Source organism: Melampsora larici-populina (assembly GCF_000204055.1).
Source record: "Melampsora larici-populina 98AG31 unplaced genomic scaffold MELLAscaffold_37, whole genome shotgun sequence".
Classification (NCBI taxonomy): domain Eukaryota; kingdom Fungi; phylum Basidiomycota; class Pucciniomycetes; order Pucciniales; family Melampsoraceae; genus Melampsora; species Melampsora laricis-populina.
Genome location: NW_006768801.1, coordinates 374,726 through 502,140, shown reverse-complemented (window position 1 = coordinate 502,140; position 127,415 = coordinate 374,726). Strand labels below are relative to the sequence as shown.

The 127,415-nt window shown below is 42.0% G+C and overlaps 21 protein-coding genes across 21 annotated transcripts in view; 14 read left to right on the top strand and 7 right to left on the bottom strand.

Moving 5' to 3' along the window:
• Positions 1–10,392: 10,392 nt before the first annotated feature.
• Positions 10,393–11,492, bottom strand: MELLADRAFT_90411 (uncharacterized protein; the record flags this gene model as incomplete). The annotated part of the gene is made up of 6 exons (XM_007413481.1): positions 10,393–10,437; positions 10,487–10,507; positions 10,579–10,637; positions 10,695–10,821; positions 10,886–11,314; positions 11,388–11,492. 6 exons carry the CDS (start codon positions 11,490–11,492, stop codon positions 10,393–10,395), a joined length of 786 nt encoding a protein of 261 aa, XP_007413543.1.
• Positions 11,493–13,289: 1,797 nt separating this feature from the next.
• Positions 13,290–17,248, top strand: MELLADRAFT_44668 (uncharacterized protein; the record flags this gene model as incomplete). Its single annotated transcript, XM_007413565.1, has 11 exons — positions 13,290–13,442; positions 13,521–13,617; positions 13,702–13,829; positions 13,913–14,091; positions 14,178–14,469; positions 14,541–14,821; positions 14,885–15,071; positions 15,157–15,720; positions 15,781–16,473; positions 16,549–16,801; positions 16,916–17,248. 11 exons carry the CDS (start codon positions 13,362–13,364, stop codon positions 16,942–16,944), a joined length of 2,784 nt encoding a protein of 927 aa, XP_007413627.1.
• A 6,870-nt stretch (positions 17,249–24,118) lies between these two features.
• MELLADRAFT_117411 (uncharacterized protein) lies at positions 24,119–25,606 on the top strand (the record flags this gene model as incomplete). The annotated part of the gene is made up of 2 exons (XM_007413566.1): positions 24,119–25,359; positions 25,475–25,606. One exon carries the CDS (start codon positions 24,119–24,121, stop codon positions 25,316–25,318), a length of 1,200 nt encoding a protein of 399 aa, XP_007413628.1.
• Positions 25,607–26,187: 581 nt separating this feature from the next.
• Positions 26,188–27,894, top strand: MELLADRAFT_109542 (uncharacterized protein; the record flags this gene model as incomplete). Its single annotated transcript, XM_007413567.1, has 3 exons — positions 26,188–26,451; positions 26,769–26,880; positions 27,107–27,894. The coding sequence occupies 3 exons, from the start codon at positions 26,188–26,190 to the stop codon at positions 27,892–27,894; spliced, it is 1,164 nt and encodes a 387-aa protein (XP_007413629.1).
• Positions 27,895–35,596: 7,702 nt separating this feature from the next.
• MELLADRAFT_78647 (uncharacterized protein) lies at positions 35,597–41,850 on the bottom strand (the record flags this gene model as incomplete). The annotated part of the gene is made up of 7 exons (XM_007413480.1): positions 35,597–36,450; positions 36,528–36,819; positions 36,940–39,603; positions 39,671–40,020; positions 40,594–41,241; positions 41,275–41,334; positions 41,415–41,850. 7 exons carry the CDS (start codon positions 41,848–41,850, stop codon positions 36,128–36,130), a joined length of 4,773 nt encoding a protein of 1,590 aa, XP_007413542.1.
• A 4,144-nt stretch (positions 41,851–45,994) lies between these two features.
• On the top strand, positions 45,995–47,158 carry MELLADRAFT_65815 (uncharacterized protein; the record flags this gene model as incomplete). The annotated part of the gene is made up of 1 exon (XM_007413568.1): positions 45,995–47,158. One exon carries the CDS (start codon positions 45,995–45,997, stop codon positions 47,156–47,158), a length of 1,164 nt encoding a protein of 387 aa, XP_007413630.1.
• Positions 47,159–48,164: 1,006 nt separating this feature from the next.
• On the top strand, positions 48,165–49,635 carry MELLADRAFT_109539 (uncharacterized protein; the record flags this gene model as incomplete). The annotated part of the gene is made up of 3 exons (XM_007413569.1): positions 48,165–48,653; positions 49,056–49,180; positions 49,374–49,635. 3 exons carry the CDS (start codon positions 48,165–48,167, stop codon positions 49,633–49,635), a joined length of 876 nt encoding a protein of 291 aa, XP_007413631.1.
• Positions 49,636–55,968: 6,333 nt separating this feature from the next.
• On the bottom strand, positions 55,969–58,953 carry MELLADRAFT_75364 (uncharacterized protein; the record flags this gene model as incomplete). Its single annotated transcript, XM_007413479.1, has 3 exons — positions 55,969–56,893; positions 56,962–57,460; positions 57,966–58,953. The coding sequence occupies 3 exons, from the start codon at positions 58,606–58,608 to the stop codon at positions 56,257–56,259; spliced, it is 1,779 nt and encodes a 592-aa protein (XP_007413541.1).
• Positions 58,954–61,152: 2,199 nt separating this feature from the next.
• On the top strand, positions 61,153–63,287 carry MELLADRAFT_78645 (uncharacterized protein; the record flags this gene model as incomplete). The annotated part of the gene is made up of 5 exons (XM_007413570.1): positions 61,153–61,544; positions 61,614–61,641; positions 61,720–61,879; positions 61,955–62,313; positions 62,391–63,287. 5 exons carry the CDS (start codon positions 61,465–61,467, stop codon positions 62,436–62,438), a joined length of 675 nt encoding a protein of 224 aa, XP_007413632.1.
• A 16,066-nt stretch (positions 63,288–79,353) lies between these two features.
• On the bottom strand, positions 79,354–79,977 carry MELLADRAFT_65812 (uncharacterized protein; the record flags this gene model as incomplete). The annotated part of the gene is made up of 1 exon (XM_007413478.1): positions 79,354–79,977. One exon carries the CDS (start codon positions 79,975–79,977, stop codon positions 79,354–79,356), a length of 624 nt encoding a protein of 207 aa, XP_007413540.1.
• Positions 79,978–90,033: 10,056 nt separating this feature from the next.
• On the bottom strand, positions 90,034–91,187 carry MELLADRAFT_65811 (uncharacterized protein; the record flags this gene model as incomplete). Its single annotated transcript, XM_007413477.1, has 3 exons — positions 90,034–90,617; positions 90,691–90,891; positions 91,022–91,187. 3 exons carry the CDS (start codon positions 91,185–91,187, stop codon positions 90,034–90,036), a joined length of 951 nt encoding a protein of 316 aa, XP_007413539.1.
• A 2,104-nt stretch (positions 91,188–93,291) lies between these two features.
• Positions 93,292–95,205, top strand: MELLADRAFT_117407 (uncharacterized protein; the record flags this gene model as incomplete). The annotated part of the gene is made up of 5 exons (XM_007413571.1): positions 93,292–94,183; positions 94,256–94,433; positions 94,506–94,643; positions 94,708–95,145; positions 95,166–95,205. The coding sequence occupies 4 exons, from the start codon at positions 93,359–93,361 to the stop codon at positions 95,097–95,099; spliced, it is 1,533 nt and encodes a 510-aa protein (XP_007413633.1).
• Positions 95,206–95,448: 243 nt separating this feature from the next.
• Positions 95,449–97,963, top strand: MELLADRAFT_90402 (uncharacterized protein; the record flags this gene model as incomplete). Its single annotated transcript, XM_007413572.1, has 8 exons — positions 95,449–95,660; positions 95,737–95,839; positions 95,925–96,013; positions 96,079–96,347; positions 96,479–96,514; positions 96,584–96,685; positions 96,758–97,446; positions 97,532–97,963. 8 exons carry the CDS (start codon positions 95,449–95,451, stop codon positions 97,961–97,963), a joined length of 1,932 nt encoding a protein of 643 aa, XP_007413634.1.
• A 526-nt stretch (positions 97,964–98,489) lies between these two features.
• On the top strand, positions 98,490–100,085 carry MELLADRAFT_90401 (uncharacterized protein; the record flags this gene model as incomplete). Its single annotated transcript, XM_007413573.1, has 3 exons — positions 98,490–99,323; positions 99,409–99,669; positions 99,744–100,085. The coding sequence occupies 3 exons, from the start codon at positions 98,490–98,492 to the stop codon at positions 100,083–100,085; spliced, it is 1,437 nt and encodes a 478-aa protein (XP_007413635.1).
• Positions 100,086–101,021: 936 nt separating this feature from the next.
• MELLADRAFT_117405 (uncharacterized protein) lies at positions 101,022–103,850 on the top strand (the record flags this gene model as incomplete). The annotated part of the gene is made up of 12 exons (XM_007413574.1): positions 101,022–101,069; positions 101,141–101,269; positions 101,346–101,450; positions 101,522–101,674; positions 101,745–102,013; positions 102,080–102,549; positions 102,624–102,942; positions 102,993–103,110; positions 103,181–103,227; positions 103,297–103,338; positions 103,430–103,596; positions 103,690–103,850. 12 exons carry the CDS (start codon positions 101,022–101,024, stop codon positions 103,848–103,850), a joined length of 2,028 nt encoding a protein of 675 aa, XP_007413636.1.
• Positions 103,851–105,285: 1,435 nt separating this feature from the next.
• On the bottom strand, positions 105,286–106,226 carry MELLADRAFT_75362 (uncharacterized protein; the record flags this gene model as incomplete). Its single annotated transcript, XM_007413476.1, has 5 exons — positions 105,286–105,564; positions 105,657–105,686; positions 105,716–105,861; positions 105,941–106,025; positions 106,140–106,226. The coding sequence occupies 5 exons, from the start codon at positions 106,146–106,148 to the stop codon at positions 105,286–105,288; spliced, it is 549 nt and encodes a 182-aa protein (XP_007413538.1).
• A 364-nt stretch (positions 106,227–106,590) lies between these two features.
• On the top strand, positions 106,591–107,306 carry MELLADRAFT_72625 (uncharacterized protein; the record flags this gene model as incomplete). The annotated part of the gene is made up of 3 exons (XM_007413575.1): positions 106,591–106,787; positions 106,857–107,050; positions 107,131–107,306. The coding sequence occupies 3 exons, from the start codon at positions 106,612–106,614 to the stop codon at positions 107,241–107,243; spliced, it is 483 nt and encodes a 160-aa protein (XP_007413637.1).
• Positions 107,307–107,466: 160 nt separating this feature from the next.
• MELLADRAFT_90397 (cytochrome P450 monooxygenase) lies at positions 107,467–110,240 on the bottom strand (the record flags this gene model as incomplete). The annotated part of the gene is made up of 16 exons (XM_007413475.1): positions 107,467–107,647; positions 107,721–107,824; positions 107,914–108,043; positions 108,117–108,193; positions 108,308–108,506; positions 108,601–108,715; positions 108,814–108,923; positions 109,023–109,159; positions 109,239–109,361; positions 109,451–109,473; positions 109,544–109,610; positions 109,674–109,754; positions 109,854–109,863; positions 109,940–110,018; positions 110,067–110,077; positions 110,161–110,240. 16 exons carry the CDS (start codon positions 110,238–110,240, stop codon positions 107,467–107,469), a joined length of 1,527 nt encoding a protein of 508 aa, XP_007413537.1.
• Positions 110,241–111,763: 1,523 nt separating this feature from the next.
• MELLADRAFT_49610 (uncharacterized protein) lies at positions 111,764–113,914 on the top strand (the record flags this gene model as incomplete). The annotated part of the gene is made up of 5 exons (XM_007413576.1): positions 111,764–112,112; positions 112,182–112,358; positions 112,445–112,857; positions 112,909–113,009; positions 113,089–113,914. The coding sequence occupies 5 exons, from the start codon at positions 111,854–111,856 to the stop codon at positions 113,570–113,572; spliced, it is 1,434 nt and encodes a 477-aa protein (XP_007413638.1).
• Positions 113,915–121,300: 7,386 nt separating this feature from the next.
• On the top strand, positions 121,301–124,173 carry MELLADRAFT_49607 (uncharacterized protein; the record flags this gene model as incomplete). The annotated part of the gene is made up of 11 exons (XM_007413577.1): positions 121,301–121,359; positions 121,427–121,485; positions 121,620–121,803; positions 121,880–121,946; positions 122,016–122,185; positions 122,296–122,471; positions 122,566–122,767; positions 122,836–123,088; positions 123,152–123,273; positions 123,340–123,403; positions 123,486–124,173. The coding sequence occupies 9 exons, from the start codon at positions 121,711–121,713 to the stop codon at positions 123,821–123,823; spliced, it is 1,485 nt and encodes a 494-aa protein (XP_007413639.1).
• Positions 124,174–125,297: 1,124 nt separating this feature from the next.
• The window catches only part of MELLADRAFT_117400 (uncharacterized protein), a gene marked incomplete at both ends in the record, with an annotated part of 7,360 nt that continues 5,242 nt past the window's right edge, over positions 125,298–127,415 (top strand). The window contains 5 exons of the mRNA XM_007413578.1: positions 125,298–125,367; positions 125,661–125,717; positions 126,160–126,196; positions 126,396–126,886; positions 127,040–127,415. The exon at positions 127,040–127,415 is cut by the window's right edge and continues 448 nt beyond it. Coding sequence (XP_007413640.1) covers positions 125,298–125,367; positions 125,661–125,717; positions 126,160–126,196; positions 126,396–126,886; positions 127,040–127,415 — 1,031 coding nt within the window. The remainder of the gene's footprint in view (positions 125,368–125,660; positions 125,718–126,159; positions 126,197–126,395; positions 126,887–127,039) is intronic.

The following is a 127,415-nucleotide window of genomic DNA, read 5'->3' as shown; positions in this document are numbered from 1 at the left end:
CAGTGGAATATAAAATTTAGTTTATATGTAAATTGATAAAGATTTAAGATATCCAAGATCCCAGTCTTATGTATAGTACAAAAATAGTATTTTTGATGCATGATTTTTTTTCAAACGCTAAATAACTCAGTCAATTTACATGATAAAGTTTAATAGACTGGATATTCTTGATCTGTGAATACAGGAGCAGATGTGTACAGATTTATGACATCATATGATGACATCAAAATTTTGGTGGTCAGACAGGCAAATGGCCCCATATGATATTATGTTGAAGTCATTTTGAAATCTTTCTGAATCGTTCATGAATCTTTCATGGAGTCAGTGGTAGGCTCTGGCCTGCCCAAGCCTAGTAAATGGGGACTGTGAATGTCAGCCCGAGCCCCGATCGCTACCCGTCGAGTAGTGGCTCGCCCGGCCCCCGAACCGACGGGTAGAGAGACCTCCCAAGCCCGTTCGGGGGTCCCCGAACGAGTTTTTTTTGAAAAATTGTCTGCCCGAACCCCGACCGGGTTCCCCGCCGGGGACTCGCTGGCTGGACCAAAAAGGGTCCCTCACCCAGGTTTGAACACCGGACCGGGTCATTTATCGATATTGATGCCAAATACATTGAAAAAAAGTGTCCACTTGATGTTTAAATTGCACTCAGGGCCTCACATCACAGCCATGGCAGTGCTGGCAAGGTTCCCATGTGCTTGGTAGGGCCTCCCCTGACAATGGACTAGGTAGTTTTTACCTGTGATGGAGTGTTTTAAATACATTTTTTACTCGTCGGGTACCCGGCGGATAGTATTTTTTTCGATTTCTACGCCCGACACCCGACTCGCGGGGATCCCCGATCATCGGGGGTTGTAGAGCCTCCGCCCGAATCCCGGACCTATCGGGGACCCCGTCGGGTCCCCGATCGGGGGGCTGGTCCGGGGCTCAGGCTGATGTGAATGTAATCACATATCAGAATGGTATTACAGACAGTTTGAGGCATTGCCTTGTTAGGACTTGGAGACAAAGGAATATGAGATTGAGTGTTAGGCATCATTAAATTAACTGATTATCGAGTCACATGCGACTTGGAGACAAAGGAATATGAGATTGAGTGTTAGGTATCATCAAATTAACTGATTATCGAGTCACATGCAATGAATAGAGAGAAGAATAAACAGATCATTGGGCACAGGGACCAATGTTTTTTGCGGGAGGTACACCCCCGTGTTGCCGCGTGCTTGCTTGATTGGCACCCCATCTGTTTTTGCTGTTGTACACCTCATGAAATGTGTTGAACCGACCCCACCCAGAGGTTGGGGTGATGCCATTCCACATCCATCACCTTGGTTTAAAACCAATAGTGTGGTGTGACCAGAGACTCAGTTTGAGATGCCCAATCAGTGTAGAACTTATAACCCAACAAGGGTTATACAGAGCTGGAGGAGGATAATCTACTAATAAAAATGACTAGTAGAAGTTGTCTAAGGACTGCTCTTCTAAAACAACACAATCAGGAAAAGGCGCTGTTGTATTGAGTACAGGTAAGGCACCAGAGAAATATAACTTTCACACATATTTTAACTTCAAAAGCACAATTTTTATTACTATCAACACTGCTATAGTGTTATTCCCAAATGCTAACTGAAGAAAAATAAGCAATATCTTTGTGATATTATTCCCAATAAGTCTTTTTGACTATAAAACTAAAGTAAATTTCTCTTTATAGCTATAATAAAGGGTGTATTTAAGTGACCAGGTACTATTAAAATAAGTATGATGATAAACAAAATAATAACTGTGTAAATGATAAAGAAAGAAGGGGAACAACAGTCCCAAAATCATCTCAAAGTATATATAACAATGTACTCCAACTTTTACAATGGTCAACAACCTCAAAACCGATCAAAACCGCCCAAAAATCCCTAAAACCCTATGATGACGCCATGTAATGATTTTGTTACTAATAAATGATGCAATTTTCACAGCTAAAAGTGATCAATGACACAATAATATGATGTACAGCACTTCTTATGATGAATACAGGTGATTCTTGCAAACTAGCTGAAAACCAAATTTTGAGATTACAAATTTTTTCAGATGAGGTCCAATTTTTGATTACTAAAGTGCATCTTGTAGCCCTCGTGTTACTGATCATTTATGACACCCATATGACCTATTTCTGATCAGTGATGAGTAAGATATTGAGTTGTGAAGTTAAGGTTTTTAGTGTTACATGTTGACTTGTGACTGTAAATTCGAGATTCACACCAATTTCTTATTTGCCTTATAACCTTTTACATACACCTCCACAAATATTGATTTAAAGTTTGTACATTATGTAATCCACTCTTCTGTGTTGAATGAGCTATCTACCAACCTAATCTGATGTCATTTGACATATGTAATAAGCTGAAAACCTTCATTTTTGACAAAATTCACCCATTTTCTTCACTTTTCACAGCTGCTACTCTCTTTTTCTTGCTCATGTAATATGACATAATCCTCTATAACCTTAAAAATCCCGGAAAATCCTCTTGGCAACTTTAGATTTCACTATTACCACTATTACATATGCAAACTACATGTATACCTCTTGCTTACCAACTTTGAAAAAGTACCTTTTCTTTAATAACTCTTAGTTCTTCTTATCAACTTTCAAGATTAAAATTGTTATAGTATAATATATTTTTTTCTTTCATGTTATAACCTCATAATACCCATAACTTTATTATTACTACCCTAAAAACCATTTTCCAACCTGTATACATATATTTTTGAGTTTTTCTTATGTTTTTCTTTCTTTCTTTTTGTAATAACTTTGTAAATGAACTCTAATGATCTTAATACGTAATGTGAAATAAAATGATGTAATGTTAATCCAATGACCAATACATTAGCCTATAAGAGCTTCAATTGATCCAAAAACCTCCATTTCGAATTTTCTGTCCTGCTAAACTTTTCTAATAAACTGGTAAACTACTAAATATGAATTTTTTAATTGATGCCTTAAATTGATCACCACACCGGGTGTTTGGGAAAAAGGGGAATGTACCCATGTCTAAAACCGTTGGTAGATGATTAGTAAACATCATGCAGAGCTCGTGGAAAACCATTTGACTGACAGCAGGTCTACACCTAGTGCCACATGCAAGCATACGGGGGTGATGGCCAGTGCGTCCATGCGGTCATTGTCCGTCATTGAGGTCGGTGTGACAAAGTCTGCAATCGAGTTCTTGCCATTTGTTTGTGTAGTTTCAACAAGTAGTAATCCCAGACCGCGACGACCGTTGTGGCCACATCGGCCACTCATTTGAATGAAGTTGCAGGGGTCTTGCCGACCCACCACAATCACACTTCTAACTCTATGCCAATTTTGGCCCAATCCCAGTGCAAGGGTACAGCACAAAACGGCCAGATCCCCGGATACATACAAAGCGACCGCATCGAGCTTGGACTCAGGTCCAGTGTTGGTGTGGTATCTTTGAGCAAAAGATGAATGCCCATTGGCAGCTTCAGAGGGATGTCCTTGTGAGTTGTTGATTAAGACCAAGTATTCCAATGATGTGTTATGAGTACCTGAGTACAGAAGTGTAGGCGGAATGCAGTTTGTCGAGATGATTGAATGATGATCAAATAGACCCCGGAGTGAGGCCTTCAGTTGACGTTTGAAGGACCTTTGGATAAGTCAAAGTTCCGGCCGGGTTAGCTCGGCTCGCGGGAAACATACATTGCGACTGGATAGCTTGAGATTTGCCAGAATAGCGTGGATCGCCTGTGGTGTGCAGGTTGCCGTCATTAAAAGGAGTGGGACACAGCTCGAAGACAGGAAGCGTCGGGCCAGTTTGCCATAAGATGGTCAAAACACGCCGCTGTCCTGAATGCGGACATGACTCGCCAACCGTTTGGCCTCTCCGCTTTCCACCAGGCCCCATTCATACCATATGTGCTTTGTCTACCACATTCAGGATCAAACAATCCTGAAATTGTCGGTCACGCCACATTTTATCAAAGACATTGCTTGTCAACGCGATTTCGGGGCTCTGTCATTACAGAACATAGTGGCAATTAGTTTGGTACAGTCAACTCCAAACGCCCCCAGAGAAAAACGTACGACATATATAAATTGGTATTTCCCTTGCAGGATTTCATCACACGTGCTTTGCACACAGTTCTCTGTGGTCAAATTAACGGCGCCTAGGCCAACTTTGGCCTTTTCTCCAACCTTTGGGGACCATAGGAATTGACGTCAGTTGGTGCTATTTCCAAGGCCTTGGGCTCATGATCCTACCTGATTGTGTCCAAGAGTGTCCAAAGGATTGATGCATAGGACTATGGGTGCGAAATTGGTGTGGTCGTGTGCGTGTAGGAAGGCTTTGGGCACTCGTCTTTTGCCAAACCCGGTGCCTGCCAGTAAAAATACCGTCCGATCATTAAGGAGGTGCACAACCGATTTGATCTGCTGGGGTTTGCCAGGATAACTGTAGTAGGTCTCAAAGATGTTGTTAACTGCGTCTTTTTGCATGTCTTCGGTCGTGTTGAAAAAGGGTGTTTGACGAGGTGGTCGCTGGGTGGTAGATCTTGTTGGGGGGGAGGGCTTTTGTGGAGAGAGTAGATTGGCATCGGTGGCCGATTTGCTTTGAAGTAACATATTGCGTGAAACACAGGTGGTGCAGTGAGGTAGGTGGTGCAATGTGATACGAGATGACTGTGACTTGTCCAAATTAGTGTGGAGTGATGAAACAGCAGTTTGACCACTTGGTTATTTCAGTTTTGTCACAATATTTGAAGTTTAATTCCAAATATTGTGAGTTTGAGACCCGCAGTCATCTCTGAAGTTGTACGGCCCCAAAGTTGGCCCCAAATCCTTTTTTCATGTTATTTCCGAGTTGAGATGAGGTGTGATCTGGCCAAGAGCGGCAAATTAATTTTGGAGGCCATGCACAACTTTTTCATAATGCCTCCAGAGTGTCTTGATTGAAGAGATTGGGCATGAGTGAGGATGAGAGGTCTGGAGGAAATGCCCTGTCTGATCTCACGCAAAGAAATCCTCATTACGAGTAAGTCCCTCCCGGGAGCTAGTGGTTAGAGCATCCACAACGGTCCACCTACAGTCGTTTTAAAATCGCTTGTCAAATTTTGATTTTTGAGCTCGAGGATCAGCCACAGCGGTTGGCCAAATCGAGCGGTTGATTTTTTTTTTAAGCTTTTCATTATGGAGAACCAAGAGAGGTCGAGACTCGTACCCCGAGTTATATCTGTGGACAAGTCACACGGGGTTCAGGGTACGAGTCTTTGGGGCTGCTGAGCTGCCTCACCAATCAGAATCCTCATCTCAGCTCCGATCTCACCACCAATACTCACCACCGATTACATCTAACAGCGCTCCAATCTCACCACCACATCGATCTCAGCTCCGATCTCACCACCAATACTCGACACTCTGCAAGCCAAGGGTTAGGCGCTTGACTGGTGCAAGCACGATCCCTCGGTGACCCTTTGATTTGCCAAACTGGTGTTGGAAATCATCTGGTTGGCTCTCAGCTCCGATCCCACCACCACCACATCGATCTCATCACCGATACTCACTACCACATCCAATCTCACCACCGATCAATGCCTTTTGTAAAATACTCCCCCTCACTCAAAATCATTGCTGTTTGACTTCTCCTTCAAGGCAAAACCGAAGACAAAGTTCGTGATACTGTCGATCAAAACATTCATCACCGCAGTTTCAACCGATGGATGGATCTTTATGAGAACACCAGGCAAGTCATCCGCAACCCCGACGAGTATGAGAAATGTGGGCGCCCAACAGTGCTTTCGGACGAGGATCGGGAGTTCATTCAGGGGTTGGTTGCCAATGAACCTCAGCTATTTCTGGATGAGATCCGTGTACAGATCTTCAATGCCCAAGGTGTCCTTCCATGTCTTGAAACTGTTCACAATGAGCTCAACCGCCGCCTCAAAATCACCCTCAAGAAAGCTCACACCTCTCATATTCGCAAGGATTTTTATAAAAGAGCCTGCTGGATTTCCGACATGGATTTTGTGCCTGCTGAATATCTTGTCTTCACTGGTATGCAGTATTCCTATTTTTTCCCTTTATGCTTTTCAGCTCTATCACATGACTGAACTTTCTTTTGCTTTGTTTATTTTCTCTCCTCCTCTTTTGATAACCTGTGACTTCAGATGAGAGTGCCATATGTGAACGGGATCTAATGCGGGTTTTTGGAAGATCTGAAAAAGGCAAAAAAGTGACCCGCTGGATCAAGCGTAGCAATCCAAAGCGTTACTCTCTTCTCCCTGCAATTGGCTTAAATGGGATTCTAGCCATGACTGTTCGTGATGGTACCATGGATCGACATCGATTTGAACAATTTTTGGAGTTCATGCTGGTGATTTCTTTCTAAAGTTTCATTCATTCTCAGAATATTGTACTGATATCTTGTGTAATTATTGTAGCTTCCTCAAATGAATGCTTATCCTGGCATCAACAGTATCCTGGTGATGGATAATGCCCCAATTCATCGTGGTGGTCGAGTTGCGGCGCTTTGTGCAGATCGAGGTTAGTGTTTGGTCCAATCTTTGACTATAACAATGTACTGACATTGTTACAAATGTCTTAAACTTAATGTGATGGGTCTAGGTGTTAGGTTAATGTATTTACCACCGTACTGTCCTGAACTGAACCCTATCGAGCCGTGCTTTTATATCATTAAGTCTGCCTTCAGAAGAAACATGATTCTGGAAGAATCGAATGAGGATCCTATTTGGCTCATACGTGACCAGGCTTTTAATAGCCTGACTCCTTCATTGTTGGCAAAACTCTATCATGGTTGTGGCTATGATTTACCCCGGGTGTTTTATCATTATTATAATCGGTGATTTTAAGTGTGATAGGTTACAAAAAGTCCTTACCCTTTTTTATTTTTTGTCTTTTTTTATATTCTTAAAAGTGTTGGTTACTCTTTTTTTCTATTTGAAAACTAGAAAGAAAAAAACAGAATAGAAGCTTTATTTCCTTCCTTGTTTATAATAAAATTGTTGGAGAATTTCATTCTTGGGTATAGTGTCAAAACCATCAAGGTAGAAATCAATTCAAACTAAAGAAGAAGGCGTGATGGAGAAGGTAACAAGGATGGAGTCAGAAGGAGATGACCGGATTGGGATTGAATCAATTAGGTGTTAAACGAGAACATTAGAAGACTGACCGCATTGGGATTGTTTGTTTAGTTGGTTATGTTTCATATCATGTTTGCGAAAATTTGTTCATGTGTTATTTTTCCTTATTAACCCTCCACTGTGTCCTTTCGAATCTTTTTCCCCATCGAGGAAATTGATTTGAAAGGTAAGCTCAGAAAATCAACAACTTTTTGCTTACTTTCTTTATACGTTGATAATGCTGAAGTGTCTATTGTTTCGCACATTACTTGATTCTACATTTTCTTCTCTTTAGTCTTTTATTACTTCTATCATCCTCGTTCCCTCTTCAGGTTCGTCTCATCTCGAGTTTAGTACTCGTTATCTTAGTTGTCAGCCGTGCCTCGTCAGCATAAGGCTGAGAGTTGTTTTCACCTTTATAAAGGTTAGTATTGTCTTTGTGGTTGTGTACATGTTTACCATTGAGGAAATTGATTTGAAAGTCTTCTATTACTTCTATCATCCTCGTTCCCTCTTCAGGTTCGTCTCATCTCGAGTTTAGTACTCGTTATCTTAGTTGTCAGCCGTGCCTCGTCAGCATAAGGCTGAGAGTTGTTTTCACCTTTATAAAGGTTCATCGTAGATTCACAGCGTCGAGCGTGTAATCCTCATTTTCTTACATGGTAGCGAGAGGTTTGAACTTCACCTCAGTTTTATCCACATCTGTTCATGTCAACACCATCAAGTACTTGCTCTGAAGAACCTGATCTGTCCGATTCCGAATCAAACGCTTCTGGAACTACTACCCGTCAGCCACCTAGTCAAGAGAATATCTCAAATCAAACCATTACCGAAAAGTCCTCGAACATGACATCTGAAGAACCAGTTTCTGTGTTCGGAAATGCTCTTCAAAGATACGGTCAACAGTTAACTAATGCTTTGAGCAAGTTCAAAGTAACTGATGACTTAGAGGATGGGAACTACGCGACGTGGTACAGATCGATCTTTGATAATCTCAAGACTCTAGAGCTTCACCACTATATTGTAAACGAAAAATTCGTTGATACCGAGCTGTCTGCTGATAAGGTAGTCAAAACCAAGAAAGTTATAGTTAGCTATATACTGAATCGCTTAGACAAGGCAAATCACTGCCAAGCTATCAATCACCTTACGGATCCAGATGATCCCAACTCCATTGTTCACAATCCGTTTTCTCTGTGGTTGTTCGTGAAAGAGCGACATTATCTCATAAATGCGCAACGTCTTGCTTCCATCTCTAAAGCTCTCAGTAATATCACCATATCCAAAGGTGATACTCTTTCTGGATACCTCGATAAATTCGAAAACCTTTTTATTGAATTTATTCGTTATGGCGGCAAGATGGACGATGGCCAATCAGCTTTACGTCTCATTGACTCTATAGATCGTCTACCTGAAGCTACAGTAGAATTCATCCATTCTACAGTAAATCCTTTAACTCGACGTGATGTTATGAAGTATCTTTGCGATTACGACACTCGCCACAATTTTTCTACTCTCTCGGCAGAAGTCCATCTCGAAGCCAGATCTGCCGATAACTTCGCGTGTGCCACATCAAAGGGACGAAGATTCGAGTGCACCAAGACCGTGTGTAAAGGCCCTCATTCAGCGGATAAGTGTTGGTCTAAACCGCAAAACTTCAAGGAACGTGACGACTTCTTAGCTCGACGACGTGCTGGCAGAACTAGTGGATATCAAAAGCCTCACTTCAATCCAAATTCTCGTCTTAGCAATTCACAAGTTCGAGGAATGAAGAGAGTTACTCCCTCAGCCAACATGATTACTGATAATTTTGAACGAATGTCACTTCACACAAGTTTCGAAGTTATATCTCTTGATAACCCTCCTGCTGCTAATCTCTCAACCACTGACTCTTCCAACACCTTGTGGGCCCTTCACGATACGGGTGCAACCAATCACATGTTCAACTCACGTGCTCTGTTCGAACCTGACTCGTTGAAACCTGTTGAAGATCCTAATCGAAGAGTAAAGTTGGCTGGTGGAGATGCTACATTAGCGGTAGAAGCAGTTGGGAAAGTTCTTCTGAAAGCCGGTGACGGATCGATTTTTGAACTCACTGACTGTTTACTTGTCCCCGAACTCAGCAAGAACTTAATCGCTGGAGGAATCCTAAAGAAGAAAGGAGTTCGTGAAACTTATGACACCACTGATCCTAGATGTTTTGCTCTTGTCAAGAATGGACTTGCCTTGTTCAATGGAATAATCTTGGAGAACGGGCTTATGAATGTGGTCATCGAATCAGTAAGCCTTCCGGCTGTCAATGTAACCTCGTCTTCCGATTCGTCATCTCATTTATGCTCTTCAATTCTTCATCGTCGTCTATGCCATATAAGCAAGCATTATCTTGAGAAAATGATCAAACATGGAAGTCTGGATGGAGTTGTTACCAAGGAGGAGGATACAGTAGATTGTGATATTTGTCCCCTGTCTAAAAATACCAAACTTCCCTTTAATCACTCTCGTCCTCGTGCTTTAAAATTCCTTGAAAATGTACATGTTGATATTAGTGGTATCAATTGAGTGAAAGGCCTGGCAAATGAATCATATTACATTTTATTCAATTCACGCTAAAAGTGTGTTGTGTCTCTTCTTTTACAACTTGTTTGAACTAAAGATAAAGGCAGGAAGAGCAATCTAACAAGGTCAAAGCACACAAAGATCAAACATGATTGGATTAGCTTGAAATGATTCACATCATTCTTTACATGAAAAGAATCAAGAGAAACATACCAGTCATTCACTCCTTGAGACGAAGGAACTCATCAAAACATGTAACATTATCCATAAGCTTGCTAATGATACCAACATTAAACAAAGCATCCAAACGTTCAAGGTGTTCAAACTTGATTGTTCCTGAACTGAATTGATGATAATCGGTGATGTCACAGTTAGTGAGAAATAAGAGGATAACACTGCAAATATAATGTGTTTCTCTAAGGTGAAAAATGATTGAACTTAATGCACAAAATGATTAATAATGCAGATTTAATGCAGAAAAATGTAGATTTAATGTAGATTTAATGCACTTTTAATCATTTTTTGAATTAAATGTAATCATTTTTCAACACAGAGAAACACATTATATTTGCAGTGTAACAGGGTTGGTGATCTTCACAAAATCGAGATATTTGGACATCTCAGCCGAAGGACGATCCAAAGCTGATTCATTTGAGCCGCGTATATTTCCATAATCATAGTCTTCTGGAGGTTCTACAAAGCCATAGCGTTGTCTAGGAGGAGCTCTAGAAAGTGCTGCTGGCTTGACAGTCATCAATAAATCGCTTGGGGGGCTGGTAAGACTGACCCCATGGATTGCTGGATCATGCTGTAGAAAGAAACAACATTCAGTGTTGTACTAATCAATGATGGATGAAGTAAATATTCTTTTGCACTTACAATAGCTCTTGCCCATCTGTTTACACGGTCCGGAGTAAGCAAGACATAACGAGTCTTGTCTGTAGGAAAGATCCATACAGGAATCAAGCGGTCGATTCTAGATCAGTCAGGTTTACCCATCGATGTAATCTTCGCAATGGTGATGTCTTCTTCACCTGCGTCGTCGTCATCGCCAAGTTGCCTGTCTAGAAGTTGACCATCTGCACCTGGTATCCCTCGGACTGCTTGGTCTAGCATATTATCCTTGAATTGAGAATGAATGTCAGTCAAAAAATGTTTGAGAAAAAAAAAGAAAAACTAAACTCACTTCTTGGGCGCGTTCAGCCTCACTTATTGGTTTCTCCATCTTCATACATACACCAGCTTTTTTACCAGGGAAATCGCAAACCTTCTTGACCCATGTATCAAAATCAGCTTGATCGTTGAGAGGATGAAACTTATTCTTGAGATAGGTAGGCACTGTTGCAATCCAGCATGTCCACTTGATTCCAAGAGGATGGGTCGGAGCAAGACTGTCAGCCAAGATCATTGCACCTATGCCTGCCCGTTCTTGATCGCAAGCTTTGATTATATTGGTTTTGAATACTTCATATGTCGTTACAGTTGGGATCACTTCGACCAGGATGGGATGTTTGTTTGAAAACCCTTTCCAGGTGAACTTTGCGGTGGTTCCTTTCTTACAGAAGACCTGGAACTCAGCATTACATTCAAAAAGCACAACCTCGTCGTTGTCGTTCTAAAGCGTCAAAGCGTATGTATGATCAGTCCAAATCACATGTAGAATATGTTGATGGTACACAATGACTTACGATACCATCCATCTCGTCCATCTGAGCTGTCAGATGTAATCGGTGGTGAGTATTGGTGGTGAGATCGGAGCTGAGATGAGGATTCTGATCGGTGAGGCAGCTCATCAGCCCCAAAGACTCGTACCCTGAACCCCGTGTGACTTGTCCACAGATATAACTCGGGGTATGAGTCTCGACCTCTCTTGGTTCTCCATAATGAAAAGCTTTAAAAAAAAAAAATCAACCACTTGATTTGGCCAACCGCTGTGGCTGATCCTCGAGCTCACGGGAGATAGTGGTTAGAGCATCCACAACGGTCCACCTACTTTGCGGGCCCCCAGCAATGTAGGGGGTCAAAACGCAAAAAAACGCTCCAACGGAGCTCGCACAATCAGGGGTGAGACGTCGGGGGCCTCCAGATTTCCATCCGGACCCCCCACATCTGCGAGGTCTATAGGGGCTCCCAATATCACGTGCCACTGCTTCCACGTCACCGATATAGTCACATCACAAACCGCACTCGAAACAAGATGATATGGTACAAGCATACCATATCACTCAATCGAGTTCTGGCCCCTGACTTCAAGTGCACCGCTGTGGACACCTGTTTTGTTGACCCCCTACATCCACAAAATCAGGATTGGGGGTCTGTTCCAGGGCTCGCAAAGTAGGTGGACTGTTGTGGATGCTCTTAGGTCTGGGTGGGACTTAGTTAAGTTTGGGTCGTGTACAGACATCGAGTGTACAGCGCCGTAAGAAGCCCAATCCGTGTACATGCGGTACAGAAGTCACGTGATTTTCTGTTCACGCGGAATCAGAAATCCCCGGGGAAAACCAGATTTTTTCTGTAGTGTCAAGGGGATGAAATAGGACCCTGGAGAGCCCCAATATACCCTACTGACAAAAAACCCAGAATTTTGCTCTCCTACCTACACGATTTTCGCCGGTTTTCAAAAAAAAAAAATTGGATTCCTACCTGCGGAAAAAGGACCATTTTTTTTTGATAAAAAAAATCCTAAAATTCCTTCCATTTGAATAAGGAACCTCAAAATTGTGTTTTTGGGTGTTTCAGCACAATTCAACATCTCAATTGTTTTTGAAAAACTTGGATTTTTTTCTGGAATTTGGTTAGACAAAAATGAAACAGCCAAAGTAGAAGCATCAAATCAAACCTCTACACATGGTGGATATTGGAGAATTTGATCACAAGTAGGAAAAAATGTTTTTTTTTGAATTTGGTAGAGATGAAGATGAAAAAGTTGAAGCAAGACCATCTGATTGAATCTCTAGACAAGACGGAGAGGATTTGATCACAAACAGCAAGAAAAATTTAGAGAATAAAATTGGAGAGTAGCTTATTGTTTTTGAGCTTGAGCGTGTTCAACAGCAACTTGATCAAGACCTGCCTGAATGTACTGTTTCTGGCTCGTAGCTTTTGGATACTCATGGTGATTATGGCCCGTAGAGGCTGAATTCCTACCTCAGGTGTAAGCAACATAATTTTTTTGCCCCCACTTTTTGACATATTCCTACCTCTTAGATAAGGCACATTTACTGGATTTTTTTGAAATTTTGTCAAATTCCTACCCAGAAGATTAGGACCCTTTTTGCCAAAAAAGGCCAACTCCTACATACCCAATAAGCCGGGTATATAGGGGCTCTTCAGGGTCCTGATGAAATTGATTACGCTTTTTCACCTGGTACAGGCTATGATTTCGAGGTTGAGGCGGACAACGCAGGCAAACGACTGCCGGACAAGCTGACCCGTGGTGTAGCAAGATCTTAAACGGGGCGCTTAACTCGAGCATCGGATGTCGGACGATCCGGGCGCCCTGATGTCACAACTCACGAGATTGGATGATGTATTCAACAGATTAATCATTCACTTCTATCCTACCTTCGATCACCATCCTTCAATCAGATCAACTTTGCTCAACGCCCATCTTGACATCTCCTCCCGCCTCGAAAAATCATCGGATTCGGAATTTGGAAACGATGGAAGTGATTGATGGTAAGATGCTCTCTGAGGCACTGGCCACTGTAAAGATTCAATTAGTTCAAATGAAACGATCGCTCGTGAGTATCGGTCCGTTTGCGTTTTCTGCAAGTCAGCTGCATGGAGGTCTCATTAGAAAGGTGCTTCTCGATTTATAGGATGCCGATCAGTTGATGGATGCCTTGAAGAGCGCGAGCACCATGTTGGCTGAGCTAAGGACGAGTAGCTTGAGTCCCAAACAATACTACGAACTTTGTAAACAACCATCATTCTTATTCACCAACGGCTTCTGAATTCATTTCACCACTAATGTCGGGTGTGGGGTCCTCCATGATATAGATATGGCTGTATTTGACGCTTTGCGTCACCTTTCGGCCTATCTGTACGAAGCGCACGTCTCAGGTAAACATCATCTAGCTGATCTATACGAGCTTGTACAGTATGCCGGGAATATCGTGCCACGATTGGTGTGTTCTTTTATCTGAATCAACGGCGCATTGAAATTCGGTGACAATCTGCATGTAAAATTAATGCTGCTTGTTCTTATCAGTATCTCATGATCACCGTTGGTACTGTGTATATGTCTATTCCCGATGCGCCTGTCAAGGAAATCATGAAAGACATGATGGAAATGACCCGTGGAGTTCAGCATCCTACTCGTGGACTGTTTTTGCGACACTATCTAAGTGGAATGACTAGAGACCATCTTCCTGTGGGCTCGGATCCAGGGTACGTTCGTCTCCGTCTATCCACGCTGCCTGCGTTGCACGTTTGGATCCCTGAGGCATGAGCTGATATGATCCTTGACCTGTTAGGCCTTCAGGAAATTTGCACGATTCACTCGGGTTTGTCTTGACAAATTTCATCGAGATGAATAAGCTGTGGGTTCGATTACAACATCAGGGACTTAGTCGGGATCGCGAGAAGCGAGAAATGGAACGCAAAGAACTCAGGATCTTGGTTGGGACCAATCTTGTACGGTTGAGTCAGCTAGAGGGGGTGGATCTTGAGATGTATCAGCGAATGATATTACCAGCTGTCTTGGAGCAAGTTGTGAATTGCAAAGACACGATTGCCCAAGAGTACTTGATGGAAGTTGTGATCCAGGTGGGTGAAACCAACGTTCATCAGTCTGACCACTGGGTGATAGATACGGCCTTGACACCTGTTCGAATTAGGTATTTACAGACGACTTTCATCTGCGCACTCTCGGCCCCTTTCTCTCTGCTACCGCACAACTACATCCGAAGGTCAACATCAAGCAGATCGTGACGGCTTTGATCGATCGCCTCGCGGCCTACGCAGCTCGGGAGGCGGAAAATGAGTCACCTGACGAGACAAGGCGTCAAGAGGAAGAAGCTGCACGTCGTTTGGCAGCCAAAATCAAAACCCAAAAAGAGAAGCGATGGCAGACGATGCAGCAAGAGGAAGCAAGGGCCAAAGCTCAAACGGCAATGAAGTATTCCAACATCGAATGGGGAGTAGCTGAGGAACAGGTTGCATTCAAACAGGTTGAAGGCAGCTCATCACCTTCTGGAACGGAGGCTGTGAGCACCTCTGAAACAAACGGTACCTCTCAGCCTGCTCCTCAGATTGCTCCGGAGGCAGGCCCTAGTACGCCTCAAAAGCCTGTACGAAAATTTCGCGGGATTCCTGAAAACGTTCCCCTTTTCGAAGTCTTCTGGCATCAGGTGGTGGAGTTGATCCGAGTCCGTAGAAGAATTATTTTGATTATCATCTCGAACTCATCGTCACTGCCGTATTCTACTGATACAATCTGCGTATACTTCACAGGCGCGTCCTGACTTATCCATTCAGGATGTCACCGCCTTACTAGTGTCGCTTACCAATCTTGCTCTCAGTTGTTATCCTGATCGACTTGAGTATGTGGATCAAGTGCTCGGATTTGCGAAAGCGAAGGTTCAAGAGCACGCCGACAGTCCTGACCTACACCATCCTGCTTCTATCCAAAACCTACTAGCTCTGCTTCTCGCACCCATCAATTCTTACCTCACTGTACTTACGCTGCTGGCGCTTCCCAACTTTCAAGAGTTATTACTTGTACAACCCTTTTTATCACGTCGAGCAATCGGCCATTCGGTGGTAGCTTCTATCCTGAAGAATGAGACATGTATCGCCGATCCGGTAGACTGCAAAGGAGTTCTTGATATGTGCCATGTTCTGGTACGCGACCAGCGTGATGCAGGTATTGGAATGCCTACTCAAATTGGACAGCGACAGATCATGGGCCATCGAGGACATCAAGCCTATGATCCTGAAGAGATGGCTGAAGAACAAGGGTGGTTAGCGCGGATAGTCCATCTTTTGAGAAACAATGATTTGGACCTGCAAACCAAAGTAAGTGTCCGTTATTTCGAGACCCTCAAGGATGTCGCTAACTGTTAATGAGTTCTTCAGCTTCTCCAAGAAGCCCGAAAAGCGTTCAGCGAAGGTGGCGATCGGATCCGATGGACTTATCCTCCGCTCGTGATATGTGCGCTCAAATTAGCTCATCGGTATACCTTTCGCCAGCATTTTATCCCCGATTGGGAGGCCAAGATCTCGGCACTATTCAAGTGGATCCATCAAGTTCTGTCTATTCTATACAACAAGGTTGAATCATCCGAAATTTGCCTTCGGCTATATCTACAGGCGTTACTATCGGCCGATATGGCAGGCCTTGAAGAATTGGCGTATGAGTTTGCGGTGCAAGCATTCACAATCTACGAGGAATCGATTTCTGAAAGCCGAGCCCAGCTTCAAGCCATCGTCCTAATAATTGGCGCATTGCAAACATCTAGAGTCTTTGGAGTTGACAACTACGACACCCTGATCACCAAAGCAGCGTTACACGGCGCCAAACTTTTGAAAAAGAGTCACCAAGCGACTGCTGTGGCATTAGCCAGTCATTTGTGGTGGCAGACAGAGAAGATAGCCACCGAGCTGGACGATCCTTCAAAGGACTTGCTCAGGGATGGTAAACGGGTGTTAGAGTGTCTACAGAAATCCCTGAGGATTGCCACTAGTAGCATCGACGAGCTAACAAGCGTTCAACTTTACTGCGATGCGTTAGATCAGTACATCTATTACTTTGAGCGCCAGAATGAAGCGGTGAGCCAAACAACTTGGCAAGTTTCTGCATTTGACTTTTTGGTCTGGTTGTGCTGATGCCTCTATGTGAAGTAGGTTTCGACAAAACACCTGAACTCCTTGGTCGAATTGATCACGTCTAACTTGGACTCAGTTCAGGGTGCAGATGGAGTCCTGGTGTTGAATCCGTCCGCAACAAATTCGGGCTTGTTTGAGGGGGTTCACACACCTGATGCCGTCTTGAACCACTTCCGGAATCAGCTCAAGTATATACAAGCTCGAAAGGAGATCATCCTCAATGGCGAAGGCGCAGGTTTAGCCAAGTTTGAGGAAATTGATATCTCCGGAGGTTCGCAATTTCGGTAGTAGTATCATCATGTCCCCTGAAAAGTTGCTGATAAGCTATTCTCTCTATGGTTGTTAATCACCATCTTCTCTTCACTGTGAACCTCGCGCGATGTAGCCATGTTGAAAGTTGGGTTGCAGCTTTGACATGTGATGGTTCGTTGTTTTTGAAGAGTCCGGTTTCGAAACTCGCCCTTTAGCATCTATCAATCATCTTGCCTCTGAATACGAAGGCAGTCGTGGTCACCGTCCTGCTGGCTGTACCATGAAGGCTGGCTTCCTGATCAAATACCACTGTTGTAACCAGTCTCCTACAGACTGAACTAGAGACATGCCAGAATTTGGCCGGTAATTGGATTTAAATTATTATTTCTGCTCTCTTCATCTTTGATGATTCCTTCATGTATAAAATTGTGACCAATCTGGCATCATTTTACAGCCTAGACACAATCATGTTTGGCTGATGAATCCCAAAGCCTTCCGATAGTGTCTAAATACAGTCCTGATGTGTTCCAGGATTTTGAGACCTTGTTTTTTCTGGTGACTTATGCCTACATCAGTTGTGTACGGACATTTTGCCACTGAGATCATACCAAGTATCTTGCCATAAGTCTCACCGGAGCATAGGCACGAGCCAAATGTCAACAGGGCTGAGAGTCATTACTGGAAGGAAAGAGGAAAAGCGGAGCAGCCTGTCAAGCCAGGCTGCTTGAAAGTCTCTTGATCAAGAGTAAGAGTCGAAAAACCCGGACATGAATCCAATATCAAACACAATGTAATGACAGTCAGCGGGAAGCATTCTATCAACCGATGACAAGCGAAGAGATCCTGAAAGATCAAGTTTCGAGTTGTGAAGGGGCCTTCAGTTTGGTACGAGACTCTTTCATGAATAGATTTCAATGTGATTATTTCGGTATGTTTTGTTGTTGCTTGACCTTTTTGTAGAAGTATTAGTCTTGGAAGACATCAAGGGTTCAGTGTATTACAACGGATGTGTGATGAAGGAAAGATTTTATGTTTTCATTCATCACAAGCTTCCTGGGCTCCTGATCACGAAATTCATCCCGGACACCTAATAGTAACACCGGTGCCTAAGGCCCTGTTTGGCATGGCTTATAGATTTTATAAATGCATTATCAATTAATAGATTATGCAATTGTAAAACGTATTATTTTTGGAATTCACATTTCAACATTTGTAACCCGCGAGAAGCGGCTTTTCAAAGTCAAAATTGAAAGATGGTGTTTGGTACGTACCATTCGCCATCTTTCAAAACTCAAAAGACATCATAATGTTCGATCCGTCCGATTTCAACGACTCGCGATCAATCGACTCGTCAATCGAGTACTCGTCGTCAATCGAAGACTTGGTTGACGACCCTCAAGTTCAAAAATCAAGATCCCAGAATACAAAGCTTGATCTCTTTGATCGAACTTCTTAACCACAACAATCAAATTTGATCTCATAGGATCGTAAAATTCAATTGAACTTCTTTTGTGAAGTGACTGATTCTTTCATCAACCTGATTGATAATCCAGAATCGGATTTGTTGAACAAAAAGAGCTCTTGACAATGATATCTGAAAGATAAACCAGCTATATGCGTTGATTCAAGAGTCTCGATCACGCTTTATGATCAACACCCGACGTCAGCGCAGTACAGCGCAGAATGCGCGAAACTGCGCTGCGCCAAAAAAATCGAAAATTCCAAAACCCACTGCGCTGCGCTAGGGCGCAGTGACCCAAAATCTTTGAGGCCCCTGCGGTGCGCTCCAGCGCAGGTAAGTCCAGCGCAGCGCAGTGGGCAAAAAAATTGTTTTTCTGGCGGATGGAAAGCCCATTTTTTCAATTTTCCATTGGAGAAGTGACACATCCACTGCGCTGCAAAAAGGCGCAGTGGCGAAAAGTCGAAAAGCCCCTGCGCTGTGAAAAGGCGCAGTCGCCATATTTTCAAAAACCCCAGCGCTGTGCCACAGCGCAGGCGCAGGCTGTGCCTCGCAGTCTGCGCTGCGAGTCGGGTGTTGTTATGATGATGATGATGGTTATAATGATAAATATTTAATTTGAAAACAAGAATGAAATCAAAAATGAAGGTTAAACAAAGAGTCAAGTATAATGTGACTCAAAATTAATATAACGGTACTCAAAGTAACTAGGTGAAATCTACCTAGTTAGACCTAGTTGAGAAACCTAACTTCAAAAAGTAGGCACCAACCAGAAAAAGTAGGCGAGCACTCTTGTACTGCCGTGCCGGGTGCCCACTTTCAATTTTCTCAGTCATTGAGCCCCATCTGTCACCACACACACCATCTCACGCTCAGCATGTCAGATCAATTGCCACCATCTATTCCGGAAACCCTGTCTCCCGCTTCACCCACAACTGCTTTCCATAACTAAAGCTGGTGTTCCTCATGCCCAGGCTAGAAAGATGGCCAAAGCTTTTACTGACGGTTTGTAGTGAACCCTTCAACTCCTTACCTCATGAATACACGAGATTACACAGGTTATTTTTTATCTCAGTACAAACAATTGAAACCACAAAAATTACTCTTTTACCTCATTCACAACAAATAAAAACCAATAAAAAACAATTTTTCACTCTTAATTCTCTCGATTTTGATACCAAAGACACAAAAGACTCTTATAGTCATGTTTTTTATTTTCCTTTTACTCTGAAATGAAAACTATGATGCTTATATGTGGAAAATTTATCTATTTGAGAGTGATTAGTGTGAGTAGGTGTGAGTTATGATCTGAACCGGTGAGAAGTGTGACAATTGGTTGTTTTTTAAATCGATCGATCGTTCAAAATTTGTTATTGTTTTCGTGTATTTCTTGGTATATTTTTGTGAATCTCTGAAATGAAGACTTGAATAAAATTGAATAGAAGCCTGAGGGGAGAGGGATTGAGTCAACTCCCTCTTAAGACAGAGTTGAATCGATCAATCGTTTTGAAAATGATTGATATCTGAGCACGTGTTTCAAGTTGAATTTGATCAGTTGCATTCCAACTATCAGCGAGGGCTTGGGGAATAGAGTGAATGACTTACGATTGGTAAAAACATTTCAGGATTGATCAGGCCCATAAATGTAGAGATGACTGTTTGTGCGGACGAAAGGGCGAGTTCATTCACCTTCACCAAACTTTCATTCCAATGACCTAACAAAACTCAAAAAGAAACATGTTTAACAATAAGGAAGTTGTTCAAAGCCCAAACAAGGGAGTCGATGGAGACCAGTAGGGCTTTGTCGGAGTTATTGATTAAGATTTCCGATGCTGTTTTCATGATGTTGAGGTGGAGGTAGGCATATAAGCCAATGTAAGACGGAGGTTGTGAGGTGGAATAAATGGTAGATAAGACCTTTCCGGAGGCTTGGACTAGATCTACGGCCAGACCTTGCCGGAGGCCAATGCAAGGCATTATGTGACAGAGGCTAAAGATATGGTAAAAGCAGGCACGGGGTCCTCAAAGCTGCCCAGTTGGCAAAAACATACTTTAAAAAAAAATCCCCGCCAAAAGAAAAAAGTAGGTTCTAGGTTTCAAAGTAGTCAGAAACCACCTAGTTACTTTGAGTACCGTTTATGTATATAGATTTGAGAAGACGTTTATAAACAAGATGATGATAAATGCTTTAGTGATGTGCGAGTCAATATGATAGGTGAATAGATTCCAGGAGATTCCTTGTTTAAGTTCTTCATGTTGATGATGTAAGAGAGAAAGTCTCAAGAATGATAAATGAAAGTCGAGTCAAAAATAAACCAAAAAACTTTGTACTTGTCTAAATTTCAGGAGAAAAGTTGCCTTGGGTTGCCTTGATCCTGCCGAGGGTCGAGTTCGAAGGCTTGTCCGGGTTTTGATAATGGATTATTGGATTTTGAAAGCTGCTCAAGGAAATGTCATATTTTTGATCAAAATAATGGATTATTGTCGGTGTAATTCATTTTTAAAAAGGCAATTGATAAACCACGCCAACATGAAAACTGGTTTGACGCCGGTTTTTACTAGCTGGGATTAATCAAGAAGTTATAAAGCTCGACAAAACCTGAGAAACCTGTAAAGTGCTCGAAAGGCTTCAGAAACATTCTGAAGCCGGTTTTTGGGTGTGTACAAGTTGGTGTCATCAGGTGTCATCCCTTGTGGATCTTAAAGCTTGACACCGACTTCCCATGTGAGACGCCGACTTCAAGTATTGCGGCAATACCCTTGTAGATTTTTTGGCTTGTTTGCATGCAACAAGAGCCCACCAATGGTTGCTTTCCTTGCATATGTTCACGCACAGTGTCATTGAGAGTATGACACTTTTGCGCGAGAATCGATCATCCAAAAGTTCAAGCTCACCCGCAAAGCAAAAAAAAGCAGCAGAAAGGGCAAGTAGAAAGGGCAAGTAGAAAAGAAAAGTAGAGACTGCTTAAATTTGGATTCATTATTAGTGTTCATGATCATTTTGCATTTCACCTATATACATCGTATCAGCCTCGGTAAGTGCTTTCAGCGGAAGACCTTCAATAAGGACACTCATGATTTCATATCGAACCGTTCAATATGGTGCAATCTCAAAAGTTGTCCTCGTCAGCTGGGAACATACATAGCCATCCCATATGCTCGAGATCTCTCGAGCGTATCTTTAACTTGAGGATCCAAAGTGAATACCTTGAGATTGTTCGTGATCATCCGTAAAGACACCTCGGGAATCAAAACTGTACGGACCCAGCTTTCAGGACTGAGAGTCAGGTGTTTAAGTTGGTTTAGAGCTTGTGGGTGCAAGAAATGTGAATGAAGCGTTTGATAGATGGTCTCTAAGCCTTGTCCTCCGTAAATGCGGTTCAAAATCAGCGACAAGAATCAGATTGAGGAGTGATACATATACTTGCTGTCCTGGCTGTTTGGTAATCAGAGGCCACTGTGCCATTGGCGTGAACAAAAGCCAACAAAAGCAGTAACCTTGCAATCTTTTCTTTACGGTGTCAAATTTCCAAGAGGCCGGCGTCAGAGCTTCAAAATAATCCAAAAGGGATGACACCGACTATCCCCAAAACCGGCTTCAGAATGTTTCTGAAGCCTTTGGAGCACCTTACAGGTCCTCAAGGCTCCTCAGGTTTTTCCGAACTGTATAGCTTCCTGATTAATCCAAGCTAACAAAAACCGGCGTAACTTCTCTTTTCAAGTCGGCGTCCTTTATCAATTGCCTTTAAAAAAGGGGCAAAAGTGGTAACAAACACGATTTTTTGAAAATGTGAAAAATAGATTATTTTCAAAAAATAATGCATTTTGTACGGAAGCCGTGACGTGAAGTGACCGCCACCGTTTTTTCAAAACTTCGGTTTTTGGTTTTTGGTTTTTGGTTTTTGGAATTTGGGCATGTCCTTCAATTTTTGATACACACCACGGGCTACCATCACCGAGAACACCAACTGACACCATCACCACCACCAAGGGTTTATTCCACACTCGTATTTTCACTCAGCACCCACCACCGAGCATTTTTTCCACATCTGTCTTTTCACCATCAGCTAGCTATGTACAAACATCACCACCCACCACCGAGCTATCTTTTCACACTTGTCTTTTCACCAATCTAGCTATCACCACCACCACCCAGCTTGAGTATCTTTTATCAAAGTCCAGACTTGTTTCAATTATCACTCACTCAATCAACTTGGTATCATTTACAGTCAATAAACTTGTAATCAACTTGGTATCATTCACAGTCAATAAACTTGTAATCAACTTGGTATCATTTACAGTCACAAATCACCTTACCCCTCAATCAATCAACAACCTTTCTGATCAAAGAAACTGTTGGTTTTCCAAATAGGTTGAATTTTGAGGAGGTGATTGTCAAGATCAACCTCAATTGTTTGAGAACTCAGAATAATCAAAAATACTTGGCATACATTTTTTAAAACAGCCTCATGATTGAAATGTCGTAAGTTGTGTAAAACATACATCAGGTCAAGCCCTTCAATCAAGACAACTGTCAGCCCTGATACATACACAGTACCCAAAAATACCTTGTAATATAGAATTATCATATAGAAAACCTAATTACACGTACATAAATCTTAGACAGCCAATTCAGCATTTTGATGTGTAGTTAGTGTAAGAATTAATGGATCGATAAGAAGTTAAAGAAGAAACTTCAAAGGTGAACACAATGAGTGTTGAGATAAGAGCTTTCAGAGTTAGTTGTGATGTGTAGTAGGATCGAGTGGATCAATTTTTTGTTGAGATAAGAGCAAGCCGATGGAGCTTTTTGATGCAATGGGTAGTTTAAACATTAGTGGTTCGATATGAAGTTGACGAAGAAATTTAAAAGGTTAACACAACAGGTGTTGAGATAAGAGCTCGCCAATTCGACTGTGATGTGTAGTAGGATCTATTAGTTTAATTTGAACTACAATACTTTGGTATTGATTGATACGATTGAAGTTGATAAGATTTGAGATGTGGTTTGATTGAGTCAAAGTCTGGATATTTGAAGGCACAAGAGTTGAATCGGTCGAGCAGTTTGACCGACTCACTGTAAATTGAGAGGGAGGCATGGTTGCTTTTCAAAAAAATTGAAGGAAATGCCCAAATTCCAAAAACCGAAAACCGAAAACCGAAGTTTTGAAAAAACGGTGGCGGTCACTTCACGTCACGGCTTCCGTAATTTTGCCCCGCTTTTGTAAGCCATACCAAACGGGGCCTAAACCATAACAAAATATGTTTTTGCCTCAGCAAACGGGACGTACTCCGAGCTGGATTTGTACAACCCCAAATATCGTTCCACATCGCGGTGCTCGGCTGGGGATTTTTCTTGTCCTCATCTAGAGTTTGAATAGCGTGGTTGAGTTACAAGAATTCGTGGACATCATGAGTGGCGCATTTGGTCGAGAAGGGTTCATCGCGTTGCATCTGTGTCTCGTAGTCCTCGCTACCATCCAGGAGAGCTCATCACACCACAACTTGTTCTGATCAGGGTTGACCGTCGCCTTTCTCGCCTGCTCGTTATCTACATGTTTTTTCTTTTTCTGCTCTCAGCCCAAGAAGGCCAACACACAACCTGCATCTGATCAACATCAACTGTCCATATCTTACCAAGAAAATTCCGTATTTTATACATCTCGTTCTTTCCTGCTTCTCTTCTGCTCAGACCCTCGTGAAAATCTGTTTCAATTGGTAAGGACTTTTGCCACCCTAACCGATCGCCCATCTTCATCCCTTTCTGGCTAACGAGTCTGACCTGTATCTGCTCCACTACGCGTAGTCTTTGCCGGACCGATAATCAAAAACGCATCGCAATCATCCCACCTCAAGATCACATCACTTGGCCGCTTCATGACACTCTCAAGGCCTCAACGGCTGGTCACACTTATACTAAGTGCTGTCTCGGCCTCCATTATATTTCAATCGGCATACACTGCCCCTAACATCGTCACTGGAGTAGAAGGCATCAGAGACGGAGCCGCCATATTAGGTAAGGGGGTGGAGGAAATAGCAAACGGAGGTCGGGATGCAAAAGCTCTAGGTTCTACACATGGTTTGGGTGGGATCAACGATGCAGCACATCTTGGTGGCGGCGGTAAGGACGCCCCTGCCAACCTTAAGAACGGTTTATTTGGTGACCGAAACGCTGGGGGCGCTGGGAACGCAGTCCATTCTAGCGAAATCACTGAAGTCGGTCACGAAGGCACATCGGTAGGCTCTGAACTCTCTGGAGCCTCGCATTCCGATCACAGTCCGTCTTCAGTTCCGTCGGACAAAGAACCACCAACAGCGGCAGTCGACTCGTCGAAGGATAATGTAGTAGCACAAGACATGGCTCGGCTTAGCGGATTGACTGGTCAGAACATCAAGTTGGTCAGCTGGGAAGGAAATCTATACCGTGCCTTCAAGGCGCCGTTTTCATGGATGCTCAAGGCTTATCGGGGCCGGAAAACCGCGAAATACATGCTTTGGCTTGCGGATACCGAAACAGAACTCCCCCAGCTTCGCGCAATTGTGGCAGCCGATGACTTTACTATCGCAGCCGGAGTAGAGAAACGCACATGGCTAGGTCATATTCTCTTCGAAAGACTCGGAATGGTGGACAGGACCAGAGAAGCTCTTACAGTAGACAAAGTCGCACCTGGCGTCCGTCTCACCAACGCTATCGGGCGCGGGATAAAGAGCTTGGTTGGAGGCTCAAAGGCGCACACAGCTGAGTTTGGAGCCGTCCCCAAGGCATGGAAGACCTTTACTACTCCGTATCGATGGCTCACCGACACAGTTCATAAGTGGCAAGTGAGCAGGAACACCAGATTTGCCGGAGAGCGTACCGCTTGGCTTGCCCGATTTGGGACTGATGGGGTTGCAGACCGGTTTCAAAACAATGCAGATATAGCACAAATTGTAGCTGAGTATAACAAACAAGTATCCGTCAAGGAACTTTTCAAGAAAGGTGCTGCTCTCATTTCAAAACCAAAGACTGGAACGAACAATGCGGTAGATGGCGTTCACGGTGCTGAAACTACTGCAAACGGGGTTAAGCAGACATGAACGAGACAGTAACCCATTCGGAGCTTAATGTTTTTCTGAATGTAAGCTGCCCTTCCTTTTCCTCGGAGCTCCTGTACAACAATGAGAGGCTGGTTTCAGACCACATCATAGTGACTAACGACTCTTGTTACGGCCTTCGGCTTGATTCCATCCCAGGTTCTACATATCGCGACCGTGGCATCAATAATGTACTCTCTGTGGCTTTTCTGTTGTGTATCCGGATTGTTTTTGCACTTTTGCTTTCATTCCTTTTCACAAATGTATTTTGAAAAGAACATTCTCAAGAATAAAAATCAGACGTGTAAATGTTTTTCCATCTTATCAAAAGGCCAGTCATCTGTATACCTGAGTCACGCCAGAAAGAGGAGCAAAACATGAGCAAGGCAGCAGAACATTTTTAATATATAGCAAGCGTTACCTGGTAATGATGAACTGATAAGATCAAGAACACTCAACCCCAGACTGCGTCGACTGTCGTCGAATTGATTGTGGAAAAGTGAGAAATGTTGTGATCGAGTTGCATAAGCTTGTACAAGGTTCATCAGGTTCTAGCGTGAAGGCTGTGTTTCAAGTTTAATGAGCCCAACCGCTCCTAGGTTTCTTTCCACAGCATCTACACCTGCTGGCTTGACCTATGTACACCTAACCGGGGTTTACCTCATGATTAGGTCCTAGAAACGTTTTCCGCCCTGTATGTATGGCAGGTGCACCTGTCCTAGCTTGTCATTGGAGGAATCCGCAACCTGTGTGCTTCTCGTGAGGCTGGGCTCGAGTTTCCCGGCGTGACTGGTGGCATAGAGTTTGTCTTACCCCTCAACGCTGATGCAATGGATTGCCGCCCGTTTTCTGGTGTACGAAATATATGCCTGATGATCAGAAGGACAGACGTGTCGGGCTTCGATTCTGCGCCTTCAAGTTCTTATTTGACACATCTCTTGGCTTGTATGGGCTTCATCAGCATACATTGCTGTGAATATGTACAAAACTTGCGGGCATTCTTCCGATTATCAGCTGCTACTCTCAGGGACCGGAATGGGCTGCGAAAGACTGTTCAACATGATATTATTCCTACAGATGCGGTTGCAGATGCTGATGGGCCAAGACATAATGATCTCATAGATCACAATACCCCAGTATGCCAAAGAAGCCACTCTTGATGTGACACCAGTCCAACTTATGCCGAGGAGATGTCCGGGTGCGCAGGCCTGACACGATCAGCCTTGGATGATCTACACGTTCGATCAAGTTTGGTCATTTACCTGCGTGAACATTGGTATCATGTTCTGTTCGACAAGGGACAGGTCGGTTCAGAGGTATAATAATTCGGCGCACATTGCTCACGTTTGATCTCATAGTGCTCTCAGGCGCTCTCGCCGTGAACCGATAAGATAACCTAAGATACAATCTGGATATCTGTCTCTGTCTCAATCCTTCTATTTAAAGTCTTAAGCCACCTATTCCACCCGTGTCAAACACACTTCCTTTGCACGTCCTTACGCTTTGTCAAGCGTATCTAGTATCCGGGCCGCCTAGATATCATCCACCTGCTGTCTTAAACCCAGGTAAGTTTTCAACACAAGCCGGACGCATGGAGACTCGTATTACCTGTCAACCCTTTGTCATTCAATATTCTGACATGTTACCCATCTTGGTCGTCTTCAACAGAGCAGCTTATAATGAAGCGTTTTGATCTCATCACAGCGCTGTTCCTGGTCTATTGTTTGTTTGGGTGTGGGATTTCGCGCCCAAACTTCAAGCGATCGCTCCCCGTGTTCGGAGTTGTCGCAGATGGGCGAGACGTTTTGGTCGGCGAAGCCTCGAGTTCTGAAAAACTGGCGGACGGAATCGCCGAACCCAATTGTGTTGAAGTCCGCAAGGTAGATGGAAGCCACGAGTCAGACGGTATCGCTGCTCCAGAAACTGGCAAAAAAAGCTCGCTACCTGCTTCCCAGGCACCTTTGTCAGTAGAGAGAAACGCCGAAAAGGATACTATTCCAGAAGGAAAAGGCTCCAGAGTCAAAGCGGTCCAAGACTACATGTCAAAGGTCTGGAAATCATTCAAAAAGCGTATCCTACAAGCGTGGAGATATCTGTCTGCCAGGGTTCGGAGTTTGAAGCTTCGCAAAAACAAAGTTGGCGACACCAAAAAGGCCGAAGCTTCATCAAAGAATAAAGTTGATGAACCCGCAAAAACGGAAATTGTCAAAGATCAGTTTACCCCCTCAACATCGGAAAATATTGAGCATGTGAATCTTGCACAAGGGACGACCAAAGAACCATTGACCACACCATCCCTTGGAGGACATCACGTAGAAGTTGAAGTCAATAATGGGGAAGGAAGTGCAGGTCTCTCAGCTGACTCTCAAACAAACGAGGTTCGTCAAGGCTCTAAAAAGGAGACCAATTCACCCAGCCCAAACGCAGCACCATTCAGCGGTCACAAGGGGGATGTCACACCACTCGAGAAAGGTGAAAGAGGAGTCACAGAGGACGCAGCCCACTCCAATGCACCAGGTGCCGAGTTTAAAATGGAACCAGAATTCACTGTGGGCCCTCAATTTCCCCACAGCCATTAAATAGTGCTCCCCTCCTTTCATAATTGAGTCTAAAGTTTTCAACTCCTTCAGTTTTGCGTCTGAATTGTCTTTTAAATCTATCCAGAAGCTTTTACCTTTCTTGTTTGCTATGCATACACCAGTGCTATTCCGTGATATCAAGGAGTACTCATGTTCCAGGCCAATATCACACAGCTACCACATCAAAGCCTTGTAAGCAACCATTGTTGTCGTCTATTTGTTCATGCCAGGTCAATTCTGCATGGATGCACATTCTTTTTCTCTTTAACATCTTCTTGTGTGTTCATACAAATTCATTCATTACTCATGCGTTGTCACATGAAAAATACTATGTAGAGCGTGTAAATAAACAAAGAAGCTATGTTTGTTCAACTAGTTCGCTTTGTAAAGAAGCTAACGCACTGATCAAAAGAGTTGGACACTCTGAGAAAAAGGAAGATTGTTGAAAAAACTGTTTATAAGTTTAATTACTTTTTGACTAACTAACCAACTAAAAAATTTAAAACCTACACCTATGGTTGTTCAACTAGTTTGATTTGTAAAGAAGCTAACACACTGATTGAAATTTGAACAACCTGAGAAAAAGGAAGATTGTTGACAAAACAGTTTATGAGTTTGATTAAGAAAAAGGGAACAAGTATGAACCTATTAAGAAGACTCTAAAACGTAACTTCATAACAATCTAAGATGGATGAAGTGGTGTAAGCAAAAAAAGCAGAAGTGCACATGATACTAATAGAAGAGCATACTTTTCACATGCTCTCAATCCCCCCATATTTGCAACATCACACAATCCCATTGAAGAACAGAATTGCCTATGCTTGATTGGTGGAAATATTCGAGTAAAAATGTCTACAATCATATCATCAGTAAGAACATAAGATAGTTCTAACTTAACCCAAGTCCAATCGTGCAAAAGCTCACGGTAACCCGAAGCCAAGGCACGAGGGACTTGCACATTAAACGACATCTCTGGCGTGACCAATAGCCCCCAAAAGTGAAATTTGGGTCACTTTTGGATGCAACCCATCCTATCTCATTCAACATTACTTTGATGTTGTTTCTGAAACTGGCTGGTATGAGTTCAGCATCTTGTACATAACTTCTATTAGAAAAAAAAGAGAATCAAAAGTGCCAGCTCACAAGAATTGAGCTGGAAAACGAGTAATAAGTTTGTTTAAGGGAGTCAATTGACCATCTCTCGAGCCTTTTTAAGGGTACACATAACAATCTTAGCGGTTGAAATTTCAAATCTCAAAATAAGCAGCCTCAATGAATCAACACGATCATGAGATCTGTCGAGATTCTGAAGAGGCCATTTCCTTCATAACTCGACAGAGCTCATCTGACTGTTTTTTTGAAGAAAATGCATTTGTGGGTCGTGGTGTAAAAGCGAAGTGAAAAAACACCCACCAAAAGGTGGCTATTAGTCACGCAACGATTGTCGTTTAATGTGCAAGCCCCCTGTGCCAGGGGCGGACGAGTCCGAGAAAAATCACCTGGCACAGTGGGCTTGTTGTTAAGCTAGAAGATAGTTTGAGTTGTTTGTTTGCCACAAATTCTCTTAGCCAGTCATACTTAACAGCACCATGCTTTGTCCTTGATTTGAACTTTCCATTCTTTGATAAATTTATTGTGTCTTGATTGTCTAAATTTAATATAGGCACATTCTCCTGATTAATTTCCATAACAAATGGCCAAACTAAACCAAACCTTGGCCCCCTTCATATGCTGATCTATATTCCGCTGCTGTTGTTGAAGTAGCCACATTCTCCTCTTCTTACTCTACAATTATTTGAATGTACCATTACCTCACATTGTAACATATTCACCTTTTGATCTGCTTGTGTATGGACAAGATGCAACGTTGGCATTTGCATAGACCTTCAATTCTAAACATACCAACCTAAACCTATCCATGATTGATGGTACCCAAAAGCACAACAATTCTGTCTTTTCCCACAATATGGGTACTGGTGTCAGAAAATGGGTAGAACAGGAAATATCCCTATACTGAGGGATAAGACTTCCTAAATTTGATGCAGATCTAGAGGTATTCAAGGTTGAATAAAAAAAACCTCCTTCTCAGAATATTTTTCTCCACACGTCAAACTCCCCATTTCCTCTATCTCATGCCTGCCTCTGGTCAAATCATACTATCAAACCTTTTGTATCTCACAATACAAGCTCTCAAACTTTTGTTCTACTTTCAGGCCCACCCACCACCCAGGAGAAGTATTTGATAAAAGTTAGATATGCTGCCCTGATAATGACTGATTGAACATGAATGTGTAGGGGAAATGTTGTACAGAAGTTGTAGAGGGAGTGCCGAGCCCACCATTCATTGCTGAAAATGTCCGACTATCTTGAAACACCCTATAACAGATAAGACTGATAATATGTGCTCTGTTAGATAAAGGTAAACAGTTATACAACATGAACTCTATTCATCTCCATGTGAGCTCTATCCTTCTTGAACTCAACAAGACTACCTTAGTCAAACTTTGCATTATTCCGTGTGTGTGAGTTGACGTTGAATAGTCATTTCATAATTTAACTAAATGCTTTGAGTCAATTGAGCAACAACAAGCCGCCTCCCCTCTACTGTCACCAGCTGTCTTATCTCCTCTGGCCCTTATCAGCCCCCCCAATAAGCCTAGAGTATTTCATCACAAATATTTTAGGTTCATAGGACAAACCAGAGACAAAAAAACTTATTACATTAAGAATTACAACTTAAGATAAGAAAAGGAATAATAACAAACCCACCTAGACATGTCAAGAAAAGAGTGGACACATACTTGTGCCAATCAAATATTTCAAAGCTCTCTTGAACACTTGCAAATGAAGAATCAACATATTATCAAGATGTTGTGATAGTTGAACAACTGCAAATGATAAATCTGGTGTTGTGGTGTTATTCAAATACATCAACATACCTACTGCATGTCTATAATTTTCACATAGATCATTGCATTCATTGACTTCATCTTCCAAACCTGGTACTAGACAAGAGCATCCCCAACACACTGTAGAACTTATAACCCAACAAGCACCACCAACAAATTTAGCTTGGAATGAAACCCCAAGGTATCCTCAGATGCCAAACCTTGGACAGAAGCTTCCCGAGGTTTTGATCCAAGGTAATCTTCAGCACAAGACAATACCTCCAATAGAAACCTTGGACAAGGTCTGTCTGAGGATTTGCCTCCAATGATGCCTTGGATTTCTCAACCCAAGGTGTCTATGTTGGCAGTGTTGAGTTGTGATGTTTGCAGAAACAGTCCAAACATCTGGGCAAAACCAACACCACAGCATTGCAGAAGGCCCGGTTGCAGTTAGTGGGTGGGCCTGCCTATTCTCTAGTACTATATAACACCTACTACAATGGTCAACAGCCTCAAAAACCAACAAAAACCAACAAAAACCAACAAAAACCAACAAAAATACCTCTGAAATACCTCTGATGTAATCCTATGATGTGATTATTACTGATGTATTACATGATTTAAGCTTTGAAATTGATCAATTGATGTTTATCAATGATGGAAAGATCTTCTTCACTCATAGGTGAAAACCAATTTCAAATTCCGACTTTTTTGTAAAGTGCTCCAACTTTTGATTACTAAAGCTCATCTTGTAGATCTCATAATGCTGATCATTAATTGGCCTAATATGACCCCAAACCTGATGTGTGATGAATATGTTATTGAGCTGTAAAGATTGATAAATCAAGCTTTTTGTCATGTAAATGTTGCTACATGTGTGTATGTAAGCACAAAATTCAAAATTCATATCATTTTCTTCAATTCCTTATAACTTTTCCACAGAACCTCTGTGACTATTGTTTCAAAGGTCTTACATTATGAAATGGAACATCCTGTGCTAATTGAGCTATCACCCATCCTGATCTGACAAGTTTTGGCATATGTAATTGGCTGAAAACTTTCCTTTTGACAATTTTCAAACCTTCTCACCTTGTTTCACATCTAACATTGATTTCTTCCACATCATAAGATCACTGTGAATCATTCCATTCATAAAAATCACTTAAAAATCACTCTAGTAACTCATGGCACCATTAAATTCATTCCTCAATGACATCATTACATATGAATAAATCCTGTAGTATCCTTGTTTACCATCCTTGAATTTCCCTCTTTCTCGAATAACTTCACTCCTCTGAAGATTTGCTTTCCACAATGTATCTAGTAATATTATTATATTTGACAATCCCCATACAATACTGATAAAGTATTGTGTATATTAGCCAATACTGGGAAAGTATTGATTATCTTTGGACAATACTGGAAAAGTATTGCATATCATAGTCAAACTCAAACCCTTGCAAACCAATTGCAACATCCAATGTTGGCCTTTGTACTAAATGGGATACTGAAAATATACTGAAAATTATTGGATACTACCGGTAGCCTAGCCAGTTCAGAGCATCTCCTATTGTTTGAGTAAATTTTCTGTAAATTTTCTGTACGTACTCACTTGGTGCAGTATCATTAGATACAGAACAGTGGATTTCCACTATCGTTGCTTTATCTCAAACAAAGTACAGTGCATACAGTACAGAAACACCTCATTCCCACTATTGTGCATTTGGTAAAAAAACTGCAAATCTGACACTTGGGATTTCAAAATTATCAGGCAAACATCCACTCAAAAGGAATCAGTTTGCAAAGAACACAACTGATCTGATAGTAACTAAGTTGAAAACAATCACTTTCAAAACAAGATGATTGGTTTGAGAATTATTGATTTGAGAAGGATTGATTTGAAAACAATCAGTTCAAAAACAATCAATCTGAAAACAATCAATCTGAAAATGATAATTTGAGAACAATTGATTTGAAGATGATAAATTTGAAGACAATTGAATAAGAAAACAAATGTTTTGTGAAAAAATGACCTTTTGAAGACACTTGATCTGAAAAATGAAGAATTTACAAGATCAAAGAGGTGCCAACACCTCAAAAATGGTGTTTGATGGTGATGTACATACCGGTGTAGTGCAAAGTGGGAGTTGGGACTGTGATTTTGAGGATGAGTTGTATGATCTGCTTGATAGAAGTGAAGAAGATCTGCAGATGCCAAACTCTGCAGAATCGGTAGAGGTCCAGTACATTTACTGGACCTTGACAGAATTTCTGCTGATTCTGTGGATACCAATGCGTGTTTTTGACACAATTGGGGATTTTGACCCTCAGTACGGTAAAATTTACCGTACCAAAGCTGTTTACCAAGACAATAGGAGATACTCTCAGTATAGCTCAAGTGGATACAGTACCCAATACGGTATTGAAATCCAAAATACTGTGTGATGGACCAGAGCTTAAAGTACCTCCAATACCAATACCAAGTATTTCCCACATGCTACCATGAAAAAGATACAACACCAATACTTTACACCAAATAGTAAAGTAAAGGTGGCAGTGTTTCACCAGTGATCCATTTTTATAACAATCTCAGCATTTTAAATGTATAAGAACACCCAACAGAGCTGAAAAAATAGTGCTGCCTATGAGCACTCTTCTCAAAATTCAATAAGCTACACAAAACTTGAGCTAACCTAAGTTAAGCAGAGGAAAAGTTTTAAAGATGAGACACAAGTTATGAGCTTATAGAGCTCAGAGTAGATGATCTAAAGTGATTGTCTCTGTCCAAAAGATAGACAGTATCAATTTATACTAACCTGATAAAACAGTGCTGCTTATGAGCACTCTTCTCCAAACTCAATAAGGTACACAAACCTTGAGCTGACCTGAACACAGCAACAAAAGATGAAATGAAATGAAATCAGGATCATAAAGAAACAAACTGATGTAGGCAGACATTAAAAGTATCTATGTTAAGCAGAGGGAAAGTTTTAAAGATGAGACACAAGTTATGAGCTTCTAGAGCTCAGATTAGATGACCTAAAGGAATTGCTAACAGTCAAGGGATATTAGTAAAGCAGTTTTGTAGTGATTTTAAAAGAAACACTTACTACCTTTCCAAAAGATAAGGAAAGAGAGCACAAAGAAAAGACATCAAGTATATATCAAACAGTAAAACAAAACCAATAACACATTAGGGAAGATTTGCAACAAGATTGTTGGGATTGATGTGCAACATACTTTTCACCCTTTTCTAACAAATGAAAACATAACATAAACAAAAAACACAATACCCAACACTTCACTGAATCTTCATCAACAACCATGACCATGAATCTTTTTCTTGAAAACCCAATTTTTTCCTATAGCTTTCCTTAACTTAAATTTACCAAATCCCATACTCTCCTACAATTCAAATTTGTCAATTTTACATCTATCACATTTCTCCAGTCAGATTTGTTGTCTGATTTCAATGCTTGAAAAATAAGTCTACAGATCCATATCCACTTTTGCCACTTGTGCTTCCATGCAAATGCTCCAAAGTCGGTTTCCAGAATAAAAGGGGTAATTATGATGTTATCAATCTATGATTTCACATCTTCTGGATTGACTGATACATGTTGTGTTAATTGAACATGTTATCTTTGAATGTTACAAGTGATAAATTGTTGAGCAGGTTTGGCACAGTGACATTCAGGACCTGGTGGTAATTTTTTTTTGACACATTAACAATGCTTGAATTATCATTGGGAGCTGGTACATATGTTATTTAATTGCCAGTCCCAAGAATTTTTCAAAGGAATCAAAGGTAGCACAGGCAATGGATGTATCAAATCGTTCTCTGATCTTGGTGGTGGTAAGTGTAACCAGTCTTTGTATAGGAAAATACCTCTTTATTTCCTATGCCAGACAAACACAATACTTCCTGATTCCTAATTGATAACTCAGAACCAAAACTTTCCAGAAAGTATTGTCAAACCTTTTACAAAACTGCTATGGAATCAGCATGCAAACTTGACACCTGATATGATCTAGATGGGCTTTAGGTACAGAGACTAGCTGTAAGCGGTCTATAGGAAATGGGGTTAAATTGTGGAAGGTTGTATCTGATGATGATGTCTTATGATTAGATTGTACCATGAACAATGATGGTGACATATGTATTGAGACCAATGTATATAAGAACAGTGTCTACATGTATAAGCATAGGTATATTCACTTGCAATCTTTTCTCTTGAAACACTCACTGCAGTTTATGTTTTATGTTCGTATGTTCAACTTCTCTTCGTGTCTAAACAAACCTCAATCTTCTAGCTAGAAGTCAAAATACAGCTACTAAACATATAAAAGGCATAAAAATACAAATTTGTGTCGCACCGAGATTTAATACAAAAGTATAAAACCTGTTAAATCCGATCGAAAGTGACAGGTCTCCCGCAAGACATTGTTGAATTGTGTCCAAAACCAGGTTTAATCTAGTTTTGGGCTCTTAGATTTTACTTCGGGTGCATCACACAGACAAGGAATTCTGCCGTTTAATTCTTTAACGGCTGTAATCATTCACCTTGAATCTCAACACGTAACAAATTAAATTTTTTCCCAGATCACAATCAAAATTCCACAAAGATGTACTTGTAAAGACAAATATTTTTTTTGTCTTTCCATTGTTTTGAACACAGTTGACGGCTTCTCAACAACCCAGATCCTTCTACATTCACATATGCATTGATGGTCAATTTGTCTTGAAACATTCATGCACGGTTTTCTTTTGATTAATCCTCGGACAATCGTACCCAACACACTCGATGTGTTTTAAGAAAGAGTGTGCATTACGTTTTCGAGAACCGTTCGAGTTCAATTGTATGAAACTTTAAGTATACGAAGTACAATCTGAATAAAAATAAATGGAAAGAAATCAAATATAATAATCAATGATTATATATCTATCAAATAAAAATAAACAATCAAGATGTTTTTCAAAATGAATGAATTGAAAATTATCTATCTATTGATATTCACACATCTTTCATCATCAATTGATACTAATCACAAGAAAACAAAACTCACCAAAGTAAAAAAAAGATGAAAGATCAAAATCAAAAGAGTGAAACCAATAAAATAATCAACTCATTATATATAAAGACCTAAACAATACAAAGCTACAATCAAAAGCCCCAAAAAAAAAGCATTTTTCACATGCCAATAAATCTCACTCAATCACTCATTAAGATCATCTTCAACAAAGAAACAAAGAAAAAAAAATCAAACTTATACTATGCAAACTAACCCAAAAGAAATGCTAAAAGAAGTCAAAAAATCATACTCGAGGTAATTCATTCATTCATTCATTCCTTTTGACCTTCACAAACATCTGATAACCATCTTAATCTAGATGAATCAAGTGATTTGAGTCTCAAACAATTCAAAAATAAACTTTGATCTCCTTGTGCTTCGAATGGATAACTTAAACTTAATTCTTGAAATCCTATAATCTTATTCACCACTTTTGAATAAATTCGAAATTTATGTATATTCACTAATGGATATAAATTAGTTCCTTCTACAAATCCACTTTCTCGATCGATGATCGGTACTCCGATCGATGGTTCGTTTGGATTTAAATAAGTCGGTAATTCATCATTGATCGTCAAGTCTCGCAAATAAAGACCTGTTTGATGTAACCCCTCATCATCAGCGATCAGTTTGTTATGATTCAGTGAAACAAAAATTATAATGAAGACTAACCCAAGAATGGAATACAACCGACAACTCTGACTCGTTCATCATGACCACCAGGCGTCGTCGTTATACCCGTCGGTCCACCAACAGATTCGATGCCTTCAACTAATTGGTCTTGAACAAGTCTTAAACTTTTGAAATTGGCTCCATGTGATGTAAACTCTTTCAGATCTCTAAACATACGACTTTCCCAAATTCCCAACTTAGCCCAAGTTCGTTTTAATCTAGTGATATAAGGTGTTTGTAAACCATGAATGATTTGTGTCAAGGTTTGAAAATTGTTTTGTCGATAACATTTCTATAAGATTCCAAAAAAAAAAAAGTTTTATCAATCAGTTTCATGGCTTATCTTTTTCATCTCAAAAATCAATTCAAAACTCACAAAGGCCAATCTAATCAATTTTCCCAACAATCTTACCCTTTCTTCCAATCCGACTGTCATAACAAGTTCAGATGCAACCCAATTACAAGTCAAATTGAATCTAACAATCAATCCTCTCACATTATCACTCTTACTCTTGCCTTCAATCACTCTCTGTTTCATATAACTTGTCCAACAATTCGTATCATTTGAAGATCCATTTCGACCATTCTCTTGCCACCTACTCATCAAAAGCTCTTGCCAAGTGATCTTCCTTAACAAATCACGTTCAATCAATGCAAATTGTTGTGCCAAGATCTCTGTTCGGAAATCCAGTAAGAAAGATCGATGGATAGGTGGTTGAGCTCCGCCTACTCCTCCGAACAAAGAGATCGGTCGACTCAAAGCACCACCGCCTACAAACCGTTTGTGAAGTGCAACTTTTCGATCCATGGCTTGTTGATTACTGTTCAACTCACTCGCTGTTGGTGTCTTATGCTTTCGTTTCCATAATTCATTCCCTCCCCCTACATTGCTATTCACACTTTCCTTTGATGAATTCATAAACTTGGGTCTACTGCTTTGCTCCTCTGATGAACGATGTCCCTCTTGGCCCCCTGAGTCTCGTTCGGCCACATGATCAAACGTGATCTCAGGCACTGTGGATGTAGAAGTCTTGTCTACGCTCAGGTCATGTTCTCCGTCGATCATTTCCATTTCACCTTCCTCTTCCTGACCTTCCTCTTCCTCTTCGCCTTGTTCTTCTTCTTCATCAGTCACTACTGCCAAGGAAGATGCAGAGGAAGAGAAAGTGCGATGACTATCAATAGTAGAACTTCTACTCCTATTGCCGGTCCTGCTAGCTTCTAATGATTTCATCATTTGTCTTTCCACCTTTCTCGCTTTTTCCCTTTCTCGATCAGCATCAATGACACCTTCTAATCTTCTCAATGCAGCTTCTACATCCCCAGGTTCGTCCTCATCACTATCTAATCCTTCAGCAACAAAATTCGCCACCACACCCATACCCCCTGCTTCATCTTCATCTTCATCTTCCCCTCTAGCCTCTGTTCCATCCTGAAGCGAATTTAATGTATCGGGTAAGGAAGTCACAGAATCGCCTAATTTAGATTTTCTAAATATTGAACCCGCAATGGAAGGAACTCTCCTGGTTCCAATCGATGAACTAGTCTCAGTAGACAAACGAACACCACTATTGACCCTCAGTCGTAAGGAAGGCTTCAATTGCGCAAAGAAAGATCGACGGGTCGAATTGATGGCTTCTTTGAGATCTCCCGCAGCCCTCAATCGTCTCAGAGGTCGATGATTTTCATTATGTTGGTCTGAATCACTACCATCTTCATCTGAAAGGTCAAGATCGTCGAGCTGGACGCTGATGTCTTGTGGAGTTGTTCCTGATCGACCTGACCGAAGGGAAAGATTGTCTCTAGATGAGCTACTCTCACGACCTCCATCCACACTCAGCGATGGTCGATCAAGACTCATAGAATTGCGGCCCATACTCATAGAGTTTCGATCCAAGCTCAAGGATTGCCTAGACTCGAAACCAAGTATTCGCATTGAACCTAGATTTTGATTGGCAAATCGTTTCTTGATTTGTTTCTTGAACAATCCAGTCCCCACACCTTTAGAAGTCCGATTGGATTCTGATTTGATAGTTTCAGTGCTAAGAGATTCATGTAATGATTGAGGTCTAGATCCAAACCTTCTAGCATCAATCTCGTCTTTCTCATCTTGTACCATTCCAAATGAAAGTGCTAATGAGGCTGGGTTACCATCCAAATATTCGATGGCTTCTGAACCGACTAGTGCCACTAGACCTTCAGTTCCCTTTTCATCACTCGAACCAGGTTGTGATGAAGTGGTATAGGATGTGTTCGAAGTCGAGGATGAGAGTGAGAGTTGGGATTCGAAACCATCTTCATCGTCTTGAATCAAAGGTGAACTCAAATGACCGCGATCTATTTCCGAGCTTGTCTTCTCGATCTCAATGCTATACTTTCCCGTATCTTCCATGCTCAGCCTTTCATATTCTAAGTTGGTCTTTTCAAAGCTAGGGGGACATTCTTCAGTCTCGAATCTTCTTGAATATCTTAACTCTTTATCTTCAGCAATCTCTTCCAACCTTTCGGGTCCGTTTTGCTCTAATCGATGGTCACCCTCAAAGAAACTCATAAAACGTTCTAATCCACCTTTTGCGCAGAGCAGGTCACAGACCTCTCCATTCGATTCCATGTGATCATTGAAACGACTTGAATCCGTCATGGAGGAGTAAGGCCCAGTGGCAGTGACTGTACCTGATCGATTGTTGATCATCCGCTTGAACCGGCCAAAGGTTCCCATGGTTGACGTAAAATAACGTTGAAGAGGGTTGTGCTGTTGGGTGAAGCCAAGAGGATCGATAGGTCTAACATGACTGATTCGGTGATCCAGAGTATCGCTAGAGTGGGTCATTGAATGAGTGGGGACCTGAACTAATGTAGCGTTGATGGTTGTCGATTTGCGTGAAATGAAAAGAGGAGCTCGGTCGAACTTGACATTGATTTCATCTATTGCATTCGATTCAGGTTCTGAGATTTCATGCGTGTCTTGTGCAAAAGATTCCTTGAGTTTTTCATATCGAGCTCGGATGGAATTTGGATCTGGAAGCTCATTGACCTCTGGTTTGACGTCCACCTCAACATCTTCGTCATCGGTAGCCTGGAAAGAAAGGTGGTCAGAGAGGCCTTCAATACTAGAATGAACATGCTATACGATGGTGACTCACCTGATCCTCCGAAGCATCTCCATCGTTCAACTTTAAGTCACTTTTAGCCAGATTGCTATCCCGAGCCTGCGTTTCAGATTCTCCTTGTCCAAACACATCTCTCACATCCTTATGCCTGGTCTTACTTTTGTCATTGTTATCTGAGACTAGATTGTACGCTAGATAAACATCTTTACGTTGTTTCACAACCTTTTTCAAACTTTTCAAAATCTTGAGGTCTTCATCCCCTTTGCCGTTGGGCTTAGGATCGATTTCTAATAAACATTGTCTGATCGACTTGATCTTTTGAATCAGATTTTTTAACCAACTGGTCAAGCTAAACCTCAAGACCCTATCTTGCAAAAAATCGTCTTCGAAATGATTCAATAACCATTGCCTAATCATCACAAACGTCCGCACTTTCACAATCCTCCTACCCGCTTCTTCTTGTGCATCAATTGAAATCTTCCGACCCCAGATATCTAAGCAATCGTCTTTATCGTCTTCCGAACTTGTACTGATCTGTTTACATTTAAAGAGAATAGTCCATTCAAATCGAGAAGTGAGTAACATGCACAAGTCAATCGGCTTCATCACATTGCGATAAGTGAAAAAGAAATCCCCCAGTGCTCTGGGATCAATGCGAGTAGTCAGTTCAGCAACCCATCGTTCAATCGTGGCTGCCATCAAGATGCGTTGAAGTGTTGGAGTCGGGATAGCCCGAGAGCCGAGACTAGACCGTTTAGTGAGGTTTTGGTTTCCTTCCTCGGTGAGGGTTGAGTTGGATGACGCCCGATGAGGCGATTGAGATCCTTCATTGAGAATACTGGTGGAAGAGTTCCCAAAAGAATTGGGAGCGGAACCCATTGGGACTGAGGTAGCTGGTGATTGATGACGAGCAGATCGACTCCATCTTCTAACGTTGTAAACTGAGCTACTAGCACCTCCAACATCACTACTTTTACTTGAATTACTATTACCGATATGAGCCAGATTGGAAGTTGAAGATGTTGAAGACTGATGTGTTTGTTGTCGTTCAACAATTGAAGAGGACCTTTTCGTCGTGACAGAAACAGATGATTTGGATGAATGTTGTTGTTCCCCCCAAATCACAAAACGTGGGTCATCGCCAGGTTGAGCAATCACAGTGATCTGATGAGCTGCGGCATTAACTCTACCAATCTGATCTCTCCCAGCATTGAGGCTGTTGGCTGACGGGCTATTTGGTCCAACGGGTGAGGGGAGGTTCGAGTAGGATGGAATAGCAGATTGATTAAAGGTATCAAATATTGAGATATCTTGAAACCTAGGTTTTCGAGATGCTGGAAATGGATAACTTGGTTCGTGAGTTTTTTGTTGAGGACTCGGTCTCGCCGTGCGGATAGATTCGTTAGAAGCAGCACCGTGCATCGTCCGTCGGCGTTTGGTAGCAGAGAGAGTACCTCGGGTAGCTGTATCTAAGTCAAAGCTGGTTTGAAATTGGACAGGAAGGGATGCACGATGAAAACCTGAAGTGGGAGTGGTATCATCTGGGCTGCGCAAAAGAGATGTTGGATTGGGTGCTGAGGAAGCAAGAGGATAAAAGTCAATAACTTGTGGTGTGTTTGAGATCAATCAAAACTCACGAGGAGTAGTGTGAGGAGCATAAGAAAGTGGTGAACGATCAGTAGATTGCCGAGCAGGATCTGTAAAGAATTTGTCCAGACAGGAAATTTAAGTCAGATTGAAGCATGGTCCGATGAAGCGGAACAAAAAATGAACAAACTCCAGGAGGCTGTAATGTAATCTTGACGCAATCGATAGATATCATCCGAGCTAAGACTTTTCTTAATGCTTCTTGTAACACTAGGCTTTGGATTAGTGGTATGATTACGGTAAAGTTTGACACCATTTCCAAAAGGCACAATCGGTTTAAGACTTGGTTTAGGTACTCTTTTCTGAGTGTGCGATCTGATCAATGTATTTGGTGGGGATTTGGGTGTAAATTGATTATCACCCAAGGAGTTTTCGTTGATCGTCTTCACGTCTTGGTTTTCCCGTTTAGAATGATGAGATTGAGAGGGAGAAGCGAGCAAAGTGGTAGGTAGAGGTTCAGTGCGAGGCGATGGTGCATTTGGACGGAAAGAACCAAAGTCAGAAGTGGTGTTGGTGTAATTGATGTTAGCAGTAGTATTACTTCGAGCCTTTGTAGTGGTCTTCATGGTGGCAGGCAGGTTGGATGATGAGGAAAAATTCGATTTCATTGGCAAAGTGGCGTTCGGGCGAGCGTGGTTGTTCCGAATCGCAGTTGAGGTACGCCAACCCAAGATCTTTCCAAGTACATCAGCATCTCTGAGTGATTCTTGGCTAAAGTTATGTGTGGCTGAGTGAAAGGCCTGATTGTGTTTGCCACTGTAGGTTTGTTTTGAAAGAGATTGCTTCTGTTGCTGATCAAGTTTATTTCTCAATTTCATATCGGAAACCGAACCACGTAAAGATCGATCTGGAATGAAGAGAGCAGATTGATTCTGATTCGATTGAGATTGAGAGTCGTTATTAGGAGATGAATAGAACCCCATCTGATCAGGTGAGATGGTGACTGGGGTGAATGCTATGGTGAAGTGGAGGTTGAGATCTGGATCAGTTTTAAAAACAGGAGAAAGTTGAGATTTGAAAGAAAGAGAGACTAAACTTGGATGATTGGTTGTAGTGGATTCGAGTAAAGCAGGAGTCGATTGAGAAGAAGAAAGTGAGAAATTTAACAATTGAGGAGTACTCTTGTAAGATCGAATGCCTTTAGGAGTCGGACTAGAATAAGGAGAATCGATAGTTGACTGAGTAGTAGTAGTAGCAGTAGTAGGTGTTCGTTCAGCTTCAGGAGATGCTAATGAGATGATGTTTACATTATAATCATTACTATCGATGAAAGTTAAAGTGGGTGAAGTGATGGAACTAGGAAGAGAAGTAGTAGTAGTAGTAGTAGTACTGTGATGGTTGATTGATGGTAAGTTTGGTAAATCGGTTGGATTCGGTCTGTAAATCAAAAATCAATCAAAAGATAGATTCATGGTTTCAGTATTGGATCATTCGATTTGTACACCTTCACTATCATCTGGATTCCTATGGTGATCTTGATTAATCAATGACTTGAGTACCAGTTCATGTACATACTGCTTGTTGATCCTTCGTTTGTCAAGTTGTCAAGATGAAGAAATCCAAAATCAAGTTCACTCACCTCACTTGATAAACTGGTTTCCCATTCCAATCTCTTTCACTCGATTGTACAATCAATTCTGATTCTAAAAGCGCTTGATGATCTATCAAGTCAATTTGTGATTGGTTGATTTCAGGAAATGCATCTTTAAGTTGTTGGATAGCTAATGCCCTTGCTGCACTCATAGAAGTAGTCTCAAAGAGTGAAGAGTCTTGAAATTGATCGTTTGAACTGAGTAAAGGTCCCACATGATCCGAAGATGAGACTGCAGTAGGTGATGGTTTCATCTTGATCAGACTGACTGAGAAATGAGAACGGTTTGGATGATTGATGAAGGTGAGAAAGTTGAGTATGAGTCGATTATAATCTTAATCTTCTTGTTGTCGTGACATTAAAAATTTCTACTTGATGATGTTTTCCTTCTGTGTTTGCTGTTTGATTGAATTTGAAGCCAGTCAGTTTTTCGAAACAGAGAGATTAAAATGATCGTAAGAAGACACTTTACAATTTTCTATTATATATATTTATTGTTCAGTTGAATGGTGGATGATGGTGAAGATGGATCAAGCGTTAAAGAGAAATTATCATAAAGTAGGTGGGAAATAAAATACCTACAAGCTGAATGGATGGTGAGTGGTGGAATCGAGTTTAATGAATTTTATGTAAAATAAAAGCTTTTCACCTTTCAAGTTTGTACTACAAGTTCAAGTCTGTTTGTGTATATTTTCATTTTGTACTAGTACTTTGATATTTGGTTTCCTATTGATCCTATTCAATGCACAGACCTTTCACATCAACCATTGGATTCTAGAGTCTATCTAGACCATTGAGCATTGACTGATTATTTCCCATAAACCGAAATGAATTTCTCAAGTCTGACATGCTCTACTTATTATTCTCAAAGTACATCATATGATTTGACTCAAGCATTTTCACTCAACCCGACTTTGACTGGTAGCCTCTGATGATTTTGGCAATCAGGCAAGAAAAGGACAAGAAGAAATCAATCTGAAATGTGTTGTGATGGATGAACTAGTTCTCTCTCTCTCTTTGATCGCTTTTTACTTTCTTTTTCTTTCAAAGTACATGCCAATTCAAAGTGCTTTTGATTCGACATGTTGCATTAGTGTGATCTTGTAATCTCAAGTTCTTCAATGAGGATACATATTGATTCTAGCCATCTCGCTTACAAGCATCTTCAAAGAAGGACAAGAAAAATCAAATGAGAAAAGTGGATGTATTCTCAACGTGTCTGCCAGGTGTTTCAGCTAATAGACAGGCTATCTTCTCAATTATTTTCCTTTCTTGATGATCAATCAACTCTGGGTTTGTTCTGACTTTCTAAAATGTCTTCTCCATCTTCAAAATTGACTTACCGTCGTGTCTTCGCTTGGATGACAAACTTTGCGTTTGTTGTGTTCTATCTTGATAATTTCTACAAGAAATTAATTGATCTGTGCTAAGTTAAAAAACACCTTTAATAACATAGGCTTATGCTTTTTTCTCATCGATACATCAACACTCATGCATAATGAACCCTGGATAAAAGATAATTTTACCTCCTAGTCTTATTGTAGGCGGTACAATTTATTGTAGGCAGTACAATCTATTGTAGGCGGTAGGATAGCCGACGTAATACTATTCATCCCACAATTTGTTTGGTTCTTGTTGTTCATCTCTCATTCTTCCTGCTACCTCATCCGCCTTCTCATTGATTTCCATGCCCTTGTGTCCTGGTATCCAGCAAACATGGATGTTTATATTTTCTCTTTTAATCTCATGCTTTTTTTTTGGTTCCGGGGACTCGTGTAGAAACTCCTTCACGGCTCGAATTTCACTGAAATATTGTTGAGCCAGCTATGTAAAAGTATGTTTTGATCTATTCATCCATCTTTTGATCAAGTCAACCAAGTCAACCAGAGCCAAAAGAATGGCTTGAATTTGCAAATATACTCACTTTGCCAATTCCCTGAATCCCCGGAATGGTATGGTATGTATATCACTCCATCTCAATCTCCTCTTGAACTCGCTTTATATCTTTCGTTTCTTCTCACTTGGGTCCCCGCTCAATTGTTGCCCCTATTTGACCCTCTCATGGAGTTTGTATCAGAAAACACGTGTCAAGCGATCAGAAGAGTCGCCATTGTAACACTATTAATTTGTTTCTTTACGCAGCCGTTCAAAGAATCAAAATATGTATGACGATCGAAAGACAAGGTGAATATATAGGTCAGTGGAGAATGTTGTTGTAACTTTTCGCTGGGTCAAGGTGTTTTTACAGGTTATTATGTATTCTGATCGAGGCGATGCCGTGATACATGACAGGTTGCCATGATTACCTCATCATCTTGAGACGGATTTGAGTCACTATTGGTGCTCAGGAAACAAGTTTGAAGACGAGCAAGATTCTATTACTTGGTGGTATGTATTCTATCCATGTTTTCCCGTGATTGGAAGATATTCACTTTAGTTATAGTAAATTTTCTTTGCTCTGGTCTCCTTTATGAGTGATCTTAGCTAATATAACACCACACATCAGGCTGCGAGAGAAGAGAACAAGCGCTGGATGGAGATGGCACCGTCATTCCATCGATATATATGGTGGAATTCAGCTCTTCTCATCGGAATCATGATCATGATCTCTCATCTACTGTTAAATCTCATCTTACCTTTGTTTGTTTCGAGAGCTTGCAAATATAAAAAGTCAATTGATTATTCCAAATTCGAGACGAGTATTTTAGCTTGGGATTTGAACTGTATACCCCAGTCTGCACCATCACAATGATGCTTTGAGATGGATGAAACAATTTAAGAGAAGGAATCCGAGAATTAGATGAGACTAAACATGATGCTGAGCTCGATTTGAGCACTTTAGTGATCATAATCAAGGGAGATGGCTAATAATAGGACCCTGATTTCCATAATGAGGCCTATAACCGACCCTAAGCGAACCTACTAGCGTGCTATACCACACAGCTCGTCTTACTCTCCTCAGCATATACCACTCCTGACACCTTTGGATGTGCTCACACCTGTTGCTCATTTGGGTTTAAAACCGCAGTCTTCGTCTCATGAGCGGCGTTGTTTCCGCACCCCCTCGATATCAGTGCCCAACCGTCATACGAAAACACCGGCCACACAATATACGAACGATGCTTGCTCGACAGCTTTTCAGCTGGACATTTGTCTGGTTTGGTTCATGCAAAATCACTTTGCAAGATCTCAACGTTTCAAAGAAACCTTCGGCATCTACCCTCAAAGCCCGAGCGCAACCCTTTCTTGAAAAAGATCTCGGCAAGGAGCTCGACCAAGCTCCATCTTATCTTCGACGCCGCTCAGTTGAACTTGTCGCACACGTGCCCATGAATCTCATTTCGCAAGGAAAAGACTTCAAACACATTGCTCAAACGACAACATTGGCTGGAAAGCCAGCTAAACTTGACAAAGGAAAAGCAATCATGATGGACACCAGCGACTTGATCGAGCACGAACCTAACGTATTCTTTTCCGAAGAGGAAGATGAGTTTTATCAGAGTGATGATATCATAGAACTAATGAAGGAGACATATAAAGACAGCGAGTTTCGAGCTGAACATCTGAGGTTTCCCGACGAGCAGGCGCTGCTAGAACACTACGGCCCTATCTGGAAAGCATCAGGACTTGAAATAGATAAAATGCTTCGATTTTCAAACTTGATCGGGTTGGGAAAACGCGCGCCTCTGACCCGGAAAGGCATCGAGGCAGAATGGGACGAACTATACAAGATGAAACATTGGCCTATCTCTTTGGGATCTTTGACGGTAACGCGTGAATGGGATGATTATGAGGATTGGTTCATGAATGAGTTGGGCGATGGCGAGAAAGTGCTGCGCGACTGGGTGAGGTACGTGGTGTTGAAAAGAGATCCCACGTGGGATGTGTGGTGGACAGATGAGCAGCTGGGCAATTGGCTTTCTTTATCAGATAAAACGGAGTGGCGTAGGCAATTGATGGAGGGTGACCAAAAGAGATACTTGTCTGACGAAGGCAGTCAATCGGCGGCGGCTGAAATGCATGATAGGGCTCCCGGAATTGATCTTAACACTCCTGGAATGAAGACTGAGGCTCCTAAAATAGATACTACTCACGAGATAGACACCAAAGGTCTGACTAAAGTTGATAACCCAAATGGATTCAAATTCTTCACCTGGAGATTTCAACAAAAGGCTGAGATATTCTTGACAAAGGGAGGATATTCAAAATGGTGGCGACGGAAACTTTGGAAAAAGCTTAGGCCATTTCAGCGCAAGAAAAAAAATTATTCAAGGTCTACATGATAATGTTAGTACGGCTAGAGTTAGAGCTTTGATCCTTCCCATATTTCTTAACTGATTCCCAGCTCGCCTCTTCTATGTAGTAATACGCATCGGCCTCAAGCAAGATACCCTTATTTGTCCTCGCAAAAAATGCATTATCTATTTTCACCTTGCATCATTTTGAAAGTTCAGCATATTTGTAAATGCATTCAGCAAAACAAGCCTATTTTTTTCTTATTCTCCTCCATGCAATACTTCATCATTTTTCATATAGTCAGACATGACCAAGACTTTGTGAGTTTGCAAACTAATACTAAACTCACTTTGCGATCGCCTCAGGTCTATTCGTCATTCTATTCGTCATTGACTGTCTGAGAATTTGCGGGTCCCAGCCGATCTGTGGCAGACTCATTCTTCATCTTTGAGGTACAGTACATGTCACCGCAGCAGGTGAAGAAATTGCTCAGTTCAAAATCTGTAACTCCTGCCTCGATCGATGTTAATGAATGATAAGCCCAGAAAATTCAGATCCCGCTACGTGAATACTTGACTTGCTTCGGCTTCTGTTTCCTACGAGCCTACCGTTGATCGCAGCACCCAGCAAAGCATACGAGCACAAGCCACAAAGTCCAACATCTCAAAGGTGTTGCATTAAAATCCAAATCATTATTAGCTGATCAAGCCGATCGACACCTACCCAAAGTGATTGAATTTGTTTCTGAGTACGCCTTTGCATATCAACTACTTTTTAGAAAATAATTCCGTCATTGCACTTGCTCCGTGGACAAAAAAAACTGCGAATCCGTACTCCGACTCCATCTTTCCAAGAAGCTTCCACCGAATCTTCATCTCTGTACTAGCTAAACTCGCCGAAAACCGCTGAATGCTAGCACACCGTCACAAAACAAAGTGAAGACACTGTGAGTAAACTTTTATATATGACCTCTCCGTTCATGCGTTGACTCTTTGATGGCCTCGATCAAATCAGGTCATTAAATTTCTAACCAAAGAAAGACAAACACTGAAGATGTTTATCAAGCAGCCTCAAGTATGCAGAATGATACAGTTTATCTTATTCACTGCTTTCATTTCAAAAACCATTTCACCCGCGGTGGTACCACTTATAGTTGGCAAGTTCAAACATATTGAACAGATCACCAACAAAGCACACAGAGGACAGATAATCGGCGATACTGTCAAAAACGGATCAGCAGCCAATATCCATATGGACTCTAAGATCAACCCGAACCTTGCAAATCCGAAACCTTCAACCCAGTTCCGCTGGGGTGATCAGTCCGCCCCGAACATAGAGTCTATTCCAAAAGTTGCGGATGAAAATGCCGGAGGGTACGATGACCATCTTGATAGAGCAATCAAAAATCGTCGAGCCAAAATGAAACAAACACCAAGAAGATATTACAAGTATCGTTCAGAATCACCTCGATTGCAATTCAAGACTTATTTCCTAGACCCGTGGAAGAGTTTCTTTTTGAAGATGATCTCATCTTTGAAGCCGGTGGGCATAGGTATGAGGACAAGAGCCATTCAAAGGATCATCCGAGCAAGCTTTTTAGTCACCTGGCCAGCTTTCCTCCTTGGTTTTCCTTTGGGCGCCTTGCGCGGCTGTCATTGGTGAGCCTCTGGCACTGCTGAAGAAGACCACTTGGATATATCAATATCCAGGTTGCATTCGCTAGTTCGCTACCATCAAGGAGACATAGATATCTTCCTGATAAGACGTGAGAATCACTGGCAGCTGGTTTGGAAGTGAATGAAGATTGCCAGGCAGTCGTCGATACTGGCGACATCTCCTTGTGATAGGTATAAGATACTTACTACGATGATCAATGCCGTGTTCACGCCAACAAAACAAATCTTCCCTCCGTTATATCTCCTTTTCCTTTTTTTCCTTGATCAGTTTGTGTTGTACTCTGAATCCAAAAATGTGGGCTTAACTTTCAACATCCAAGACGTGTGCTGTAACATTTATTTTAGTAACCACTCCTCACGATATTATAAACCTGATCCTGACCTGACCCCTGGGTATGTTCAATCCAATCAGACACCGAACTCCCTGTGTTGGTTTGCGAAGTACAGCACAGGCATATTAATCACACTCATCTGTTTATACATTGAATTTTGTCTGAGTTTGAGGGTTGTAAAATGAATTTCAGTGAGCAGTCCTCAATATGCTATGAACATCAGCCTGACTTGAAGTCTGGGTATGATGATAAAGTGTAGATCTCTTTGGGCTTGTCCATAAAGTACATCACGGATTTAGTAAACCCAGCAATCTTTCTATGCATCAAACAGTATTTGAGCTTGGACATGGCAAAAAACGTGGTGAAATCGCTACAAGTAATGAACAGCCATTTATTGACATCCACTCGCGTAAGATTTTGGGAAGAATATGCATCTCAAATGATATTTTCATTTATTGGAAAGGGTTTTTGAAATATGACCTCTTTGCTCAAAAATTTGCGGCTGTTGTAAAGTGAAATGTTTCAAACACTAAAATTTTGAAATGGGCACTGCTTTCAAAGAAAAGTAGCGACCACTGTGAAAAGAGGCACAGGCGGTTAAAATTGCGCTGATTGAAATGGTTTGAGGGAAGAGATAAAAGATTTCATGAAAAACAAAACAAATGGAAAAGGTGCATACAAATCAATGCTGTCAGATAGAGTACTAGGCAAGGCATCATGTTAAAATACCAAAATATTGGCTGAAAATGTCATCAAATTATACTTATAAGTTTGATCTTTCAGTCATGTAGATGGAAGATGTTCAAGAGTGGCATAAGATGCTGTTGCAAAAAAATGAACCAAGGGTTAGCAAAGTTGAGCAGTTGCAATGCAGACACAGAACAAAGGATGATTAGATTTCTACTGTACTCACTTGTCCATCCTCACTCCTCTCAAGAGGGGTTCAGTCTAAATTAAATTGACAGAGCAGTACTGTCTTTTTCTTGAAGGCTCACATTATATGTTGTACCCTTTGTATGTCTTTCCTTGTCCTTGAATTTTCCATTGTGTCTTTTTGAAGAATATCAGGTGGTATTGTGCATGGTTGATTTCTTCCTCTCCAAGCTTGCATATTCCAAGATGATTTATAGAATGTGATACATAGTATCACCATGTAAATATCCGTGTAGCACGTCGACGTGCACACACTGAGAGTTTTGAAATAAATCTCAGTCTTTTGGTTGAAATGAGACTGAGATTACTGTTGAGCACCCTTTGTGCTTTGTGATTTGTTCAAAGGATTTGCATAATCCTTTGTTGTCAGCAGGGGTCAACTGCCTTTCAACCTCCCAGGTGATAAGGGGAAGATGCGCTTGATGTGGCACCTCTTTGATGGGTTGTTACAGGTTCTACGGAGAGTCTTTTGTGTGTGCACGTCGACGTGCTACACAGATATTTACATGGTGTATGGTGTACAATTGAATATCAAATTCTTATTAAGACACTGTCCATGGTGCTATGCCTTGTAGCCAGTGTCTTTCAAATAGGAAACCTTGAATCAAGCTGCAATGCTGTTTTTCAGAAAAAATGACAAAGTTCAGACTGTGACTTGCACAAGACAGTCAATCTAAGATGGCACTGACCCCCAACCCCAGTACAGGGCACCAAATTTTTCAGGAATTGTTTGCACAAGCATTGAAACAAGAAATAGGCCCAAGACACATGTGACAGATCAGGATATATCACACAGAACTGGGAAAGATCAAAAGCAGAGAGAAATATAAGGCAGAAAACAAACAGCAAATCTCTAAGAAAATAAGATATAGAACCAAACAAAGAGATTGAAGAAAATGTTGCAAAAATTATATGTCAACCCCTTTTTTCTTCTTTATCAAAGTATAGGGATCATAAAACTCTTCCACAGCTGCCACCACCTTTCCAAGATTTTTTTTGAGCCATTGGCTCTTTTGATTGATCTTGATGTTAGACCACCTTGCATAAATTTGCACACACACTTTCTGCAATCAAAAAAGTTCTTTCAGCTGCAGAAGTCCCAAGGAACTTGCTTTGGATTATGGTGCATGGACAATGAAGTAAGCCAAAACTAATGCTGAAGGGAAGATAATTGTACTTACTCTCCACCATACTAATATGGATGCATTCCCAAGAAGTACTGATTGAGTCATTTTTTGCTGGTCAGAACTTGTGTAGCAGAGGTGCTGAACATGTTTGGCTCATCAAGTGGATTGAATGGTTGATTAGCTTGAGGTTTGGACTCAGAAGTTGGTTTTGATGTACAATTAACATTAATTTTCTTGTACTGGGACACATTGAGGCAACATAGGTCCTCAGTTCAAATGGCATAATCAGGATGCATATTCTTGCAGAACTCTAGTCAAAGTCTGGAACTTAGAACAGTCACCATTACAAGACAATAACAGTTAAGCACCTCTGCCTGGTATTCAAGGCTGTTTGATTATGCCACCAATCATGTCAGATAAGGCTTGATATGGTGTGACCTGTTTGGTATCAACAAGGACAGATATTAATCCAGAGTATTGGAAGACAACCAAGGCACCTGAGGCTGTAGGCCCATTGCCTTCCATTTTCTCTGTTGAACGTAAAAAAACTTTGAATCGAAGGACAAAATTTTCAGAAGAAGAATGAGAATAGAAAGTAAATTCAGTATAAAGTGGAAACATCATAATCAAAGGCACATACCCCCAGTACATCATGCAAGCCTTTCATCAATAACACATGCAAAGACTGAGAAATTCTGCAAGAATAAGCTTGAAGAAGCCAATAGCTTAGCTGTTTAGAAAATAAACCAACCTGGGGTAATCAAGTGCAACATGAGTAGTACAACAGCACAAGCCAAATGAGCTACAAAGAGCAGAAACACACCTAACCATACACATGCTAAGGTTAGGGTGTGTTCAAAGAGGGCTTTGTTGAGCTATCCATTTTCTATATAACATCATTATTTCATTAATAATAAAAACAGTACAGGACTTTACCTTGCCTAAGTTTATACTTAGGTGAGGTAAAGTGGTATAACGGGAGACAGGGCTCGTAGGGGGAGAGTTCTACAGACTAGAACTGTTCCCCTACCCTGATCGCGTCAGAGGACCGCGAGAGACATTCTCCGGAGAGATCTCTTCTGTGTAGAGATCTCTCGTCGTTTAACAGAGAGGTTACTAGTACCTCTCTGTGTTGGGTTGTCTACTTTGATGGGAGGGGGAAGGCTGTGATCCCTGTTTCTCTGGGCTGGCGACAGGCCTGAGCCTAGCGGGCTTCCCCCTTACCTGTCGCTTGACAGAGGATTTGGCTCATGTTTCTTAGATTGTTGCTCCCGTATTGGATGAGTACATAAATTACCGAGAGTAGAGGGCTAGGAATGAGCTGAGAACTGGGTTAAAACGGGGGTAGAAGTTGTGGACTACAAAGGGTGGCCTATACAATGCGCCAAGGAAGATGGAGGAAACTAGGCTGCTTGTGAGTCGGGAGGGTTGTCGTTGCGCCGCAATGTGTTGCGCTTGAGCCAGTCTGCTGGAGGGTCATCAAAGGTGGGCTTCTCCCAAGTGAACACGGATAAGTCGTATTTGGTCTTGAAGCATGGAATGGTGTCCTCTGAAATTTGTAAGGCATGTTTCGCTGCGGACCATTCCTGTTCGTTCCAGACGCGCTGGTACAAGGAATGGCAAGACGACTTCCATCTTCCGAGTTCTTTAATCGAGTCTGTCGATACTCCGGCTTTCGTCAACAAGGTTGCTCCGCCGATACGAAAAGAGTGACCTGTCATTCTGGATCCAGTACCCCAGGCACGGTTCATCGCCTTGATCATGGATTGACGAGTGATGGCTTTCAGGCCGGTAGGGTCTTTTGAAAGGAAAAGGCGGGGGTCACTATCCTCCCAAAACAAAGATTCGCTGAGGTTTCGTAGGGCCTCTACCGGGCATAAGACGCCATCAGTCGCCCTTAGATTCAGGTACTGGACTTCTCCTGGGGCTGACGTCTTAGCCTCTCGTAAGCCTATCACGGCGATTGTGGTTCCTTCGGATTTGTGAAACGTAAGGTCGGCTCGTAGAATGGCTGTAAGGTTGTATTTTCCGTGTTTGGTGTGTTTACAGACCAATTCTCCTAATCTAGCGAGACCCCAATACGCTACGAGAGCAAGAGCAGTCAAACCCAGTGGGTCAGGTTCGTGTTCGGCCAAATTTCCCACTAGAATGATAAGAGCCTTTGGGGTAACTGGTTCTCGGTTTGCTCGAAGAATCGGTGCCCTTGCCTCCAAACGTTCTGAGGCCCTCAGGATGGACTTAAGTTGAGTGAGTTGTATATCCGGAAAGTAGTGGCCATGGAAAGCATGCCAAGTACGCAGCGCTGTCAAGTACTTCCGTATGGTCTTTACTTTAATCGGTTTGTTGGTTTCGTTCTTGTTTGTGTTCTCTCCTGCCCATACTATGAACAGCTCCACTACGTCGCTTGTCGCGGGGAAGGTCTGTAGCCTTTTTTCAGTCGTGAATTTCTTAAATTTCGAGACTCCCGAAGCGTATGACTCTATTGTCGATCTGTTCCAGGAAGCACGTAACATGTGGCGTTGTGCTCTATTAAGTCTGAGAGGTACTTTGTCGTCTATCCTGATAAATGGGGTTATGTCTTTCATGTTTATCTGATGTTTCCCGAGTCTGTGTCAGTAATCTATTGCCTTGTTGTTTATGGATGGTGTGCTTACTGAGGGTAGGCTGAGACACGACTAGATTTCGTTGGGAGGTTACGGAGTGGAGGGCCGACGTGACAGAGGTTGATTGATTTGTGCAGGGTTTATGTATAAGTAAACGAATTTAACGGAGGGCTTGGAGTTGGTAGGTACACGTTCGGAGAAAGTGGGAAACGTTTTAGGTTAAATTGTAGAGGTCAGCCTGATGTAGGGTATCATCGCAGTTATTTGGATTTCGTTCCATTTCCGGTCGCGTGATAGGTCCACCTTCGTGTCAATCTACTCTCCGAAGACCGTGGGAAGAGTTTTCCGGTTAGGTCACTTATTAGTCCTGATATTGTGTTTCTTACTCACGTTCTTTGGGTATTGATTGTTCTTTTGTCACGTCTACTAACCACTGTGTCAAGTCTGTTGGGATGTCGATGTGTACTTGGCGATACCAATCTTTCCCGGACGGAAGGCCTCGTGATAGTAGGTCCGCCACGTTGTCGGCTGAGCAAACTCGCCTTTGTTCGAGTTGGCAGTCTGACGAGAAAAGCTGTTCCGAGATACATTTCCATTCTTCGTTAACCCAGTAGTCTCTGGATCTTTCTTTTCTCAAAACGCCTTCCGTCGTTGTATTGTCTGTCAAGACCAAGAATCGTTCGCCTTGTGTATCGCGTAACTTCTTTACTATTGAAAAACCTAGTCTGATTGCAACTGTTTCGAGCCAAGCTATGCCCCGTCTTGGTTTCCTTAGTGGGGACTCCCAACCTTCTTTTAGTTGGAATTGACCCCATGACTTTCCAACTATGATACCTATTCCAAATGACGTTGATGCGTCTCCAACCCAACCTATGTTATTTATGGTTCTAGTTTTCATTAATCTTCTTCTAGGGATCTCTGTTAAGGCTTTAGACCATACATTCATGTCGTCGCGAACGTCTTTTGGCATTTTCCGCTTGGCCGACAGGTTGTGCCATTCCATCAGCCACCTAAAGTTGTTTGTCAGAAAGCATCTTAAGTGTGGGGCTATGTAAGCCACGTGATTTAACCTTCCGTTCATTTTCTGAACTTCCTTGTGCGAGAAGTCAATCTTCTTGAGGAATTCTTCTAACTGAACTAGTCTCTGTTCTAGTTTCCCTGGAGGAAGTTCGACGGTTCTGTTGGTTGTATTCCATAGGAATCCGATGTACTTCTGTTCATCGCTAAAGTGAGAAAATTTTGTTTCGTTTGTTTTGACTCCTAGACTTAAGCTGTAGCTGACTATCTCGTTCATGTGTGTTGGTTTGTCTTTCCTTTTGATGAGTAGATTATCATCTACCCATCTAAATGCTTCCTCTAAGTCGAATTCAGCTTTTATAAGTTCCTTCCAGGCGTCAGCTGGTCCGCCGAAGCTTCCGCAGCCGGCGACTCCTCCGAAAGAAATGAACATGTCTAGGTAAAGATGGCCATCGAAGTCGCATAGCAGGAGGAACGGCCATTGATCTGGTCTTGTCGGAATCTGTCTATAGGCCTTGAGCCAATCAAATAACGCTATCAATAGGTCGTGTTCCGAGTTTGCGATGAAGGTGTAAACCTTATAGAAATTGTCCCAGGTTGTTCTAAAATCTTCTTGATTGACGAAAGAATTTACGCTGGGTATCTTCGGGTTGTTTTTCGGAAAAGATAAATCGTTGATGGGTCGGAACGACCCGTCTCCATTTATTACCGCCCCCATGGGGCTTGAGCGGAAAAAGGGATAATGTTTTTGTACTTCGTCTTTTGTCAGAGGTCCTAGCATTCGTCCTGCTTTGACCTCTTCTTCCAGGTTTTCTTTTATTTTGTCTTTTGCTAAGAGTGCCGAATGGTGGTTCGGGGGGCAGAAATGACGCATCCCTTCTATGGTGTGTTTCGGGATTCCTTGGTCGAATCCTGATTTGAAGCCTTCCAATACAAATTCGTAAGCTGGCAATAGATCATGTTTCTCTAGCTCTTTCTTCCAGACTTCTACTATCATTTCGCATTTAGCTTCTACTGGCCATTTCCTCTCTATAGGTATCACTTCTGCTTTAGAGTTCTCTTTCTCGATTTTTCTTATATCTGCGCTGTCGTCTTCTTTTCTGCACACGTCGGGCCTCTCGAGTTGCTCTCGAGTATGCTCTATGGTATTTCTCCTACTCCGGATTTTTGGAACAAATAAGTGCATTACGCATATTAATTCCATTTGGTTTAGACATGCTCAACAATTTATGAAGGAGTGACAGTTAGAAGAGTGAAATTAGGAAGATTAAATAGTGTTTTGAAATGATGGGAAGTTACATTAGTGGTAGTGAGTTGGAGGTAGAAATTAGAATGTTACATAGTTCAACCGTTGTTGTTTAGTTCATATATAGTTTGTTAATACTGGCTTTACCAGTTCTTGTTATGATGGCAGCTTATCTGTGAATAACAATTCGGGAATGTGATAGAGTAGTGGCTTACGACTCTAGCTGTCCTTGTCTTCCTCCTCCACCTCTACCACCTCTCCATGATCCTCTATTCCCTCTAGATGGAAACTTTGTGCTATTCGAGGAGAAGTTTGATGCTGGGATGTTGGAGTTGGTAGTATTACTCGTCGATCCTTGGGTTTGGAAACCCATGTGGATGGTTGGAAGGGGGTTTTGTGGGAGTGCTTGAAAAGGCTGATACTGACTCGGTTGTAAATTGTTATGGTACGTTGAAGGGTTGTTTTGGTGATAAGGGTACTGTTGGTACTGGAGTGTTCTAGGGGGTCTTGGTGCTCGTCGACGGCCTCTAAAGTTGTGTTCTCTTGATCCGGAGGCTACAGGTTGAACATTCGTCGTACTGATCTGTTGTTGATGTTGGTTAGGGTACCCAATAGGCTGGCCAGTCTCGGGGTGTTTGAACTCTAGTCTACCTCCTTTGGCGTAAGGGTTCGCCTCCCCGCCGTTTGTTTCTCCGAAGTTGAGAGACTTGTCTTTGGCCTTTTCTTCGTATTTCTTCATAAAAGAACCTATGTCTTTGATTGGATGCTTGTCCTCTCTTTCTACAAAAACACTCTTCCGACAAAGAATGTCGTATCTTAAGGCTGTCATCCAACACTCGGTGGAACGTCTGAATGAAGACGGTGTGTCAGTTTTGGTCATTCTAGTTGTTCTCGAATGCTTTGTTTAGACTCTTACTTTACTTGTTTCACATTCTTAATGTGGTAGTTTATTCGTTCGGCTACTTCAGGGTGTTTATGCATAATTAAATAGCGTTTGAAAAGGCTTATGTTCTCTGTCCACTCGCCGTAGCTCATCTTATACTCTGACGGTGCATCTAGGCCTTTGTTCTTCGTTGTCTTTGATGATGAGGAGTGATGTTGACGGTCGTATTCTTTGCTATCTGCTAGTGCAAAGGATTGATCGAAGACCGTGAGTGGTATTGAGGAGTGAAGCTTCTTCATTTGTTCTCTTCGGAAGGGTTGTAGCTGAATCAAGTTGGAGTTGGGGATCACTCCGATTTCTACTTGAATTCCCTTACGTTTCTTCTTCTTTTTCGACGAAGGCCTGCTTTTGCTCTTTTCTTTCTTAGACTGGGATGTTGCTTTCCCTTTCTCGAGTTTGCTTAGCCTCTTTAACTCGTCCTTCGCTTCCTTAAGTTGCTTCTTGACTTTGGCTATTCGTTTTCGTTTCTTGTCTAAAAGAAATCATGGGTTTCGTCAGAATATGTTTTCTGCCTGATTGTCATGTAAAGACTATGTTAAGACGTCGGGGCAATATAGGTTAGGGATAGATGTGATTGAGAACGAGCCAACAGATTGGTTTCAACCTTTGATGGAACACTGTTACATCTTGATAGTTTCTAAAAGTGTGGAAACCATCGCCACTTGGGCACCTTTCATGGGTATGATTTGTGTTTGATACTCCATTGGAGATTTAGAGCTTTGCATTTTTGGACAGAAGGCTCTCTTCTCTCATTCGAGAGGCGCTCAAACTAGGGAGCTGAGATCTAAAATATCTTTGGAGTAGGTTACTCTGCGTTCAGATGTTATGGGATGATAGGAATCAGATGGAGAGTAGGATAGTGAGGTGAAGGAATATAAGGAAAAGAGGGAAAGGTTGTGTGCCGTTTCACGGATTTGTATGATAGGGAAGGAGAGGTCATTTGAAAGTTGGGTTAAGTTATGGAATATTTCTTGTACCTTTCTTCGATTTCCTATCTGAGCTATCTGATCCTGTGTCTGATTCCGAACCGCTTTCACTTTCGCTGCTCGAAGATGAGGTTGATTCCGAGTCTGAGGAGGTTTGGTCATTGTTCGAAGACCCTAAAGATGCTGACAAATTCTTGTGACTTGGTGAGTTCTCTGCTGAGGAGTCGTCGGGAGAAATCGATTTGTGTGTAACCTCTTCTTCTTTGCTTGACTCATTGTCTAAAAAGTCATCTTCTGGGTCGTCCCCGTCGGAAGAAGAATCTTTGTAATCTGACCTGGGAGCTCGTATCGGTCCGACCGGGTATGGAATTGGGACGTGACCTATGAAGTTCTTGCTAATTCTTGGTTCTGTTTCTAGAATCTGGTTTCGTAAACGATTTGCTGGATTTCTTGCTTCGTCGTCTTCGTCTGGTTGACTATCTTCGCTCTCATTCTCCTCTAGTAGATTTCTTTGGACTTCGTCTTGGAGCTTGCTCGTGGATTGTGCTGGTTGAGGTGTATACGTAGACTGTGTCTGTGGCTGTTCACTAGTCGTGATTCCCGACGTCGGTTCTATTGTATGTGGTACTTCTAGTCCTTGTATACGTCTGCTAGCCCTAATAGCTTTCGCTTTGGCAGCGTCGACCTTAGTCATTATTCTGCGATGAAGTATAGGGTGAAAACTACTGAGTGGAAACGTGGTTCCTTGTCTTTAAGGATCAAGACAAGGTAAGACCAAGACAAGGTAAGACGAAAGATTGGACAAGGTAAAACGAAAGATTGTGTAGTGTATGCTTTAGTGTAGATTTATTAGGTTGGAAATAGTTAAAAAGGAATTTTAAAAAAGGAATTTTAAAAGAAGAAATTTATCAATTAATCGAAATAAGGATTGTTTCGTATAGTAAAATGTGTTGAGGAAGTGTAGGAGAGAAAGGATTAGAAGTGAATTCAATGAGGTTACTGAAAGAAAGAGGAGCAATCCGAATCGCGGGTATATACCTTTCCAGGAATATTAACTTTGGGTGATACAGGAGTTTCTCTCACATACGTAAGTCCTGTTCTCTCTCCGGATTCGACCTTGATTTGGAATTCTCCTTTGGTCTTTTCTACTCACACGACGTTACTCTGACATGGACTTGTCTAGCATTTCGTCCCTCTTGCAAGAGGCGAAGAACTGTGCTGTGTTAGGGTTGATCACACCAAGACACCCTTAAAGACAGAAAACCTTGAGGTTGCAGAGCAGCCAAGGTATAAGATGAAGGCATGGTAAATATGAAATTCATGAATGTTACCTAGACAAGAGAAAAAGGAAGACTACCTGGAGCAGCCAGAAAATGAGATGAAGCAAAGCTGAAGAAAAAGCTCCTTTCCTATGCTGCTCCAGTATGTAGGGTTATATACATAGTGGAACTATCACATGACATACCTGTTGTCAACACACGTGTCACAGCGTGTCACGCAGGATGTAGTGAACCTTAGTCGCGCGGGACTTGTCATGGAAACCGCGAGTGACATCTTATTATCTCAACAATCGCTTCTCCAGAACCGGTTCTCCACAGAAAATAATCCATCCGACCGTTTCTCACCACTAAGAGCACGTGGGACAGAAGCAAGCACATGAGAAAAAGTTCTCGACGATTTGATTAACAAATGATGAATTGAAGGCGGGTTTGCAAAGTCCGCAAAGTCATGTTGATCGGCGAATTTGTCGATTGCCCAGCAACACAAGCAAGCCTTGGCTCAGGGTCATGGTCATGGATGGTTGAGGGCTCGCTTTCAGCTGACTGACAATTCTAACTTCCAACCCAAGCCAAGCAATATCACTAAGAGCGTGTGAAGGCTGAGTTAAAACGCTTCTCTTGATGACGTGCTGATGCTCTTGACTGTTTATGTACTGACCATACCCGCGCAAACCAGCGCAAACCTGTGACGGACATAACTTGGGGTAATGTGAAAGGTAACCTAGGATCGGTTCCCGCAGTTTAGACGAGAAAAGCTTTCGACGAGCTGTGAATCCAAACTGAATGCATAGTGAAGCGAGCCTTGAGGCAGAAAGATTGTGAAGCTGTACATAGAGTCCCAAAGTCTTCAAAACTGAATCACACAAATACTCGGGTCTCTTGACGAAAAACTGGAAATCAGATGCGATTGGAAGAATCGTGTTCTCAACTCAAGGGTGTAAATATAACATTTCGAGGCGGAGGCGAGGCAAGGGCTGAATTGAGCTTACACTTTGCGCATTTCTCGTTTATCATCCACCTGAACTTGAAACAAATTGAATGTACTTCACATAGTTTCAATGTGGCTTGGTGATCCGTGACTACGGGTGGAGCTTGAAAGAGCTTGAAGTACCTATGTATAAACCAGGTCTTTTAAATGAAGACCATGCCGAAAAAGGAGACCGGAGAAACGGACGGGGAAGGAGATACTTAGATTTTTCGACTCGTAAGCTTGGCAGTTGTAATTTCCGTTTGCTTGATCATTCGAATTGTTTGGTCTAGTCTGAGCGGAAATAAAGTTGTAAACCTATGTCGAACTATAATACAGCCAACTTCCTCCGTCCCGAGCTCATAGTCTCCACCAACGGATCAGGATGATTGCAGTCGGATGCTGAAAGGGTGTAGGCTAGGATTTGCTGGCTTGCACTCTTTATGCTCTATGTGACCATCATCAAGAGTCAAGACACAAAGCCGTCTTGGGTACTGTAGGTTATATGTAAACATACCAATCAATCTGTTGTTCACACACGGCATGTATGTTGAAATACAAACACCATTCACCATCACGCCAACACAGCCATCCAGTAGAATTTGCAATCGTGGGTGATTTTATTTGTCAATTGAATTGAACTGTTGAGATGATTGATTCAGTTGAATAGCAATGGACTGACTGAGAAGATATCCCAAATATTAAGCCAGTTTTAAGCCTCCAGTTAATTTTTCTTGCATGCGGTTCAAAGCTAACGAAATAATATCTTGAATCAGTTCTCAAAACTTTTTGAGTTTCTCATCAAGCTTTTTACTTCACTTCACCATCACTCTAAACTTTGAAGCCGATACATTGAAGGTAACTCCGATTTTTCAAGAGAGTAAGCATAATTATTTTATTTGAAGAGATTGATTGATTACTAATTTGATTTTGAGATTCCTTATGTAAGATTTAATTTTTTGATTTTTGATTTTTTAATTTCCAAATCTGAAGTTGATTGGTTGAAATTCTTATCAAGATCTTGATCGATTTTGATACTTTACGCTTCTTCTTTTTCAAAAAGTTAGTTTTACCACTCACCGAAGCTCACTTTCACTTTCACTCCCCTTTCTCCACTACTATCTCCACTCTGTACCACTTCACCTTTCCTTCTCCTTCTCCTCATTTCTTTTAAATCATTTCACATTTATCAGAACAAAGATCATTCAGTCGAACCTAGCCATCTACCCAATCCTCATCTTTTTTACAAACTAGATCTCATTCACACATTCACGATCAGAGTATATCTTGACCTGTATCCCTCATGGCCTCCAACTCTACCGATCCCAATGCCACTGGCAATAACAACTCTCGCTCTGGCGGTGGATTGGGTGCAGCGACATAGTTGAGCCAACTTCATCCCATCATTATCAAACAGCTCATCGTTAAATGATTCTCCGATCCTTCCCCCAGTTATGGAGCAGTTGCTGTGGTCGTCTTCGTAAGTCGGTTTTCAAAAAAGGGCCTCTTTCAAGCTGCTCGTTGATCGAGCTAACAGCATCTTCTTTCCTTCTCATAGGTACTCGTTGCTCTCACAATCGTCTCTCGAGTGCTTTACACTCGTAAGGGTAAAAGACTTGCAGCTCAGCAGTCAGCTGGTCAATCTTCCCGAGATGCGGAAGAGCGAGTGGCTATGGAACGCAGAGGTGAAGCAGTCGGTTTACCTACCTATCGTGAAAGTGAGTCTTCTCATCCGTTTCAGCCTATATCTTCTTAGCTTGTTTGCCAAACAAATTATATATGCAATCTTGTAGGTGTGCTTCCCACCAGTCGCAATCTTATCTTAGCATCAACTCCCATCGCCAGTTCACCCGCTCCTCCTCGCTCCGCTTCAGTCGACACGCTTCCTATCCCAACACTCCCTAACATCACGGTTTTACGTGCTTCCCTTTCGGAGCCTCAACTTTCACCTCCTGCCTATCGGATTCCCCCACCAAAGTATGAGGATGCTGCTGAGGACGCCGACCGCACAACTCAGATAGTGGGTCAGGCACTCGATGCTGAAGACCCTTCATTGCTGAACGTCATGAGTCAGAGACATGATTCGGTAGCCACTCTGGTCTTGCCGAATGTACAGGTAGTGGACGCCGATGAATCTGCTTCCTGTGGTCAGGTTAGCGTTTGTTGATAGATTTCTTGACTTCAGACCATGTCGTTGATAGCGGATCATCGTTTGATTACCTTTCATAGCTATCTCAGACCCAGCCCTCTTGTCAACCCGACCCAGCCACTCAATAACACCCGACTCTTCCCCTCGCACGACACATCCATTTTATAAATCAAAGAAGTTCCATCCCGATCTTCCCTTTACGAGCAGATATTTTCCCTGAGATTTCCTTTTCAATCATCACCTTACTCCTCTCAAATACGACGTCGATGTTCCGCAAAATCGGTCTATATCCTGTCATGTATCATCATCAACTTCCTTCTCAGCTTCTAGTGACATCTATCCTATTCACCAACTCGTGAAGAATCTCACCCAATCTCGCTTCACTCCTGCTGTTCTCTTAAATCATCAAAAATTCCAAAATCCCTGGACCTTCCGGGCGAATCTCGAAACGACCAGGTTATGGGCTTTTTCAGTCTCATCCTGTCGTATCTATCCTGTTTGTATGTTCATATGTATTGATGTGTTTTGTATTATGAGGATATGCATCCCTTTTCGACCTCCTCTTCTCGTCCTGGCGTTGCTTTTTCTCAATGAAGGATAAAAGCAGTGACAAGATTGGGTTTAAGAATGATTCTATTGCAAGGATATACGGACCCGCATTTTCAATTATTAACTATCGTCCTATCCTTTTTTTTTTCTTTTCTGAAGTTGATGACTTGTTATTTTGTTTTGTGAATATCTATTTAACTGAGTTTTGTTAATGAGATTTTCGTGGTTGTTAGTATAGTTTATTTTGTGTGTGTATGAGATTATATTAGTTGGGCTTCATACAAAGAAAGAAAACAAGACGGTTTTGTTGGCTTTGGCTTTTTGGACTTTGAGTGATTGCTTCTTTTAGTTGTTTACAAGCTTTTTTTTATCTCACGAAGTATGGTGAAGGTTATGATGAGGTATGAACAGAAATGATTTTTTTTATTAAACTCTGTAAGCCTTTGCCCCTCCAACTTGTGAGGGGCTACAATATCAACTACGGGTTAATATGACACTTATCTCGAGTACGTTGGTTGCTCGTCCATATCAACTTTCCTGCACTATCTTGGGTAGGACGTTGGCCTTCCCCTGGCTATTTTTTGTTGATTACCAATTTAGCTGTCAATGATTTTGATGTCATTGACACCATAATGATTGTATATTTAAAAATTAATTGCGACCTATGTGTTGGAAATTGGGATGCGCGACACGGAAAACAATTGTTTGTGACTGTACCGTGGTGTTTGGTTTGGAACAAGTAATGTTGACTTGGGCCCTCTGGAGTGAGCAGAGGAGGCTACATTTCAAAGCAGGTCTCCTCAAAAGGACGTAGACCGGACACCCTTTGAGATTTAATCAATCTTACACACCCAAAACAGTTGCCAACAAACACAAACAACTTACAAAAAACATGTATAAAGGAAACTATTTTTACATTGCTAAGATAAGCTACATATGTATGAAAAAAATGCATTCCCTGCAACCACATTCACATTGACAAAGACCTCTTTTACTCAATTAAAACGGAAACAAAACAACCCACACAAACAAGAATCAAACAGAAACAAAAAGGAAACTATATCCAAGATTTTTTTAGTGTATCAACTTAAATCTGGACTACAATAGGTGGCAATGTGTTTGATCTTTGGTTGAATACTTTTATTCCGGTGATCATGGTAAACAATAGGGCTCAGTGCTTTTCAGTACTTCTTTTTATACTTTTGGTCTGGTCTTACTCCAATCACATTGTGTTTTTTGGTTTGCATTGTTTGACGATTATGTAAATCAATGCTCATCAAAGGCAGTTAACTTCTTGTTCAATTAAACCGGTGTTGTTTCAAATACATATATGCCTGTCTTGTGTCTAATGTTCATCCCTTTCTTTCTAACTACAATCTTAACCACCAAATAGTGTGTTCTCAGTACTTTACATCTCTTGTATACAAATTTAGCACTAGGAACTGGACTCAAATGTACTTGATAGGATAAATAGCTTTAGAGTTAATCAAGAACAATTTGCAATGAAAGACTTCCACATATTTGGGAGATTTCTCTCCTCCTACCAAGTTTCTTGCTTCTGGTCCCTTTTCATGATTCTGGAACAAGCAAAAGTACTGCTTGCAGAGAGAGAATGGACCTACTGGTCCAATACCAACAGATTGTGAGGGTGGCATCAGCCTCCAGGTCCCTAGTAAAACTTAAATCTGGACTACAATATGGACCAATGCTTTTTGAACTGTGGTCATGGCAAACCATGAGGGATTCAATACTTTGTAGTATTTTCATTTGATACTTTTTGTCTCACATCATTTGGACAATGTTGTGAACTTGTGCTTTTTTCCTCACTGATGCCATGTAGCAGGAGACCTCTTCCATGAACAAGATATGTTTTTCAGATTTCAGATTCCCAGGCAAATACTTTCTCTAAATGATACATCAGAAATCTTTCATTTGCATTCTCAACAGAATATTTGCTTGGGGTTTCAGAATTACTACTCAATCAAATTGTTTTCCAAAATTACTGTTTGATCCAACTAGCACTTCTCCTTTGATGTCAAAAAAGGCACTGAAAGACCATATTGGGGAAATGTATGACATGTGTAGTGCTTTGATATTAATAATCGGTGCATCAGATATTTACATATTCACTCAGTTCTTCCTTTGTCCAGTGTGAGAATATTGCCTTTGGCAAAAATGTGGCCTATTGTCAATATTCTACAGCCATGCCATGCCATTCATTGCAGCAACTTTGTTCCTTTTCAACTATAGTGCTTATCCCTGAAAGTAAGGAAATGTAGAACGGGGTTGTGCCCCGTTTGACCCGGCCAAATTTCAAAACTTGATGTCCTTCTAATTTTCAACTTCATTGTTTATTTAATTTTTGTTATTCATTCAATGCCTCCCCCAACCAAACGTATGAAGGCTCAACGCCAATGTCGAAATGCAAATCCACTTATTCAGGAGTGTTCAGATTTAAAAGACAAGCCAGAAGAAAAACAACCAAATGATTTCGAGCCAACAAATCTCACTCCAATATTACCATCTAGCCCTCACACTGAAGTTGAAGTTTTCCCAGACCTTGAAGAAGATTCAATTCATTCAACTGAATCAACGGACGAGATCTATGAAGATGAAATGTCACTGGAAAATTCTTTCATAAATACTTCAACAGATCCAGTCATCAAATCCAAAGGGAGGCTCAAATGCATCAATAACAAGTGGGAGAGATTGAATGATGCTATTGAAGAAGCAGCTGATTATTACAATAGTAAAATGACTCAAACTTCAAATCATAAACTTACTGAGCTTGCTGATCTACGAGAATTCAACAACAGAAGAAAAGAATTGAATTTGATCAACCCTCGGCCTTCGAGCATGCAGGCTTCACGCAAGGTGGCCCAGACAGCTCTCCGCCGACAGAAAGGGGTTCGGACTGGTCTTGAAGTTGGAAAAAGTCACGGCGAGCGGATAAGAAAACAAGCAGCTCATGTCATCTTGCACAAGCGCTTACCAATACGCAAGTGTGGGGCATTCTCCAGGCATTCTTCTGTGCTGGACAATCCGGAGATAGTAAAGATGATTGATGCATGGACAGCAACTCATAAAGTTAGCAAGGTACTCAAGCTACTTCTTCTGATTACATATGAGTTGTACACTTATCCTCTGTTTTGCTCAACTTCTCAGGTTACACCTCGACTCCTTTGTCAATACGTCAATACAAAGATTCTACCAAAATTTGAACAATATCAGGACACTATTTCAGAAGTGACAGCAAGCAGATGGATGCATAGACTGACTTTCAATTTTAAACCCGTATCTAAAGGTCTCTACTATGATGGACATGAAAGAGCAGATGTTGTATTATATTGTCAAGAATATGATGAAAGAATCAATCAATACATCAAATGCGAAGTCACTTACATTGGCAACAACAAGGACCAGATTGTTTGTCCAACACTTGAAGGGTCAACTTGAGAGCTTGTGCGTGTATATCAAGATGAATGTACACTTCACACAGGTGAAGAGAATTCAAAGGTGTGGTTATCAGAAAAGGACTGCACTATTAAAACAAAAGCGAAGGCAAGCTGATCCATCAGTCTGACTTCATCAAGAAGAAACACGGACGACTTTGTCTGCCACCATATATGCAATCAACCATCCCACATAGAGATGCAGCTATTGTCACATATCCCGGTGTCAACGGCGATTTGTGGTGGAACTGTACTCAGCCAACGACGAAACCGCGCCACCATAGATAGTGGAAGCACTGCGGAAGCGCTGCGGGACTTCCACTAAAAATAGGGGGTGTGGCCTTAGTGGATGGTGCACAGCCCTATCTGGAAACTGAAATTTCCTGTAGTGGGTTATGTGCAGCGCTCGAGCTTGTATGTAGCATGTCCACATGTATAGTGGCACACATAGCAAGCGCTATGACCTGTATATACCCATACCCTTTACGCCCCAAACATGTATTGGTCCATGCCCTGCGCCCCTCCCTTTCTTTTCAAGATTACACCCATTCAACACCTCATTTGACTACCCTTGCCCCCACTTCTATCTCAATCTCACCATATTCGACCACTCTCACCCCCACTTCTATCTCAATCTCACCTCTCTTCATTGTCCACCAATTGACTGTCAATCTGTCAGAGCAGGGATGGTTACAATTCAGAACGTGAACCTTGAATCTAAGAACACCAATCCCACGAGTGATAACTCACCTTCTGTCAGAGCAGGGATGGTTACGATTCAGAACGTGAACCTTGAATCTAAGAACACCAATCCCACGAGTGATAACTCACCTTCATCCAAGAATAAGTGAGAATAACTTGGATCAGTTTTGATTTCTTTAACAACAACAATTGATAAAAACTCTAAATAGAAAGTTATGAAAAACAACAACATTGATTGAATGACTTACCTGTCAGAGCAGGGATGGTTACGATTCAGAACGTGAACCTTGAATCTAAGAACACCAATCCCACGAGTGATAACTCACCTTCATCCAAGAATAAGTGAGAATAACTTGGATGAGGAGAGAATCTTACTCGCTGCTCTTCCAGGTATTAAATGAAATACAGTTTGAACTAATTAGGTTTGAAATGAGTACACACAGTATGAATAAAACACATGACATGAACGTGAAACATGAAAACATAAATGTAATGAAATACTCTTAAGTAAAGTTTCATATCTGTGACATCTATAACGTAAGCTTTACTTCAACATCCCCCCTATTTCAGCATCATTTATCTATCATATGATTGAGTTCCAGAGCATGATTAAGAGCCTGCGGACCTAAAGGTTTTGTTAAGTGATCTGCCAGCATTTCCTCAGTTGGTATATGATGAATAATTAACATGTTTGATTCTATAAGATCTCTAATATAATGAAAACGTCTATCTATATGTTTTGATTTAGCCTTTATACCATCACCAGTAGCAGTAAATATAGCAGATGTGTTGTCGATGTAAAATGGTGTAGGTTCTTCCAGTTGGTGCATAATGTCAAAATAAAAGGATCACACCCATGACATGTGTTTGGCGCATTTGGTTGTGGCTAGATACTCAGCTTCCGAAGTCGATAAGGCTACAACACTCTGACGTTGAGATTTCCAGCTTACCGCTCCATCTGCCACCGTTACCACATAGCCCGTCACTGACTTTCAGGTAAAAGGACATTGTGAGAAATCTGAGTCTGAAAATGCTTGAGGTTCTTGAATCCCCCCAGAGTAAGTAATTGAAATATCTTGAGTTCCCCGCAAATACCGCAATACGTGCTTTGCAGCGGTCCAATGAGCTACTGTCCACGCTGAATTGTATCTAGAAAGTTGAGATACAGCATAAGATATATCTGGTCTTGTACAAGTCGCTATCCACTGCAAACAACCCACTAATTCTTGATACGGGATGTTCTTGGCCTCCTTGATTTTGTCATTTGTTCCTGGTGATAGGATGAGCTTTTGAGGGAGAGGTGTCTTTGCTGGCGTACAATTTACCATTGTGAAACGTTCCAAGATTGCCTCAATATAATGAGATTGAGAAATTTTCACTACTGAATTGTCCGATGATATGTCCAGCTTGATTCCAAGATAAAGTGTAGGCCTTTCAGTCCATTTGAGCTTGTACTTGGAATCAATGAATGATTTGAATTTGTTAAACAATTCATCGCTGTCGCAGAATACCAGAGAGTCGTCCACATGAAGATGTAGGATGAGTAGACCGAGAGTTGATTTGAGTACATATACTGCAGTGTCAGAGCTAACCGAGTGTAATTGGAAACATGCTGCTGTAGCTCCAAAATGCTGTTGCCACCTACGCGCTGCTTGTTTGGTCCCGTAGAGAGATTTGATAAGTTGCCAAACACGATGACGAAGAATGGGGTGTTCGAAACCCTTGACTTGTATAGCGTAGACTAAGTCCTTCATGTTGCCATTGAGAAATGCGGTCACTATGTCAAACTGTCGCACTTTCATTTGTCTTCTATGTGATGATTTGATAGTTGAGAGAGCTAGGAGAATTCGTAATGAGTCTAGTTTTCCTACCGAAGCATAAGTGTCATCATAGTCCAAACCCTTCACCTGATGATTTCCGAGAACCACCCATCGTGCCTTGAAACGGACTACTCGATTATGTTCGTCACGTTTCTTGTTGAATATCCACATCCCCCCGAGGACGCTCGCCCCTGGCGGAGGATCAACCAGCTTACCGACACCATGTTCAGTTAGTGAGTCAAATTCTTGTTGCATAGCCTGAACCCATGCCTGCTTATCCGGTCCCGCCATGGCTTGAGCAAACGTCGGACTATCAGGATCAGATCCGTTAGTTGCAGTAAAACCATAATGATTAGGGATGATGGTCCGATTACGAGTGATAAGCATCAGAGGGGAAGACATGGCTACATTGGATTGTGAAGGAAAACCATAACGTTCCGGAGGGCGACGACTTCTAGATGATATTCTAATTGGAGGTGAGACTTCCGGCGCCTTGGTAGGTGGATTCACAGATGTTTGACTTGGTATGATTGGGACTACCGTGCTGACAGGAGCTTGATTTGTGGGTGGATCCGCCTGAACCTGTACTGTCGGACTCAGAGACTTGGGTGATTGTCGTCCAACTGCAGGTATTGACGGACTCAATGACAGAGAAGATGATTTGTTTGAGTTCGCTACCGAAGGTGTGGGGGAAACTTGAGGAACGGTGGCCGTGACTGGCTGAAGGTTGTCAGATAGGTCTGAAGTTCTGCTAATAGATGAGGCAGAGGAGTGTGAAGATGGAGGTGATGTATGTGATGAATCTCGTATCTTCGTGTCTTTGACAGGCGGAGGTCTTCGTTGTCTAACTGTTACGTTTGGATGTAATACAGGCTGAACAATGACATCAGGACGTGGAGCATGAATTGACTGGCTCAGAGGAATCGGAGTGGTCGGATGGTAGGGTGAAGGCGGTGGAGAGGTCTCCAACTCAGGAGTATGAGCTGTTGGAGTGACTGGTTCAGATGATGGATTGTGTTTATCCGATGGCGAAGATGGTTGTTCCGCTGGTTTGATCGGTTTTGGATTTGAAACAACATCTTCTTGATTGTTGTCCGATACCTTACTCTGACTACTTCAAACCGAGTCATCAGTATATTCAGGTAAAATGAGCTCGTTTGAAACATCAGGTGAGAGCGATGGATGAAGAGCCGGGAAAACATCTTCTCGATAGACAAAATCCCCTGTTACCAACACCTTGCCGGTTGCTTTGTCCAGAAGGCGTGCTGCCCTGGCACCTTCCTCCAAACCGAGAAAAATGAATCGCCGAGCAACCGGTGCAACCTTGGACTTCTTGCTGCGATCAATAGCAAAACATAGCGAACCAAACGGTTTCAGACGATCATAATCGAAAGGATGTACATGACCTGGGAGCATAGATTCGAATACTTCTAACGGGGTCTGATGTTTTATTGCCGCAGATGGAGAACAGTTGATTTGGATGCATGAGTACTTCGCCAATTCCCCCCATAGATAGAGAGGAAGACCCGATTGAATCAGTTGTGATCTCATTTTGCTTAAGAGGGTAAGATTATAACGTTCTGAAACAGAATCCGCCATCGGCCTGTTCGCAGGACCTCTCTCAATCTCGATGCCTTCCTGCTTGAGGTAATCGAGAAATTTGTTTGAGGAGTATTCTCCTCCACGATCAGATTTTAATTTCAGAATCTTACAACCGCATTTGTTCTCAATTAATGCTTTGTAATGTTTGAAATTCTCAAAAGTTTGGTCCTTCGATCTCAACAAGTAAATGACACTGTATTGAGTATGATCATTGATGAATGTGAGGATGTATTTCAGTCCGGTTTTGGTAGGAGGTGATATAGGACCAATTAGGTCACTATGTACAAGATTAAGAATGCCAGGTGATCGATAAAAGGAATTTGTAGCCGGAGCTTGTTTGAGTTTACCCATGGCACAAGAGTCACAAGGAAGAAAATTCTTTCGAGAAAGGGATATTAATTTGGTTCGTTGAAGAAAGGAAATGACGGCCTCAGGATGGAGATGACCAAGGCGCCTATGCTACAGTGACGCAAGCTTCTCAGGATCAGAGTACGTGAAAAACGCTGAGGAATGGTTTGGAGTTAAGTTTGGCGCCCATAGTCGGTTAGTACTTGTGTTGCGTTTCATTTGAAGTACTTCCTTTCCTGATTGGTCCGTGATGATGCCTAAGTTTTTGTTAAACGAAGCATTGTATCCATCATCGCATAGGCGTCCAATAGAAATAAGGTTACCAGTTAACTCAGGAGAGTATAAGACATCACGAAGTATGAGGGATCCGAACCTAATAGTGCCCTTATGACTGGCCCAAATGGCACCGTCTTGAGAGGCTACTCCAATGCGAGTCGGTCGGGTGTGATGTAGATCTGAGAATAAAGATTTGTCAGAGAACATATGACTCGTAGCTCCGGTATCACAGATTATTGGCGCACCCGCCGAGACCGTTGCCGCAAACACCGACTCCCAGTACGATACGTCCTCATCAGCCTCAGGGATGGATTGGGTGAGTTGTGCCGAAGTAGACGTGGTAGCGTGGTTGGAGGAGGAAGCTGATTTGTTCTTCTCATACTCTAGGAAAGCTCGAAATTTCCGAGTTCGACAGTTCTCATCAGTGTGACCTTGATGACCCAGAGAACACTTCAGAGATGTGTTGGTGTTGATTTGTCGGTCAGGCTTCTTCCCGGTTCGTGACTTGTTGTACGGGCAAGTTGCAGATAGAGCCGTATCAGAAGCATTGGTATTGGATGTACGAGTAGCTTCTATTTTGAGCAGAGAATACAAACGCGCAAGAGTGAGGGTTGCAAAGTTGGATAAAAGACTTTGGACAAGGGGAGTAAAATCTGAAGGAAGTGATTTAATCAGGATGATAGTTATGAACGGTTCAGAAATTTTAAAATCAGGGGTAGATGATAAGTTGCTAAGCAGGTCGTTGTGAATCTTCCTAAAACGAGCAATGTGATCGGATAGGTTATCATCGGGATTCATTCTGAGCGTCATGAGATCTGAAAATAAATGAGCAGTCGAGAGGCCTCCTGCATCGTCGTGATGAGTACATAACACTTTGAATGCTTCTCTAGGTGAGGAACAAGAACGAATCACTTGGAAGTTTTCAGAATCTATCGTTGAATGTATTGCATTGAAAGCACGAAGAGAATTTGTTTCATAATCTTCCAATTCAGTTGGATCAGTAGGAGCTGTCAGATCATGAAGGATGTATTTCGAGAGTCTTTGTGCTCCTAAAGCTGTAGTGATACGTAACTTCCAGTCATTGAATGTACCAGTCGAGAGCTTGACTATATTAGAGTAAGTGTTTAATGTGTACTCCTTTTGATCGGAGAGATTAGATGACATTTTGAGTTTTGATTCAATTGTTGGGAAAGGAATTGAGTTTTTCAAAGGTTGAGTATTACTCGGGAATTGGGTGCTAGATTCTCCAGGTTTGTGTTCTGAAGTGGCGTCGGCAGGGTTCATCTATTTGACGCCGAATGAGATTATCACGGTTGAGAAAGTGTAATTAGATTACCTTGGTTCAGGTTCTGAACTGAGAGAATATGATAGAATGATTACCGCAGCTGGTATTGCGCTGGGCTCATAACCTGTCAATCTGTCAGAGCAGGGATGGTTACGATTCAGAACGTGAACCTTGAATCTAAGAACACCAATCCCACGAGTGATAACTCACCTTCTGTCAGAGCAGGGATGGTTACGATTCAGAAAGTGAACCTTGAATCTAAGAACACCAATCCCACGAGTGATAACTCACCTTCATCCAAGAATAAGTGAGAATAACTTGGATCAGTTTTGATTTCTTTAACAACAACAATTGATAAAAACTCTAAATAGAAAGTTATGAAAAACAACAACATTGATTGAATGACTTACCTGTCAGAGCAGGGATGGTTACGATTCAGAACGTGAACCTTGAATCTAAGAACACCAATCCCACGAGTGATAACTCACCTTCATCCAAGAATAAGTGAGAATAACTTGGATGAGGAGAGAATCTTACTTGCTGCTCTTCCAGGTATTAAATGAAATACAGTTTGAACTAATTAGGTTTGAAATGAGTACACACAGTATGAATAAAACACATGACATGAACGTGAAACATGAAAACATAAATGTAATGAAATACTCTTAAGTAAAGTTTCATATCTGTGACATCTATAACGTAAGCTTTACTTCAACATTGACAGCAAGTTATCACGAGCAACAATGGTCAGTTTGGGTGTGAGAGTCACCTGTAAGTGTGAGTACACATCCGACAGATATAAAAGACAATCACTTTGCTTACTGACCTTTGTTCGCTTACCTCCTATTCCAGTTTCATTATTGACCCACTTTGTCTCAAGCTTTAATCTGCTTCCGTATTGTCTTCCCGCCGGCCCATCCAAATTCAGCTTATTCATCTCAACCACAATTGTTTCCATCTTAATTTTCTCAACCAAACCATCCGAATTCATCTCAAATTTCTTTCATCACCACTGGTTCTGTCTCATCATGATCCCATCAACCTCTCAGAGTATACCAGATTGGCTGATTCGAACCAACTCTCGAATCAATTTGGCACCACCGTCAACTGCCCCAGCTCAGTTGTCTTCAGGGCGATTGCTCCGACCAAGGACACCGGTTTGACCTCAGCCAGGCTATATCATTGCCTCACCTGATGCTCGGCGATCGCTCCAGCCGGCATCTCCAACTCCCGGTCCCTCAGATTCCAACTCTTTGTTTACCCCAATTGAAGAACTCTTTCTTGCGGTCCCTGAAGATGAAGATGACCTTCTGGAACCTCTTTCGCCATTGACCAAGAAACGAACCAACCGTCAGACAGAAAAAAAGGCAGTGAAGAAGAGAAAAAAAGTAGTCTTTCTATGTTCCTTTCTTTCTTTTCATTGCTTTGTTTTACTAAACTTGATATTCCAATTTTCTATCTCTAGGATGAGACAGTTCCTGACTGCATAAATATTGATCAAGACTTGGGAGACGAGATTGTTCCGAGAAGACCCAGGACGGGTATTAGGGCTTCACAACTGGCTCGGGTGAAAGAATTACTCAAGTACTTTCACCCTCCGATCTATCCAAATGGCCAGGTTAGTTCTCTCTTGATTTCTTTGTGGTTCAACATCTATCTCTACTATGTGGGTAAGTGTTAGGTTCACGAGCTCTTCATTTCAGATATATCTAGTAATACAAGCTAACTACATATATCTCCGTTCTCAGCCTTATGCTATCCTAACCTAGGATTTCCTAAGTTGAGAATAGTGTGGGGGGGGTGTCTCGAGCTTGGAAGTGTACCGGGGTTACCCCAGGGCCTCTTCTGAAGCCCTGCGGGTCTGACCACCGGTCCGTTCCAAGTTCTAGACTGCGTAAAGTGCCTGAAAATGGGTACCGGAGAGCGTTAGTCCTAGCCTAGGGAAGGTGGGTGGGTGCGAAAAAGTTAAACTATGAATGTTTAACCTTCTTGAAGAGCGTGAATGCTCAATTATTCGACTAAAGGTGCGGGAGAGGAATATTCGAGATGGAGGAGAAATTTTTCCTCTCCCCTCTCTGTATCTTTGCCTCCCTCGACTTGTCGTGTGTGTAAAGTTACAGGTGCACCTAGTCGAATCTTACCCCCCTTAGTGACGATAGAAATCCTTACCACGTCGTCCCTTTGGTGGGAAGCTGTCATCTATCTCTACTATGTGGGTAAGTGTTAGGTTCACGAGCTCTTCATTTCAGATATATCTAGTAATACAAGCTAACTACATATATCTCCGTTCTCAGCCTTATGCTATCCTAACCTAGGATTTCCTAAGTTGAGAATAGTGTGGGGGGGGGTGTCTCGAGCTGGGAAGTGTACCGGGGTTACCCCAGGGCCTCTTCTGAAGCCCTGCGGGTCTGACCACCGGTCCGTTCCAAGTTCTAGACTGCGTAAAGTGCCTGAAAATGGGTACCGGAGAGCGTTAGTCCTAGCCTACCTTGCCTTGGGGCATTGGAGAGCCCCGAGCTCACTAGGACCTTTTCTTGTAGGTGCCTCAAGGCTTGTACAGCTGGACGCATGTTGACTCCCCTGTATTCCCCCCTTACATATTTGGTGGGGCAAACTTTAATTGTTCTTCTCGCTCCTCTGCAAACTCTAATTGTGTATTACACTTCTATTGCATGTTCATGTAATTTAGATCTTTTATTTTCTTTTTAATTCCATCTTTGCTAACCAACTCCTATTGACCTCAATCTCGTCTTCGGTGAATTTCCTCAAATATCTCTCGTATGCTTTTGACTTCCAACGTCCCTTTTCGATTATCTGAGGTAGAGGAAGGCCTTCGTTCCATAAGAACGATGCGCCTCCTACGCGGAAAGAATGGCCGGTAAGTTGCTCGTATCCGTCTTTCTTCCATAGGTTCCTCAAGATTGACATCACTCCTCCTTTTGTTAATCTTGTTCCTCCGTTCCCTGTTTCATGATCGTAGGTAAAGAGAGGATTATCTGCATATGAGCCACTTTCTACGTGTTTCTTCAACAGTCGTTCAATTGCTGCGACAGGGCATAGAAGCGATTGATGTCTTCTCAAATTAAGGAACTGCACTTCTCCGGGTTTCGCCGTTTTGGTTTCTCTCAGTGCCAAGGACATTATTTGCTCGTCTGGAGATATTTTCACGTCGTCGATTAGTATAACTCTCGAGTCTCGTAAAGTGGTGAGTTCTCCCATGTGTGCCATTCCCCAGAATGCAACTAGGGCTATTGTAACTGCTAGTTCAGCTGCCCCGTCCTTTCTCGGTAGATTTTTCAGCAGGCTCACTAGGTGTAGGATTTGTACAGGGCGCTTCTGAGGCCGATTCTCTCCTTTCGCGTCTAGGAGTTTGGCTGCCTTCATAGCCAAGTTAATCTCTCTTTGATCTATATCCGGGAAAGTCAGGCGGTGGAACAGGTGCCAGGCCCTCAGGCCGGAAAGGTACGCTTCGATCGTTGAGGGTTTGATCTCATGATTCGTTCGTGGTTCGCCTTCGATTTTGGGAGCGGCCCATTCGATGAATCCAAGGACTAGGTCTGCGCTTGCTGGTAAGATTTGGTTTCTTTCCTTTCCTTCTTGTCCGCCAAAGACCATAAATTTTGTTATCGCCGAGTTGTACTGGATCAGAGTGTCTTTGGACCAACTACCTCCAAATATCATCAACCTCTGTACTGGGTTCTTATCTAGTGTTACAACGCCATCTTGATTGCTGATGAAGTTGTTTATTTTCTTTAGATTTTCTGCATTCATTTTTGCTCTAGGAAGGTCGACAAGTCTTCAGGTAGTTGGATAATGACTTCGTCGTGGGGATTCAAGTCGGTCTCGAGACCTCTCGAAAGCGCGTCGGCGTCGTTGTCGCCTGAGGTAACTCTGTGTTGTTTTATCGAGCAGTGGTTGGTGGTTAATAATTTTTGTATTCTTTTCCATTCATTATTCACCGCTTGGTCTTTAGACCGGGTGTTTCGGATGGCCGCTTCAGTCGTTGTATTATCGGTCCATACGATGAAACACTTCCCCTTGAACTCTTTCATTTTCAGCACTACCAGGAGGCCTAAACGAACTGCGACTGTCTCCATCCATGCTATATTGCGTTTGATGCCGTCATCTCTGACGTCATCCCAACCTGGTATTAGCTTGAACCTCGCCCAGTGTGCTCCTATCAGCACACCGATCCTGTAAGACGTCGAGGCGTCCCCGACCCACTTTATGTCCTCTGGTTCAAGGTAAGGTATGATGCGCATGTGTTCGAAAGTGGTGAGTACTTGAAGCCATTCCTCGAGGTCGTCTCTTACTGACTCTGTGATTCCTCGTCTTGCTTCGCTGTTTCTCCACGCTCCTTCCCAACCATACAGTTCTTTCATGTAGCATTTCATATCTGGCATAATGTAGGTGATATGACAGAGTTGGCCGACGAGTTTCTCCACTGGTTTCTTTTTCCACTTCTCACCATTAAGTAAGGCTTGGACTTGTCTGATTCTCATTTCTAGTTTTTCTACTGGAAGTCTAACAGTTTTCTCTCGTCCATTCCATATAAAGCCGAGATATTTTTGTTCGTCGGCAAAATTGGAGTATTTGGTAAGATTTGTCTTTACACCCATGTATGAACTCAACTCGAGCACTGACTCCATTCGAATCGGTGAACCTAGTTCTTTCACAATCAGGTTATCATCGACCCATCGAAAAATTTTTGGAATTCCAATGGCTTTCTGCATGATTTCCTTCCAAACATCAGCGGCTCTTCCAAAGGTTCCGCAGCCTGCAACGCCTCCAAATCCGACCCTTGTGTCCACCCAGAGCCTATTCAGAAAATCCAGAATCAAGAGATATTTCCATTGCGAGGGGTGGGTTGGTATTTGGCGATAGGCTTTAAGCCAGTCGAACAGCGCTAATTGCCACTTCTTGTCCGTGTTTCGTAGGAAGTTTGCTAGGAATTTGAAGTCGTCCCAGGTTGTTATAAACTCGTCTTTGTCTACAAAAGAGTTGACGGAGGGGATATCTGTTCCGTGCTTTGGATATGACAGATTGCTTATCATTCTGAATGTTCCATCGTTGTTTGTAACACTCCCCATCGGGTTTGATCGAAAGAAGCCAAAGTGTTTCTCCACTTCTTCGTGTGTGAACGGCCCAAATAGTTTGCCTTCTGCGTGTTCTCTTTTTATTGTCGCTTCTATCTTGTCTTTCACCAGGAGTGCTGATTTCTGGTTGGGCGGTGTGAACCATTGCAGGCCTTCTATAGTATGCTCGGGGATCCCTTGATCAAAGCCTTCCCTTTGACTGACCAATACATCTCCCCATTCTTCTATCATCTCGAATTCTCTCATCAAGGCTTCCCACTTGTCGATGTTGAGTTCGCACTCTGCCTTGACTGGCCATCTCCCTCTTGGCTCGAGGTTTGTCCGCCTGATTCCTTTGCTTTCATTGTCACTTGCAAGCTCATCTGGGTCTATTCCGTCCACATCTTCCGCTAGGACTTGGGAACTTAGGTTCTTTTGGCTCCCTTCTCCTGCAGCATTCGGGCGCGTTTGGGAACTGGACGCGACCGGTCCACCACTTTCACCTTCTCCTTGTGGTCTCCCCCAGCTTCCTCTCTTGGCTCCTCCTCTACCGCCTCTACCCGTGTCCTTCTTGTAGTTTGGGTTAAAGTTTTCCCGTTTCCCTTTAAAATTTGGGTTGATGTTTGCCCGAGAGTTGTCTACTACATGCGGTTGGAAGTAGGTTTGGGGATTGGATGTGGACAGTTGATTGAAATGGTGATACACTTGTGGTGTTGTGTTGTAAGCGTTTGGGTTTTCATGTGGGTCGTATCGACTTTGTGACCACAAGGTTGATCTAACTGATTGACTTGATCTGATTGTCTCTAGTCAGTCATCTTTCGGATCCGTTCGACTTGGGTCATCCCACTTCGTATTCCTGCCTTGCCAGTTTGTTCCATCTAATGGATCAATAAAGCACTTGGTCCCCGTTAAGGCGTACGGGTTATCTAGGAACATATCGTCGTTCCTTCTCAGGGTTTCTCTTTCTGCAAGTCTTTCGATCGTCGGGTTGCGCACACCGATATCTGCCATTGCCGTTCCATCTTCTCCAATCTTGAAAACTAGGTATGTTTGGCGCATCATCAGATCGTACCGATATGCCTGTACCCAGCAACCATCATTTTGGTCTTGGATCTTCAAGACATTGGCGAAGTGTTCTTTCATTACCGGTAGGACTTCAAACTGTTTGTACCGTTCGAGATATTGAAGAAAGAGTTCTTTTTGGCGATGCCATTGAGCTACTGTGGTTCTCCACTCGTTGGGGATTGGGTATCCGTTATACGATGCTGAGTCAGCGTCTTTTGTCTTGGTTCTAGACGTTTTGTTCGAGACAAATGCTATATCTTGGCGTAGCCAATTGGGGTCAAAGATGGATAGCGGGATATACCGGTTAAATTCTTTCATGGCGGTATCCCAATAAGGTGAGAGTGCATTTAGATGTTGACTGAGCATCTCCCCTTTTTGGACTTTCATCGTTTTCTTCTCTGTCAAGGACTTGGTGCTTTTCTCGCCTGCGTTCGTGCTCGGGTTGTCTTTCTTCCCTTTGAAAGCTAACCATTCTTCTTTGTCTTTTGCTAGTCGATCATAAGTTGTTTGATCTCCCGCGGTGAACGCAGCCTCCATTTGCTCGTCAAGACGTTGAGTTACGCTATCCATGTAGGGTGTTTCTACAATTGTCTGTGTTTCGACTTGTTCACCTGTGAGGGGATTTCCAAAAGGGGCATTTGAAGTTAGTTCTTATTCTTCTTTGTCCTCTCTTTCTTTTTTTTTTTTTTTTGGAAAAGAATTTCCTTTGTGTGGGGTTATCTACGTATAGATTTTTGACTATGTCTTCCCTCCCTTCGTCCTGTGTGACATATTTGGGTTCATTTTCTTTTCATCTCCTTCAGAGGCATTTCCTTTATGGAAGAATTGGAATAGGTTGGGGGGGTTTAAGATAGGAAATTTTGTTGCAACTAACGTTCAACCGGGTCACCAAGTGTTATTCCACCCACCGTTCTCATGGCTGGGCGTTCATCACTTCTTTTGGTATCTTCCCATAATCTCCCACTTCTAACTTGTTGATCGTCTTCTTCTTCACTCGATGATCCGACTTGCTGATCATACTCGATTTGTTGTTCCACAGGGGGAGGTCGACTCGGTTTTGCTGCCTGAGGTTTAGCCGCTTGTGTGTCGTCAGCTGCTGGTTTGTTGCTGGCTGATGGTTTGTTGGAGCCGGTTTTAGTGGCCTTTGAAATCTTGCTCTTGCTTGCTTCCTCATTTGGTTTCACTTTCTTGATTTTGATTGGGCCGATTAGCTTAGATGTGCTGGTGGCCGGTGGGGGAAAAGGCTTGGGCGGTGCCGCTTTCCTTTTCGACTGTCTCGTCGGGACCGATTTAAGTATTGCCGGCGTTGTTTGTGGTGGGTTTTCGTCTACTTTTTGACTTTCTTTGGTGTGTTGATCGTCTTGATTCCTTCTTGTTTCTCCTGCTCCATCTTCTCTTTCCTCCTCTGATTTCTCCACTTCTTTTCCTTTTCCTTCTGTCCCTTCTCTCCTTAGTGCTTCGTCAATTTGATTTTGAAATTCTTCGCTGTCCATTCTTCGTTTTGGTCTTGTGGATTCGGGAAGAAGAGGAGAAAGTGATATTTGAGATTGTATATTCAGGGAAAATTAAGGGGTAATGGAGAATGTGTCTGAGAGTTCTGGAAATTCAAGGTGTTATCAATTTCTAATCTTGTATGTCTTCTTTTGTCGATGCGAAAAAGTTAAACTATGAATGTTTAACCTTCTTGAAGAGCGTGAATGCTCAATTATTCGACTAAAGGTGCGGGAGAGGAATATTCGAGATGGAGGAGAAATTTTTCCTCTCCCCTCTCTGTATCTTTGCCTCCCTCGACTTGTCGTGTGTGTAAAGTTACAGGTGCACCTAGTCGAATCTTACCCCCCTTAGTGACGATAGAAATCCTTACCACGTCGTCCCTTTGGTGGGAAGCTGTCATTTAATACTGATTTCTTTCTCCCAGACCTCTGGTGATCCACGTCTTTACAGGTGCCGATGGTGCCGCGTCCGATTCCTCAAAGGTTTGACTAGCTATTATAACTTGTACGGTCATCAAGATGGAAGCAAAGGACGACCACCTTGCCCCAGGCGATCCCAAGTCATAGCTGCTGGTATGGATCTTCCGCCCTCGTGGGAGGAGCTGCAGAGATTGTTGCAAGGACAAACTTCAGGAACCCTCAATCACTTTGTTTCCAAGGATAAGTTTAGTGTTGATCTTCTCAACCTCATGTGTGTCATTTGGGTGATTCGTCAAGCGCTACCGTGGGCTTGGTTTCAAGACAATTCCCTGCGAGCAGCGTTCCGATTAGCACACGTTTCAGCAGCTCTTAGATCATCAGTATGGGCAGCAAATGCTTCTAAACGGCTTTATGCTGGATTGCAACAGAACGTTCTGGAAACGATCATGGTATGTCTTTCTTAATCTTTTGCCTCTGTTTCACTATTTTGATTTTATAATACAATTTCTTCTTTTTTGGTCTTTGTCTTTATGTAGAACAATTCTAGCAAGTTCTGCCTGATTCATGATGGTTGGACCACCCGTCGGAGCTGGTATGCGTTTATCGGAATGAATGTCACATTCATTGATGATCAATGGGAGTTTCGGACAGTTCATCTTAGTTTAAAGCTGGCCGCGTGGAACCATGCCGGTGTCTTACTTGCACGACCTGTAGCTCAATTTCTCATCAAGCATGGTCTATATAATAAGATAAGTTTTTTTAATCTTTTTCTATTATTACCTTTGATCTTAAACCTGATATGCTTTGTTTATCTACATGTTAGCCCAAACCACCGATTCGGGCTCCAACAACCACACCCTTGCTTATGAACTACAGAGGATGTTTCAAGAGGCTACCCCAAGTGTTGACTGGCCAGCAGGACATATGCAGATTCGTTGCTATGCTCACAAGCTAGCCCTCCTTGTCAAGCATGGTCTAGCCTCGATTGGTCTTGATCCCGGCCACACCAAGCCAACAACCCAGCCTCTTTTCAACATTCCCACCCCCTCCATCACTCTTATCGATGAAACCAATGCAATGCAAGTTGAAGAAGAAGATGAAACCGAAGATTCAGACGCTAGCAATTCTAAGAATTGCAACTGTGAATCTGACAGTGACGGTGACGAAAATGACCAATTCTCTCATTTACCTGCTCTCGTACCTGGTTCAACAAGAAGCCGGCCCGACCTAGTTATTCAAGCAATCAAGAAGGTAAGCTTGCTTCATACTCTTAACAACTTTCTTCATCTGATTACTGATTTCAATCCCTGTAGATCGATCAAGTAAGCCGACTGATTGCTCGCCGTCCATCTCGTCGTCTGGAATTCCGCAACCATGCTAAGGAGTTGGGTAAGACTTTGTGTTGTCCTATCCTTGGTGCGTCCAGCAAATGGAACGGCCTGCACCAGAGCCGATCGATCATGGTAGATGGAGCTGAGGTAAGTTTTCTATTTTTGTTTGTCCGCTGGGTTTGGATATCACTAAGAATCAACCTCACTTACAGGTGATAAATCAGATGTTAGCAAATGATCAGGAAGGGTATTTCCAAGAAATATCAATCTCAAAAAGCGAATGGCTATGTGCATCCACTTTGAATGAGGTCATGGAAGTGAGTATTTTGATCTCCCTCATGCCTTCCGTTTAAGAATTGTCTACTGAACAAGACTTCAACTTGGCTAGGTTATTGTTTTAGCTACCTCAAGAATCGAGGGTAATCATTCCACAGCAGCAATTGTTCTACTCGACTATCATCGTGTCAGGACTTCCCTTGAAAAACTGAATGCTCATACACCATACACCAGCCTTCACAAATTGACGTCCAACATGATTAGTCGCCTGCAACATTACGAATCGGAGGCTCTTGAATGTGATGCCATTGTAGTCGCAACCGTCCTTAACCCTCGACTCTGGATGAAGTTCTTTGAACTTCATCATCCATCTCAAGTGACTCGTATTCAGAGAATTATTGATCAGAAGTTGGAATCTTATTCTAATCAATACCAAGCCGATCATCCAGTCACAACAATCTCAACTGTTCAGCAAGATAATACTGTCACTGATGACAAGTATAACGTTTTTGCTTCGATGGCATCAGGCCCTAACGATGATACTGAGCAAGAACTCAAAGGTTATCTGTCAGGTAAATTTCCACTTACCTGTGGAACGCTTTTGTCGTGGTGGAGGGTACATTTTCTTCATCATCTTATCTCATCTTATGTTTGATAACAAACTTTCTGACTACTTACATTTTAGGACAATTCTGGGGCATTTCCCGTCCTTGCCCTCATGGCTCGTGACTTTTTGGGATGTTCTGGAACGACATGTTCATGTGAACGGGTCTTTTCAGGTTCTGCTGATGTGTGTGGGTCTGATTGATTGGCTATGGCAAGCCGTACTATCGAGCAATGTGCTTCGTCTCGGGAGTGGCTCAAATCGGGTATTATGGTTCCTGGAGAGTTTTCGGAGGCTCTCACCTTGGTGGAGAACATCGATAAAAGATAATTCAAGACTCATTTTTTTCACTTTCCCTTCTGCTTCGTGACTCTCTTTAAGACAATGTTTTGCTTGGTTTATTTTTTTCCTCACTTTTCCTCACTCTTGTATTCAGGTCTCAATTTCTTATTTTTTATTTTCTTATCCTCTCTCATCTAGCTTATTTTCTACTTGATAACTATCCTTAATACAGTTTTTCTTTGCTTTTTTTTATTCCTACACTCACTCATACTCAATTATTTAATGATTTTTTGTACATCTTTACCAATTATTTTATTAAATGCCTTTTAATATAATTCATTGTTCATATTAAAGAAAATCGCGTGTGAGCTATGATAGCGGTAGCAATTAAATATCGCTGTGATCTATAGTGATTGACCCACACCTCTACACATTTCTTGTAGTGAGTGTATCCTGATAGCGGTGCGTATCGGGCCTTTAAGATAGTGGTCCATCACTCCACTATCTTGGACCCCTGATATTGCTGTGCATAGCGTAGCGGTTTCGACCTTGACTCAGCTCATCGAACAGGTCAAGATTTGGGCAATACCCATCTTGAAGCCCTCAATCCGAGTTGTCAAGCTCTCTTCATTTTTGACTGCTCATCAGCACACGAGTCTTTTTCACCAGACGCACTTCGGGTCACAGCCATGAATTTCAAACCAGGAGGCTCAAAAACAAAGATTAGAGACACAATAATACCCTCTGAAGATTCCCACATTCCGATCGAGCTGCGTGGAATGGTTCAATCAATGAACTACCCAATTGATCACTCAGATAAGAATCTAGCTGGAAAATCAAAAGGTATCCGACAGGTGCTGATGGAGCGTGGCTTATGGGACTACTACAACAATCAGCGAGCCGATCAGAAGCTTAAACCCCTTGTCTCAAAGTGCGCCAAGTGCCGCCAGACTGGTCGTTCAAAGGACAAAATCACTCAAGCGGAGCACCTCATTCAAAATTCAAACACGGAAACTCCTGTGGAAGACTGCTCGACCAAAAAAAACATCCACCAGAAGATGATGGTGTTTCAGATTGTTGCACATCAAAGATATTGATGAATCAATCCGACTTCAAAAATGAAAGACCGATGCTTCAGATGGTCATTGAAGAAGCGGGTCACCTATGCATGTTCTTACCCAAGTTCCATTGCGAGTGGAATCCGATTGAGCTTGTTTGGTGTTATACTAAGGGAGGTAAGGCTCACTGTTCCCTTTCTGATATCTCTTTACTTTGTTGATTTCTCTTCGAAGACTCAAACTGATACAAGACGTGTAATAATGAATTTCACTTCACTTTAGAATATTGTGAAATCAGTCACACAGCTAATACTCTACAGGAATCTAAGAACTTATGGGAACAGGTAAGACACAGCTGTCCTCTCATCACTGTACAAAAGTTCTTTGACAAAGTTGATCAATTGCGAGATGACCTCATGTAAGCATCTTGATCCTACTTCAATAGAACAGCTTGTACTTTTTGATTCACCTGATACAATTGTTTTCAGGAAAAGGACAAAGGGACCTGATCCCACTGCGCAGACCTACACATCTTACAGACGTGTCAATCCTACCAAGATGCGAGAACATAATCTCTAAGCATCAAATTTGGTCAAAATTGTTTTTTTGTGATTTTTTCATTGGTCTCTTCTTGTTTCTATTTGTTTCAACCCAGTATATACTCACAACACGAGCTGCATTGACCTTTTTGTATTCCATCATGCACCAAAATTCAACATGTACACTTAAGAGATGATATTTTTTCAAAAAAAAAATGTGAATTTTGTTTTGTAAAGATATAGCCTGATAAGGGTCAATCTCAGGGTCATGAATCATCTCTTGGACTTTGAAAATGATTGATTTTGAGTTTTTGAAAATGAAGAAAAAACAAATACTTGTTCCAAAAAGATATGGAGATAGAGTCCTCAATCTGCTGATTCCAAAACCACTTTCAGAATCCAAAAAGGGTGAGTTTTGAGGGAGGAGATAGGTTTCAGAGCTCCAATCCGATTTCCTTATTTTCAGAGGTAAGAGCATCCGCAATTGTCGGGTTTATAGCGAATAGGACGGCGGCGGGGTCAGTTCTTACTCCGAGACGTTGGCTTCCGCTACAGTTGATGATGTATTACCTATAGCGAATAGGATGGCGGCGGGGTCAGTTCTTACTCCGAGACGTTGGCTTCAACAACAGTTGATGATGTGGAAGCTTACGCCAAGGAGAAGAGAACATATCTACTACAAGCTGTACAACTATCACGTGACTGCATGTGGTGCAGTTGTGTAACCCCATAACTCTACAACAGGGTTAACTCGCGGGAATAGCTAACTATTTAACTCACCAATTTTGGAATTTCCCCAATGAGGAAATTTTAACCGATCGTTAATTAACTTTGCGACAAAAAATCGGTAGGCTGGGACAAAGTTATCCCAGCCTACCGACGCGGTAGCTAACTCCGTGCCCTCGAAAACACTACACCACACTCACCCACATCCTTCTACACCACCAACTGCACACTGCAATCTGCTTTGATTCATCACTCAACACTCGATTGCACCTTATCTTCATCTTCATGTACGATCAACTTCAACAATGTCAATCCTAACTTGAGTTTTACTAACACCTTGTCAACAACTTCCACCTTCACCACAATTTCTTTTCTCTTTTTGCATCGATCTCAATCAACTAGTTGCATACTATTTTAGACAATGATGGAGTTGTTCAAAGAAAGAAAAATACATGCTTATGATGGAATTGATTGAGCAATAAATTGAAAGAGAGTAAATTGATCAAGAGTCCATATCTCTTACTTTCTTACAGACTCATTTACAGGAGCTACTGACACTAGTCTATCATGTAATAAAACATGAAACTTCATTTATTAGAACTTATTATTCCTAATCTCACTCTGTTGTATCTTCTCTGATACACCAATCTATTTTCATTACTTCAGTGATGCTAAGTGTACGCTTGTATATTCTACAAGTGTTTGGGTGGGGGGGTCTTCCTAAACCCTACGTAATGCAAATACAGGCATTGTTTAAGGAGCCGCGTAGGGCATCTGGTTGGTACCTAATTATTTGCAACAAGGGGTTAGGGAGTCCCGACACCTAGACGAGACTACAGGATAACAGGAAGAGCATAAAGTGAGGGGTTAGTGATCTACCCAAAACTCGGATTTATCAATAAGCCTGAGCCAGAGCTAAACCCACACTTATGATCAATCTATTCCTTATGTGCTTCGTCATTCAGCATTTTTATTATCGAGATGGTCATCCTTTTATCTTCGTTAGAGTAAGTTCTCAAGTATAACTTGTAACAGTCCGAGGTCCAGCGCCCGAGACTTTTGATGTCATCTTCCAAAACACCCAGATTTGATCTTAGGGAAGCGCCGCCTACCCTGAATGAGTGGCCAGAAATTGAGTTCCACCCATGTGCCTTCCATATCTGTTGGCATCTACTAACCACAACGCTTCTGGTTAAGTTGAACTTATTGCCGTTCTCATCGTAATAACCAAACAGAGCTTCTTTCGGGTCTTGTATAGATTCTAGACGTCGCAGTATGGCTTTCACTGGGCATAGGCGGTTTTGTTGTGAGTTCAGCAGTATGCGTTGGGATTCACCGTGTTCTGCTGTTTTCGCTCCTCTGACGACTAAGACAACATTTGATAATTTGCCCTTAGGTCGAGTAGCATCTTCAGCTAAGACTGACGTCGCCCTCGGCGGTAACCCCTGTCTCTCATCGTATGTTAATTCTGCCAACCTTGCCATCCCCCAAAATGCGCATATCGCACAATCGAGGATCGCTTGGTCTCTAGTCGATTGGTTGCGTAGAGCGTGATCTAATGCCAATAGGTGGAATATCATGACGGCCGGTTTCTCTTGTTTCTTTGGAGTGTCTGCATCTGCTTTCCCCGAAGCTCGCAGCATGATTTTCACAATTTCTTTCGACTGGTGTGGATATTTGACCTTATGGAATAAGTGCCACGCCTGTAGACCGCTGATATATTTGGCAAGTGTCTTTGCTAAGACGGCATCTTTTGAATCGTTTACTTCAGTTCTTCCTACGTTTAAGCAGAAGTCGTATATATCATCCGATGAGGCGGGTAGTTTGAATGGTGTCTTTCTATTGTTCTTATAAAAGTGAATAAACTTCTTTACTGCGCTGTTGTAGCTATGCAACGTATTCGGCTTCCATCCTCTTAGCAGGTGTGCTTGTAACGTCGAAATTCTGTCTTGGTCGGATCCTGATAGGAACTCACGGATTCGGAGTTGTTCTTCGAAAGATTTTATCTCTTGCTTGGTAATAGTGTTCTGGACGGATATGTTGAGTTATTTGTTTCCACAAAGGTCCTCTGAGCAGACCGTTTACGACTTTTATTTGTAGATGTTATCTCAACTTCGCTTGACTCTCTCATGAGGGTTTTTGTTCCTACTCGGCACTACTGTTTCTCACGGTCATTACTCTCACGGCTGTTCTAATTCAATCATGTTAATTCTCATTGCATCGCCTAGTCTGACATTTCGTTACACTCAGTTTAATACAGGATCAATAGAGTTATCTGTTTCTATTCGCCTTCCTTGTTATTAACCTTTAGTAGTGGATTGTTCCAACTCCGTTGTCACTGAATTCACTTTGGTTCTGTCAGCGTCAAGTTTTCATGTTATGAATGTACCATTGCAATAAGAGGTTTTATCAGTATCCTTTTACTGTTCTCTGGTATCTTTTCAAGGATAAACTTACTCAGTTATTTCCATGAATATTGATAGGTCCTCTGGAAGGTAAAATTGTATTCTATCCTTTTCCTTATGGTCTGTCTTCAATCCTCGTGACAGTTCATCCGCGTCGTTTTCGTCTGATACGACACGTAAAGGATTTATGTCGAGTTGGTGTACTATCAGTAGGTTTTGAATTACCTTCCATTCTTCGTTTACACTTCTATCTCTCGACTTTCTTTTCCGTAATGTGTCCTCACATGTTGTGTTGTCTGTCCACACATTTAGGCGTTGTCCTCTTGGCCACTTCATTTCAATTAGCATCAGAATTCCCAGTCTAATAGCTACTGTTTCGAGCCATGCTATACCTCTTTTAATTGGTGTTAGCGTGTCCCAACCTTTCTTTAACTTGTACTGGCACCATTTCTCCCCAATCAGTACCGCTATCCCAAATGACGTAGATGTGTCTCCAACCCAACTGATCTCGATCGGGTCTAATAGTGGAATCAATCGGTAATTTTTGAATGAGTCTAGTGTTTCCTTCCAGAAAATTAAATCTTCTTTCACGTCTTCCGGTAATTTTTGCTTCGCAAATTTGTGAACCCAAGCAGCTTTCCACCGATGTAAGCTATTTAAGTAACATTTCAGTTGAGGTAAAACGTATGATACATGTGTCAGTCTTCCTGTAATTACTTCTACTTGGTCGAATGAGAAGGTTGTCCCTGTTAGGAATTCTCTAATCTGTTCTTTCCTTTGCTTGAGTTTCTCTTCTGGTAGGTGTACGCTCTTCTCGATCCCATTCCAGATAAAACCAATGAACTTCTGTTCATGTGCGAAATTCGAGCATTTTGTTGTATTCGTCAGAACACCTAATTCCTTTGATCTTTTTACAATGTCGTCCATATTTGCTGATGACATTAGCCGTTTGACAAATAGGTTATCGTCAACCCATCTAAACACAGTAAATAGATCAAATTCGGCGATCATGATTTTCTTCCATGCATCCGCTGGCCTTCCAAATGAACCACAGCCGGCGACACCACCGAATGTTATCCTTGTATCTACGTAAATTTTTCCGTCCAAATCTAAAACTAGCAGGTAAGGCCATTGTGACATTAGCGTGGGGATTTGGCAATAAGCCTTTTCCCAATCAAAAATGGCTAGTAGCCACTTCTCGTTTGAAGACCAAAAAAAGGCTGCCACAATCTTGAAATCGTCCCACGTGGTTTTGAATTTCTTCGCGTCCACGAACGAGTTTACAGAAGGTAAGTCTGGGTTATTCTTAGGGTAAGATAAGTCATTGATGGGCCGTAAAGACCCATCACCGTTTATCACGGCTCCCATGGGGCTTGTCCGAAAAAATGGGTACATCTTTGACATTTGTTCCGTGGTGAAAGGTCCTATAAGTCTTTTCGCTTGCACCTCTTTTAATATCGACTGTCTAATCTTATCTTCTGCCAATCTTGCTGATGAGTGATTGGGTGGTGTATAAAACGGAAGTACTTTGTTCGTTCCTTTATCTCGTATTACGTGATCTGGGATTCCCTGGTCGAAACCAATCCTAAATCCGTCTAAGACGTCTTGAAACTCAGGTAACAACTTCGCGTCTTTTAGAGCTTTTTCTCATGCTGGGATATTCATTTCACAACAAACTGTTGTCGGCCAGTTTTCTGGTTTCTCGTTCCGTGAGGTTGTCATCAATCTACCTTGATTTGGACTCAAGGGTCTTTTCTGATTGCTTGACCTTGTCTCGTCCTCGACAGGTAAAGACTCTGTCGTTCGCTCACTCATTCGGATCTCATGGTCCTTTTGTTTCAAGTTGAGTCTGTGACAATTGACGTTTCTGCATTACGGAGTTAGATGGAACAAAGGAATATAAAACATGTACAGTAAGAATTCATTCAAGTGTAACAGATGAAGAGGCTTTCGAGCGGATGGCAAAGACATGTTTTAGGGGCGTTACATTTAAGCGTTATGCTGACATGTTTCTGTTCCTTTCTTAAGGAGTTTCAAGAAAATGTATAACTTTATCACAAGAATTTTTATAAACTGCCATATTCACAATGAAAAGGAATGTAGGTGAAATTGAGCTAGGATTAAATTCAGAAAGGATTCTCTTACCCAGAGTTACTGTTCTGAGCGGCTTGTTTAGCAGCAACTAGAGCGGCTTTCTTTGCAGCGTAATTTGGGTCAAATTTTTTCCCGTTGTAACCACTTCTGCCTCTAGCGTTGTGTTGACTATTTTCGAGATATGTCTGGTGGGGCGGATTTCCCATTTTCGGAGACTCTGAAAGCAAAGGCGTTCATCCAAATCTTGATGTCATACCGAAAGGCTGTCATCCAGTTATCTCTAGCATGATAGAACTCTATGTTTGCCTGATGAGCTTCCGCTCAGGACGCGAATAACTTAAATTTATAAACGTCTCTGAGGGTGGTTACGAAGTTTCGGTAATTTACGTTCCAGGTTGAGTAGGATTGGGTCATTTCATGAGGGTATGGATATCCGGTATAAGTTGTTGTGTCTTTATTGATATTGTCGGTTTTCACTCTTTTCTCAACGTGGTACCCGTTGGCTAGGTCTTGCCATTGCTTGTTAAAGATCATTAAGGGGATAGGACCTTTTAGCTCTCGTAAGTTACGATCGAAGTATGGAGTGAATCCAATATTGGTGTGAGACGTTATCGCTCCGGGAATGAAAATCAGTCCACCTTCTGTTACCACTTCTGCATCTGTATAGGGTAAGGTACGCTTCTGATGATCATCTACTTCGGTGACCTTCTTAGCTGAGTTAGAGGATAACGTGGCGTGGATCTTAAAGTACATAGTCGCTTCATCGATAGATCCTTTGGCTGCCAGCGATAAGGCGTGTTGCCAAACCGAGTTCATGTCATTTAAATCGACCTCCTCAGTTAGGTCAACTGACGTAGGTGTTTCTTCTTCACCTGCTTTCGACTTCTGAGTGACTATTTCTCGAGCTATACATATTATAATTGTATATCTGTTAGTTTAATTATGCCATCACAATGACTATCGTCCTTAACGACTTACTGTTCGTTACATTGGAAGGTTTCCCTGACAGAATGGAGATATAGTCTTCACCAACTACTTCTGGAGCTTTCCCTTTTGATTGAGTCGTTGACTTTACTTGGCTATCTACTCTGTTCGTTTGCCCGTTCTTTCTCGGACTCTTAGATGAGTTGGTTGTTTGTTGATCAGACGTGAGTTCTTGTTGATCTGTAGTTGACTTATCTATCGATGATGGATTTGTATTTAGTACGCTTGGTTCTTCTGTGATTCAGACATTAAACAGAGAACGGTCATTTCATTTAGTTTCCCTTTATTAGTCTCTTTGTTTTCTGGTTGAGACAAGGCTGCTCACCGTTTTGTTGACTATTCTGTGGCTTTAAGCCGCCGGTTAATATACTGTTCACCAGACTACTTTCACCAGCTTCTATAATATTCGCTGTGTTGATATTATTGGTATTCTCTTTGCTATTAGGAGCGTTTGTTTTGCGAGATCTCGATGAAGAACCTTTATCCGTCATTGCTTACAAGCTAGGATGTTACGCTTCTTTGGGAATATTTCCAAAGTTTAAAGTTTCCGGGGTACTAGGGTAATTGTATTGGGTGTGGTGAATGTATTGGTGCACTAGGTGCTTGTACGAATGAATTAGAAAGAAGTATGGTAGTTGAAAGGACTAGAGAATTTAGGTGCGGAAGAATAGAATAGGAGCGGAATAGTAGAAAGTAGGAAAAGTGAAAGAGGATAGTTGAAACGATAAAGAAATTTTAGTAGTGAAACGATTGTATCAAATTCGGACAAACTATGTTTATTGAAACTTAAATTCAGATCTCAGACTGAGGTTATGGTTGTTTGATTGTGTTTTTGGTTTACTACCGGTGTTGTGGTAATCTTTTATAACCTTTATTAATCCGATTGTTTTAAGTATATTTAAAAACTCAAGATTTGAGTCTGTTGAGACAATGACAATTGGTCTCAGAAGAAATTAAGAATCAAGAAATCAAAGAGCGCACGAAGGAAAAAGGCGGGACAATGATTGTACGCTGCTATTCCCTTCTTATAACGCTCCTTCGCAGGAATTCTCTTCGGCTGAGAATCCTACTTGATACTTTATGTAAGGAGTGAAACTTACATAATCCTAGGTGTCTTACAAGTTCCTCTTTGGGATTCTATTACCCGTTGAGGACAGGCTTCGAGAATTCCTGCCTGTATTCTTGACATCCGTGAGTATGGACAAGAGCAATCTCCTTGCGTGCCTCATACGATTACGCCGAATGAAAGATCAAGATCACATTGATAGATGATACCCAAACAAAGGAGCGAGTGTAGAGAACGATTATGTGATAAACAGTGATCAAAAAGGGCCTCTGATGAATGTAAAACGAGTCATTTTATGTGAAATCACAAATCGTTGAGGATGAATTAAACACAACAAATCGGGTTGTTGCTTGAAAACTGAGGACAGCTTAGCTCCAAGCTAGAGCTGACCACTGTAGGCCCAGTCTTTAACTTGGAGTTTATACTTCTTTAACTCCAAGTTAAAGACAACGACTGCGGGATTCTGTGGTAGATTACTTAACTCCGGCAAAAGATCTTTAACTTCAGGTTAACTAACTCCAAATTTGACGCAAACAATTGCGGATGCTCTAAGCACTATATGCAAGTATTCAATTGTGTATGTAAGTGTTGATGCAGCTTGTGTAAGTTGCTTCATCTTACTCCATGTCATCTCAGCATCCAGACAGACAATTCTGAGTCTGAGTTGGCATTTGAAGAGGCAGGATCACATGGTCATAGTTGGCAGCGCAAGCCTTCACGGCCCTAGTATAAATGATTAATCAATCACCACAGAATTTAAAAACTTCATGAGCATACAATTAGTGACTCCAGATTAAGAACTTCATTTAAGAGATAATCTGACATTATGTGATGGTTCAGACTCTGGGGGGAATGGTTCTTGTCAACAGAAGTGACAAGTGATTTTATTGGTTCCAGTCTATGACTAAGATTGTTTGATCAGAGAAACAGCAATGCAAGTACCAATGATGTGTCCTACAAGTACTCTACTACAACATGTGACATTTGTAATACCATTCACAACAAGTGTAACTTGTATGTAAAGTATAGGCTCTATGGCTGTGACCCGGGCCCGACCCTGACCGACCGGCTTTGCCCGACCACATCTTAATGGTCCACATGGCCGGGCCCGGGGCCACGAGACCTAGCCTGGCAATGCTCCGAAAGGCCCTGCGGGCGTCTCGGGCGCCCGACCCGACCGGGTCGCCACTGCTTTTCTGGTGACTAAGCCTATCAAAAAACAATGTTCAAATGAAAAAACAGGTGACATACAACTTACCTGCCAGCTGATCATCACCCATTTCCCCTGCCAAGCCTCTGGGCTCAACTTCTGGCCCTGCCCTGAGTGAGCCGAGCTGTTTTTGGAAGCCATCGGGTCACATAAGGTCCGGGTCTGGTCGCAAGGCCGGCCCTGAGCTTGCAGGTCCGGGCTACAGCCCTATAGGCTCCAACTTTACAAGATAGGTCACGTGATGAAAGCAAGATGTGTGTAATGTAATTTTGAATATGAAACCAAAGAAATCAGTTTCGAACATATTTTGACAATTCAACTGAACCATTTCCTTCAGCATTCAATCAACCAATGTTCCATCAAATCCATCTCAATCAAATCCCTTCATGACTCATCCCACCAAGAAACCTACTTCTCAACATAACCCAAGAAACATTCAACCATTAGGAAACCTATTATTATCCATCAATCCAACCCAAACTTCAATTCATCGGATCAACTCATTAGGTTCATTATCAATCTTATCAGATGAAATCATTTTAAAAATCTTTTCAGAATTAGATCCTAGCTCATTACACTTACTTCAAGGTGTTAGTCGTTATTTTTTCGGTTGGTGTGTTGGTTTAGATGGTTTATGGAAATCAGCTTATCTTAGTCAACATGATACTTTAGAAAATTGGAATGGAACTTGGCGTTCAACTTTTCTGGGAAGATCTCATTTAGAAACCGATCCAATTCAACTCAATCAAGTTTATTCAGATGTACTTTTTCAACCTATACTAGCTGCTACTTATGATATAAGTTCAGCAATCGGAATCAAAAAACGATCTAACAAATTTCGTCCAACAATCCAACGAGTTTCTGTGGATTCAAAATCGATCATCGAAAGAAAGATTCCACAAATCTTGTTAGGTTTAATGGAAACGTGGTCAGCAAGAAAATGGACATTAGATACACTCTCCGCTCGATTTCCAAATGTCAAATTTCGTGCAGAATCAAGTTTGATCAGTTTATCAAATTATCAACTTTATCATCATAGATGTCAAACAGAAGAAAGTCCAGTTTATCTTTTTGACGCTGATTTTGTAGAAAAAACTAGCGGATTTGTAGAAACTCAAAGTTTAGGCCTAGAGTATCATGTACCTGAGGTCTTTGGAAATGATTTGTTGGGATCTTTAGGACCTGATCAACGTCCTGATTTTCGTTGGCTTGTGAGTTCCTTAACCTTTGAGATCCAAAACAAAAGATTCGTTTGGAATTTGATCATCATTTTCAATTTTCAGATTATTGGTCCTACTCGCTCAGGTTCCACTTGGCATAAAGATCCAAATGGTACTTCAGCATGGAATGCCGTCATTTCAGGAAAGAAACTGTGGATATGTTTCCCACCTGATTGTACACCACCGGGAGTCCGTGTGAGTGAGGACGAGAGTGAAGTAGAGAGTCCACTTTCTATTGCAGGTGAGTCAAAAGAATCTCACAAGACCATTCTGATCTAATCTTGGCTAAGGAATGATGACTGTTTTTTCCTAGAGTGGTTCATTAATTACTATGAACTTTCGAAAGAAGAATTCGGTCCGAAAGCTCAAGATCCAAGCAAACGTGGAAAGATGCTCGAAGGTATTTGTGAAGCTGGTGAAATCTTTTACGTACCATCTGGTTGGTGGCATCGTAAGTTTTTCTTGATATTGAATTCTACTATGAAAGAAGAGCTGAAGATGACTTTTTTATGTAGTGGTCGTGAATTTAGAACCATCGATTGCGATCACTCAAAACTTTGTTTCTGAACATGAACTAGTAGAAGTTTTAAAGTTTATGAAATCCAGATCAGATCAATTATCAGGATTTAGAAAGATAGAAAGAATGGAAGAAGTTTTGGAAAAGTTTATAAATGCATTAAGATCCAATCCTAAGTTGATTTCTGCTGAAGTTTTAAATGAAAGTTTAAATCGAATTGAAGAAAAACAAGTAGGAATCAATACCAAGAACAAACGTAAGAATCATCATCATGGTCAATCTGAAGGATCAATGTGGGAAAAACTTAAACAACCTAGGTTAGAAGAGACTATAGTGAATGAATCCAATGGGTTTTGTTTTGGATTTTTAGTTGAAGAAGAATCTCTTTGAAGCTTGTTAGAATGATTGGATGTATGATTAGATACCCTAAAGTGTTTTATGATAATAGAATATATCATATATCATGGACCAAAGTTGAAGCTGATTGAAGTGTTTTAACTTTTCACTGAGATGTGATGATCAGATGATGATTAAGAGTAAACTGAGATACCGCTGATAAGCTCAGTTGATGCTTTAGTGAAGTCTTTCATTGTTAGATCCAATTCCATGATATAAGAATATGAAGATTGAGAGATTGCCAAAGCAGTGTGAGAGTTGAGGGTTGAGAAGTGGTGTATGTGTAAGTGAAATGTGGTGTTGTTTGATACGATTGCAGGCTATCAATCGAGATTAAAGAAAAATGTCAATTTACTCAAAACTCATCAATCGAACTCAGCAATCCAACCAAATCAAAAACAATCAATCAAATCAGAATGATAGTGAGAATGATGATAATCTAGAAGAAGAAAAAGAAGAAGAAGAAATCGATCCAGAACTGAAATCACTTATCACTAGAGTCTTACGTAGAAGGAAAATCTTCAAGTTTATCACTTCTGCTACTCCTATCATCACGTTAGTATCATAATCTGATTTCTATATATCTTATCTTTTAACTGATCATTAACTCTTCTTTCTCGTACTGAAATAGTTTATTACTCATCATCGCAGGTTTCGTCTCAGCTTTGATCTTACCGACTCATCTTCTATCAAGAGGTACTTATATATCTGAAAATGCTATTCAACCTGGTCAAGTTCGTCTTGATTTCAATCATCATCATCATGGTGAACTAAAGTACTTGATTGACTGACTCTAAACCTTTGATCGATCGATTGCAGGTTAACACTTACTGGGGTTGGTCTCAGGTTCACAAAGCTGATAAATATGCTGATCAAGTAGACCTCTGGCGTACTCTACCATCAAAACAGTTTGTACATTCACCTTTGCTCATCTCACTTCTTATCCTTATTCCTTTTTTTTTCTTCGCAATAGACGAGCCGAAGAAATGCGTCAAGCTTTCGAAAGCATGGGTTTACCTTCTCAAACACAAACTTATTCGTTTACTCATCCTCATGCTTCAACTTCGATCGTCAACGGTACCAATGTTCATGCTACCCTACACGCACCACGTACCGATGGAGCTGAGGCAATAGTTCTCATGGCTTCTTGGTTGACTCGTAAACCCGGATCAGATGTTAAAGGAGGTGATGTGAATGTACGAGGGGTGGCTAGCGTACTAGCACTTGCGGATTACCTTCTCAGTTGAGTCTTTCAAATCTCTCATACTTGAATCACAGAATAACTGACAGGAATGGGAAATCTGTAGCAATGAATCTTTGGAGTAAAGATATCATCTTTCTAATTGCTGATGGTCACCTTCATGGAACTCAAGCTTGGCTTCAAGCCTATCACGACCTGCCTCAATCCAGTTTAGTCTCTATGACCGCTCTCTTCAAATCTTCTCAAAAACGGGTTTCCTGATGTTTGGTTTCCATAGACCTCCAAACAGAACGGATGAAAGGTCGTTCGGGGCCAATTTGGGCAGCGTTATCGATTGATTACCCGTTCCATTCATTCAGTCACATTGGAATCTTTTACGGTATGTCTATTCATCTTGCTCTTTTGTAGGATATTTTGTTCTGCTGCTGACCCAAGTTATCTCAATATGCAGAGGGTATCAACGGACAACTTCCGAATCTAGATCTTATCAACACAGCTTCAAACATCATCCGTTGGACGGGCTCATGTCCCGTAACAATCCATGATGGAGTTGACCAATTATCAACAAGCAACAGACGATCGAAATTTATAAACGATTACATCCTTGCTTCTCAAACCATTCTTCGACAAATCCAATACGGACTCTTAGGCTCGCCATCAGGTCCAGAAGGACTTTTCACACCCTATAGAATAGATTCGATTGGCTTGTTTGCCGTACCAGCTGAAGGACCACATGGGTTTCATACGATTGGAAAAGTTTTGGAATCTACTTTACGTAGTTTAAATAATTTACTCGAAAGGTTTCATCAATCGTTTTTTCTTTATTTGATGATGGGAGAAAAACGATTTGTGAGTGTTGGAAATTATTTGTTTGTACCGGTTTTGATGGGGATTGGAATCACTTTGTTATCATTTAGTTTATGGGGAGAATTAGATTTTAAAGATCAGAAGAAAGAAGAGATTAAAGAAGAAGAGAAGATTGAAAAGAAGATCGGATCGGTTGATGAGGTTATGGGAAAAAATGATAAGCAAGAGGGAAGTCTGGTTTGGTGTATTAAGATCATTACGGTTTCTCATTTGATTGGAGCTGGGTGTTTTTGGAGACTAGTTAGATCAGTAGAGCCAACAAAGGTGTATGAGGTCCGTCTTTTTCCTTTGCCCAAATATTTCATATTCTAATGAGTTGAGAGACTGATAAGGAAGTTTGCTAAACCTACTGAAATAGTCACCCAAACTCTGGCTCGTGGTTGGACTATGGATAAGTCTACCGATTGCAATAGTAACATTGGATAGTAGATCGATTAAATCGATTAAGATGTTAGAGTCTATGATCTTACTTCTTGTAGGTTGTTTAATTTCAGTAGTATCAGTTTTAAATTTCGCACTTGGAGTAGGACTTGGAATTTTATTTGGACCATCATTAGGATTAATTCCAATAATCTTACGAAAAAGATCGGTTAGATTGAGTAGAGGAATCAGTTTGGTTTGGTTGATCGGCTTTGGATTTCTTTGGATCGGATTCATCGATTTGAAAAGTTTAATGTTTAATGATCAGTGTTTAGGGAATTGGTTCTTAGGCTTTTGGTTAGTGATCGTTTTACCTTTGGTTTTGGATTGGTTTGTGGTTGGATTAAGTGGTTTGGTTCATGGGTCTTGATGATGATGATGAAAAATGTATGATAGAAAGTCAAGTATCTTATATGAAATCAAATTACGATTTTTTTCTTATTTTGAAAAATCCAATTCCAAAGACAATTAATGGATGAAATTGAGTTGAACTTGTAGAGTTTATAATACTTCAATGAAGAAGGGCAGAAGAATGGATTGTTGAGTGATCAAGTATCAGCCGTCGTATATGTTTTTTTGCCAAATGGATACCTGAGTTTGTGAACTCAAATTGGATTATCTCTTGTCTATCAAAAAAGATTGTTTTTCTTATTTTGAGATTTCTTCGTTTTCTTATTTTCTTTTTGGTTGATGTTTGTGTGATTGATGCCTTTGTTTGAACTGTGAAATGATATCAAAGTTTAAAATCTTATGTAAGCCTATCTTGAACTATTTTTGGGGCTCAATGTTTGGGTCTGTTTGAGTTTCGGGTTTTTCTAAATTTCTTAGCCAAAAGTTTGATTTGAGACTTCCATCCTGACTTGATTACCACCAGTTCACGTTCTCAAGATAATAAAATGGATGACGGTCTTCAAACATTTCGTTTACTTGATTTACCAATCGAAGTTCAAATTCATTTAATTCATATCATCGTTCAAATCTCAATCGATCAATCTCATCCAGTACCAGTACCAGAATCAGATGAAGATGAGATCGAAGAAGAAGGTCCTAAACCTATCAATTGGTCAACCCTCATCAACTTGGCTTTAACTTGTCATTCACTTCATGATCTATGTTGTCCTTTTTACTTACGTCGACTGGTTATCTCAAGTGGTCCAAGTCGTCTTGGTTTTTCAGTTCCATCGGATAGAGATGATATTCGATCTTTACTCGATATCACTCAAAACCATCTCCTGCTTCGTGCTTCAACGCTTCGTCATGTGACAACTATCTTCTATAATGGTACTACTCGGATGAGGTTATCACATCCTCTGCCTACTTATGCTCTCGAGATCAGTCATCAACTCTTCAATGCTACTCCAAAGTTAAGATCTCTATGCCTAAGTAGTCTTCCAACTTCAACCGTGATCTGTTTTCTACGTCATCCATTACCAACACTCGAAGCTCTAGCATTAAGTTATATTACCTTTTATGACGAAATCAATCCAGAAGAATTTCCATGTTTAAAACGTTTAAAAGCATTAAAAATTCAAGAATGTTCTCCTCATTGGTTACCCATCGTCACTCAAACTGAAAAACTTTTACATCTTTGTGTTTGGATGCCAGTACATCAGATTAGAGATTTGAATTGGTTTATTCCAGAAGTGATCTTACCTAATCTTAGGTATTTGAACTTGGATGGATTTAGAGATCATCCTAAGATCCTTGCTCGACTTTGTGATCTGATCAGAGTATGTGATTTTAAAATGATGATCAATCATTGAGATCTGATGACTAACAAACAAAGTTTTTGTTTTTGTTTTTGTTTTTCGCTAGACATATAGATTAGAAGGTGGTAAGTTTGTGATTGAGGAACTTGATCTAGAAGCTCGCTTTACTGCTAGGCTAGTCGATAAAGTCCTTTCGGCAGTAGAAGGATATGAAGGATTGAAATCTCTTGCTATCAGTTGTGTGGTAGGAAGAGATATGAATCCTGATCTGTTTGACGCTATCGGACGAGCTGGTATAGGACCAGGACTGGAGCGGTTATTAGTCATGGTGGATGGTTACGAGGGGAAGCGATGGCCAGGAAACTTGGTTTGTTTTTGACTTCTTTTTCTGTTCCGCGTCTATCACTAACATTTTTGCATCGGATCATTTTCCACGTATAGGCACATTATGCAGCCAGACTAAGTCGATTTACTCGACTAAGATCATTTGCATTTAATCATGTAGATAATCCAGGACCGATGGAATTAGAAGCCGAAGAAGATGGTGAATTAGTCATCATAGATCATTCTAGATCGATTTCTCCTAATTTTGAACATCATGCTTCGATTCTATTTGGAGCAATAGATAATTTAAAATCAGTTATCTTGGTTAAATCACTTTGGGCTAATCGAGCAGATGGATCAGAAGCATCTAGATTATCTAAACATCAAGAAATTCAAATTCAAAACCAATTAGATTTAAGAGACACTTTGATTCCTTTTGAACCTAGATGGACAGATTGATTTCCTCTTCCTCTTCCTCTTCCTCCTCTTATTGAATTTATAGTCTTGATCATTTATTAACAAAATTTATTTAGATTGGATTATGTATTTTTGGTTTGTGTATTTAAAAGTTTGTGTAAAATTGATGATCTTTTTTAAGAAAATCTTGGGGATTGATATGTATCTGTTTTATACACTTGTGATGTTCAGCATGTTGAATTGCGATGAAAGAACTTTACACCAACATTATAAGTCAGCTCACTCAGTCTCAGGGGGCGAAATTGTTGACTAAAATGTGGCACAATGTTGAGCAGGCCATGGGTGTAATGGATTTCATCACACATACATCCCTTTTCAGAAGCTTGAAGGATTGAAACTGGTACATGATATATGGAAAACTATTGAGTCTTGATGACCAAGAAAGGATGATGATGAAGCAAGTTGAACTTGTTCCTCAAAATTTCAGGTTATCCAGCAAAGAAGAATGTTAAGAATCAGAACTCTTGGTGGTTGTGACATTGATTTTCAATTATATAAAAAAGAAATTCTGCTGTTGCAGTTGTTGCACCTCATGTTGAATGAGACTTGATAAAGCACTTGTCCTCTTGAGATCTCAGATGATGTGACAGGCAAAGCATCAGTATTCTCAAAGGTCTTTTTATTTGAGCAGAGACTCGAGAGTGAGACTCGAGAGCCTTGAATAATTGACAAGATCATGTGATCACCAGGCTGAAGATTTAACCGGCGAGGCTCAGCTTATAAGCATGTATCAGGAGGATAAACATGTGAAATGCTTTTAAAGAGGTATTCTGTATCACGCGTTGAAATAGCCAATCGATTGGGAATTGGAAATTCAGGCGCGTCGAAGATGGTAAACAAACTCAAAGACATTTGATCAACAAGAAAACACTTCCTCATATACCCAGAAGTAGGATTGGATCAAGCAAAGAACTGGAAATGACCAACACCTCAACTACCACCACGACAACAACAACAACCGAAAAGGTACATGGTTATGAATTGAAATCTAAGCCAGATCAAGAACTCAATCGAAATGGTCTCAATCTCATTCACAGAAACAATGTTTCACAAAAGGACTCATGGATCGTCTCAAAGCAAGATCAAAGATGGTTCGATCAGTCGGTCATCAATCTAAATTACCAATCTTCATTTGGGAATCACCTCCACTAGGGACACTTTATAGAGTAAGTGTCATCAGACTTTGATTGATCGATCTTGAAGAATGATCGAGACACTAAATGATGGGGTTCTCAACTTTAGATCACATTTCTTGCTCGACTCGAGGACGATGGAGAAGAAGGCTTGGGGTTCCGTTTTGATGACACTCTCTCTGAAGTTCCTCGAAGACTAGTTTGGGGCGGTACGGTACGTACACATCTCTATCTTAGAATCAATCAACAACAGACTTGGAAATTGAACTTTGCCTTTTCCATCAGGTTGGTACCACTGAATCACCCGGACGCTTTTTAAATGGATCTCAAACTTTCCTCACAGATTCGGCGTCAAAGGCTAGCGATCGATGTCGAAAAGGTTGGCATGTACGAATCGGAAAGGTCTCTGAGGTTCTCAAGGCTTTTGAAGATGTTGAGGTTAGTGTTCTAGATCTTGATCACTTCAGTCTATTTCAGCTCGGTTATAATCATTCTTTGCACTGTCAAGGATTCCCTCGTGATGAAAGTTTCACTTCGAAAACTCGACCCATCTACTCAACTCACCAATCTCACTACAGCAGACTCGAACCCAACTACTATTCCCCATCCCGCACTTCATTCAACCAAATCTCAAACTCGGCGTCCCTTGCCACTCACTCCTGTAGTCTCGGCAGTGAACTCCACTGCACAGCCAACACCACCACAAACACCATCCAAGACCATTGATCAAGCGCCTCCCTTACCCCCGAAAACTCCTCAAATAGCAGTGCATTCGCCGTGCGTACAAAAATCCACTAGTTTATTAATCACTCAGAAGACCTGATCATTCACCGAACATTTCAGCATTCCCAAGCCTCCTGTAAAGAGCATACCTTCGAGCACGCCTCCAAACTCCAATCCCTCTATTGACAAGCCTGCCGTCCCCGCCCCTGCATCGCCGCCCTTCACGCCGTCCTTGCAGAAAAGCAATGACATTCCCACCGAGGTGTTAGCCGACACCTCGGTCACCCCAGAAATTACAGCATCTCCTCCCGTAGAGACTCCATCGCCGGAGCTTAGCCCAGATGTAGCATCTGAACCTATTGCGGTGACTGAAGAGATTCCAGTCTTACAATCCGAATCTTCGCCAACTCTCGAACCCGATACCACACCCGCTGCCCCTACCGAAGATCAAGCTGAATCGGTCAATCCAGTAGATGTTCAGAGTAGTACGGATATAGTTGCTTTTGTATTTCCAAATAGGACTGGAAGATCACCCAAGAAAGTTTATATCAAGCTTGAGCTATTGCAAGGCATCGAACATTTCAAAAAATGTAAGTAGAATGGGACTGAGAAACATCTGCCAACCCGTCATAACTGCTCGAGCTGATTTTTTGTCTCTCTACAGTGCTTGAAGGCAGTGCAGCTGAGTCAGAGATCCCAAGCCGCTATCCTCCATTTCGCGCCCTAGTCATAACGATTACAGAAATGTTTGGCTCGTTGATAGGACCATGGATGAACAGGGTCAACTGCCGAGCAGAAGCTCTTCTCGCTCGATTCCCCACCATTGGTCGAATCTTTCGGTTTACCCAGGAATATCTGATGCCGAGTATGACACGGGTGTTGATAGGCTTGTTTAAGTTGATCGGATCAGGGGTTGAACTGATCCTTGAGGAATTAATTACGCTGGTGGAGAATATAATGAATCCGAAAGATCAAGATCTGATGTTAGTTAAAAAGATCTGGATGATGACTACTCTTGGTAGGATTCGAGTAGGTTTGAAATACATCTTAGAATCTGGAAAGGGCTCAGAGCTTTTTTATTGAGATCAGAGGAATGGGATGAAGAGGAAGATATCGAGTCTTTTTGTGAGGATAATGAAGGATATGAAATGGTATGTTTTAGTCTCAGGTCTCATTACAAGTACAATTAGTGATGTGACGCCCTTGGATGAATTTGGACAGACAAATAATCGAGAGATTCAAAGGATGATTGTAATTAATGACGCTGCGTAAGTGTTTCTGCTGTATCTGATCACTAAATCTCTGTATTTCCACTCACATTGTGGTTGTAAATACAGATACTCCACGTATAAAGCCCTGGCGGACTATCTGGAGCACCGGTAAGTGCCATAATCATGTTCTCAGCGGTACTTGTGTGTAACTTCGATAGAAGACGTAAAAATCTTGAACCTGATCCCTTGTGGTTTGTAGAACGGTGAACTTTGCGCCTCTGCGGTCCAAGTTTGAGTGTCAAAAAGCATTGTTAATCTCCACGGTCGGTCTAGGAAGCTTTCCCCCTGATTATCGAAGTTATCTTCACTCACGTTTGAATGGACAAGCGTGCTGTGATGCAAGAAAGTTATACAAACTTTCCAATGGTTAGTCTTTCTGATTAGTTTCTTTTGATGATGGAATGGAGATGAATGAATCTTTGTATTTTTTTTGTTTGTTTGTTTCTTAAAAACCTATAGAATTGAAAATAAATGAATTAAATGGTTTAGCTCAAGAATATCTTATGAAGAATATTAATCAATCGAATGTAAGATATGAATTTAAAAAGGCAAAAGAAATGAAATTAGAAAAGATATGTGAAAGTTATATTAAATTTATGGAACTTGATGAAGGATATTAAGTTTTGATTTTGAATTGTATTTTGATCAATAAGATGTCTTCTTGTATTATGATGTATGTATCTAGATGGTTTTTTTTTGGTGTATGTGATATAATGTTTGGGGTTTTGAGTTTGCAGATTTCTTCAATGTTTTTTTGATTGTTATCTTTGTAAATAATCAACGTGATCAGTGATATACTGGGGTATCCAAGTTCAGACATGATACTTTCCAAGGTTCATTAAATACTTGGTGATTGATAAACTTGTTTTTTTTGAGAAATTATAAATTTGACCTGAGGCAGTCCTAAATTCCACATGACACATATCTGTGTAATGGATACTCGTGGGCAGAAACAACTTTTCAAAGCCACAGGCAGATAAAGCCACAAATAGAGAACTTCCATATGTTGTAAAAATGTGAGGGTGTTGGGGAAATGGGACAAGCACCACTCTGGTCTGCGCACTAGTTACAAAATCAAGTTTGGATGAATGCATGAAGTGTAAAGCAGTGCGTCTATCCCAAGTGGATGGTAGTAAAATCTGTCAAGAAGGAGGAAATAATTCAATTGATCTCTTCAATTTTTTTTGTAACCTTCTTTCACATGATTTTAGAAAAGGACTGTTGCTTTCACAATGCTTGCCATAGTTTTGATGACAATTTGACTTGAGTTTATGGAAAACTGGTTGAAATCTTGACAAGCTTCTTGAAGATCAACAGTACACCCAAATCATGTCACAATCAGTGTTTTCCGACACCAGAATATTTCCTTCCACATGCTTCATTGTGATAACCAACACATTGAAAAACAGCTGTGGATCCTTTTCATAACCCATCCAAGAGAGCTGCATCATTGGTCCTCATAAGTCAAAGATACTATGCCTCATTCAAGTGCCAATAAAGTCTTCATGGTAGTGATCCCTTGAGCAGGTTACAGAAACTGTGAACTACATTGATCAATCTCTGAAATACTGCAAGTGTTCCCAAAACAATTTACGGCAGTAAAGATCTATCTGATATACGAAAGCATATTTAAAACTGTACACCTAAAAAGGGACAGGCAACATGTGTCATGGGGTCCCGCCAGGTTGGATCTTGCAACTGAGTACTCAGATACGCATGACTAGCGCGGGCAATTCGCAAAAACATGTCGTGTGTGCTAGTGTTTGGCTCATATCAAAACATGAAAAAACTGCCCGATGGGCACGACTCAATTGTTCGAGGGCAGGGGGAAGTATGGAAAAAGAAATCAAGCCTGTTGTGGCTGGGTTTTTGTTGGTCATGATGAGATTGTACCATAGCATGTAAATTGGGGACAAAGGACATAGAAATACGCTTAGATTTAAACAATAGGAAATATTGCGTTTGGGAATCGCGTGCAAAGGGCGGCCAAAGACGAACAGGGCAAGTTGAGCAAAAAGGTGATGGTCATTTTGCAAGTGAAATTGAGTAACATGTCTATTCCTCATCTTCTTCACCGGCCTCTTCACCAGCATCAGCCTTCTTTGCCCGTTTCCTCTTGACACGTCCAGCTCTTGATCCACCGTAAGGACTGGTGAGGGCAAAGTCAATGTGTTTTTGACTGTCGAGTCGTACAACAAAAGAGGGAACGTTGACAATCTGTTTACCGACACGGATGTGACGTTGACGGATGAGGACTCGAGCGTGATGGATGGATTTGGCCAATCCAGACTTGAAAAGCTGGGTTTGGAGACGGCGTTCCATGAAGTCCTCGATCTGATGAAGTGCAAAGTGATGGATTGAGCATAGATGATCAGAACCCATCCGTGTAGTGTGGAAGAGGGTACACAGGAATATCGAGTACAAACGTTCAAGGCCAACACGTAATCCATCTCATCCTGGCTTCATCCAACACACCAATTCGGACTAATCGACGGATCAAAGCGTTTCCTTCGAACAGCCTCTTGGGGTCCTTGTCTTCAAGTTTCAAGAGTTCACGAGCAGCACGACGGATCTTGGAAAGGGTCAAAGCAATTCGCCAGATTTCACGCTTGTTCCTCAAACCAAATTCACCTAAGCATTGGAAAGGATTTGCATTAGCTCCGAAGGGGAATACACCTATCCCAGTGAGAAATGAGAAACCGAGGCTAACCAGCGAGCTTAAGCTCGGCGTCAAGACGGGGAGCCTCGTATGGTCGTCGAGGAACCTTGTAAGTTTTGTTGTGATTACGAGGGGCCTATGGATAACAAATCATTTCATGCTATCAGTCTGAGCATGATCGAAAGTCGGGGGTCAACGGACAAGACGGGAAGGGCGGAAGAAGGCGCTGCTGGCGAAGGTGACGACGTACGAGAGGCATGGTGACGTTGAAGCGTGGACCGTTGGGTCTGCCGAGTTCTTGAGATGACCTTCACGGGTGGTTTGCGTTCGCTTGAGGCGCTGGGCGAAATCGAAGGGTAACGGGGGTTGGTTTCGTGTGAGTTGTGTTAGGTTGAGCCGAAGCGGTTGAAGTGCGCAGTTGTTAGGTTTAAGTCTTGAGTCTATCACTTCAACCCCCCCCATTGGCCATCACAGCTCTCACACCCGGGCTGTAGTACCTGTACAAATCGGTCCCGGGCGGTCAAGAAGACGAGGTGAGTCGAGATCATCGAAAATTGTGAAAAAGACGACAAAGAGCTGACCTCGATTGGATTGACCTCCTCATCAGAATCACCATACCATGTAGGAGAGACTTCCCATAACCTCATCTGACTCACTCATCTCGAAATTAAACTCGCTTTCTTCAACTTCTGCATTCATAGTCCCCCTGAAAGTCCAACGTCATGCCTCACTCATTCGGTTACCGAGGTCGCACTCGCGACATGTTCAAGCGTGGCTTCAAGGAGGCAGGTCAAATTCGAATCTCCACCTACCTCCGAACATACCGTGTTGGTGACATCGTTGATATCAAAGCCAACGGTGCCCAACAGAAGGGTATGCCTCACAAGTACTACCACGGGTACGCCTCATTCACGATTCCTGCATGTCAAGCTTCATTATCAACTGATGTTTATACATGCTTTCATAGTCGAACGGGTGTTATTTACAACGTAGCCCCCCGTGCTGTGGGTGTCATTGTCTACAAGGTCGTCGGTAACCGATATCTCGAGAAGCGAGTGAATCTACGAGTCGAGCACGTCAAACACTCCAAGTGCCGAGACGATTTCTTGAACCGAGTGAAGGAGAACGCAAAGCTCAAATCGGAAGCTAAGGCCCGAGGAGGTATGTACCCGCAAACTTCCATCTCTCGTTTGCTAGCGTTGAGTCGCTGATGACCTATCGGTTTGCTTCTGCCTCAACAGAGACGATCGTCGTCAAGCGTCAGCCAGCTGCTCCCCGTGAAGCCCGGACCGTGTCCACACAATCTAACGCTCCCGAAACTCTGGTTCCTATCCCATACGACACAAAGATCTAAACAACCATGTACTCTTTCTCCGATTCAATTATATTAATCATATACGAGGGAGGTTGTGACTTTGAAGACACGTTGTGTATGCTTTTCTGTGTACCACTTGATCATCATTGTGGAGCACACTATATGATATGCGGTCTATTTTACACTTTGGCAATTACTATGCATCCTGCTTCCCCCAAGAGTGGACCCTCGCCCCATTTCCTTTGCCATCCACATACCGGAGCTAATTGACCTTGTGACATGACTCTGCTGTTGACTCGATACATTGAGCAGAGCCCTTGTCTCTTGTAGTGAGTATCAACTCCATCCGTTCAGCCATTGGTAGAGTCAGAGAAGAGCCATACTTTGGCGTCTGTTCTGTACATTGAGGTGTGATTTTTTCGATCTTTGGCACTCTTGATAGCCTGTGAGATTTTACAATATTGTAAGCCGCTTGCCGGAAAGGTCAATGCATGATAAAGCCCAACACCGACTCACCATCCTGGGGCAAATTGTAGATCATATCTGCGTGCAATCTCGACTATGACACCCACCGCTTCCATCGTACCCAAGTGCATGCCAATGCAGATCCTTGGCCCACCCTGGGTTTCAAGTCGTGCAGAGAGCGTCAGAGATGTCCAGAGTCCACTGGGCAATCCGAAAAGGACGAACTCAGACAAAAAAGACCCACATTGAAAGCATGGAATTTCCATTGACCATATTGTTTCAACTTTCCATCCGGGTCTATCCACCGAGACGGCTTGAATTCAGCACAGTCAAGGCCCCAGATGTTTGGATCTCGGGCCATTTGCCAATCACTTCTCCAATCAGATGTTTTGATCTTCATGTTTTGTATAGAGTTGATCATGCATAAGACTATGGAAATCCACTGACCTCCAGCGTAAGCAATCGCCCGGTTGAATGAGGGGTCCATCTGGGAGTTTGTCGTGATTGAGAGCAAACTTGGCATTCTGGAAAGAAGTAAACCAAGATTGATTTCGCTGAGGTTCTTCTGCGTCTCAACACGATCCATGGTATAGTGAAGGGCCCAAGCATGGCGCAATGTTCATGATTTGGTCACTCACCTTAGGTACGCTGGGATGGAGCCGTAGAGCTTCGTAAAAGACAGCGAGAACATTGGTAAATTGCTTGTAGCTGTCGTAATCTACCATGACATCGTCATTCGGTATCAAGCGAGCAATCTCCTCCCTGATGGGGACAAGTAGTTCCGGCCGTTTTGTAAGGTGAAAAAATGTCCAAGAAAGTGCTTGAGCCGTGGTATCTCTTCATGTGGCGGAGCTCGCAAGTGATTCGACGTTGATCAACTTTTCAAAGAAGATGCAATACGCTTGGAGTACTCTTAGAACGAAACACTCACCTTCCAGCGATAATGAGGTTCAAGGCCGAATCCTTCAATTCATCCCGGCTCAGTGAGACACCTTTTTCATCACTAAATTCCATGAAGAGTCCCAACAAATCTCGAGGAGTCTCGGCTCGAGTCTCAGGTGTTGACCGAGCGTCAATAAGCTCGTAGATATATGTATCAAGAATGTTTCGAGAGGCAGTCATCCTTGGGTTTTTTCCAAATAACCTTCCAAGATGCGTTGAGAAGGCAGTAAGGATGAACCGAAGGTCAAGTTGTCTCTGAACAAAGTCGAATGCATGTGAAAAGGGATCGAGCTCCTGCCCGGTCTTGGCCTGCTCTAGACAGCCTATCCCGCGTCCAAAACTGTCGTGGTGGAAATTCATTGATCAGTAGATATACATAGAAAGAGGAAGTTGAAGTAAAGAGTGATTCACGTCATTTGGATGAAAGCCTCTAAGGTAAAGCGATGAAAAAAGTCATCTAGCTCCACGATTGAGCCCTCATTTGCTTTCACTTCCAATAGATCGTTGAAAGCTCGTAGAGTGTCATGTATCGCCGGTGCCACGATTGTCTAAATGAAGAACCAACTTGGCTACAGTCATACAAACCACGCCTACCAGACTATTGGACAATCATTTTGGAGTACTCACCCTGAAGTTGTGGGCATTCAAGATTCGTGCTGTGACCTGCCGAGTGGACTTCCATTTTGCACCGTCAGCCACAAAGATACCCTGACCAAATACGTCTGACATGACCTCCCGGAAGAAATTGCCCTGAGGAGCGCAAAATATTGGCAAGTATGAGATCAATATGAAAAGAAATCTTTACCTTTTTCTCTATGAAATTGGTAGCATTTACTTACTTTGACATAGTTTTGAAAATTGGCTAAGCGTAATTGGACATAGATTCAATTCAGAAATTCATGTTCTAGTGCAGCATGAGTTTGAAAACTGACTTTTCTGAACATGCTCGATCCAGTCTGGGCGACTGATTTCTATAAGCCTCATACCTGGCAAGGTCACCTGGAAAAGTGAAAAAGTGCTCAATGACGGTAGCTAATAATCTTGCGATAGAGTTGAACCAACAGAAAACCCGAGACCATATGTTCTCTCCTTCCTAGAATTCCATTCAAGCAAGCTGCGGCTGTTCAATATAACCTCTGGTAGCTTTCAAAGTGTGTTTTGGAAATCCTCGCATGAACTTCAGCTTCAAACATCTCCAAGTAACTTTATAGCGCAGAGAGAGTGAGAACATAAATGACTTACTTGTCCCAATCTTCAATGCGTAGCGGAACAAGGAAGTATGATCGTCGACATAACATTCAAGGTTGAGTCGAACTGATATCACTCACAATGGCCAACCAGGCAGATCTTGATAGACGTCCTTCCTTTCGCTTGTTCCAATCGCTGCAGGTAGAGGCCATAAACTGGCTATCAGTACTGAACACCCGATTGCAATATTCCTGAAATTTCACTTACCACGATTTCTACTGGAAACCAAGAATGACATAAATGGGAGAAACAAAAGAGATGAGAGAGAGTAGGTTGTGTTTTTACTTGCTCTACAACTTACTATTTGTAAATTAAGGCTGCCAATCTGAGGAAAATGAGAAGCAAAACTGCTTCCTTGAAGAAATTCAGGTGCTCCTCCATTTTTCAGTGTTGATCACTAAATCTACAACGATGGTTTTGCGTATGAAGAAGTATATTTAAACAAGAGCCTTGCGCGCAAACCGATAATGATAAAGTCGATCCCAAACATGCAGTGCTTATAAGGCACCTGATTCTCAGGAGAGACTCGTTCTGTTGTGGCGCGTTCCTCAACTCAGTATTTGAATATGTCCATGCTCTGGTTTTCATTCTGATCAGATGGGTTCAAACGGTGTGAATGGCGATGTAGCAGGCTTTGAGAGGGTGCTGATTGCTTGACTAACTAACTTGAGCAAGGTACTTGTTAGCAATTATGATCGAAGTGGTAGGGGTTCACAGGTCGCAATGCTTCCCAGCTGGCAAAGCATGCCAGCACGAGCGAGACAAATGTCATGTTCGACTGAGATTGCGGCATGGGGCAAGGGGAAGCTGAATCGTCTACATAACACTTCTGACCCATGGATCGCATCAAACTCCCATATTGCGAAACTTGACCTTGTTTTGAGCAAGCAATTGGCACTAAAGCCTTCAGGTTTGTGGTCAAATCTACCAAACTCGGCATCGATTCCACGCAGTTGCTTGAATTGGGCGTGAAAACCTTGACATTATCTTCAAAGTCGACTGGATGTTAAGCTTGACCTCTTGATTCGGTTGATAGTTGACTGAGGAGTCCGAGCTGAGTGACTCCTATTATCGCATTTTCTTGCTGGATCACCAACGCGATCACCAAAGTCAGTTGTTGACCAGATAGGTGGTTCAGAGTGTCAACAAACTCTCTAGGGTCGGCTCAGGAGGTGAGAGGAATCACTGATTGGAACTTCACCCGGAATCCCATTTGATAATCTCCTCCTTATCTCTCCCAATATTTTCCTGAGGATAGTTGAAGGTGAGCGCAGGTTACTCTCCAGAGTCATATGGTAAGTATACTTTGTATATTACCACGACTCCATGCCTTGACTGTCTTCAGATCTTTGAGGACGTTTGCTTCGGTGTAGCACTCCTCTTAAGCTCCTTGGCACACTCTATCATGTCCATGAGTTCACGGTACACCATGTGGGACCGCTATGAAAAAGTCATGTTGCACCACACAATTTAATGCAAATGCAACCTCACCACTACCCTCTAAAAAGCGTGTCCATATGTGAGTTTAGGTTTCAAAAAAAATCATTATTGATATCATGGTGTGCTACCTGGTTTCAATTCTCCATGTATCTTTGGATTTCGGAAGGCATATGCATTGAACATGACGCGAACGCCAATCTAGAGAATACCCTTTTTTACCAAATCCTTCAAAGAATCTGTCTTCGTGGGACGGGAAGTCTTTCCTTTGCTTGTTGGTCAGTCTAAGATGATTCTCAGGATCAGAATTTGGTCATTGGATCACAGGTTGATTGAGTTTTACGTACTTCATCAAAAGAACTGATCAGTTGTTATGGAAGTTGTGAATTCCCCGAGGTCCGCTAACACGGGTATTGCTTTCTCAAATTCTTCAATTTTTCATTTCCATCAACTTCAGTTCAGGTCTACAAGTCAGGGCAAAGTCAGAGTCTTTAGATGTTAACTTCAACTTGACAAACTCTTCAGATTCCTTCGACTTTCCATCCCTAACCTCACTCATGGCACCTCTCAATCTCGCACTCATCTTGAGTCTTCTCTCGCAATTATCATTCCAGGTTTCATCTTCCGGCCTTCCCCCAGATCAGCTCACCCTTCTTGGCAATCCTCAATGGTCCACTCCTCCTGACATTAATCCCACCGGCGAGACCGTTTGTAATCTTTCTGAATGGTCTAGATCAATCAAAAGCCAATTCTTGGCAGAGATATCTGATGGACGTGCAAATGAATGGGTAATCGTTATGGGTAATGAAGCTGGAGGTAAGTCTATCAATCTCTCAAGAATCTGTATTGCTGCTGAACCTGATGTTGAATCTTCATCGCATTCAGATACTGACTCAATGGCCGGGGCGATCGGTTGGGCATATCATCTCACCCACCTTAAAAAGCACCCTCAAAAGGCAATCTCGTTGCTACAAACAGTTGAGGATGCACTTGATTTGAGGCCAGAGAACCAGTTAGCTCTTGAGCGTTCTCGGATGTCTCCTCGTCATCGCGATTTGCTTAGTAAGCCATTCTCGTCAAGATGCCTCATGTCTAGTGACTATATGTTGTGAAACGCAAACACTGATGCTTAACAACACTTTTGGCAGCTATCGACGAATTGCCGATCAAACCCTTTGAACTTTCCCGACATATTGGTGGGATTGTCTTAGTCGATCACAACTTCCCTGACCCGGGCTGGCGCCACGCACCAGTCGTCTCAATCATCGACCATCATGTCGATATGAAGACCAACTTGACTGCCGTTCCGCGTGTTATAACTACCTCCGCCTCTTGCTCGTCATTAGTGTCCAAACTCATCCTAGATGCGAATGAAGAGGGAAAGCATCGGGAGTTTGGAAAACGAAGTCATCACTTTCCGGACGAACTTCTTTTCTTGCTCTTGCGTGCCATAGCGCTCGACAGTGGGGGACTGAAGTCTAGCAAAACATATGACGTTGATCTTCGTTCCGCTCTTCGACTCTTCAGGCGTACTTCTACCTATCAAGATCGGCTCGATGCTGTGAGCCCAGATTTGAAATTTGGGAACAAACGTGAAAGAAAGGCACTACAGCAAATGATGGGAGAACTTCAAGCTGAGATGGCAGAAGCAAGAAGTCAGTTGAAACCCCTTGACCTGAGGGACCTCCTTCGACGAGACTGGAAAGCAAATGCGTAAGATTAAATTTCCAGCTGCGCTTATTTACTATCCTATCTTGGCTGATTCATGTTCAGATTCGCTTGATCCCTTCAGATTACGTACCAAGTCCAGTGATTATCCGATCCTCACACTTGGCTTTGCCTCCATCCCTTATTCACTCGTTACTCAAATCAACCGCACTCCAGAAGCTACTATCCCTGAGTGGTTCGCGATTCAGCGTGCCTTTACATCTGAAATTGGTGCCGACGTGTCGGTAATTCTTACTAAATTCAGCCCCACAGACATCAAAGAACATGAGCTCGGCGATCAAGAGCGAGAGCTGGTGATCGTGGTTGCACACGGATGGGGCAAGCGGTTGAATTCAAGTGCAGCAACCGATTTATTCAAAACTCTGTGCGCGGCTGCAGAGAGCGGACTCGAAGGCCTTGTACCATGGCATCGTCCGGACGGCAAAAGCATGTTACCAAGAAGAATGGCCTGGAGAGGACTACAGGTCGGTCGAAAGGTCGTGATGCCATTGGTACAAGATGCGGCAAGAACATGGGCTTACCAACAAACCATTCAAAATCATGAGTAGTAGTCGTTTCAAATCTGGAAAGATGTAGATTGCGTTTTCTTTGCATAAAACTTTTTGCATTTGCATTTTTCATTTCAATAGCATCTATGTGTTTCATCTGATTTTCTTCATCGTCCAGCAAAGTTGTAATAGTTTTTTTTATTGATAGTCTTTGTGTTCAAGTTTTGTTCTCGAGGATTCACTTTAGACGCCAGGAGTCCATCATTTGTAAGATTGTTTCTATCTCAAATGTAACATCGTTGTAGCATCCTGCAGCATCTGTGCAAATGCAAATGTTTCTTTACAAGATCACTACGTACTGCATTTTGTCTCATTGTGTTTTGGAATGTTGAAATGAGCATTAAATGTGGGACCCCAGCTACTCAAACCTATCAACAAAAAGGCACTTTTTGGCCTTTTTTCATCTGGGTCAGCATGGGCGCCAGTGTGTGATATACAGTCATTTCAGAAAAGCTTGTTTTGCTCGAGTCGTGCTGGCAAAGTTGGTCAGGCTTTTGTAAATTGACTGTACATTCAATTTCAGAGGGAATGTATTCTTATTCTCTTTGGAAATTGAGGATTATTACTTACCAAAACTGTTTTGATAGGAAATGCAAAGCTGAGCCCATTGCTTGTAGTGGCTTGAGATTGGTGTTAGTGAAAGACAGGGAAGCCTCAAGGCCAGGATCACAGATCCTAGGACTGCAAGGTGAATCTAGTGTAAGATGTCCTTCAAAAATTTATCAAGGTACATCCAATTCACGGAGAATCTCAGAAAAACACAAGGTACTCCAGATCAAATAAGCCTTCCAAAAATGAAAAACCCCTGGTAATTAAATTTATTCCAGATCACTTGCTATTTGCGGGATTCCACCTTGAAGGATCACTCTTGAATCACTTTGGCACTAGGCAAGTTTTTCTTACCATGAGAAGATCTTCTAAACCACATTGAGATACGTTCACAGAGACAACATTGATAAAAAAAACTTGCCAAGCGCAAAACCAAGTTTTCTCAATATGTTCAAGTACTTATCAGTCTCACAAAGTCTTGGCATAACACAAAGTCCCATAATTTTACATGATTTGTCATGTTTTACAGACTAGCTACACTTTGAAGCCAAAGAGATTGATAGGAGATGAAATTGTGTCTTATTGAATATCTGTCTTGATTTACAGCCGTTCCAACAATTAACGGCAGAATTCTTTGATCGTGTGTCGCTCTCGAGGTTAAATCTAGAGATGTCAAAACTGGATTAACCCCAGTTTTGCATGCAAATGAACAAGGAGGCCTGGGAGACCTGTCACTTTGAGCCGGCTTGAACTAGTTTTTGACTTTTGGATTAAATTCGGATGCAACACACCAATGAAGATTTCTGCCGTTAATTGTTGGAACGGCTGTATCAGCTCCTGAAGTGCCACAAGCTGACATGGGCACTGTATCCTGTTCAGTGTTACGCAAATCAAGCATCCAACTTCATCGCGTTACTCCCACCACCACCCACCCCAAATCGTATCAGCTTTCCCTGCCCCCATGCCTCCCAAACGCCCCCCAGACAAAGAAGGGGAAAAAAATCCCAACCCTAACCTTCGAAACCAAGCCGAAAGAAGGAACGAGATGGACACGACCATGAACGACATCCTCTCGACAATGACGGAAAGATCGACGACTGACGGACTACTTCAGAGTGTCATAACGATGATGACTATGTTCATGGAGACGATCAGGACCCTTAAGGACCAAATCGCATCACTCGAAGATAGATTGAAAGAGGCCAAATCGCTACCTGGACGACAACCTATACCGCTACCACCCAAACCGAGTGTATGGAAGAACCCCCCATCGATCATGACGAAGGCCCCGAAAGCTCCTCCAAAAAACGCAGAAATCAATCAGTTCAAGACATCAACACTCATCATTCACAAAGTCCCGGATAAGACTCCGTTCAAAGACTAGTCATTTTATTAGTGGATTATCCTCTTCCAGCTCTGTATAACCCTTGTTGGGTTATAAGTTCTACAACGGTCAAAATCATTGGTGCAGCAATACTGAAATCAGGCGACGTCTTAATGAATATGGAAAACCGCTACATGAAAAACTGGCTTCTTGAAAACAAACACCGGTGGACTACCCTAGCTCACAAGGACTTCATCACGACACAGACCCGTTACCCAGTCCTTTTTAATTTTGTACCAGCAGACATGAAAATAGACAAACCAGAATTTCTCACAAAGGTCAGCGAACAGAACAACATCCCGCTCGAATCCCTCCACTCTGCTAGATGGATCAAAAACCCATTGGACACCAAAAAACAACACGGCACCATTGTGCTCAACTTACTCGACCGTGAACTTGCTCAGAAAATGGAAAAAGGTGGGATCTTTGTTGATTGCACCAGGCTCAAAAGCAAACAGTACATACAAGGCCCGACTATGTGTTTTCACTGCTTAGACTTGAATCATGTACACACCTCATGCAAAAATATCCCATTTTGCGCTCATTGCGGTGACCCACACAACACTAGAGACTGTATGAACGCAGAAGCTGACCAAAGATGCATACGTTGCATAAGTTTTGACGCACACAACACTGACGCTGAAATTGATAAATCAATTTCAAAATACTCACACTCACCAAAAAGCCTATCCTGCCCACTGCGTAAGACAAAATTTCAAATCCCTTCCAAATCACTGATTGATATCAATGAGTTATAGGGACAGTGAAATCATAAACAACCAGCCCCAACTACCACCGGATATAACTGATGACCTTGAAAATTCCCAAACAGACAAAAGTACTAACACCCTCCCTTCCCTAGATAAGCTCAAGATCTTCCATTTCAACTGCCAAAAATCAATCGACCTTACACACAAAGTCCTCACGAAAACGGAATATACCATCCTAGCATTACAGGAACCCTGGTTTAACCCACACTCCCTATCATTTCCCTCACACGAAGCTTGGCACGTAATTACAGCATACGATTACCACCCAAACTCATGGGAAGAACGCCGGGAAGAACGCCCACGAGTATGCCTTTACGTCTCGAAACTCATCCCGACAGCTCTCATCTCCCTTCTACCCAGCATGTCCGACATTATCCTAGCAATCAACATCAGAAGTCATGACAACACCCACACCAAAATACGAGTGATCACATGGTACAACCCACCAGCATCCATGAGAGGCTTAGCCACTCTGGAAAGATGGCTGAGGTTAAACCACAACCGCCAAATCCCGACTATCATAACAACAGACTCCAATCTTCACCACCAAATCTGGAACCCTCCAACCTACCGCAGAACGGATTCGCAAGCTAGGAAGTTACTATCCCTATGCAGCTCGTCAGGCTTCACCCTTACGTCCCAAAAGGGTATTCCAACATGTTTCTCCACAGGCACAAATCCCACAGCAATAGACCTGATTTGGACCAGCTGGAACCTCACGGCAAAAGTATCACAATGCAAAGTTATCCAAGATGACATAGCATCAGACCATCTCCCAGTCATCACGATAATAGATCTAACCATCATCCCTCAGCGTCCTGAACACATCTCTTTTAAAATCACAGATCTAGATATCCCGAAGCTCCACGAACGAATACTAACAGAGCAGTCCCACATACGGAATGCCTTCAATTCAGAGGACGAAATTGACACAGGTTTAACAACTCTGTCCCAAATTATCCTGGAATCGGCCCAAGTACAAGGTAAAAAAGTCCAAACAAACCCGAGAAAATACAAGAGCTGGTGGGATACAGACACCCTCAACCCAATCATCAAAGCACGCAACAGAGCCCGTCGTTGGATGATCAAGTCCAATCTCCCGGAAGCCAGAACCTGCTACATCGAATGGCAAAAGTACTTCAGACAACAGGTAATAAAGACAAAAACAACTCACTGGAAACGTTTTCTAGCAACTTGCTCTAAACAGGAAACCTTTAAGGCTTTTCGATACACGAAACAAACGTCCTCAGGAGAAGTTGCACCTCTCCTACGCCCAGATGGATCCACGGCTACAGACAAAAACGAACAGGCCGGCCTACTGTTCTATGGCACATCTGTCGCCCATATCGACGCAGACCTAACGGATATACCTCCGGATTACTGGACAGATCACCAACAAATCTCCCCCACTCACCCCAAACTTGAGACCGACGAACTCAGGAAAGTGGTAGAACTCCTCCCAAGCAGAAAGGCCAAAGGAGACGACAAAATTTCCAATGAACTCCTGAAACTGGTCCTCCCAGTAATCGAAGACAAGCTTTGCTGCATTTTTAACGCCTGCTTCTACCTTGGTCATTTCCCTAATGTATGGAGGAAAGCGACCACGATCATCATCAGAAAGGCTAACAAAGATTCCTACTCAAACCCAAACTCATACAGACCCATAGCCCTCCTTAGTTGCCTAGGCAAAGTCCTAGAGAAAATACTAACAAACAGACTCACCTTTTGGGCTGAATTCTCTAGAACTCTCTCCCCGAGCCACATGGGGGGTAGGAAACAACATAGTACAGAGGATGCCCTCCTGATCCTGACCTCGTGGATAAAAGAGAAATGGAGAAATGACGAAATGGTAACAGCGCTCTTCTTGGATGTCAAGTCGGCGTATCCTTCAGTACATAGAGAAAGACTCTGGTTCATCCTAAAAGAAGCTAACTGCCCAACTTACCTAATTAATCTGATCAAAGGTTTCCTAATAAACAGATCAACTAACATACACATGCAGGACTTTACTTCGGAAGCTTTCGAAATCGACAACGGCCTACCCCAAGGCTCACCACTCTCAGTAATCCTCTACCTAATCTACAACTCAGAACTATTGTACAAAATACCCCCTTCACCTTCATCCAAGGACCTCGCTCTAGGTTTCATAGATGATGTTGTTTATCTAGTGGCCTCAAAATCTATCGAGTCAAACTTAGTAAAACTTCAAGTACACGCCAACAAATCCCTGGAATGGGCCAAAAGACATGGAGCGATCTTTGACCAAAAGAAAGCTCAGCTAATGCATCTTTCAAACAAACGCAGTGTCGAACAAACAAACTTCAAGTTTGGTGAAACAATCCTGACAACCAAGTCCGAAGTTAAATGGCTGGGTCTTTGGCTGGATCCCAAATTAAACTTTACTACTCACATAAACCACATGAGAAAAACAGCTAACACGACTCTTCTACAGTTAGGAAGAATAAATCGTTGTTATTCAGGCCTCTCCCCCAAAGAAGCCAAAAAACTGATCATCACAATCTTAATTCCGCGTATACTCTATGGAAGCATAGCCTGGTTCACCAAGAAGAATTGTACAAAAACTAACAAAGTCCTGAACGTCATACAGAATAATGCTAACCGTATGATAACAGGTGCTTTCAAGGGCTCACCGAACACACTAATGCAACACGACACATACATGCTACCATTCGAATGGACGGCCTCAAAACAACATCACAATTTCATCCTCAAGAGAACGACATCCCCGGACTACCACCCTACTAGAGTATTCATCGAGCACGAACTCAAAACAAGCCCAAAGTCCCATAAAGGACCTATTCAGGATGTCTTACAAGCTCAACACCTCAACGAGATTATCCCAACGGATGCAGAAACCATATTCGCCCACTCACTCTCTCCCTGGACCAAAAACATTGGAGAACTGACCAATCTTGATGTGCCTAGAGACAAGGCCATCAAATTAGTCCCCAAGCAGATCGAAGACGAAGCGACGAAACGTTCACTTATCATTTTTACAGATGGTGCTGTAAATCAGGATGGGGGAGGGGCAGCAGCAGTGACGACAAACACTGACAAAGCCATCTCCCTAAAGAAGAACGACTCTTACTCTAATCACGAAGCAGAACTTATGGGTATTCTGCTAGCTGCTGATTTAGCTAACGGAGTTTTTAGACGTCAAAACCCACCACCTACAGGTCTAGCGATCTTCAGTGACAACCAAGGGGTATTACGCCTAACTCACGACACGCCCCGAGCTTCGTCAGGACAATACCTAACGATCAAAATCCGATCACGTCTGAAACAGATCCCACCCAATGTCCCAATCAGACTCTACTGGACACTGGGTCACGAGGACATCGATCTAAACGAAAAGGCAGATGAGAAAGCAGGAGAAGCCGCCACCAACCAAACAAACAGTATAGCATTACCAACGAGTCTAGGTAGCCTGAAAAAGAAAACTAAAGAAAAATTCAATGTCAAGAACGTCAACCTATCTCCCGGCACAAAACCTTATCAAACTAAGGCAAAATTCATTTCAGAAGCGTTTAATAAATTAGAGAAAGGAGAAGCTGCGGCCATCTTCCAATTGAGAGCAGGACACAGCCCACTCAATGCACATCTCTTTAAAAGAAAGCTAACAAACTCCTCCCGCTGCGAAAAATGCAGCCTCGAAGAAAACACTAACCACTTTCTTCTTTACTGCAGTAGATTCTCAAAAGCAAGAAAGAGGATGCGCAACAGACTCAGAGAAGAAAAGATTAAAGTGAACTGGAACAACACGATTAAATTACTTGATACTCCAAAAGCTTTCCCTTTCATTGCTGAATTCATTTGTAACACTAAACGTTTTTTGCATCTTAATTCTTATATACAGGATCCTAACCAAGGGGAACGGCCGCGGAGCAAAGATCGAAGGGTCAGAAGTGAATAAATGTCTTTCATCTCAAAAAAAAAAAAAAATCATTATCTAATTCCATGTAGTTGGATCCTGATGGTAAATCAATCAGGGATAATGTACTGTTTAATCTCACTACAGAGTTCGTCGGATACTACCGTCGAGACAGTCACAACTCATCTGGGCCTATATCCCTAAACCAAATCGCTGATAAATGCCCGTGTAACAGGGATAGATTGTAAAACATCAGAAACAGCGTACTGCTTCATCTTGTTACAAAGTTCGGCGGATACTACCGTCGTGGCAGTTTTCAACCAAATAAATTGGCTTGATATTTTAATTTGTTGGCTAAATCCAGAATCTCGGTACGGTCCTCATCACTGTTCTTCACGCATATTGCAACTCTCATTCTCCCCCGTGACTCCGGTTGACGCTAGGATAGGGGGCTTGAGAGGGAGATCAAATGCCTGCTCAGCTCTGTGGAAACCACAAAGAAAATGAATAAATATTATTCAAAAAAAAATAAAAAAAATAGAAATATAGATATATATATATATGTATAAACATACATAATAACAAAAACGAGTGATCATTTACTATCTAAAGACACTGACTTTCTTTGCTCCGATCAGATGGCCGTCTCCCCAAGGTAACTGGTTTCCCTCTTTCTGTAACTTGTTTAGTTAGTGTTTCATGCAATTCAGCCAGTATGCACTTAAAAAAAAAAAAAAAAAAAAAAAAATCAAGCATCCAACCTCAGAAACCCCGCACCTTTTGGTCCCTAAAGACGAATTTCTGCGGTAGAGTGCTCTTTGACCCTAAATTGTGCTGGCTTAATGGCTTTGAGTTTTTTTACACGATCTGCTTCATCAGACTTGGAACACTTCTTCTTTGCAATTGATCCATACCTGGAATGTTGGCATTGCCATGTTCCATGCCCCCAACCTTTTAATTTCACTTCGCATTTTCAAGTATGATATTCAAGTACATGTGTTTATAATTACAAGCTGTGCATATCTTGTGTTGTAACTTGTATGTATGTGGCTACGTATGCATGGTTTTTCAGAGGTATTGCAGCTGTACGATGGAGGGTATGATGTCATCGCAAGGTTTCATTGAGTTGCTCAAGTTATTCTTCATGATCGATTGATGATTTGAACTTCAATAAATCACTTCCATTGATTTGGTAGGTTGTTCCTATCTCATATAAAAAAGGGCTACGGGGCTCATCGATTGAACTCTCGAACGTGTAGTGAAACTCAACCTTTGTCTCAGAATTGATAAACATCAATTCATCTGCGATAGAGATCAGGTAATGTCAACTCCATAAGACTCCGATCACGTTGACGGTTTTCTAGTGTCTTGTTTCCTTCTCTAATCCTTTGATTTGGTTTTGGAAATCTCTTGGACTTCCTTTCTATCCTCTTTACCTTTTTAAAATATCAGTTTTCCAATCAAACCCATTCGAAGCTCGACGTCTTTTCCTCGAGTAGCATATCGTTTAGAATTCCATCTATCTTATCATTAAATACTTATCATGACCGATGCTCCTGTCTCCGGTGCTCCCAAACGAACCATCCTTAACCTCGGTGCTCTACCACCTAAACAGGTTGGGTTTGGTCAGAATCTTGTGTGTTATCTTACTCTCTGGCGCCTTGTTGGTGTTTCCTGCTGGTTATTTCTCATCCTTACCTCCATTCTTCAAGTATCCTCGTACCCCATCCCGCGTCGACCCCAACAACCCTCCATGGCCTGCATACCGGGGATATCACGGTACGTTTCAGTGTCACCTTTCTTGGTAAATCCCATGCCTGAATTATGGCTGAGCTTCTTTCCTTGTAGAATACTCGTTCGCGCACGCAACCATGGGAAAGCGACTTCCTACCATCTTGGGCAAGGCAATCGACGACACAATCAAAACCTTGAATGAAGAGAGCGAAGAGGAACGCATTGTGGATTTGGTCCGCTGCATCGAACGTATGGAGGACTTGATGGATGATCTTCATCAAAATGTGAGTGTTATTGCCCTGCGAGGCGGTTCTAGTTTTCCAGACGATTTTGTTCGATCTCTGATTGCATGCGCCCGATTTGTTGACCATTACTGTGTCTGTTCGAAATCTAGTCCAAGCTTCGTCCAATTGTTGACGACGGAGAAGGTGATATCCCTCTCTGGAACAAAGAAATTGCTCGTTACTTTCGTGGAAAGGATTTCATGAATGCCCCGTGGCTTTTTGCTGAGGCGTATAAATATCGCCGATTACACGAGTGCTTCAGTGTGTCCAAATATTGGAGCGCCTAGTAAATATTGTTCACTTCTGAGTACACTTCTTTCCCAATCTCAAACGCAAGGGTAACTCATGGTCTACCTGTGGCGCCCGCTCCCATTCCTCAGTGACGTGTTTTTCCGTCAAAAGTCCGATACGTTCTCGCGTTCTGGCGATGCTGTTTTCGAGCTCTCTACCAGATTCGCAGACCCTCCCAAGATGATTGAAGAAGAAGGCCCAGCCAAACAAGATCAGCTCAAATTGCTTTTCGCCGAGTTGACTCAAGTTTGCTTATGGGGCAATGCAACCGACCTTTCCCTTTTGATCAATGTCAGTTTTTAAATTCCCAGCTTATCTTGACATGGCTTCCTCGCTTATATAGAAACGTACACCCCCAGATGACGGAAGAAGACATCAAGAATTTACAATCCACTGGAGGAGCTCACCTAGCAGACACCGAAAAAAATATTTTGGGCAATGATTTGAGCAAATTGTGGGAGCATGTCTCGACCTTGAAGGGCGGTCGGGTGGACTTTGTTCTCGACAATGCTGGCTTTGAGCTGTACTGCGACTGTGTCTATGCCGATTTCTTGATACAATCTGGCTTAGTCAACCAAGTTCGATTCCACGGAAAACGATTTGCGTGGTTTGGTGCGCTCTTTCCCTACTCATCTTTGTCGTAGCTGTGATTTATCCAAGATCATCTATCTCCAGTTTCGGATGTCACTCGTAAAGACTGGAACTGGTTATTGAACTCCATGGTCTACGGACACCTGTTCACCGACAAGACCGAGGACGAGCTTGCCAGTCTCAAGCGATTGGGAGAAAGATGGAAAGTAAATCCGTTTCTTCACCTCACATGACGAAGTAGATGCTCTGACTCACGCGTTTGAGCATTTTAGCAATACGAAAAAGAAGGAAAATGGATTTATGAACAACATCCTTTTTGGTGCACTGGTTACACCTGTGAGTCTTGCGCTGTCACAATTCCCTTCTGCGGCAGAAAAATGACGATTAGGTTTTTTTGCACCACGACTCTGCAAAACAGTCTGGGACCTTAAGAACGAGGCGCCAGATCTCTTCTTACATCTCTCTGATTCAGACTTGGTTCTTTTCAAAGGTGATCTTAATCATCGCAAGTTGACGTACGATTGTCATGCACCTCCAAACACCCCGTTTGACGTGGCGATTGGGCCATTGGCTTCGGAAGCTGGGGCCCCACCCGTGGCTTCTTTGAGAACCATCAAGTCAGATGTTGTAGTTGGTATCACTGACGAAGACGCGACACGCCTTGACAAAGAAGAACCGGGGTGGAAAATCAGCGGGAAATATGCTGTGGTTCTTCTCTCTAAAGGACAGCCCGGCCAACCGGTTCAGTTCACTTAAATAGGTGATGCGTCTTAAACGTGCCATATATGACTCCCATGTATTATCTTTATCTCCGTTGTTTCTCAGATGTACCAGGCTTGTGATGTTCTTAATCAACCACGTCTCGACAACTGTAAGAAACATTATGTTTTAGACAGCAAGCATTTCTTTTTCTCATTTTCGTGGATGTCTGAAGTAACTGTTCAACCACTCAGTCCTTTCAATTGAGCTGTCGTGTACTTGAGATATTTCTGCTAAGTTTTTTCTGATGGTTAGCCTTTGAGCATGTAAAGCATTGGTTGTGTGATGGTAGCTTATCTGTTTGGAGATGAGGGGTTGCAGTTAACAAATGATTTAGCTTGTTCAAGGGCAAGGTAAGTCACCTGGGAGAGAAATTATCTAGTAGTCACTTAAGCTTTTGACTGATTGTTGTGAGGTGGGTTCTCTGCTTAGGTCAACATTATGTTGACATCAACATGGGTAAGGAAAAAAATCATGTTTTGATTGAGCATGGTTGTTATACATCAGGACTGTTGAGTAAAACACACCCCCAGGGCCAAAACCAATTTGTTGTTTTGAAATTCAAGTGGCACTTTGAAGGATCTCAATAGTTGAACCCATTATTGCATTTTCAACATATCACTTGAATATCTTGATATACATGCAAAACTTTGGCCACAAACCACAAGCACATCATGCACCCAAAAACCTTTGCTGATTGAATATTTTGCGCAGAAAACAAGTTTTTGGCTTTGGAATGGATCCATGGTGTTTGGTAGGACTATTCTCTTTGACCATCAATCCAATGTCTATGTAATACAGAGCTTGCATCTTGAAATAACTCAGAGATCGTTTGATACAGCTGCAGCTGGTGTGATCCAAGATATAGGTCAGGAAGGCTCAGGAAGGGCCAGGACATAAGCCATGTCAAAATCCCTTGCAGGACTTTGGAATTATCAAGGCTGGGTCCAAAAAAAATAAAGATCCTTGAAGGCAGTATGGACCATTTTGGTAAGGTCTAAACTCTAGAAGCTTGAGATGAACTATGCTTTCAGATCTGCTTCAACCTACTATCATCAAAGTCGTGAAAATGAAATCTCACCTCCTAATGGGAAGGCTTATGAGTCCTCAATATTTATTGGCCCTACACCTCATATTCCTTTGAAGAGGACTATATATGGATTTGTTATTCGTAACTTAATTTTATAGCAATTTATGAATTGCATTAATTTTGGTGTGCCTGGTAAATAAACAAACACGGCAATGAAAGCTCAAGAGTATGACAGAGTATGACTCGAGGAATGAACTGTGTTTTTAGCAAACCAAATATGTACAACCATAATTCATATGTCAAAGGGCTGCATTTTATTAGTTTTCAGTGGTAACTTTTGAAGTTCAGATATTACTTCTCAACATCCAACATACTTATAGTGGAATGGTGGTAAGACTTTGATTGTACTTTCCAAGCTGTATGCTTATTATTAGGATAAATATGGCAAGCTTCATTAAGGGTGTAATGATAAATCCACTCAATAAACGTGTGGTAGGATATGATGATAGGAGTGAAGGATGATTGGATATCTAATGGAATGTTTGATAGGATGATTAGATGAAGATATGAGATGGTTTTAAGATGAACTTAGAATGTGGTGGGTGAGATTAGTTTTTGATGAGTTGAGACGTGTGTGGATTTAAAATCTGATGATGAGTTTTCTGGAACGATTCTCGATCAGCAAGAGGAGAGAATTGGTAAACCGATTGAAGGGTTTTCTTGACAACCACTTTTGACTTAAGCAACCGATTTTAATTCTCAATCTTTTTTTTTTCAAAAGATCGATGATTGAATTGAATTTAGGGTTAAGTAGAGTCTTAAGATACCATAAGATTCCCAAATCCAAAGTCAAACATGAATGTAAATGACCAAATCCAAAATTGAGTTGACTACATATTAGACTACATACTGAAATTGATAGTATGGTTGTTTACTTTTAAAGATTACTTACTTCAAACCATCAACTTCGATTTGACTCATTTGATTCTCATCTTCATCTCAGTCAAAAATATCTCATCAATCACTCAACCCCTTTTCGAAGCTTCAAATAGGTTTGTTCACTTCACTTCCTTTCAATCAACATTCAACAATCTACTTCATCTTCTCATCACAATTCTCAGTCAACAACTCACTCAGTCATCAAACTCACTCATCATCATCATCAGATTCACTCACTTTTCAAATCATAATTAACTGATCATTCAAAACGGCATCCAACTATCAATTCACCCTTTCATCTTGTCTCAACTTTTCATCTTTCGATCATTCTGAACTTACTCAATCTTGGCTCTTTTTTCTGCAGTACTAGCTCAGATTTATACTATTCCTTTACCGGTGAGGTGAGTATCCTTCGTTTTTTATATTCAGATTCTTTTTCTTCAAAGTAAACCAGGCTAACTTCCTTCTCCTTTTCGGACCCTTTTCTTATAACCCTCCTCGTTTCAAAACAGTACTCTAAATCATCATTTTCTTGGTCTTACCTTGAACGTCTCGGGTGGCTAAGAACCGAATCAATCATTTTCATTTCGAAACAACTAGTCTTCTATCTTTAAATCCTTCTCTACCCGCATCTTTTGATACGATGCCAAAATCAAAGACCTCGAACGCTGCCAAGAAGAAAAATAAGAAGAAAGCCGCCCAAGCTCGTCAGTTCGACTCGAATCAGAACCATTTGTCGATTGATCATCAAGATCCAGGGAGTCTTGCAGATCGATCTGATATGATTGGTGCTTACCCCAATGAGGACGCTTCGTCTCATACTCAACGGACAACAACAGGGAGTGTCTCTCAGGACGATGACGACGAGCGGCTAACGACTCATGCGATGCATCCGAGTCTTGCCGCCGCTACTCGCCAAACCCAAGAAGATTTATTAGCTACTGCAAACGACCTCTATAGGCAGATCGAGACTGCGGCTGCGGCTGCTCTGGCTTCTCATCTTAGCCCTCAGAGTCTAGCTAACATCGGCAACAACAACTCACCGGCTTCTGGTGGTATACACGGAGGCGGAAGTGGCCACTCAAATCAGAGTGAGTTCTTTTTCTTCACTTGCTCATCTCTTTGGGAACGACCTATTCAACCTGGCGCCAGTTCCCAGTCTTCTTTTCCTTGGCATGGCTGATTCATCCTCGTTGCCTATTGCCACGACTTTCGCACTTTTAACCTTTGCTCGTCTACCACAGACGGTCACGCACCTCATCCGGATGATGACGCATATTGGACCTCCTTACCATCTCATCTGCGCTCATTCATTCGATCAGCACTCCCTCTGGCTGCAGGTCATTCATCAGCAAACTCTAATCAGAATCCATCCTCGCAGAATCATCCCCCTGTTCTACCCAATCTATCATCATTTGCTCACGCTACTGGCATGATCACTTCGACCACTGGCTCTAACAATTCACAATCTGTACCTCAGCTCTCAAGTGAGCAGATGGCTGCGGCGGCTGAACAACTTGCGCGCGTTGTCCAGAGTCATGATTGGGGTCGAGCAGTGTCCACAGCCGCTCAACAAGCAGGGCTAACGCATTCTAACAGCATGAATCACATTCTCAATGG